Genomic DNA, 144,179 nt, shown 5'->3' on the forward strand with positions numbered 1-144,179 from the left:
TTGACAGTGTATGTGACAGCCTCTCTGAACCATAATTAAAAAAACAAATAATTCATTCAATTCTGCTATTCCAATGCAGAAAACAAATGGTTAAAAAGCTACCCTTTAGTCCCATAGCTTTTATTGTATTCTGTCTGTATCATGTCTGTATTTATAATCTATCTTTCTTTGTGTCAGGTGAGAAATCTTTTTTTCTCCAGCTGTCAACATCCACTTAAAATGAAGTTAATTTACAAACATGCATGAGCTTTAAAATCGACTTTTACAATTTTTTTATCAGGACTCATACACATTAGTCTGGGGTAAAAACCAAAGACAGTCTATGGTAAAAACATAAACACAGATGACTGTACCATGTCTGTTACGCAGGGGTAATAGTATTACGTTTGGGCAAACTGTCGTGATGTGGAAAAACACAGTGAATAATATAGCTCTTAGTGGACTTATTTGTTATATTGACTTTGTATTTACTCTTATAATAGTAGGCTAACACAACTGCTTTAGAGGTGTTTTCAGACAAACTTGGACTGAGTGTATGAAACTGAGCTTGGTCCCCGGATGGCTGAATAAAGTAGAACAATCCAGTAGGCAGACAGTGTGAGAGAGAGAGAGAGAGAGAGAGAGAGAGAGAGAGAGAGAGAGAGGACAACCCAAACACAGACGGTTAGCAGACAACTATCAAACTACGGCGGCCTGACAGCCATTTAAATTAACTAATTCTTCAGCGGTAAATCAAAACAATGTGACCAAATGAGAAGGACACCTTGGTGAGGACTGTCAGAAACACATGACAACCAACTTTGATTGCTGTGAGAGGCGCACCATGGCATCTCAGCCGAGGTAGGCAGACACAGCCGCAGCTAGCTGCTAGCAGCTGGGCGCTAGCTTCACAGCCTGATCGGGTAACTATCGTTAATTAGCTAGACACGGTTAGCCAGCTCACTAGCAGCGCACTTTACCCAAGTAAAGTTTTAGTTTGAAACTCTGTGAAAATATCAGAAGAAAAAGCTAACGCTAGTCTAGTAATTTTCTGTGGTTATTGTAAAACTGACATGAAGGGTTTTTAGCTTTGATAAGCAGTTCGAGGAATAAGTGGAATCAGCTGGAACGAGCAGGCTGGTTAAAGGGGCTGCTGTGTTTATAACTTACAAGCTAGTTTATGTAACATTAAATTAAAGCAAACGTTACGCATACTTTGAATTTCTGTAACGTTAACCTCATGCGTCGTGTTCTGACTAAGTTGGATTTTGGGGAACAAGTTGAATAACAAGACAGAACTGGTTTGACTCTGTATTAATCTCATTTTGCTGTAAAATCACCCTAAAAATACAGGGCAGAATGACTGAGACTGAAGCATAAGTAAACCACTCTGCTATAATGAGCAGGAGAGATACAATTTATGTTTCAGTCACCTAAGTTGTATGTGTGAATTTACACAATAAAGTTAATGAAAAAAACTTTAAGGCACAATAATGCTCAACATAGGGCTGGAAGATATGGTCATAATCTTTAGGGGTGTATAAAAAAAAAAAATCGATTCACATTCGAATCGCGATCTACCGATTAAAAATTGATTCATAGAATTCCAAAAATCGATTCATATTTTTTGTTAAAATATATATTTTTTTATTTTCATTTTTTTTTTTATTGTATGTCTACACATGGGAAATGTAACTACATTTACATACTGTGAATCATTTTTTTTGAATCAAGAATCGTTTTTGAATCGAAACTCGATTTTTGAATTGAATTTTGAGCCTGAAAATCGATATTGAATCGTGACATTTTCTAAATCGTGCAGCCCTAATAATCTTCTATCCTGATATAGGTCATTTCATATCTCGATAAGATATATATCTTGATATAGCATGTATGTTTGTATAATCCTGTGTAGGGCTGCAACTAATGATTGCTTTAACTGTCGATTATTTTCTCCATTTGTTGTTTGGTCTATAAAATGTCAGAAAAATGTGATCAAGGGCCAAGATGCCATCCTCAAATGTCTTGTTTTGTCCACAACTCACAGATATTCAGTTTACTGTCATGGAGGAGTGAATAAGATAGAAAATGTTCACATTTATTTTTTTACGTTTAAAAAAAAAAAAATAAATAAAAAAAAGTTTCAGACTGATTAATCAATTATCAAAATAGTTGCAGATTAATATTACATAAATATTGTCATAACGCAGTTTGGCCGATGTTTTTTTGACATTGTGATAGAAACGATATAGAAAAATACCCGTATAGGCTATACAATATACATTTTTATATCGTTTTGATGATATGTATCGTCATATCGCCCAGCCCTAGCGAACAGGTTGTCATGTCACTTTTTTATTCTACATTTATTCAGTTTCTGGCATTTGTCATCTAGGATTGGTAAATCCGTACACTCCAAGCTCTCCCATTCACCTTGGTGGAAGGCTCTAGTCTACACACGGGGTACAGCAAATTATAATTTGTTCTAAAGACAGGAAATTGCCCATCAAACTGCCTACAGGAGCAGCCAGACTGCTCAGAATATTTGACATTGGTCCAAACAGGTTCATGTTGAGCTTGCATGTTAATTGTGCGGAATGCAGATGTGAGTAATTATTAAATCACTGTGTGAGTGCTACAGTTTGTTTCAGCCTCATCAATAATTTAAACCCCGGTTCTCTAATTATATTCTGTAAGTTGCGTGCTTGTGTCACATCATTAATATGTACAATCATGAACAAAATGTAATTTTCATGTTTGATTTGGAAGACTAGTGTGTAATTTAATACAGGCACAGTATGTTGCTTTACCCCTGGGTAGTACTGTGACTGGGCAGGGCCAGGTTGTGCTGTTCTAGTAGTTTGGCCAGTCTCTCTGCTCCATTAATGAGTAAGTGCTCATCTATTTGGCTTAGTCCCAAATCTGTGCTGCTCCACTTGTTGCCATGGAAGCATCCCACTGGGGTGGCTGTCAGTGAGGATGATCAACACTGTATTTTGGGACGAAAAGTACAAACTTTCAAAATATGGATAGGTGTGCACTTTAGTATATTTAAAGTTTTAAACAGGACGCCTGATCCCACGGGGCCTGCTGTTGTTCCACAATGTAATTTACTATAGTGAACAAGCTCTTTTGCAATTTGCATCATATCTGGACGAGTAGTATTCATTTGATGTCTGCATGTTATCTTTAGGGATTAGAGAGAACAGATGTGAATGTTGTGGTGAATCCTCAAGGCGTCTGTGAGTCTAATTAACTTTTCAGTTGATATGATGGGCTGTCTTCTCCCATTAGACCCTGCTGCTCTGCCCCATGGGTAGATAAGTCTGTGATAAGATGCCATAAATTGACAGTCTCTAAATTTTCTGGTGTCTTTAACCAAAACTGATTTTATCATAAGGATCAGTCAGTTTCATTGTTCTGGGGTTTATAATCATAGAAAATCTAAAACAAATACAAAATACATGGAGCATGTCACCAATTTCAGTTTTGACATTCGAGGCACCTACTGCATCTTTTTACTGGGTAATTGTATTGTAACTAGAGTTACAGAAATAATGCACTTGTTTAAAGATGATTTTTTTTTGGGGGGGGCTTTTCCCTTCATTCGAAAGTGGACAGACACGAAAGGGGGAGAGAGATGGGGGACGACACGCAGCAAAGGGCAGCAGGTCGGACTCGAACCCCGCGCCGCTGCAGGACCAAGCCACCATGGGGCGAACGCCCCCACTGGGCGAGCCAGAGGCCGCCCCAATAATGCATTTGTTAATGCAATGCTGACTTAAGATCTGTGTTTCTTTGTAATGTTCTACAGTATACACAATGAGCAAAGGAACCGTCTTCGCCTCCGAGCATGGGAACAGAGGAATCAAGAAACGAGCCAAACCAAAGAACTCAGCCCTGAGAATGTGCCACTCTTTAGGGAACCATACAAGGTAAAGACACACAACAGTAGTTGAATGATCTAATGATAGCAGTTTTCACATATGAACTCCAGACAATGTCCGAAGTCCGATGAATCAGGTCTTGACGTAGTCTGGAGTATCCCTTTCACACATGTCGCACACAACAAAGATTGTCTGTGTCGGACTCCGGGTAATGTCAAGATAATTTCAGGTTTTCAGTGCATGTGTGAAAGGGGTTGATGACACAGGGCTTCTACTGTAGTTGTTATGGATAAAAATATGCTTTTTTTTTTTTTAAAGTTGTAAATGGTCAGTACCATAACATGGTTGTATTTCATGTACAATGTGTGAGGAATCTCAACAAAGACGTTCTTAAAATTTACTGGTAAACATTATTGGAAAACAGTAAAAAAGAAATGGAAAATTATATTTCAGAAACAAATCTGTTTGCAGACAAAGGTGTTTAGTTTCAGAGGTCAGTCATATGTTCTTCAACTATACCTTTTTAAAAATTCCAAAATCCTGTTTAGTTTGACTAAATATATACTACGATATTTGTATGCAAAAAAAACATGCAGAGGATATAGCAGGATTGTTTTCAGAGAATTATAAGAATGTGTTTTAGACTATAGAGTAAAGTGTCCTCTGTTAACATAACTAAGTGTTTGAGCTTTTTTTTTGCAGACAAACAAAGGGGATGAGCTTTCCAATCGAATCCAGAGGATGCTGGGCAGTTATGAAGATGTGAATAATCCGTATCCCTTTGCCATTGAGCCTTTACCCATTCCTACTTATGTAACCTTCTCACAGTCAGATCAGGGTCAGCCAAACACAGATAAAGCAACCAAACCTCCATTCCATAACCAGGTCCATTACATGTCCACCCAAAGTCAGAAATCCCCCTCTAGTAACGGTTACTCCTCTCAGCCCATGGGGACGTTCACTACCTCTTCTCCTAACCACCATGGTAATTCATCAATTTTCTCAAATGCGTCTTTGAACCACAGTCAGCTCAGCTTCTCAGCACATCAACAAAAGTGTGAAGCCCACTCAGATCTCAGGGAGCGTGTCAGCCTTCCCCAGGAAATGTCTTCTCAGTCTCCTGATACTAAGCTGCCACCCTTCCCACATTCCAGTGACCATGATACCAATGGCATGGACATTAAAGACACCTTTGATAGACATCAACTTCATGGTTCCACAGATCACCCCTCAGAGTCTGCCAGCACCATGGATGTTTCCACATTTAACCTAAAACAGTCCCCCAAAGATACATCTCTGCCTCAAGCCAACAAGGGTAACGCACTACCTTCCCAGACCTTCCCTTCACTCCTGTCGTCGAAGCAGCCCAGCGTAGTCATGACCCAGAAGCCAACAGCATATGTGCGGCCCATGGATGGTCAGGACCAAGTGGTCAGCGAGTCACCTGAGCTGAAGCCTTCACCAGAGCCATATGTATCTCTACCGGAGTTAATCAACAAATCTGACGTGGGCAAAACAAAGATATTGCCACAATTTTTGGAGGTGAGTATATTGTCTTGGATCTCATAACTGTAATACGATATCATATTATTTAAAATGTAATGTGGCTGCTTAGCATAAAGAATAGAATCGGGAGAAAACTGCCAGCCTAGCTAGAAATACTCCTGCTTCCTTGAACTTGCTACTTGTTGTTTTTGCGCTTTGGTTTTTGGACAGATCAAACATACGAGCTATGACATGTTAATTGGTGAACTTTATAGATGCTGGTAGGTGGATTTCATTACCTTAGACAGAGCCAGGCTAGCTGTTTCCCCCGGTTTTCAGTCTTTATGCAAAGCTAAACTAACTGACTGTGCGCTGTAGCATGGTATTTAGCATTGAGATTGGAATTGATTTTTATCTAACTCTCAGCAAGAATGCAAATAAGCGTGTTTCCCAAAAATTTGAACTATTACATTAATAGGAATAGCAGTAGTAACAGAGCTGTAATCCTGACCCCATTTCCAGGCCAGCAGCGGCCATTAACGGGCCTCAGTCTGTCAGGCTGATGACGTAAAACCCACAATGGTCATGGGCTTGTGGGAAATGGTGTTTTTTTTTATTTATTTTTTTAAAAAGCTGCTATTACAGAAATACATAATAAACAACAATATTATAAAGAACATATATCCGTAGATAGACAACCAGACATCATACTGGTGGTGAGCAAGGTTATATTGCAGGGCTAGATTTTTTTGTATTATTCATGACTACAAATGTGAGTTTGATTTTGAATTGGTGCAGGAAACTTGGAAGTTCCAGTTTTACTGTGGCTCTCTATGCAATACATTTGTCTAATACTATAACGGAATCAGAATACTTTTATATTTGAGTTATATATTGAATATTGAATTTGAAACCGAATTTGAAAAAAATATTCATTTTATAATTATGTCTTCCTTTTCAGTAACATAGATATAATTGTCTTGCGATATCATATACCACTAAATCTCTTATTTGGTGCTTCCAGTGACTGTTGGGGAGGTGATACTACTTATTATTTTCCAGCACTGTGAATATACCGTGGGATTAGAAGGTTGTGTGCCTGCTGATCGCAGGATGTTCCCTGAAACCTCTTCATAGTTTTGATATTCTTGCTTGACTGTTCAGGCGTTAAAAAGGTCTTAGACTTGCTTTGTTTGGGAGAATTTCGCTGAACTCCAGTTCAACTCTATTCATAAACACACGCATGCACGCACACACACACCCCTTGCACCTGCAGCACTCTACACCTCCCCCTCCCCGCCTGCAGCAGCACACCAGTGCTGAATATGCGGCTGTTTTCGCTTCTAAGGCTAATCCAGTGCAGAATATCTAGGCAGTTACTCATTCCCCTATTTCTCACCAACACTTCACTCCTGAGTTAAGTTCCACATCTGCAAAAAGCCATGTATAAGACATTTTTGGATATACAGTATAATCAGAAATGTCCTTTTTAGTTTCCAAACTATTGCACTCGCATTACTTCTTCACTATTTCTACTTCTCAATGATATGCTATTCCTACACACACCGCAGTGTCCTCAGCTGCCTCTGATAACTTCACCCCTGGCCTCAGCAGCAGAACAATAAATGACCTTTGTCACCAACTTACATAACTGCTCTGGCCCGTTCACTCTGACTTTATCTCAAACACTGTCCATTCAGAAAGGAAATCCTGAAAGACAGTCCTTAAAAACAAACAGAAATGCAGCCTGTCGACTCATTCATTCAAACACAGTATTTATCTGATGCTTGGGTCAGCCTATGTTGCTGCCTGATATGGGGTATTGCCTCACTCATCTAGTGATTGAGGCTGTAGTTAGTGGTGATCTAGTATAGAAGTGCATTATAGTCATAGATATTTTTTTTTGTTTTGTTCACCCACATTTTATATACATGGATCAGAGAGAATATATGTTCACTTATAGGATGTAGGATTTTTAAATTTTTCTCTTGTTTCAGTGCTTATTGGTCTAAAATGCAAAGATCAAAATGGGTTTTTTGTCTCTACATCTTTTTCTGTTATTCTGGTGTTGATTTTAAATGCCTCAATTAAAACCAAACAAAAGAATAAATCAAAGTGCAATACACATTGTTAATAAGTATTTCCTTTTTTATGTATGCATTTACTGTGCCATTATTTAAATGGTAAAACATGTTAAAAGGACAATTATTTAGCTTTTTGGCTTTTTTGGTTTTTCTATTGTGACATTCATTTTTAATGCCACATTAAAATCAAACCGCTGCCCCTAAGCTGTTCATTTCACTAATTTCATTTTGGCATGGACAATGTGTCTCCATCTCAAAAAAGAAAAACGTCGCCTGCACCTCTTCATGAAAAGTAATATCAGTACTTTGCATTTAGTATTGGCACGTCTGTGCTGCTCTCTACTGGACAACACTGAAATGCAATACACCTCTTGACTTTGTTTCCTGTGTTGAAAATACACATAACAATGTTTAATTGGATTTCACTTTTTTCTTTGTTTGATTTGTTTTATTCAGGCATTTTTAATATTTCGTACTGTTCTGCTATACTATATGTGTTTTCAATTCCCCACAAGTTACAGTATACCTACAGATGATTTGCCATATTGCAGGTTTTAAGATAAATGACAGCTCTTGTATTACAACTGGCAATGCCCCTAGTAGGGATAGATATGCCTCTATGCGGGTGAGATATAGTTGCACTCGCTGCATGCAGCACATCGACAACAAGGAGTGAACAATCTGAGATGAAAATGGGGGTAGGATAAAAGCAGATTTAATGGGGTTTTTGGAAGCCTGTTTTATTTTTGTGAAATACCAAAAATGGTTTGCTCTGAAAAACATTAGCCCCTAAACAAATCTTTCTATGTTTGTTTTTCAAGTTGAATTGAAATCGAATTGGAAAAAAAATGTTTTTCACTGTCATTTTGGAAACTCAAAATTATTGCTTTCCTTTTCTACAGACAAGGACAAATGAAGTTCTTTGTGTCGAGGACATCTTGAGGGTAAGTCCAGGTGTTTAAATTCTAATTTACAGTTGGCTATTGTCTTATGCCATCATAATAATGTTACATTTTAGTACATAACATGTACAACAAAACATGTAAACCCCCTGTTTATACAAATATATGATTACTGACTCACATATAAGTAACCCATCCGTCCAAAGTGTCTGTACCTCCTAATCTAACCACTTCACCCCAGCTTCTGTTCCTGTTCCTCTGTTTTTAATATTTACAACCTATACTTCTACAAGAAAGTGCTGAAAGAATTTCCATATTGTGTCTTTAGCAAACGATTAGTTATTGGTACTGTTGCTTTGCTCAATAAGGCTGTATTTCCAGTAGCTGCTTCACAATAAACCATTCCAGCATTTTGCTGTTGAAAGCACAACAAACGGGAGTGCACAAGTCATGTTGTGTGATTGTTGATGGGGATTGGTGGGCCTGTAATAAGGGAATGATTGGCAAATTTTCACAAAGTGTGTCTGTATTATCTCCTGTTACTGGGGTGTGAGAGCATTTGGAGATAAACATTTATTTAGCTTTCTTGCAACAACCATCTGCTCCGGATCTAAAGTACTTTCTTTATCATTATGTTTGTGTATTTTCAATTGTTCACTCACCTCACAGCTCCACTGAGTTTTCAAAGATTAGCATGTGAGCTACTGACCTGTGCTGGGGAAATACTTTAAAATAATCTAGCAACATATAGTGGCTTTGCAGCAACCTTATCATAGTTATTTGATTTATACAGAGTAGTTTATTATACTGTTTATTTACTATAGTAGCATGTTGTGCCAATTTGGACTTTAATACTGAACAGCTGCAGTCTTGCTGCCAACAGCCCTGTTTACCTTTTCCCAAATATGCAACACTGAGATCCCGATACTCACTAAAGCAATCCAAATTTTAATTTAAGACCATTCAAAATGTCAAACTGTAAGGATAAAGGAAAAACTTTGGCATCGATTCTCAGATACTTTGTCTGTTAAGACTTTTTGAATGGGTATCAGAGGTTCTAATGTGTGTAAGGAACCTATTCTGCACATCATCACACTGCCCCCAATGGTCTGAGAGAGTCACAAAATATAAATATCTCGGCATCTGGATGGATGAAAAGCTCTCCTTCAAATTTCCCATTGATAATCTTGTATGCCGACTCAGGCAAAAAAGTCATGTCGGTTTTGGACTACGGTGATGTGATTTATAGACATGCATCATCTTCAACTCTTAAATCTCTGGACTCAGTCTATCACTCTGCCTTGAGTATCATAACCGTTCATGTCTGGTACACACTTTGTATTTTTTATGAAAGTGTTGGGTGGTCTTCTCTCCATGAAGGCGTGATACTCATTGGTATCCTTTAATCTATAAGGCTCTTATTGGAAAACTACCACACTACCTTACAGAACGCCCCTGTTACTCAGAGGGACATTATCAGACTCACTCTGCTGACAGGCTTTTGCTTCATGTTCCACGAGCTCCGTCTGAAGTTTTAACTTTAGTGCACCTGACTCCTGGAACAAATTACAACACTTCCTTAAAATCAACTCACTTGTGCCTTTTTAGAAATTTTGAAATCTGGTTTAAAACCTGCAAACCTCTACTTGTACTTTACATAATTGTACTTTCTTTTGCATCCTTATTATCCTAATTTATTTATCAAATAATTTTTCCAATTCAGAAAGTTTTATTGTCTTTATTTTTCTTATGATGGTTTCGCTTCTTTTCTGTGTTTTGTTTTTTTTCTTTGTAATTTGAATCGATAACATTGTAAATGAGGGTCCCCCCTCAGCCATCTCGAGTATTTTAACCCTTTGTAATGCAAAAACCCCCAGATTCCTCCTGGAAAATCCTAGGAAGCATCAAAAATCATGTTCAAAGTTACTTAGGTCACACATCATACCAAATCTACTGTGATGAATAGTGACTGAACTTCTGACGCTGTTTACATGCTTTATATTGAGTTGAAGACACATGAGTTAGCGTTTAGAGAAGCTACTCGTGTCTGTGCCAGGTGCACCTCACTAAGTGGCCATAGAATATATGCATGTATAAATATTGCATACTATATGAATTATAATGCGTGATATGCATTGCATTTGCCCAGTGAGATGAGATTCCATTATGCATTTATTCACATCATTGCTAATGTTATGTAAAAGCTTTATAAATGTTTGTACATTGGCATGTCTGTAGGCTCCTAGCTCATCACACACTTCTTATTCCCCTCCACAGGAAATGACCCACTCGTGGCCCCCTCTCCTGACAGCTATACACACACCTAAAACGGGTGTACCCACCAAGTCCCCGCTCCAAGCCAAGGTAAGAGCCTAAAGGTTAAGAAAAAATTAAAATCTATCTTGGTTTTACGCTCACAGGCGTTGCTGATATGTACATAGAGGGAGGGGTCTTGTTTGCACTAATCCTGCATCCTCACTTGTGGTACCTTTTCAAATGAAACCATCTTCAATTAGATGCTCAATGAGCTTTCCCCTGGTGTCGCCCGAGGTCAAGTTGTCAGCGCCACAGGAAATTTACTTAATTTCGCCACAGGATATTTCATAATGTAAGATTACCATGCACTTTGAAGGGGACCCTTATGTTCAGACTGGATAAACCCTTTCGATTTTAATGACCTCATGGCCTTTTGTCTCACACCACTCAAGTCAAATGTTTCATGGCTTCACTACTGCTTAAGCTCCAAGATGAGGAAAAAATATCAGGTTATAAGGCCTTAAGTCTTGTTAATTAAAGATCGGTGTGCATAAACAGTACCGATTATTACACGAGTTATCAGATTAGTGTGAATGTACAGTGGCACTCATAAGTTTATGAACCCATGCTAAAGTTGACTAAAAAAAGGAATAAAAAAAATCATCTTTTGGAAATTGATCTTAATGCCTTAATAAAAAAATCCAACCTTTAAGGACACCAATTTTCTTTGTGAATGAATAATGTATCGTAAATAAATAAATGTTCTTCCTTAAAATACAGGGGGCATAAGTCAGTACACCCCTATGTTAAATTCCCATAGAGGCAGGCAGATTTTTATTTTTAAAGGCCAGTTATTTCATGGATCCAGGATACTATGCATCCCTTGGCCTTTGGAATTAAAATAGCCCCACATCATCACATAGCCTTCACCATACCTAGAGATTGGCATGGGGTACTTTCCATAAAATCATCTCTCAATGCAAATCAAACCAGCTATTAGGTTAACTGAAATAAAACCATGCCAATCTCTAGGTATGGTGAAGGGCATGTGATAATGTGGGGCTATTTTAATTCCAAAGGCCAAGGCCTGCATTATAAGGAAGAACATTTATTTATTTACGATACATTATTCATTCACAAAGAAAATTGGTGTCCTTAAAGGTTGGCTTTTTCCTCATTTTTTTAATTAAGGCATTAAGATCAATTTCCAAAAGATGATTTTTTTTTTTTATTCCTCTTTTTAGTCAACTTTAGCATGGGTTCATAAACTTATGAGTGCCACTGTAGATGCAAATCGAAATTAAACAAATGTGTAACCCAGGTTAAAGCTTGCTTCTGTTTTCTTCTGTGTCTTCATAGGAATCGGAGCATGTCTCCTCATGTCCAGAACAAAGTGAGTAATGAGGGAATGAGGCGGAGTACAATTCAGGCACAGAACAAGGATGCACATTATAATAAATAGAAATGATGTCACTGTATCATGAAAAATAGCAGGGTTAGAGCCTGTTATGTCTGGAATGGATCTGTCATCATGAAGCATCTGCTGTACAACCTGTAAATACATTTGGAGGTTTGATCACCACTGGTGACAGTTGGTGTGGTGTTAATATTCTCCTCTCTTCTCTCAACTTTTAACATCCATGGAGTTAAAGCAGCACCTCGCTAATAGACCTTGCCCTATGTTTTCTCCAAAGCGATGTTTCTATGGTAACTTGTACAACCACTCTGCCCTATTATGTGAACTGGCCACAAAATACCAGAGGAGAGAAACAACCCTACAATTTTATCTCAAGTTAACCTTAGCTAAGAATAAGAGGCAGTCTCACTTTTCTCAGGCCTTCTCCAAGTGCAAATTACAGAAACAGTTGTTTGACTGCACGAGACAGGATTTAGAAACTAGACTCGGGTCATTCAGTTGTTCAGTCAGTCAAATATTAAACTTTCATTCACAAAGCAAATTAACTTCGGTCTGCCTGACCAGATATTATCTCACCAATGTTTATAGAGTATATTTGTGGCTGCATTGGCTATCTCATGCATGACTAAAAATAGTGTGTCTGCTGTGTGTTCTATTTACTATTACATTGAGCAAGAAAAACTGTTTTTGTGCAATTTAAGACATAAGACGGAGTTTGGGAAATGCTAACAAAACATTTTAGGAACAGGTTACTGTGTGCTGATCAAAGACTGAACTGTAGAAATGACACACCAGTCTGATATTCTTGACATAAATGTTGTGAGTATCCTGATTTAATTCAGGACTTTAATAAAAAAGTAGCAGCAGTTGTATAATCTTTGCTCCTGGAGCTATAGCTGTACGTCATCTGTATTTTCATTTTTACAACAATCATTGTATCAATGGTGGTTAGTGTTAAACACGGCCCACCTGCAGTGCATGGAATCCAAATCCACATTTGTGTGACATGTAATGACTTGTTGGACTAATTAGTTTTATTTGTCATTTCTTTAAAGAAAACTATCCTAAAGAATCCTCTCCTGTAGATCCACCCCAGCTCATCCAGCAGAGCTCCTCATTGTAAGTGACGTGGCTTTTTCTGTGCCATAATTTCAAAATATGATGCGCAGCTGAACTGTAAATTGCCAACCTGAGGACCACTGGCTGCCTATAGGCTGTATTCAACCAGCCATACAGACAGCTTACAAATATTTTCATTAGGGCTGCAACTACAGATTATTTAACAATTAATTATTTTCTGCAGATCATTTTCTAGATTGTTTTGTGTATAGAAAATAATGAAAAATGGATTTCCCACAGACCAAGATGATATATTCAAATATCTGTTCTATTCGACCAACAGACTAAAACCCAAAGATATTCATATTACTATTATAAATGACAAAGAAAACATTTGAGAAGCTATCAAAGCTCTAATTTTCAGAAAAAAACAGAAAAGTTTCTCCTATCGGTTTCTTCTCCACACATAATATAACACAGTTTACCAGCACAGCCTGGCCAGGTGGGCACATAGTGATTGTTACTTCATTAATCCTATAACACTACTATGTGATATTATTGTGGTGTTTTGTGTGTGTTCGCTGTAGTTCATTTGAAGCAGCCCATTCCAGAGGGGTAGAGTCCACTAGCTCCAGCGACTCGGAGAGTAGCTCAAGATCAGAGTCGGACAGTGAAAGCACCATCGAGAATCCACCTCAACTCCCTGTGAGCAACTCCGTTAAAACCAAGGTAATTGCTGCTTGTCCTTTTTTGTTTAGGACACATAAACATGCATTATCTGAATTGTTTGCTCTTCCTCATTTTTTTTTTTTTAAATCATGTGTTTGTGTCTTTTTTTTTAGCCGGATGCTCCAGCAGTGGCCCATGGTGATTGGCAGTTGGGGAACTGGATCAGGTCCAGCCAGCAGAACTCTGGCACTGAAAGTCTAAGCAGTGTACATGTCTCTGAGAGCCCAGCGCACAAACAGCCACCGCCCACTCAAAGCTCCAAGCCCTCGCTCAGTGTAGAGGTGGTCGACTCCACCATGGAGTCTAAACCTCAGCCTTCTTCTCAGCAAAAAGAGTTTACTGATAAGCTTGCAAAACTCCAGCAGCACAGTGAAAGCTCCCAGGACAACTATAACCATGAAAGTAGCCCAAAAAAAACCTCTGCTGACTTGAAGAGCTGTAGCAGTTCCAAGAAACTTTCATGCAACACGCACTCCTCAAAACCAGCGAAGGCAAGTTGCTCAGATTGCACTGAAGCAGCTATCAGCGTGAAGTGTGAGGAAGTTGTCGCCACACGAGACAAAGACCCCCGTTTCACAGATAGACCCAAGGTTAAAACGAAAACAGGACATAGCAAGAAAAGCAAGGACAACAGTGACACTAAAAGAAACAGTAAGAGGACTTCTAAACACAAGTCACTTGATAAAGGGAAGGCTGGATCAGAGCCTGTTGTCACAGTGGTGCTGTGTGGTCATTGTCCATCGTGTGGTGTACAATATCCTAACCCCTGCTCCTGCCCCACCGAAAGTCCTGCTCAGCCTGACCAGCTGCCTCCTGCCCCACCACTCAGAATCAGTTGCATCAAACCAAAGTCAGACACCACCTGCCGGAAGGGCACCAAGATCTCTCACAAAACAACCCACAAGCACTCAAAGAAGACAGGGCAGACAGCCAAGAGTTCTCAGGTCCCCCACAGGCCTCCTAGATCCCTGCTGGTGAAGATTGATCTAAGTCTGCTCTCAAGAGTCCCCTGGACCTCCAGCGACCACCAGGAGATACCCAGCAATGCAAAGAGATCAGCACTGGTCATAGAGCAAGATGGAGGGGGCAGTGATGCTTCTACAGCACACAAACTCACCAAAACAAGCAAAAAGAGTGTATTGCAAAATGTGAGAAATATAGTCTAGGTCTGTTCTAGTTAGCATACATGTACATTATATTTTTATTTCAATGTGTGTTTTATTGTCTTCTAGGCTGAGGTAGACCATACGACTCTTCCCAGGAAGAAACAGAGGCTGGACAGCAAGAATGCCTCATCAACTCATGCTTCTGTCAAACTGGAGTAGGTCCCTTAAATCAGAGGCATCCCATACTTGTTTTTTGGACTAGGGATAACATTAACATTTTTAAAATGAAACGTTCTTTCTGTTGTGGGAGTGTGTCAAATCACACAAGCTCTCTGATTTTGTCAACTACAGATGTTCCAGCAATTCAAAAGAGGACAGAGAGCGAAAGAAGGCAAAGAAAATTCCTGTTCCTTTGCAGCAGCCTCTGACTCCCAAAAATGCTGCTAAAGGTCCAAAAGTGCACAGACGCAGTACTGGAGAGGCCCAGGAGTCTAGTAAGGAGGCTGTGAAGAGCATAGACACCCATAAGCACAAGAAGAGCAGTGGAAAGCACGCAGAACACCCACACTTTGAAAAGGTAACCGTATATAAGCACCAAGCTTACAAATATTAGTATATTGCTTCTTTTCCCGAGACGAGCCTCTGCAAATTCTCATGACTGTAACCAGTGAAAAAGGCTTACTAATGCTTTTTTACATGAAAAGGGGAACCATTCAAATTGTAACCAAATATCTGCCATGAAATCTTAGAAGAAGCCCCCAAAGAGCAGCCTCGCCATCCCATCATCATCAAAACCTACAAGGGAAGCTTTGAGCAACAGGCCCTTGGTCAGATTTGAGGACAGGTAAAAATCCTCTCTGCTGAGCTGTTAAGTTGTTCTAAAATACTGTTTTTCTAAAAAATTGTTGTGTCCCCTAAAAGTCGGTTCTGTGTCTGGACCTAGCTGGAATTTTCTCCCCAAAATGTGATATTTCCTCTATTTCCAGACTTAATCTAGTTGTGTCAGTTTTTCCATGGGTAAAGAAAATTCACAGAACAGAGACCATTTCGAAATATTGTCCAGAGACAGTTTGAACAGTGTACCAAAACCTTTAAATTAAGTTTGATGTTACTTGGTGCCACATGTAATGGGAACTTCCCTGCTGTCCTTTTTAAAAGCTACAGTAAGAGATAAAATGACTTTTTCAAAGTATAACCAAATCTGCATCATAACTGAGATCAATTTTCCATACTCTTTTTCTCCTGTGTGGCCTTTGTCTCCTCTGTCTTTTAAAGATTTTTTTCTTTTTACTTAAATGTAAAGTGCATGAATATATCAATCCAACCCTCAATGTCATAAATGTTCACTGCTGACTGCCTTTTTAAAATGACCCATTTTTGGTTGGCAATTGATGGGATTTTAGGGAGTGGGAGAATGGGCGAATTGGATGGCTGTAATAAAGTGTTGTATTCATACTGTTATCTTGACTTTTGAGATTGTTAGGCACAGCTTAAAAATTGTAGCTATTTCATATATTTTTTGACCTTTTTAGTAAATATAATTCATTGTTGTTTAGTTTATTTTTCAGAATATGACATTTCCGTATTGGTATTAAAGCTATTGCCTCTGATTTTAATGCAGTTGTTGCCACAGTTTTATTAGGAACAATGCATGCATTTTGTATGTGATGACAACTTTTATTGTTCTGAATTGTTAGTTGTATATTGTTGTAAGTCCTCTAATAAAGCTTATTTTACCTGTAGGCATTATCCTGTAAAGCATTACATAAAGGAGGCCAAAAAACTGAAGCACAAAGCAGATGCAGAAGTAGGTTCTCTCTTTTTATTTGATTTGAGTTAATCTAATAAAATTACTGCATTCTACCCAGTGATACAAGAAATGTATAACCAAATTGTATTTATTTTTGCTCTCTCTGTAGTCCGATAAGCACAGTAAAGCTTTCAACTACCTGGATGCAGCCATGTACTTTGTTGAAAGTGGCATTGCGATGGAAAAAGATCCACAAATTTCAATGTCTTCCTACACTATGTTTGCAGAGACAGTGGAACTGCTCAAGTACGAAACCACTTTTATCATTATCTACTCTATTAGTCGTAAGTAATTATTAGTTTGCATATTTGGAAAGCAATAGAGTGCACAGTAGGCTCTTAACCTTGTCATGGTCATAGATAGAGATGTGTTTTTTTTTTTTTTTAATCCAAGTTAAATTTCAAGCTGTAACGTGAAGGTTTTGTCTCAGTAACTGAAATTGAGTCATGCATTACAGTACTTTTACTGCCACATTCTCCACTCTCTCAGGTTTGTACTGAAACTTTCAAACTCAGTGGACCCCTGTGCTTCACCTTCAGAAAAGGACTTTTTAGCATTATGGTAAGGTGTAGATGATACTTCATGTGCTGTTTGTCCACACAGCAGTATTTCTCATGTCATCCCAAAATATGATGCGATGGTTGTGGTTTGTCTCCTGTTTTAGCTTTATTTTAAATGTTCATTTGTTGTCATTTATTAATCAGAGATATTTAACTCCATTATCATTCTGGAGGTTGTAGTATGTCATACAAAAGTCATAATAGCCATAGTATAGTATGTCATAAAAAAGTTGTATAAGAAAAGTCTAATATGTCATTAAAAATGACAGTCATAGAAAAAGTCTCATAGTATAACGCATAAAAATGTCACAAAAATGGCATAGTATGTCAAACAAAGTCATAGTATAGTAGGTCATAAAGTCATAGTATATCACAAAAATAGTCTGCTTTCTTTAATAAATCATTTGAATTATGAATAATTTAAAAACATTTCATTGTCTTGTAGTTTGAAGTGCCAGTCTCTCCTGCAGATGACCATGTTTCGCCACAAACACAAAACTGCACTCAAGTATTCAAAGACCCTCACTGATCACTTCAGTGTAAGTATTAATGTATTACCATAACTCCTTATTGCCAGTTTAATTGATTTGCAATTATAAGTAATATCTAATTAACGCAAAATTTAATTAAGTAGTTTTACTGAGTTGGAAAAGTAGCTCCTATGTATAGATACATACATTATAGTTAATGTTTTTTTTTGCCAATTAAATTTGGACCTCTTTCAGAACTCAACTCTTGATCCTCCTGTTTTAACACCAAAGTAAGTCATCTAGTTTGCATGTTACATTCACTGTTTGGGCATACTTGCACTTAGCTGTCATGGTTGTGGCACGTAAAAAGTCTTGTCCCTGTTTCCTTTAGAGTCACAGACACCCCGTCCTACAAGCCCAACATGCCGTCTCCAGCCAACACATCCACCAGTTCCGGTCCGGGCTCCCACCACAGTGGCAGCGGGTTGGTTGTGGATACTGTCGGCAGCACTGTGGCAGTTCCCCAGGCCATTGGACAGGTGGCATTCACCTACGTCAACATCACTATGTTATTCTTGAGCGCGCATGACATCTGGGAGCAGGCGGAGGAGCTGGCACAAAAAGGCAGCGGTAAGAATGGATGGAAAATAGACGGTGTTCCCAAACTTTTAAGCTAAATCGAAAACTCTTCTAAGGCAAGAAGCTACATGAATCTTAAAAGCTGCTTGATATTTGTTGTGACACAGCCTTAAAATAAAATGGATTAAATGAGGATACTTTTTTAACAATAATATTTTTTAAGTTTACAGTACAGTAAATACGTAATTTAAGTAAATAAAATCTCAAGTTTTAAGAAGAGATTTAAAAGAGTATACAGAGCATACTGATACTCAAGCAGCGATCAGGCTCACAGGGAGATAGCAGATCACAGATATATCAGGAAAATCTCAACAACAAAAAATCTATAACTCACAGGTGACCAGTTAAAGGCTGCAGGGATTGGTGTGTGACATGGCTTCTTACTCTTGCGCTTTTTGTGTAAGTTGCGGTCTCCGGATGTTTCACCTACTGAGACCAAAATAAAATGTCTTCCAATAGTCAAGATTGGAGGAGATAAAAGCATGATGAGGACCTTCTCTAGATCTGCAAAAAAGTAAAGGAATGACCTAGTCTTGGTTAAGTGTCTCAGGACTGCACCACTTTTGTCCCATGAGCATTCAAAGAGATCAGAGTCAAAAGTTATGCCTAGATTACAGCCTCTAATTTCAGCAACAACCTAATACAGGACACACTACACACATCGATGGTACCAGGCTATGAGATTCATTTGGTGCATTTCAATTCAAGCCAAAAAGCAATTTCTGTAATAGATGGACGAATCAGAGTGTCATGTTAGTGTTTTAGTTCTGCTAATGGTTGTTTTGGTGTTCAGTGCTTTTAATGTTTCTGTATATTTCAGGTATGCTGGCAGAGCTGGACACAGTTATGGGCCCATTGAGCCTAACGTCAAGTATGAGCTCTATGGTCCGTTACACGAGACAAGGCGTCCACTGGCTGAGGCTGGACAGCCAGAAGGTAAAGTGACCATCAACCTGCGAACCCTTCAAGCTGCCCCTCTCTCTTTACTTCACCTCAGTGTGTTCAACTCTGATCCCTTAGGCTCGTGCCAGTTTTCTTTACTTCACATGGATATTAACTCATCGAAAAACGGTAGACAAAGATGTCCTCATGTGATGTAATGATACCACACTGATCATTGCACTTGTTATTTATTGTTTTCTCTCATGTCCACTTTGGTGTCTCTCTCTTTCTCACACTTTCATGAACATGGGTTACATCTGCTATTCACATATTTCATGTCTTGCACCTACATTGTACCTTGCTGTTCCTCTTCTTCGTCATCAGTTAAGGTGTGGAATCGTGTGATTCACAGCTCTTTATTCAGGAGTGACCTTAACTTATTTGGATGTAAGCAGATCAAATGTAACCAAAAGTGCAATTTGGTGGCTCTATAATTCTCCCCAGCCTTATCATGTGGTTGTGGTGCAAGTCATGACTGAGATCTTATTTATTAACACAACTTTTGTTATTAATGTTACTTTAAGGCACAAAAATCATTGTTCAAAAGTATCATGTTTTGTACTTAATTTCTCTTAAAAAAGAGATTAAGTTTCCCTGTTTCAGTCTGAATGATTGGTTTGATTTGGATTCCAGGGTTTTGTATAGTAAATCCTACATTTTCTCCCACAAATCAGGGAGAATTACCCATGAGAATTCAGGTGTCATTTCTTATAACATTTGTATTGGTGACACGGTCTCATCTTGACTATGTAGGAAGTAGAGACAAATATGGGGAGATTGTTGCAGAAGCACTAATATAAAATCAGTTTATTCTTTTTTAGCTTACACCTTGTTGGCATCTGTATTTTCAGTTTTTCAAATGAGTGTTGCCAGGTTTACTCGGCTCTGGTTAGATTGAAACACACTTTTTGTGCCATCATAATTGCATTCATAAGGATAAAAAAGTGCCATACTATTAATTAGACGTTTGTCCTACCAGGGCAAAGTGCATGTTGGATGTATGTTGAATTATGTATAGATTATTGAGTGCTGCCCATAACAAGGATACATCTGGACATGAATAATGAGATAAGGAGGCAAGGTAGGAAAGGTTTTATGATTTCAGGGGAGGCGTACCCGCAACGTTCAGTCTTTGATGAATGAAGACGTCATTGTGTATCAGGTGTAACTGTAGCATCGATGGAATTTCAAGGCATAAACATTTCTTCGTTTGCATCTTGACTCTTGTCTGTGTCGTAACGAATAATGATGGGAATTTTTAAAGAGCTGACTAGATTTTATTCTTGTCATCCTGTTAAAAAGAATTGCACTTGTGCCCTCCTTCTAATGGAAGTTGTACGAGCATCAAAGTCATCTTAACTTCTTGCAAGAACATAAAAGGGGGGGAGGAAGGATAATTTTACATCCCAGACTTTCCTTAGGTATAGTGGTGGATGTAGTGTTTGACATTGGCCATGTTTGTCAGTTTGAGTTACCTTTCAAGTATAGTAAGACTACCGGTCGTTCAGCAGATATGAAACTACAGTAGTGTTCCCTTTATTTGTTTTTGCATCAGGAAACTGCTTTCCTCTGTTTCCCACAATTATGTTGAGAAGAAAAAGTTGAGTTGCAATATGTTTACTAAATCTGTGGGAGTAGAATAAAAAGCCAAACTGTAGCTTATTAAAATATGCACTTTGTTGAGTATTTGTTGTTAATTTCAGGGCGTTATTGGACAAAAGAACAACACGTTCCCAAGACCTGCAGGACTGTGCTAGTCTTTACTGGTTTATTGCAACTTTGATTTGAAGCAATAAAGCAAGAGTTTTGTTGGTTCAACGTTTTTAGTAAGGTGTTGACGTAGTTATCACAAATTACCAGGGACACAATAATAATCCATATGAAATGTGGGAAGAAAAAAACCTTGCTTTAGATTAGCACATTAAAATAGCTCATTTCTTGAAATGAATACTATTGGGTTTGGAAATGTTTCGCTTCTTTAATTCAGTTGGTGTGTCTGTGTGCAATTACACGATAAAAGGGCTAAACGAGGATCACTAAGTGTTCCTGACTTTATTTTCTCACACAAATGATATTTTTTTAATTAAGAAGCGAGTACACTGGTGCCACGGCATTTGGGATTATTTTTGTGTACCGATCATCAGCAGGCTGCTGATGGAAATGATCTTTAGAGTTTCTTACAGCAGATGTCTACGTTGCGTACAGGGTCATTTTGGCATTGGACATAATAGTGCAACTTCAACTGTTTTGTCTTTTCCAACATGTGGCTTTATTTCCATCATCCTCGATTGTTGGTGTTTCATTTATGAATTACTCTGCAACAAGTTTACACTTCTTGTCCAAATAATTATTTACTGGAAAAAAATGTTAGAAAGGTTTTTGAAGGATGCTTTTTTTCCTTTTGTGAAATATGTAAAGAATTTGTGTTGCAGTGTACAGAGATGAATAAACACTGGAAATTAATGTATTGTTGTTATCTCTTAATTTATTGTTGTTTACTCATTTTATTAAGGAAACAAGAATTACAACTGTTGCACCCCAAAAATGTAAGTGTGACACTTTAAAACAAAGTTTTAGTTTTTTATTAGTGTATTACAATATATACAATAGAGTTCAATCTTATAGCACTCTGGAGACTTAAAAATTACACTATCACTGATTTGAAAAAAATTCAATGTACTGCACAAAACTTAAATGATGGTCTATGTGTCTGATTCTCCTGAAAAGTTGGGGTTGGTGAAAGCAGGCTGCAACAGAAGAATGACACAATTTAGCATTTTTACTCCCATAAAAACGTAATCACATGTTCACACTCTACCATTACAGGCTAATCAATAACTTACCACATCAACGGGAGTGGTTGTTTTCATTGGCAGGCTCAAACCGCTCAGTTTATAGCCTCGGACGCTGAAAACATAGTACAGCAATCCAGCTATCAAGCTGCAAACCACAATGGCTGCAATGATGGCGCCGGCTATCACCCCTCCATCTGTACAAACATATAGCAGATGCGTCAGCAGGTTGAAAATATATTTTTAATTTTAACCGTTTTTAAAGAACATTCGAACATGTCATTAGTTAATTACAACTGAATAAACTGGGAAAGAAAAGTAGAAGGTAAAAAAAAAATGACTTAAGGAAATTGTCTTTGGCACTTTGTCCCACTTACTGTTGACGTTTGGATCATCGGTGGGGAAAATTGGATTACCGCCATCATCTGTTGTATAATCTGAAAATAGGGTTTCACACAAAGAATCTGTTAATCTGCTGTTTATTATGTCACAGTTAGAAACTTTACTTACTTTTTTTTCTGCTGAGAGCTTTGAGAACTAAAAATGAAGGCTGCAGAAAAGGGCCTCTGTATTTTATCCAAATGTCAAACAATTTTTTTTAAATATCCTTACACTGGCGGTGGCGGCAGGCAAAGCCTCTCTTCTGCAGGCAGTTGTTGTCATTCCAGCGTCCGTCCTGGTACATCTCCACGCAGTTCTCCTCGTCCACCTCCCCAGGGTGAAAGGCTGCATTGGGCTCACCCTGAGCCCAGTTGAGGAAGCCCAGAGACGTATGATCTGTCCAGCCCCAGCCAACTAGAAAATCGTACAAGGTGCAGCATCAAAAAAGGTTAGTGCACATATATCCATGTAATTTAAAGATCAGGTCCAAGTCATCAAAGTCCAAGTTCATTTCTACACTCACAGTTGCGGTCCCTGGTGAGGCCGATCCAGATGTTGTGATATTTGGTGTAGTTGAGGTTCCTGAGGAACTCCACCTCCGCTCTGCTGTGGATGGACACCAGATTTGCCTTGGCCGACTGGCAGTAGTGAAGGGAGTCTGGCCAAGAGAAACCCTGCTTACCGTTGTGCACATAGTAACAGTAGCGGCCGTAGGGTATCCAGAATGGCAGACACTTCCCGTCACCAGGGGCAGGAGTCGGCGGCGGTTTCTCTGAGGGATGATATAAGTTACATCATCAACGCTTCAAGAATGAATTAATCTTTTTATGTGTAAAAGACAGATTAGAGAACAGGAAGGAAAAAGAAAAAGTCAGTTCTGTTACATACCTGAGGAGATCTTGCAGATGTAGGGTTTAGCTTTGTCACACTTAGTGTCATTCCAGGTCCCGTGGAACGCGCGTGAAGCATGCATACTCACGCAGCCCTCATCCTTAATGTTAGTGGGTTCTCCTGGTCCCCACTGAGTGAAAAAAACTGGCCAGCCATCTGTCCACGTGTAGGAGCCATCATCCTACATTACAAGAAAATATAAGCTTGGGTTTATTGGTTAAAGTTTACAGATATTTTCCCAACTGCAGTTTCACCAAAGAAACAGTTCCTCTCTAAACTTTTCATATGGTTTTATTTCAATAACGTCAATGCCAAACTGTATTATTGGCTGATTATACTAATGTACTTTTATTAAGTAGGATTTTGAATGCAGGACTTTTACTTTTAGTGGATTATTTTTATATTGTTGTATTGATTCATTTCCTGGTAAGTTAGTGGGTTGTTTAGTCTGACCTGACACTAGCTGAGCTTTTGAGTGTTAAACTTAAATAATAAGAAAACTTAAGGATGCTTTTAACTCTGCTTTTTGCTTATTTATATATAAGTAGTTTGGATTGGAAACCAAGTTTTCAGGGCTTGAATGTCTTTTTAATTAATTTTAGGTTAACTTTTGTGTGTTCCCTCTATGACAGCACCTTGCGTCTGAGTCCGATCCAGGCGTCGGCTCTGCCCTGCAGGACCACTCCAGCGACGAAAGCCTGGTCGTAGCTCATGTCGATGCTGGCCAGGTCGCCTCCCTGCTGCTCGCAGGACGTCTGAGCCGTGTCCCAGGTCGCCGGCTCCTCCACCAGCTTGTAGCAGTTCTGGTACCAGGAGATGTAGCCAGCTGGGCAGGGGCTCTTGGTTGGGGGTGGAGGATTGATGCTGCTCGCTGATGTGGAAGCAGATATGAATGCAGAAATGTCTTTCAGTAAGATCTGAACAGGGATTTAACGGCTAAATGTTCGGGATGTTTTCTGTTTTTCTTACTAAAAGGAAATTGTTATTTGAGCAGAAAGTATAACAACTAGAGTGTTTACTGACATTTCTTCCTGTAGCAGACAAAGCTATGATCCTTATGACAGGAGTCATCGTTCCACTTGCCGCTCACCAGGTGACTGTGAGCCATCGCCACACAGTGTTCCTGTTGAGAAGGACAAGGAAGCTTCAAGATATCAAACTATATACATCAGCTTTCATGTGTATAGGTGTTAGTGCTGTCTGTCTTTTGTGAGTACAAGATTCACACTATTCCTTATGGGGTACCGAATGTAAAAGTTTGGTTAAAAATTTTTAGCGGATACATTTTCAACATTTAGCTCACTTTCTCACATTTAGCGCATTTTCCTCACATTTGAGACAGAAATGAGATATATATATATATATATATATATATATATATATATATATATATATATATATATATATATATATGAGTTGTTTTAAATCAATCATAATTCAATTATTATTTTGATTAGTTCAGCTGCTCCACAATCTTTCCAAGTACCCACTGGCTACAGCAGAGATACCCCTTGCTGGGGCATCACTGGGTGCAGCCACCGCAGGGGGCGTGGTTTCCTTGGGGATTTGAATATTTTCTAAATATTTAGCTTTACACTTGGCGACACATTTAGATATAACATTTAGATTTAACATTTAGATATATATTTAAGATTTAGATATAATATTTAGATATATATTTAAGATTTAGATTTAAATATAACATTTAGATTTAACATTTAGATTTAGATTTAACATTTAGATTTAACATTTAACATTTAGATATATATTTATATATATATATATATATTTTTATATATATATAATATATATATATATATATATAATATATAATATAATTTCTATCTCAAATGTGAGGAAAATGCACTAAATGTGAGGAAAGTGAGCTAAATGTTGAAAATTTATCAGCTAAAAAATTGTAACTGAACTTTTACATTTGGCACCCCATAATTCCCCACCTGCTTTGCTCCAATTACAGTATCATAAATAACTGTAGTGTAAGGAAAGTATTCTCACCGTTCCTCCTGCATTGTTAGGCTCCTTGTCGTTCCAGTTGGTGTACAGCACAGGGCTGACCCCGTCACTCCAGGCATACTGATTCTCTAACAAGAGATCTGACAGGCCGATCCATGTGGGACCCTTCAGGTCCCTCAGGTAACTAGAAATAAAGTCTGGAGGAGAGGAGAGGATGACAATTCAGCAGTCTCTTTGACCTGGAGCCACTGGACTGTTTACTTCTCATAGATCTAGCTTACCATTCTCGTACTGGTCATCAATAACTGCCAGCTCTGCTCCTTGGTCTTTGCACCAGTTCCGAGCATAAGACCAGTTGGCTTTAATGTCATTTTTCTTCCCTTTGAACATGAAGCATTTATCCTTGAAACGCATCCAACCTGGAGGAAAGGAAGGTAACTAGGTTACACTGTAGGAATCATATTTCATTGATGGTTATTGGTTGTATAATCGCAGCTTGATGGTAAACACATGTATTTGTATTTTTAATGCAATAATGATGTGTAGTAAGCAATGGATAAGGCGGAGCAGCCAGCTCCAAACAACAACAGCCCATTTTAATGTGTCTTGCTCACATCTTGATATTGGGAAATGACTTCAGAATACTCTCGGAGACAATATAGATAAAATGTTACATAATTTATCTAATTTCATATTGATAAATAGTAGGCTACATTTGGTTGAAATACAGTTTACAAATAAAATAACCACACAGGTCTTTTTTGGATAATCCATTGAGTAAATACCTGATAAATAAAGGTACTTAACAACATTGATGCAAAAAAATATATCATAATGTAGTATGTCATTAAAACGCCATAGAAAGTCATAGTGTAGTATGTCAAATTAAAAAAAAAGTATGATGACTAAGTGCTGCACTTTGAGAAACTGTGCTCTAACATATGACATACATCTACATATAACCTGCATTTTGTTTTAAATAACACAAAGAATTTAGTAGGTTTCGTGTTTATATTTAGTGTGTGTTACCTGCCGGGCAGTTGCCCTCCCAGGGCTGTGTGGGTGGAGGAGGGGTGTGAATATCTCCGGGGAACTTCTTGCAGACGTAACCTGCTGCAGCCCGACCACAGTTGGCATCGTTCCATCCACCTTAACAAGCCAGAGTTCATTGTAAATATCACCAACAGGAGTCTGTTCAGCAAACCGTTCAGCACAATAATTATAATTTTAATACCTTGATGTCTGTTCATCTGAACACACTGTTCCTCCCCGTTGGCGTTGTTGGGCTCACCTGGACCCCAGTGAGTGTACGTCACAGGGGAGAAATCCACCCACCTGTGCAGATAAAACAGAGAAACTTGGCATTGACCTTTTATGTGCACATTATAAAGAGAAATACCTCCCTGGAACAGTATTTACATAGTGCTGTTGCAGTGATTTGGACAGGAATATCAACATCTACTGTACAGACCTCACAGCACCAAGGCTCAAATTGATGAAGCCATCAGCCTGACACATTTTGGAGTTTTTCTATTGATATTGAATTAGGGACTTGTGTTGCTTTAAATCGAAACATGTCTTTATATTTCACTTAATTTAATGTGAGTGCTGTCATAATGTCTTGGCACTTATTTGTCTGTAATGCCATTCTCACCACATGTTGTCTGCTGCTCAGATTATAAAAAACTGAGAAAAAAAAACTGAGCAGTACAAGATTATGAAAATAACATGCAAATTCTAGAGAGGTTCTCCCTTTAAATTCACCTCAACGCCAACACATAGAAATGCACATACGTGTATTCTCCACCAGCAATGCCAAACATCCTCATTCCAATCCAAGCTGCAGCCACCTGGCCTGTCCCCACCTGGAAGGCAGTACAACATGACACAAACATATTTCACTGTAACATATTACAGTATTATCTTTTAAAGAAAAAGAGGCGTACCATGCTGTTAACATATGCCTGTTCGTCTTTGTTTAGGATGGACACGAGTAAGGCCTTCTCCTGGTGACAGCGTCTCATAGCCGTATGGAAGTCCACAATGTCGGTGTCGTTGTAGTAGTAGCAGATGTTGTTGTTCTTCCTCCAGCCAAGGTTAGTACCACAATCAGGAGCTGAGGGTTGAGGAAACAAACATGAATATGATCTGCTCATTATTTTACTCCATTACACTTACAAAAAGCCTACCACATAAATATATATGAGGTATGTCGGGTCCATCGGGCTACATTTATTAATCCCATATTTATATATATCAGAAACTCAGTATATACTATAGTGAGCAATACATTAACATTTCTGACACTTATAAATCATCATCATTTTGCATCATTACTGAGAGAGGTAGTGTCGCACGGCTGTAATTTTTGCATCTATAAAAGAAGAATTGCTTTGTGGGATTGTTCGCAGATACTTTTTTTTGTTCCATTGTGGGGAATTTTACTACATTGTGCATAAATGTGACACTCAGAAATGCGACACTCAAATATAGGAGGGTAAATAAAGTGCACTTTGTATCAAACGAGTAGGAGTAGCTAATTAATTTACAGTTGGCTGTAAATGGCCTTTGACATTGACTGTGTTATTTTTTTTTATTATTATTTTAGCTTGAAATCTTGATAATCAATGTTTTACCGAAGAAAGACATTGCAATAAAGTAACAGTGCCACTATTTATATGTAGCAAACATACCGTAATTCTACTCTTTTCACCTCTGCTGCTGTTTTACCTGTAGTGTATTTTTCTTAGAATGTATTTATTTTTGCCATACAATACTAATTAACCAGCCTTTATTTAATTGGAATGAAACACATTTTTGCCCAGATAAATATTGCCAAACATGCTGTATCGAAGGTAAAGTTTCACACTTGTCAAACATTAAAATCTAAGCTTTGTAAAAGTTGCTCTCTGCTACCTCAGCTCTAAATCCATCCATCCATCTATCCATCCATCTTCATCCGCTTATCCGGGGTCGGGTCGCGGGGGTAGCAGCTCCAGCAGGGGACCCCAAACTTCCCTTTCCAGGGCCACATTAACCAGCTCCGACTGGGGGATCCCGAGGCGTTCCCAGGCCAGGTTGGAGATATAATCCCTCCACCTAGTCCTGGGTCTCCCCCGAGGCCTCCTCCCAGCTGGACGTGCCTGGAACACCTCCCTAGGGAGGCGCCCAGGGGGCATCCTTACCAGATGCCCAAACCACCTCAACTGGCTCCTTTCGACGCAAAGGAGCAGCGGCTCTACTCCGAGCTCCTCACGGATGACTGAGCTTCTCACCTATCTCTAAGGGAGACGCCAGCCACCCTCCTGAGGAAACCCATTTCGGCCACTTGTACCCTGGATTCAGCTCTAAATGAACATTCATAATTGCTTTGACACCTGAACAAAAACTTGTTCATGCAGGTAGGACAAGGGCATTGTGGGAACGGTTTACCTGGGAGTGGAGGTGGGGGTACTGGGGGCAGGATGGGGTTCTTTCCTTTAGTAATCATGCATATCCAGTCCTGGTGAGCGTCACAGTTGAGATCGTTCCACCAGGAGTAGGTCCCGTTGCTGCTGCTCACCATCTCTACACACTCCTCACGGCCCTCGTGGTCGTTGGGCTCCCCGCTGCCCCAGTTGGTGTGAGAGAGAGGTGTGCCATCGCTCCAAGAATAACCTACATGATGGGAATAGTCATGAGGGTTTTTTTTTGTGTGTATTATTTATTTGTATCCCAATTACCATCCACCAGGGACATGTGTGTATGAAACACACATTATACTCACCTCCTTCTGTTGGGTTGAGCTTGAGGCCTATCCACTTGCTGCTGCCTTTGCTGTACAGAGACAGGAACTCTTCCTCCTCCTGACTGTGGATGCTGACCAGGTTAGCTCCTCTGGCGACACAGTCCTCATGTGCTGCCCCCCAGCTCTTCTTCTTGGACCAGTCCACATTGTGGAAGAGCTGCAATAGATTAGCCATTAATTTAGTCCCCCCACAGAGAATCGTGTTTAATTCACTTCCTTATATACCTTATAACAGTTTCTGAAGTGAGGCAGAGCCGTCCAGCTATCAGCACAGCCCTGTGCAGGAGGAGGAGTCGGGGGCTTAGTGGGTGGGGTGATGTCAGGCCTCGGTTTCTCACAGACAAAGGCGTGTTTCTCTGAGCACTGCTGGTCATCCCAGAAACCACCAATCTGACCCGTTGTCATAGCCACACAAGTCCCATCCCCGTTATCTAGAGACAGAAAGGACATTTTCCAATGTGTATGTACTGTATCATACATGTATCATCCTGTCCAGCTGATATTAGGGTTAGTGTTTAGTTAGTGCTGTACCTGGCTGATCTCTGTCCCAGTGAGTGAAGGTGAGAGGTAAGCCGTTGTCCCAGATGTAGTCGACCCCTCCACCTGCCTCTCCTTTAGCACGCAGACCGATCCACCACATACCCGTCTTTCCTGACAGTGCCACTGTAAAATGTGCCTGCTCATAACTGCAGGAAAAAGACAAATAGATTCAATTAAAATCTATGGCCAACCAGGTTTTTCCTTTATCATGACCGAATCTTTAAAACGCTAAATCTGCCACCATTATTAATTTATCCTGTCTTTTAACAAGTTACAGATCAGAAATGTGATAAAGAGAAATTCTAAAGGGAGACATCACAATAACATTTAATTCCCACACACTCCACATGGCACGCATCCTTAAATGATGACGGGAAGGGAACAATTAATACAACTGTGCCCCTGCAAATAATGTGTTACACTATTGCTGTCCAGAACAGTGGAACGTAAAGAAGTCTGAAAACCTTTAGGCAAGAATGTAACAACAAGTGAGGTAGTTCAAACATTCTGAATAAATAAAGAAACTGACTTCATTCATCAAAAAAGTGGACAATAGGAATGGGGATAGGTTGTCACTCACATGTCTCCAATGTGCAGTAAGAAGCCGTCCTGCTCTTTACAGAAATCCTTAGCCTCTGCCCAGCTCCTGGTGGTCTCCTCCATCCAGTAGCAGGAGTAGCCGTATGCATCCCAGCCCTGGCACATATCACAGACGTATCTCGTTAACATAAACTGTTTTTATAGTATCATTACTCAGGTCTAAGCTTGGATAGAGAACAGAAAAATTAGAAAAAATGTATGGGTAGAGTTTGTCCTACCTGAGGACACCCGTACACAGTGGGTTTTACAGAGGGCACTGGGTAATGTGCTTTGGGCATTTTACATATGTAGGTATTGAGTTCTGTACAGGACACGTCGTTCCATCGTCCAGTCTGGAAAAGAGTAAATTAACATAAAAATGACCACAATTCACTGCAAAAAAAGAAATAAAAAAGAATAAAGATACACTTGGTCTGATTTTGGCTTTGAATCTGTAGTATAAAATGTATATTACTAGTATATGAGACTGTTATTTCAATCCTTCTCACCTGGTGCAACATCTCAACACAGTCTTCACTGAACCCATCGTGGTTGTTGGGTTCCCCTGGAGCCCAGTAAGTGAAGGTCACCGTGTGATCATCAGACCAGGTGAACATACCAGTCACAACCAGGTCATTCAGACCAGTCCACACGTCACTGGTGGCTGTAAAAAAAAAACAACAACCTCGGAATAAATTCAATTAGATATTTGTAATGTGCTTTCTTTTTCTTTTCTCTATCTAAGCAGCCTACCAAAAGCCACAAACTGGCGGAGTCTAAATTTAATCACTACCCCTAAATGCTTTATGTGGGAGAGAATACAGGTGTTACCTTTTCCTTCAACTTCCTTTCTACTTTTTTTCTAATTAAACCAGCTTTAATCTCCTATTTTTCCAGCTCCATACCCATGTACAAGTAGCTTTCCAGCCAGCTTTGCTCCTTCATCGAGAGGATGGATACGAGTTGAGCACCGATAGCCCTGCAGGTGTGCTGGGCACCATGCCATGTTTTTTTGTCTTCAAAAGGTTTGTAGCAGAAGTCTCCAAACTCGTACCAGTCAGGCCCTGAACACCTCAGCTCTGTAGGATAGAATTCAGAATCAGTGCAATCATCGTGAACTAAAAAAATACACACACACACACACACACACACACACACACAAAGAATTGTCTGCTCAGAGGAAAGAGATTCATTTAGTAAATGCATCTCAACTCACCACCATCTGCAAAAGTGTACGACACAGCATAGTTTCCATCAAATCTGTAGAAAAATAAATGCGTTACTAAATTAGCCTCCCAGGACTGTTGCACGAAAAAGGGATTTAGTTTGAAACTCTGTTGCTTACTGTCTTGAGGTGATGTCATTCCTGGTGGAGCCGGCATAAAAGTTCTGTCCTGCAGCTTTCAACAAAGTACAGTCTCCTCCGATGTCATTTAATATTACTCCAGCATGTATAGCTGCAGCACAGATGTTTGAGTCCTGTTAGAGGAGACAGAGCAGAGAGAGAAATATATATTTATATATATATATAAAAAAAATCTTTCCTCAATACTGTACTGAAGTTGTGATACAGATTAGACAATACACTCACATACCCCACGATATACTGTAGTGCCATACACTCTGTAATAAGCGTTGGCACAGCTAGCTGGACAATGGACACTGAAAGACATGATAATCTGTTGCTTCAGTGTGTATGATGAACAGAAATCTCACAAAATATCACACAGAACAGAATACAAAGACTACATATAATATGAAGTACATCACTATATGTGTAAAAATGTTATTTCAGGTTTCACTTACGTCATTTTATCATTGGCAAAGTTGAAATTGGGCACATTGGCGCATGTGATTGCATCTGTTGAACCACAATTTTTCATTATTGACCATCGGTGTTTATTTGTGACGACGCTATCACAGCAGATTCTAACAACAATAATAAATATAGTATTTATTTTTTTAATTTATAGGTTTATGTAACACTATACATTTGTAAGACCACATGAATTTCCCATTGCAGGATAATAACGTTTACTTTGAAGTGTTTTTCTTACAGTCTGGTGTGCACCCTAAGACGTCGAAGCGAAGGCCTGCCTGACCGCTGAACTCCAGTGGGAGGATGCGGACATACTGGGCTGACACAGGTGTACCCAATAGCTGAGTTTCAGGACTGTTTCTGTCTGTTGAGCCTGGGAAAAACTGGAAATCAAGGAAATCCAGAATGACAAACTGTTCTCCATCTTCACGGTTTGGTTTTGAACCAGGAGGGTTTAAGTTCAGCAGGTGGCTGTCTCTGCTTACTCACCTGGCCGTCAGCAGTGTAGTCAGTCCAGCTTGTTCCGTCCGTACTGTGCTGGATCTTAAATTTGGTGAGCCAGTGGTCATTTTTAGGACAACCCTGGATTACTATTCCTGTTACTTTTCTGGTCTGGCCCAGGTTTACCTGGATCCAGCTTGAAGTTGCTGGAAGACATTATATATAGAATGAGACTAATGTGAGGATACCGATTCAACATCAAATAAAGATGAAACCCTGTCTTCCCCTTAGACAATCGATTAAGATGTTATTTGTATGTGTGACAGCTGGGTTGGTACATACGGCTTCCTGAAGGCATCCAGCAGGAATTTCCATTCAAACGAGCTTTATTGGGAGTGAAGAGATCAGTGGAGGACGAAGCAGAGAGCTGGGAGTCCGTGATGTTCCCGTCCTCGACACCCAGGCCTTGCAGACACACTGTGAGCAGCCAAATCACAAATCAAAACATTAGCTTTAAGCTGTGATTGTAAAATATTCTGGGGCATTTTGTGATACTTGGGGTTGGATTTTAAACCGCTAAAATGAATCAAAAAACGAAAAGAAGACCCCACCTTTTTGTTCACAGCTGTAGACGATCTCAAGGTATTTGGAAACTGTGGGACAGGGGTCCACCTCCACATGGGCGTATGCAAAGCAGTAAGGATGGTTGTCACATTGCTTTCTAATGTGAGGAAGGACACCTTCCACTGTGCAGCTTCCTACAGAACAGTGATTATATTTAGGTTAAACATAGATCAATATTTGCCCATTAATATGTGTTTTACAGCTTACGATTTCCTGTCAAAAGGCAATAATAGACATTGACATTGAGTACTGTGCAGCACCTCCCCCTGAACCATCCAGGTGTGGACAGATGTCATCACTCTTTCGTCCGTAGAAAGCCGACTGGATGTTAATTACACTTTCATGTGGACAGTGAAGGACAGCAGAGGAGTCCTGGCACGCCAGCGCCGTCATAAAACCTGCAGCAGGAAGGATTCACACTTCAAGTATTTACTTGATGACAAATTCATCACTGTTTCATGCCATTTGTAGTTATATAGTTAATGTGCAAATATAACTGATCATGACATTTTGTTTTGTTTTAAGAATTCACTGTGCAGAAGCCATGCCAGATATTGAGGAATTGTTACCATCATGAGGTGGAGGAGGATCAGGTGTCTTTCCTGAAACATGAGAATAGTGTTACAGTCATCACTCTAAATAAATAGGGTTAGGGTTAAATAATGTCTTCTGTTTGCAAGTGTCAACAACAAAAATTAAAGCAACATATCTTACCTTTCCGCTTGCAGATGTATCCTCTTTTGGACTCACAGTTGTCGTCGTTCCAGTAGCCGTTGTTAATATAAATAGACAGGCAGTCTTCACCGTAATAGTCGTCTGGGTTACCTGTGAAGAAACATGAAGAATGGGAATTCAGTTGTCATTTTTCTGCAAAACAATGACTCTTATATGCTCACAGAAATTGTGCAGAATATATTTGGCTTTAAATTAACCTGTACTCCAGCGGATGTATCGGAATGGAGAACCATCTGACCACTCCCAGCCGCCTTCGGTGACGGAGTCATGACCGCCCATCCACAGAGAGATCCCTGTGGGACTCAGCCGGATCACACCTGAGAGGAAGCATCAAAATACAAGTTAGGGCAAGTCAAGCTTAATAATATTCCCAGAAAACTTTCTTTCTACCAGAGAAAGTTTTGTCTGGGAAAAAGTTTTAGAAGTATGTTTGATGTCACTGTGTCCTGGAGTCCAGTTGTAGATCACTGCAGCAAAGTAAGAAGTTAAACCACTGGAGGTCAGTCCTCTGTAAAAGCACTATGTGCAGAAATTGACAAATGCCTGTTGTTGCTCCCTGGTGGTAGTATTTAAAGTAAACACTGTCGCATATACCAATACACACCACTACACTTTCTCCCACCCAGGAAAGCAACACAGACAGACTACAGACTAGAGCAATTTTCACCAGAATTGTCTCACTTTTTCTACAAACAAAAGCCATCAGAATAGTCTTAAAGATGCTATAGTCACACAGTGGCTTTAAAGCAACCACAAAATGAAAAGTAAATAAAGTTTAAATTTGTTTATTGGTAGTATATTACAATATATATATTACACTTTAGGTAGAGTATGACAGATGATTAGAGTCACTGTGGAATTAAATTGAAATATTTTGAGAAATAGAAATCGTAGTATTAGAAAATATCTGAATATTCCATCTTTATTCTTTTTTTTATATTGAACACGTTATTGAAAGTAAAAACAAGGTGACACTGCCTGACAAGAACCACTTCACGTACAACTTTATTCATGAACTATTAAACAACTTATTTCTTGATGATATTTCAATTCCAGACATAATTGGGACAAAGACATGATTTAATGTAGTCCTTCAAAAAGCTTATGTGGTATATTCAAGTAAACTGTTATGCATATACAGTACCTGTTGATATACTCATGTGAACTCTCACATGAGAGAAGCAGTAAAAGAGCAAAGAGTAAAGATGTACATGTAAAGGTCATACCTTGGATGAAGGCCTGTTCGAAGGGATTGGTGATACTGACGAGGTCTCCTCCCTGGTTGACACAGTCGGCCCGAGCTTCTGCCCACTTCCTCATGGACAGGTAGTTAAACTGGTAGCAGTGGTCATTAAAAGGGTCAGCCATCCAAGAACCACATTTCTCATTCCATCCTGTAACAAACACAACAGTCCATATATCCATATAAACACATATTATCGGACTCAGAGCATGCTTAAAGTGTAATGATCAGGGTAGTATCAAGTTAACCTGGTCCAGATGTTGGGGGCTGGGGAGGAGGTCCTTGTCCCTTGGCTATGGAGAGACAAGGCAAAGAATCACTACAAAATACAGTATGAATACAACACAAGAGGCATATGATAATTAAAGGTCCTATGACATGCTGCTCTTTGGATGCTTTTATGTAGGCCTTAGTGGTCCCCTAATACTGTATCTGAAGTCTTTGTCCCGAAATTCAGCCTTGATGCAGAATTACAGCCACTAGAGCCAGTCCCACAATGAGCTTTACTTAGGATGTGCCATTTCTCTGTCTGTAGCTTTAAATGCTATTGAGGAGGAGAGGGGGGGGGGGCAAGGTGGAGGGTGGGGGTGTGGCCTTGACCAACTGCCATGCTTCGCTTGTTTTCAAGCCATGATGTCTCTCTCTTTCTCATGGGAGGGCCAAATTCTCTGGGCGGGCAAAGCAAAGACGTCATAAGGGGAAGATTCCAGATCGGCCCATCTGAGCTTTCATTTTCTCAAAGGCAGAGCAGGATACCCAGAGCTTGGTTTACATCTATCGCCATTTCTAGCCACTGGGGGACCATAGGCAGGCTAGGGGAACTCACATTAATGTTAAAAAACCTCATAAAGTGAAATTTTCATGCCATGGGACCTTTAAGTAGTGTATAATCAAACCTTTTTTGCAGATAAATTCCTTAGTGGAGGTACAGAAATCATCATTGAGTTTTCCAGCTTCATGGTGATCCATCCCTCTGAGGTGCGCACAGTCCTCATTGTCCTGCCAGTTGTCTGGCTGGTTGTGCGCCCATGGGAGGAGGTCCTGATATCCAAAGAAACAAATGTTGCTTCATCATGAGCAGCTTCACAGTCAGACTGCAGCATTTTATTAGTGGAACATTGAGGAGAGAACAGGATCTTACATGATTTCCAAATGTTTGTGATTATGGGGGTTGTTCAAGATGATTATTTAATTTATTGGTGTCAAACTCATATCAGTTTAAAGGTATATGTATCAAACAATATGTTCATGGCGTCATCACGTACCGCAGGACTTCCATCGGTGTATACCCACTGGTTTTCAACATTGATATCATTCAAACCAACCCAGGCTTCCCCTGGCATGTGAGCTGCAGATAAAAGCCAAGAACAATATTTTCACATTCACAACATATATATATATATACATATAACATATCATTTCTTGATAAATCATTTCATGTGATTAGATGAACTAGAATTTGTTCTTAGCTGCTCACCAATTAGGAAACTCAGTTGTTCCTCTGAGTGGAAGCTGGCCAGGTGACCCTGCTCTCTGCTACAGTGAGTCTCAGCATCCTGCCAGTTTTTCACCGACTCACTCTCAAAGTGATAGCAGAAGTCCCCATACAACAAATATCCAGGGTCACAGTGAGAATCTGAAGCAAAAACATGTATTAACTTGTATTAAAAAGCCATTAACACAGCTTTAGCTAGTCAGTACGTGAGGAGGAAACATGAAATCTGACTGACCAGGAGCTGAAGTTGGTTTGATGTTCTGTCCACCTGTCATCTCACAAATGTAACCCATGCTCTTGAAGCAGCTAGTTGTTTCCCATTTGCCTTCATAATTTCCTGGAAGAGAACATGAACTGATGTTTGTCTTGCAATGCCTGCCAAAGTGTCAGTTTGGGTCTAAAATGGTAGATTCTACCTGTGAAGATTTGTCCACAGTCCCAGGTGCCTGCAGTGTTTCTAGGCCAACCAGGACCATAGTTAGAAAAAGTAATCGCTCCTTTATCCACCCATTTGAAATCCCCGTCCTGGTCCTTATCTGGTAACATCACAAACCGCAAAATGAATGGAAAGCACATTTTCACAAATCACATTAATTGTAAAGATAACAAGACATTTTTGTTTTTGTTTCACAGTGAGCATCAAAACATAGTGTGTAGAGTACCTGATAAACCGATCCAGACGTCAGGAATGTCAACTTGGTGAAAGTCTGGAAGGTTCCCATTTATGAAGAACTGTTCTTCTTGACTGTACATGAGGAACAGGACAAAAATGACAGACAGGGTAAGATTTCTACAGTTCTCCTGCAGTCCTGCTCAGCTACTCAGTCTTTTAGCCTCTTTTAGCTCATTGTTTTGGTTTTCTGGCCCACAGCAGTCAACTGTTTTAAGTTCAAAAGCTCAGATAGAGCTACTATACACTGCACTAAAAGGCAAACAGACAAAGCTACTAGCTAGTAGTAAAATAGTTGAGCATTTAGCAGCTATAGAGATAGATATTCCCCTCAGGAAGGGGTGGAGACCAAAAACAGAGCTAAGAGAGTGAATATTGGACATTCATCTCATTGTTCTGTCTGCTTGATGTGTAAATAGGCAACTGCTTGCTAAAACATGTGCTATAGCAACTTAATAATGCCAATATTATGTTGAACTTGTGTTTTCAGCTTGTTCTTTTGCCAAAAAAATCAATGAATACAGCTTTACCTTTTGGGATAAAACCATTGAAATGTTTATCTGTCACTGGCCAAAACATAATGTGGTCATAAAGTCAGCAAACCAACTCAGTATTGTCTTTTAAATTAGCGACCATTAGGTGCCATTAGCAACGTTAAGGATGGTTGTCATACAATGTCTGTATGCATGTTGCAGCAGGCTGCTTATGAATTCAACTTTGGATTTGTAAGAGGAAGATTGTGCTATTTCTTCTTTTAAAAGTTACAGTGTTCCTACCTGTTTATAATCAGCAGGTGGGCCCCCATATCGGAGCACTTGGTGCTGGCATCATGCCAGGTGGTCAACAGATTGATATTACTGACCATCCAGTAACAACTGCCAGCGAAGCTCAGCCAGCCAGAAGGGCAGATGGCTGCAGGGGAGTTTTAGGGGAACAGCAGGAAAATGTTAGAGGTAAAAAGAAAAGAATCTAAACAACATTGTTACACTTTTATAATGAAAATAAGAGATATCATCTTTGTGTATTTTCAAAACAATCCATCTTACTGTTCAGTGGTCGTTTACACATGTAAGGACGTTCATATCTGCACACATGGGATCTCCATTTCCCAAATGTATTTGATGAATCCTTGATGATCGCAGAACATGAGCCGGCCTGTGTATCACTGTTGGACAGCATGAGTTTAAAAATTGATTGCACAAGTTAATATTAATTTAAATGACTAGCAAACAGTTTTATATTTTACCCTGAAGGTTCACCGTCCGCCCAGTTTGTGTACTCCACTGGTAGAGCATCAGACCAGGTGTACTGACTGTTTCCTGCTTCAACTTGACATGAAATTTTGTTGCATTTCTGAAGAATCAAAGCTCATATTAACATTGATGTAATCAATATTCATATCCAATATTAAATAATAAAGAGGCAAGTGAGCTTCTTAATGCCACAGTATGCTCCTCTCACCAGTGTGGAAAGCCCAATCCAGAGGTCAATCCATGATGGGTCCAGTGATGCTGTGACATACTGCTCCTCTTCTGCTGTGGCAATGGACACCAGGTCTCCTCCGTCCTGCATGCAGTCATGTCTCGCTGCTGCCCAACTCTTTCTGGTGTCCGCCTTCAAATTATAGCAGTTGGAGCCGTGCTGTGTCCAGCCGTTGGCTAAGTCACACTGTGGGCTAGGATTCGCTAAAGAGCAGAAAAGAAAATATGTTTTAGATGTAGTAAGTCCCCCTCGTTCAGCCCATGATCTAGAGGAACTATACAGTATCTGATCTGAGCTCCTTTATGTTGAGATTTGATCAATTTTGCATGAAAAAAAATAAAAATATTATTGGTTTAGCATAAATTTAAATCTTCAGAGAAATCATAAATGAAAACAACTATTATTCCATTTAGAGTTAAATGTCATTTCTATTACCCATGTAACCGAGGAGAAAAACTTAGCCTTAAAGAGTTTTATTTTTACAGTTGGCGGACTTACGGTTGTTGTACTTGCAGATGTATTTCCTCTTAACACCGCAGTTCTCGTCATTCCACTGTCCAAAGCTAGATCCTACTACCTGACCACAGTCCTCCCCGGGTTCATCGCCCCAGTTATCAGGCTGGCCTTGCATCCAGTATCTGAAACAAGAGAGAAATTATTTTGGATAAACTTCAGTAAAAAATACTGTTATCACACTTTAATTCATGTACAACTTTAATAAATGTAACTCCTCTTGCTGATATTCAAGTGGTAACAGTATTACATACGATATGTATGGTATAAAAGGACTCCCATCACTCCACTCCCAGACACCTTCTGAGATTTCGTCATTTAGGCCCATCCAGTAGATCTCCGTGCCAATTTGTGTCCTTACCCACAACTAGAAATACAAATAAATTAACCCAAGTGTGTGAAATGATAAGAGCACATTTATCAAACTTAAATCTCTGTGTGCCTCCTCACCCTTTCATGAATGTCCTGAATGCTCATCAGGTTGGTGTTAAGCCCCAAACAATATGCGTTGGCCTCCATCCATGACTTTGTATCAGTTGAAAAGAAGTAACATTTATTATTATACTCCCTCCAGCCTTGCTGACACTGGCAATGGGCTGAAAACACAACAAAAAAAACATATTATTTGTGCATGTATATAACCAAAACATGATATATTGATGAAAAAATACATTGATTAGAAAACAACAGAAATGAGTCAGTACATCAAAAATACTACTAATACTCCACCCTACTCACCTACTACCACCATGCTTCTTAATGAAACACTAAGATTTTAGTTTATTGGTTAACTAAATACATATTAACCACAGCGCTATGTTAATCACATTTTTACATTGCTTCAAAGAAATACTTTTCTAAATATGGTCGTATGTAGAATTGATGCACTTGAAATGGAATTACGCAGATTACAAGCTAGAATAACATCTTTTAGTCAGCAAGAATAGTAGAATAAAAGTATTGTGATTACTTTTCGTGGTTGATAAGTAAAACAAGAAATTGTCCAGTTGATGGGAAATTTCACAAGATGGTAAATCATTTGAATGCCCATCAATCATAAAAGTCCCATGACAGATCCACAGTCCAGCCATGTCAGTCAACTCTCAAACAAATCTTTGGGTAATGTTTGACTTTAACAACTTCAACAAGACTAAAGAATCACATGTTTTGCACGCATCTGTAATGGATTGAAAGACCACAAGAAAACCACCACTGACGCAAAGTTGAACCGCCTCCCAACTGACTTTCCATCTCAAACAATTACATTACCACCAGAGAGAGGCTTCAAAAACGTCAGCCATCAGATACTTAAACCTGCCATCAGTGCCTAAAAGACTAAACCATTACACTCTGTAGCTTGGATGACCACTGATACAAAATATTTCAGAATACAAAATATACTACAATCCTCTGCCAGTTAAATTATTTCCTAAGAATAAACCATCATTTCTTTCTAAAGACAATTGGTAAACAAAAATTGGCAGGAAAGTAACCCAGTGTAAAGACATTTTCTTCACATTCTTAAGATAAGCAGTTGATTTTATTAGCTATTTGTGACAGAAAGTAGTAGCAGCAAACCAATATTGGTTAAAAATGAGTTGAACACCAAAGTACAAAAGGTTTAGAAGTCTCTTGAACGATACATTTTGTATTTCTTTGTTCTGATAAACAGACTATTAACCGTATGGTTTATGTAAAGCTTATTCTGTGATATCCACTCAAGTAAATATACTGCTCAAATATTATACATTTAAAGAGCCTTTTCAATTTCCACTGTAGGAATTGACATGAATCTTTTTTTCTACCCATCTTTTTGTTACTTTTATGACAAAACAAAATTTCCATGTGACAATATTATGGTTCACACAATCTTTCTTCCATTTTGGATCTGCACATTATGTGCTCCATGCACTTTTAATAATTTCTTCAAAATAACAGCAAAAAGCTGTAGTTAATCAGTGCACATATTAAAAACACAACTTTTGATTCATATTTCATTAAGTTCTTGTTCGTTGATACACTTGTGTCTTTATTTTGAGGACTCCAAGAACGGGGTTCAGTGCTCTCAACTTTATGCCTCGACCTCCCTAAAAATGTAATGAAAAAAACTTACCGCAAGCAAGAAGAGCAGCAAAACTGAGCAGCTGCAGAAGCATTCTTTGTCTTCTGTCCTTTTGTAAAAAAAAAAAAAAAAATGTCTGTGTTCACCTCTCAAGAAGAGTTTCTACGCATCTCAATAGCTTTTGTGTATTTCTCCAAACTCCCCTGAACCTGGCAGTGTGTGTGATGTGCTCTAGCTCCCAGTTATCAGACCTCTGAGCATCTTCTCTTTGGTTTACCTCTTTTCAGCACCCGTGCAGGGTCCAAAGACTGAAAGCAGTAAAACACAGATGACACTTAACCTCTTGACTTATTTTCTACATTACAACCTACGGTAGTTTGCCCCCAAATAAAACAACAAAATAACAAAGTTGGATATTTTGATTCCACAGTGCACAATATTAAGGGGAAAACATTATAATTTCATACAACGAAGAACAACAATTACCAATAATACACAAATCTGACAATGCAAAATAGGCATATTTTCTGAGGTAAAAAAACTATTTATTTTCTTATACATGTTACTACTTGCTGAATGCATTTTAATGTACAACACCTTGTGTCAATTTAATTAATATGCTTCATAAAAAAAAAGTACTTACCTAATTAGAAGAAAGGCTAGACATATATCATTTAAAGCTTTTTCTGTGTGCTAGTTATTCTTTGTACTAAATAATAATTGTTGAAAATGGAAGAAATTCTGTGAGCTGTGTGCTAATATGCCCTAATAAGTCATTTCACACAGTACATAATAATGATAGATCATAAGATTCTTTCCTTGATATAGAATGTATAGAATGTTGAAAAAAAAGTCAGTATAGTATGTCGAAAATTGTCATAGTATAGTGTGTTGAAAAAGGTCATGAAAAGGTAATTGTATAGTATGTCTAAAAAGAAGTCATAGTATAGTATAACGAAAAAAGTCATAAAAAAGTAACTCACCAGGTAGAGTGTGAAGAGGCTCTGTTTTGCTGCAGCGGCCGTCGGTTCAATTCCAACCTGTAGCCATTTGCCTCATGTAATTTCCCCTCTCTCTCCCATTTCATGTCTAAGCTGTCCTACCAAGTAAAAGACAAAAATGCCAAAAAAACTTAAAAACAAAAAAGTCATAGAAAAAGTGATTGAAAAGTCATAATATAGAATGTCAAAAAAACTGATAAAAAGTAATAATATATGTCGAAAAAAGTCATAGAAAAGTCATAGTATAGTATGTCTAAACAAAAGCCATTAAAAGTCATAGTAAGTTGGAAAAAGTCATAGTATACTATGTCGAAAAAGTGATGAAGTCATACTATAGTATGTTGAATATTGTCATAGCAGAGTATGTTCAAAAATAATCATAGTATAGTATGTCTAAAAAAATCATAAAAAGTCACAGTATAGCATGTCGAAAAAGAAATCATAAAAATTCATAATATAGTATGTCAAAAAAAGTGATAAAAAAAAGTCATAGTATAGCATGTCGAAAAACAGTCAAAGTATAGTATGTCGAAAAAAGTGATGAAAAATCATAGTATAGTATGTCGAAAAAATAATAAGAAGTCATGGTATAGTATATAGAAAAAAGTGATAAAAAGTCATAGTATAGTGTGTTGTAAAAAGCAATAAAAAGGTAATAGTGTAGTATATTGAAAAAAGTGATAAAAAGTCATGTGTCGAAAAAAGTCATGTCAAAGAAAGCCTGGAAGAATGTGAAACACCACACAAAAGACCCTGCCCAGACTGGGGTTCGAATTAGTGCTCAGTTGGTGCTTTGCCTACTTGCTGTTGCTTGTTAACACAGTCTTAACCACAAGGAAACCAAGCAACCAAATAAGTGAGGTTGAAAACAGTAATAGTATAGCACGTCGAAAAAAGTCATAAAAAAGTCATGGTATATTATGTCAAAAAAAGTGATAAAAGTTATAGTATTGTATGCCCACAAAAGTGAAGTATATGACAAAAAGAGCGTGCGTCCCATGTCAAAAGACTCAGTCCTAGCCTCAGCGTCCACCGTTTCAATTCTTACCTGTGGCATGTCATTGCCCCTCTCTCTCCCCTTTCATGTCTAAGCTGTCCTATCAAATAAAGGACTAAAATGCCCAAAACAATCTTTAAAAGTCTAGTACATATATAGTGTACATATACACTCACCTAAAGATTTATTAGGAAATAAAATGTCTCGTTAATGCAATTATCTAATCAACCAATCACATGGCAGCTGCTTCAATGCATTTATGGGGGTCGTCCTGGTCTAAGACAATCTCCTGAACTCCAAACTGAATGTCAGAATGGGAAAGAAAGGTGATCTAAGCAACTTTGAGCGTGGCATAGTTGTTGGTGCCAGACGGGCTGGTCTGAGTATTTCACAATCTGCTCAGTTACTGGGATTTTCACGCACAACCATTTCTAGGGTTTACAAAGAATGATCTGAAAAAAGAAAAACATCCAGTATGCGGAAGTCCTGTGGGCGAAAATGCCTTGTTGATGCTAGAGGTCTGAGGAGAATGGGCCGAGTGATTCAAGCTGATAGAAGATCAACTTTAACTCAAATAACCACTTGTTACAACTGAGGTATGCAGCAAAGCATTTGTGAAGCCACAACACGCACAACCTTGAAACGGATGGGGCTACACCAGCAGAAGACCCCACCGGGTACCACTCATCTCCACTAAAAATAAGAAAATGAGGCTACAATTGACAGTTGAAGACTGGAAAATGTTGCCTGGTCTGATGAGTCACGATTTCTGTTGAGACATTCAGATGGTAAAGTAAGAATTTGGCGTAAACCGAACGAGAACACGGATCAGTCATGCCTTATTACCACTGGGCAGGCTGCTGGTGGTGTAATGGTGTGGGGGATGCTATCCTATCAATATGGTCCAACATTTCAAAAAAATGCTTTTAGCACCTTGTTGAATCAATGCCACAAAGAATTAAGGCAGTTCTGAAGGAGAAAGGGGGTCCAACACGGTATTAGTATGGTGTTCCTAATAATCCTTTAGGTAAGTGTATATAATAGTATGTCGAAAACTGCATAGTATAGTATGTTGAAAAAAGTCATTAAAAATTCAAAGTATAGTATTTTGAAAATAGTCATTAGTATGACAAAAAAAGTCAGAATAGCATCTTGAAAAAAGTCCTAGTATACTATGTCGAAAAATGTCATTTTATAGTAGCTATGTCAAAATAAGTGATAAAAACTAATGTATAAAATACAAACCTTAAACAGTGATAACACACAAACTGTAAAAGATATAAAGAAGTGAACCCAATTTCTAATAATGGAAGTGTTTGTGAATAGTTTAAAGTTTGAATGACATCTGTAGGTTAAAGTATGTGGTAGGAGTAGCATCTCAATGAATGATGTTTCAGTGAAACCACAAAGTCCAACAGACAGTTTATAACAACCACGTTAACGTTCAATAAAGTTTATACTGCCAAACTTCTGCTTACAACTGTTACTTTTTAACTTGGTTTAATAGGACATTACAAAATATCAAAAATGTTATATTGCTCAGCATACATCAGAATCAGGAAAACTCCTCATGCCTACTTTTCAGAAAAGTATAATTTTATGACTCATTGAGAAAGAAAAATGCAATGCATAGGAAAATGAACCAAACTCTTTAGTTCTGCCATGTGTGATGTGCATGTTGACTTTTCATAACAGAATTTCATTTTATAAAAAGGGGCATTACAACAAACCTGATTGCTGAAGGGCTTTTTGGTACACAGGTCAAAGTCAGTCCTGACTGGAAGGCTACATTTCAAAAAGTTTTATAGAAAAACAGGAATTCCACCAATAAACTTTAGACATAACTTTATTGTACCGATGTATACCAATACCATGTAAATAAATAATAATTAAAAAAAAACACAAGATGGAAGCCGTCAGAAGGAGAAAGAACAACACAAAGCACAGTAAACATTTCAAAATACTTTCAAAAGAAGTTTCTAACAAGGTTGGCAGCAAGTTTTACTTCAGTTTTGGTGTAAAAATTATGTACCAGGTTGATAATATGCACTAATATTTATACCGGCAGGACACCAACTGTGCAATAATATGTATATTTATATTATAAATGGACTAAGCATTTCTGTTTTAACTCTGTCATGTGCCTATTCTGAAAAAAACTAAACGGTTGCTAGAAAGTATTACATTTTTTGTAGATATGGCAGAAATAGACACGAGTGTTAAATAAACATCTTCAAACTTGTAACATGAAATTCTCCCTTTAGGACAAAAATATATGCCGACTTCACATCTATTCTAGGAAAATAGTGCACAGCAATTAATTAGATAGTGTAGTAAAGGATAATAGCAAAGATACAGCTATTTTATTATACAGAATGTCCATATATTAAAATATAATGCAACCATCTGCAGAGACAAACCTCAGCTGCATCTCGTACACATATGAAAGCACTCTGATTAGGATTTCTGACAGTCCAGCTATCGTGAAACACAAATCTTGAATTTGAATTTCTGTCCCTGTCAGTTTGAATAGATCTCTATACAATAATGTAAAACTGCTTATAATTGGGGAGGTGCACCATGTTGCTCTGATCAGCCCTCGACTCTCAGGTATATAGTCATCAAACCTTTCTCTATTCTGAGGTTGAGGTAAAGGTGGCGACTCAGGATTCAGCAGGCGTTGAACCAGATTTGCATCCACAGCTTCCCAGAACGGCTGACGGACTTTTTGTGTTTGGCACTTGCAGCAGTTAGTCTTCGGCCCCATCACCTCCTACCCAGTGACTGATTTGTGCCAATCAGCCTTAAATGATTGTTCAAACACAATTAGAGGCAGATCCCTGCTACAACCACTGAAATATGATCCAGCTTACCGCAGTTGGAACTGCTGATGGAATAATTCTGAAATGCACCTTTACAAAAGACTGACGCTTTCACTTAATCTGGCATAAGATCACAGGAATCTTGAAAATGTATTTGACATCTTAACATCGTATTTCAGATTGACTGATGAAAATGTTAATGAAAATATTAATGGTGTAACTGCACACGCTGCACTGCAAAAAGGTGTTAAATCCAGTTTGATTTCTTTCAAATTACTGATTTGTCACAACTGCAGAGCCAACAAGTAAACTAGAGACAGACAATCTTAAAGAAGAGACCTTTAAATGCATTTATACTGGCCTACTATACAGTCCACATTCATAATGTGCTGTTAAGCTAGTAGTTCTGAATCCAAACTCACCACTCATTCTCAAGATGTTAGTATTAAATACCAATAGGCTCAGCTACTATGTTCCCTTAAAAAAAAAGTCAAAACAATGTCAAGGCAGTCAAACAAAAGAAAATACAGTACAAAATACTACATCACTGATTGCAAATAACACCAGCAGGAGTCAAGGAAAATGTCTTGAACGTGTCATTTTGACAGGTTAGTCAGCGAAACCTCCCTAATATTCCTCAATCACTGTGTGCAAACGGAACATCAGCCTAAAACTGACAGTGGCGACAGTAATGATGCTGGGCGAAAATCCCTCCGTCACTGTCTGTGTGCTTTGTGTTGTGCAGTGATCAGATCTGATGCTGACCTGGCAGTCAGTCAGGTAATAAGTGGAGCGGCGGTCACATGCAGTTGGCCACGTTGCTGGAGCCCTGGCCGACGTCCCTGATCTGGCTGACGTGAGACGAACAGACAGCCACTCCAGCTCCGGCACGGCAGTGAGACACTGAACCCACCAGCTCCCATCTGAAAAGCAAACGCACACAAATACATCACAACAAGATAATAAAAAAAAACATGCTAACAGTCTAACAGGACTTACAGTCCTAAACATGTTAGCAGTATTTTTGAGCTAGGTCTGTAACTGCAAAATTAAAATTGGTCTGGACTATCTGATTTGTGTCTTTAACTCTGTGCCAATGTGCAGTGTGCATATTGCAGTTATTTGTTTGTATTTTCTGTTTTTGTTTTCTAAATGTGCATTGTATTGCCAACAGGTGTTAATGTTAATTCAAGTTGCTTGCTCCTTCAGCTAGCTACTGTAATATCTAAGAACCGAATGCAAGGTGAAGTTAACCTTGGTTCTTAAATTATTGGACACACTGACCGCATTCATGGAAACACCTATAGTTTATCCATGTGGGTTATTAGGGATATTAGACCATCCTAAATCCCACCTTGATACCTTAGAAACACTACCCGTAGTCTTCATTCATCGCCTCCTCACCTGTTCATTCGCGGCTCAAAAGCCTCCACTGTGTTCAGGTAGATGTTCCCATTGTGACCGCCGACTGCGAACACTCTTCCCATTACAGTGGCTACACCGACTCCCCCACGTGGGGTGGTCAGCTCAGACACGTACTCCCAGCGGTGCATTCGTGGGTCAAAGCGCTCTACAGAGCTCAGGGGTGAATTGTCATCAAAACCACCTAAGGGAAAGACGAGAGTGACGATTCTTAAAAATCACAACAAATTTATCTCAAGTGCTTTTGTAAAAAAAAAAAATTTAAATGGGTCAAACAGGAAACTGGCATGTATGATATTACTTCACATGAAATTATAAGGACACATGCAATCTGGCAAACAACACGCTCAGATGTAAAGACCGCTAACACTCTGAGTAGGATTATGTTGTTGCTAATGGAGCAGGCACAAGATAGGATTTCACTGTTGTACTAAGCCACAGCTACTGACCAGGCCAAATGCACAACAGACATTTTAATGAGCCATGAATGAACCATGACTCTTCAAATTCAAATGGTATAATAAAAATCTTGCACTCACACTGTTAATCAGTTACCAGATAGCATGACAAAACATAAACTTTTGTCTTTCCTGATTCACGCATTTGTATATAAAATTGTAGGGTGTGTATCTAGGAGGCATGTGACCTAGGTGTATCGAAGTCTGTAATTCCAGTCACTGCAGCACATGCAAATGTGGATAATATACAGTACATCTTGGAACTACATTATATGGTACCAACCATTTCTGGCAACACAAGTGATCTTATCTGAAGAGATTAATATTACGGATGTTTGGTTTATTTATTCCTCTCACCCACTACATAGAGGCAGCCGTTGAGTTTGCTGACTCCATTTCCAGCCCGTCGTTGGCCCATCTCGCTGACCTCCGTCCACTTGTTGAGGTGTGGGTTAAACCGCTCCACACTGGACAGTGATGCCACGCCATCGTTGCCTCCCACTGCGTACACAAAACTCTGGCGAGGAGAGGGTATAAAACAGTGAAGTCCAGAGTAGGTATCGTATATCAGTCACAATTGATTGGCCTTCCTTTGCAGTCTTACCCCCAAAGCCACAGATCCCACTCCTCCTCTGGGTGTGTTCATTGGCGCCACAGCGCTCCAGCAGTCACTTTCGATGTCATAACGCTCCACATCGTTAAAGCAGGAGTTGTCATCCAGACCTCCAATAGCGTAGATGGGACCACCGAGAGCCGCCAGGGCTATACCCCTCCTGAGTAAAACACATATGCATGGTCAAAGCCGTATTTCTGCTGTCTTTTTAAATCACCATTTTTGGGTGTGAAAAGCACAGGCTTAGGAAGGCCAAAATGAAGAGAAAGGTTGCATTAAAAAAAAAAATTTCAGATAGCATTCTCTCCAAAGAAGAAAGTCCAATTCACATTCAGTATATTGTAGCATCTGTGTACCTCTTGGTGTTCATGGAGGCTTTCATCATCCACTTGTTGGTGAGGGGGTCAAACATCTCCATGTTGCCTAAGTGTTCGTTACCATCATGGCCCCCGACAGCATAAACCTTGCCTAAGGAAACCAACATTAAATTGATATGAAGACGAGTCTTTATGATTATGTCACCTGACCAGTGATGTTGTTCATTTGGTATGTTGCAAGGTATACTTTATGCACTTTGAAGTGAATCTGCAATCCAAATATTTCATTATCTTCTCAAAATATTAGGGTATTGTATTTGCAGAACATGTCTTTATAATATAAATTCAGTTGCCAGTTTATGTAAATAATAGAAACACCTCTCTGTATAATGCAATACAGCACCACAAACTGCAGCCTCCAAAATGATCATGAAGTTGGATCAACACCCCTCTTAAACGGTTTCAACATAATAACCTTAATGAAAGTTCTTACCTTCTACAGATATTACACCCACGTGACGCCGTCTGCTGTTCATTTCAGGACCAAAGAACCAGCTGTTCTTAGTGATGGAGTAGCACTCGATGCTGCGAAATGGGTCACCAGAACCCCCTCGGCCACCCACACAGAACAAAACCCCTGAGGAAATGGAAGGAAAGAACAAAACGTTGGCGCAGTGAGAGATACACATATCATGCTTTATGCTCACAGGACCTAAGAATAAACACATTTTAAAAAGTTGGAAAAAAATATATACGAAGTGAAAACTACACATCTTCTATAAACTAGAAAGTTATTACATTTTTGTAAATTTGCTTATGTTATGAAGTAACCCAGAAAGGCATCTGGTTTCATTATTTTAGCTGTGTATTCTTTAGGATGATAAGAAAAAAGTGCTGAATGTTACTACAAATGCCATAAAACCAGTAGTTACATGTTCAAAGCCAAACACCAACATACAAGTATTACCTGCAGTGTGTTTCCGGGGTATGGTACGGACTGAATATTCAAAGTCCAGCACCACCTTGTTGCTGAGGTGCAGGTGGTAGTTCCTGGCTTCGTCCATCAGGTCGCGACAACTCAGGTTACCTTTAATCATCTCGTCCTTAGACACTGTTCCACTCAGGAACTCTACAGGGAGCAGGGGGAGGCGCACCTGAAGGAAAGACCAGCATACACATTGTATTGTAGTTGTAAAAGTGATTAAATAAGGCTGTGAACGTAGATATGTAACACAAATTGAACACACACAGTAATATAGCTAAAGCTTCAGATAATCCGTAAACCAGGTCATTCAAGTCTACTAGAGCACACACAGAGGTACTTCCAAACAAACAAACAATAAACTTATGGAGATATTAAATTAAGGAAGATGCAACATTAATTTACGTAAGCTAAACCAAACCACACCCTGTGATACCCTTAAGCTATGCACTCTCTAACCTGAGACATGATCTGGTCCAGCCAGGCCTCGTGGTGCTGTGGGTTTGCTTTCAACCATTTCACTGCTGCATTGTACACCTCTGTCTCTGAATGGATATTGAGCTCGCTGGAGGACAATAATGTGCGCAAGTGCTGGGGAGACACGCATGTAAAGTCCTCACACTCCACTACCTCAGTGAAGTGTTCGCAGGCATAGCGGTCAGCCATGTCCATCAGGTCCACACGGTTGTGGCTCTCAGCGAATGTACGAACTGCCAGGCAGTTGGTGGGGTGAAAGTGGGCCTTCATGTACTCACAGCAGGCTCTCGCCACCAACTCCACCTAATAGATGTAAGCAGTAAAAAATACATTTTAAGGATGATCTCTTACATAATATGATTCTGTTCTGTGTACAAATTGTCATAACATTTTGAATGGCTAAATAAGTGTACACTACGAAAATGCAGAACCCCTTAGTTCATGTAGTTACATAAAACTCATTCACTAATCTTCAGCCGCTAATCCGGGTTCGGGTCACGCATGATCATGTAAAATAAGGAGAACAAAATGCCTGCACAGCTTGTTGATTGATTGTATTTGTGTTTCTTCACCTGAAGGATGCAGGCAGCATAAAGTAGTGGCTGGACATTGTCCACAGTTAATGTGAGCTTGGAGGAGTAGGCAAAATGCACCAGGTCCTGGATGGCATCACCATCAAAGTCCTTGATCTCTATCAGTTCCTGCTTAGCCTCAGACATCTCTGACAGAAACATGGCCCTGAGGGAAGAAATAGCCACTTAGACAAGAAATACCTTCCGCAAAGCTTTGTGATCTGCAAAAACATACAGACATGACAATATTCAGTCTTTGATTTTTTCGTGACATTGGAACCTTATGTCCAGGCTCAGGAAAGTTTAGAGATAGTTCGTTGTTGCTTAATTTCTGTATGTTTAGTCAGAGTAAAAAGTGTATCTGGCATGTAATATTTGACTTTAAGAAAACACATCTATAGGTCAACAGGTTCCATTGTGTGATTAAGGAGATTGGATGCCCGTCAGTTGGAAAAAAACCCTCTTATCTGTCTGTGCTGTACTGAAAATTGCTATTATAGGCCTAGTTAAAAATAATAAAAGCTAAAAATGGATCATACCTGAAGTAAGGGATCACACAAGCCAGCACTAGCTTGTGGCATGGTATCAACCTACTGCCAACCTACAAAAAAAAGACACAAACGCAACATGTTTAAAAAACAAGCAACAAGCCACACCCGTACACATTATTAGAAATTAAAATAATCATTTCCACAGTATGACTGCAACTTCAGACAGACTGTACTGTGATTTCTGTAGCTATTTAGGGATTGCAAATAAATCAAACCACCACATTCAACTCATAATTGTGATAAATTAGGCTCACATCTATAAAATGAAAAGATAAATTGAGCTATAAATTTAACAAACATCTCTCTCTCTCTCTACCTACCTTCAGCGTGACATCACAGAGCTCTCCTACTTCATAAAAATGCCTGAGGGAGTTATGGAAGTCCTTCCAGGCCTCATGAGCCTCAAAGATAAAGGACCCATCAGGCTCACAGTCTGCTTTCGATGCCCTGTTCCCAGGCCGCTTCTCCTTGGGCTTCAATTGCTTGGCATGGTCTGGCACCACATCCCCTGGTGCCATAGCTGGCTACAAGTAACACCTATAAGAGAGATCAGAGCTTCAAATTTGACAGAAAGAATTGTATATATTCGCTTAATCAGTTTTTCACTCATTTTCTGGTTCCAGCATCTCAGCTGGATAATATTTTGCTTGTCTTATGTCATTGTTGTGAGATTGCTGGGTTTTGGACTGTTGGTCACAAAAACAAGACATTTTAAGACCCCTTTCAATTTTGGGAATTTGCGATTGCCATTTTTATAGTTTAAACAAATAACTAAAAAAAAAATAATAACTTAAAAAAAAAATCAACATATTTACTACTATTAACAACCCAAAACAATTGTATGGATATGCTGTTAAGAAAATAGTAATAGAATAATTGCCCATCTCTAGCAATAAGCAGCCCAACTTGTCACGTTCATGTTGGATCTGATCATGTAAGAATAACTTGCTGTCTGAAATAGAAACCACAACTCGATACAGGCTTCAATGGAGGAAACAAAAGAAAAATGAGTGGTCGGGGAGACTGCCTTCCAGCTGAGCAAGTTTGGTCAGTCTTCCGCCCCTTTCAGTGTCACTCCCCTTTACTCATTCAGCAGAGACTAGAGACAAATAAAAAAAACAGGACAAACCAATTCCTCCAAGCACACACAAACATGACACATCAGAAACAGAGAATACTGTGCAATCAAACCCATAAAAAAATCCTACCTATTGCTGAATTTGATGAAAATCTCCACAGCTGAAGAGATAAACTGAGAGCAGACAGCCAGAGGCCAAAGCTCCACCCACACCTTACAGACGATGCAGTGTCTCTCTTTTAAGCTATTTCTCTGACTGAATGGACTCAGTGTGTTGCCCCCTCATCACTAGTCCTCTCAGCTATAAAGAGCAGAAACATCAAGTCCCATCATATGCACTAGTGATTAAACTCTCTCGCCACTTCTGTTTTACTTTGTAGGCTCCTGGTTAGGTTTCATCTTTAACACCACATGTAGGGACTTTGTAATATCCACTTAATTCAACGACAGATTCAGACACTTTGATCACAGGCCTTTGATCAGAGTATTGTGACAGTAATTACCCAACTAATGAGCTTGTTTCTGGCACACTGATTTACTATACTTCCCTCACATTTAAAGAGATAGAGAGTAAAGCAGCTTGTGAACAAGACTAGGTGGGAACCTAGTATATGGCAGGACCGTGCATGGTCAATGTGGTGACAATTAGGTGCTTTCCGACCAGATAGTACTTGTACTTTTTAGAGGAAAAGTACACTTCTAAGCAGTTCTAAGAACTACTCTCCCCCAAAATCTTTTTTTCCGTTTGCATTCCCACTGGCCAAGTGGCCATAGGGACTGGTAGGAGGGGTAAGGGAGTGACGCAAGCACGGCAACGGTCTTCATAGCATCGTCACTAGACCTTAGCGCCACATACAACAACAACAACAAATTATGCTAATACTTGTGCACTTTTCCTATATTAAATGCACGTCCATTCTCGTAGTAATTCACTTAATGTTTTGCTCAACACAGACGGGGCTTTATTATACTCGGAACAGACCCCGCCTGCTGCGCTGTGGACGTGTGTGTGTGTGTGTGTGTGTGTGTGTGTGTGTGTGTGTGCGTGTGCGTGTGTGATGGCCGGCGAGCCGAGCCGCAGGACACGCTTGTGGAGTTTAACTCCGAAAAGACAGTTAACCACAGGTTCCTGTTAATCTTATGATGGACATGTGTTGTGATATTTAAACAAAAGACCGTCTACCGCGAGGTGTCTGAGCATGACTGGCCGAGCGACGAGCTAGAGGCCGGGGCAGGCGCTTGCTGGCTGTTGCCTCACTTCATGGAGCTTCTGAACTCCGAAAACTTTGAAGCAAATTGTCAAGTCGGCATCAGTTTTCGCAAGACTGCCTATATTCGAAATCTAAACAGTTAATTTCTCGCCTAAAACGTTGTCAGAAGTGAATTTAATGATGAATAAGATGGTGAAAATTGTAAAAAATGTCCCGTTGTTGGTTGCTGCTCTGACTGCAAGTTCTGAGTTGGCAGTGGGCGTGACTTATAAGTTCAACCAATCAAGTACACCTAGGAAAAGGGAAAAGGGAAAAGACCCTGCTCTGAAGTAGGAGCTAAAAAAGTACACTACTGAGGCCAGAGGAACTTAAAAATCCCCAAATTTTTCCTGTCGGAACGCGACGAAAAAAAGTGTTCTAGGAACGTTTAGTTCTAAGAAGTGCAAAAACCCCTCCGGTCGGAAAGCCCCTGTTGTGGCCAAATCGTTACAGTCAGCGGTGGTGTCTATAATGTGAATATGGAATTGTGTTCATCTGTAGTGGTTCCACTAATATTTGTTTGTTGTGTACTGAAGTAGCATATCACATGATATTGTAAATATACGTTTGAGATAATTAACTGAGGACTCCTTTAATTTAATGAATTCAACAATGTAATCATGCCTTTTTCAACTATTTGTTTTTCTGTGTTGCCTGAAATAATAATGTTGTCTTGAGGAGCTGCAGCATTTTTTTAAGGACAAAATGGTTAAAACGGTGGTGACAGCAACAACAACAACCACCACCATGTATTGAGGAAGTTAATCGGCTGATTGAAGGGTGATAGCGAAGGTAAAAGCCTGTGGTGCGCCAATACATTTTGAACGGGCAATGGCAATTGGGGAAACACAAAAACTCACGTCATCACACTTAATCTGACCAGTGGTGTAATTCTATCACTCAGTGACAGTTTTGCATTCATTCAATGCTGGGCCTAGCCTCTGTGGGTCACGTCCAGCCAAATCTGAGTCTTGCGATAGAGACTCAGATTTTTGTGTTAGTCGAAAGAAAATATCAGTAGAAAACTGCACTTCATAATGTAACTGTTGTTCTTTTTTTAGTGGTGCCTTTTATATTCAATTCAATTTGTTCAATAAAAGAATGTTGGAAATGATTCCTTCCATTTGTGTAAATTCAACAAGCAATTTGTTGTATTTTAGCAGAATACTGGAAGCATCAGAAAGGCAGAACGAATTAGGCCTATACACTTTAATATTTGTTTATTTATCGCAAGTACTATCGTTATTGCGATATTCAACAACGTTACCGCATGTAATTTACTCTAGTCTAACAGTGTGTAGGCTGGTTTTTAGAGTAAGGTGATCCATATGCAGCCAGTGGTGGAAAAAGTATTCAGATCCTTTACTTAAGTAAAAGTACTACTACCACGCAGTATATATAGTAAAAGTCCTACACTGCAAATATTACTTAAGTGAAAGTATGTAAGTATCATCAGGAAAGTGTACTTAAAATATAAAAAGTAAAAGTACTCAATGCAGAAACTGGAGTTACTTCAGTAAATTAACTTAGCTAGTTACATTCCACCACTGTATGTAGCCTATGTAACAGCGGCTTTAACAGCTAGCTAGCTACTCCTGGACAATAGAATATCGAGAGTAGAGGTAACGTTAAGGGATGTAGCTATATATTTAGGATAAGACACCAGCTATAAAGTTACTGCAAATATCACAGTTGTTCAACGTAAACGATAGCTAGCATAGTGAATACTGCTGCATCCCGTGTTGTTACGTCGTACTTCTAACGTTGAACCAAATAACGTTATTGGGTTTTCTCTCTAAAACCAGACAAAATATAACGATACGACTCGAAAGAACGTGATAAATCTATTAAAGCTACTTTCAGCGAAGAGATTAACGTTTACGGTTAGCTTGTTGCTAAAATCAACTAGCAGACAGACTAGCATCAGTCCACTAGCTAATGTTAGCTGGCAGGGAATGGAGGATTTAAGCGAGAGTTTAGCGAAAATACTAAATGTAGAATGCTACAAATGACTATAAAACATCGGATAATCGTTGCATTAAGTCAAACATATTTAATTTGGGTACCTCATGTCGCAGCAAGAATTAAAAGATGCCGGCTTCATTGAGCAGAATGTTTGGCATTGGCACGTTTGTTGTGATTCCAAGTGCTTCATGGGTATTGTAGTTTTAATGCATTACCTGAACAACAGCCGAAGAAACAATATAAAATGCCCACTAGAAGCTCCGATCATGCTGGTTAAAAGCGACAGCTTTAAATATAAAAGAGTAACACACTTTCCGATGTATTTAATCAGAGGGCATACAGTAATCTTAAGAACCTATACTATGTTATCGTTTCCCCAATAGAAAGCAAAAATAAATGATCAGAACAGACACCTCTCTTCTCTGACATCTCTAAGAATGTCAACGTCAAAGTTGATTTACCTATTATACAGTTTATTTGCTCTAAACACCCGAAGAAAGAGTCGGTGCAGCTACAAATTCTTTAAAAAGATTGTTATTACGGCAGACACATACATAGTATCACATTCTTAAGTTGTCAAATAGGACTGTACTATTAGATTGAGTCAATTTATTTTGTCTTTTGCCTCACTAAACACAAGTTCCAGTAAATAACACTGACATGTTCAAAATAAGGGAATAAACTACAGAGTAATGTGCAACGTAAGAAATGTTGGACTGTAATTACAGTTGTTATATAACTATATTGGCCAATTAAATACTTGCTAAAATTATACATTAACACCTTCACATCCTGACTGAGTTCTATATACTGTATATCAGTGCAGCGTCTGCTTATTTATGCTGTAAATACCAAGCAGAAATACTGAAAACAGATCATAAATGTGGAAAGATTTTATACACCTATACATTCCTATATATTAAAAAAACAAAACAATATAGCTATAGTTAGTGTAAATATGTTAACAGTTTTTGAAGATCGGAACAAAGATTTGGCACAAAAGAATTCTTGAGTTTAAAAGTGACAGTTTACATGTGCCTGACCATTACACTTCAAATTACCGAGATACATCATTTTCTTGACATTCAAACTTTGACTAATGGGAGGCCATTTATCATGGAGGGAGTAAGAGCTGTAGAATTAACAGACCAGAACATAACAAGATATATACCCTAGAGTGTAATTTCCACTGGGGACACCACCCCCCTACTTTCAAATTTTGAACAATTCTAACTCTATAAAATGAATATCTCAAGTCTTGGCGATCGCCCCTATGTTAAACAATAAAGGAAGTAAGACATCTTTTTCTTATATATAGTTTAGTACTATTCTTTCTGGCAGAATTTATGATCAACTTAATTATTTCCTGGATTTTGTATCATCACAGTTCCTAAATGTACTGTATGTAGAAATGCAGGAAAAACATTTTTCTGGCAGAGGACCCCCAGACCCCCTTTTTTGTGCCCCACCCACTTCTTAAACCAAAGTTACACCCTTGACTATACCCATACAGAATCCTTCACACAATAATTATCAAAGATTGTTTATTTTAGAACAGAGTAAATGTATGCAGTTCATTCAATAATACAATAAACTGACAATTTTTTACAGGCTACTTAAGGATGTACATTATTTGACGTTCTCTGTGATGCTCATCAGATGGCCAGCACGAGGCAAATATAACATTATGTCCATGTGTCCTACTTGTACTGCTTCTTCCTTTTCAGCAGTGCATCCCGCAGAGCAATCTGGATAAGAAAATGAAAATATTTTCAGTTGAAATGCAACTTCACATTTAATTAAATCATTGTATCCACAATCAAATGCAGTAGCTATTACTGACAGTTGTGACTTACCTGTTTCTCTCTGAAGGAGCGTTTGCCTTTAGTTCTGACATTCTGACTGTGTCTCATCATCATGAAGTTCTTAGTCTTCCTCTTATCCTTGTTGGTGGTGCCGGCGTGTGGGTTCAGCTTGGTCCGCTTCCTGACAAAATCCTTCCGGTCGGTCCGCCCCGCCTGGAGAATGACGACAGAAATCATTAGAGCTTAAAGGGTTAGTCAATTCATAAATTGGTTGATCGACAGAAAATGAATCAAAAACTGTTTCAATAATCAAAAATGCAAATAAATGATCTTGTCCCAGCTTCTCAAATGTGAATATTTGCTGGTTTTTCTAAGTGTTTAATGATAGTAAAATGTATATTTTTTTTCTTTTTAACCTTTTTCTGACATTTTATAGACCAAAACAATATAATAATGAAAATAATCAGCAGGCTAATATATAATGGAAGTAATAGTTATTTGCAGCCCTACACATCATTAAGTACTGTCACAATATACAAACTGCTCATAATTGACTTTCTCGGGTCAACAGTGTTGCAGCCATGATTCTACTCTCGCTAGTAATTCTTAGAATAGTTCAGACCACATAACATTAGAGAAAGGTTTTACCATTGCTGTTGCCAGGCGCGTTTCCTTGTCTGCTTTTGGTTTCTTATGCAGTTTCTCAATATTCCTCAAGGTCAGCACCTCCCCTCTGTAAGATATGGATGGAAAAAAAAAAAAAAATGGAAAAAAAAAAAACCTTAGAATGATCATCTCTCTTTGTCAAAAAAAGAAATCACAAAAAATATTCTGAAGACAAGTTCCTACATCCTATTTTCTGCACAGTCTATGTATCCTGAACTTGTGCACATCGCTCAGCATTTGCACATCCTGCACTAATCCATACAGCCTCTTTTCTTAATGTTAAATAGTTGTTATAGTGGACAATATAGTGTTATTTGTTTCTGTAATTATTGTTTGTTTATTTCATTTTAATGTTTAATATGTTTATGTATGCACCAACAGCCAAGGCAAATTCCTTGTACGTGCCACTTACTTCATTTTCTGATTCATATTGTTTTTTTGTTTTTTTTTAAAGATTATTTTTCCAGACATTTTTAGGCCTTTATTGACAGGACAGCTGAAGAAATGAAAGGGGGGAGAGAGGGGGAATGACATGCAGCAAAGGACCGCAGGTCGGCGTCGAACCCAGGCCCACTTCGTCGAGGAGTAAACCTCTATATATGGGCGCCTGCTCTACCAACTGAGCTATCCGGGCGCCCGTAAATGAGTTTAAGTTTTAAGTTCTACGTTTTAATAGCTTTCAAACCTGTTCTCGTCCTCATCGTCGAGCTCCACATTTTTCCTTTTCTGGCCCTTGCCTGGCGCAGCGTTGACCTCCTTGGCCAGCTGGACCAGACGGATCTTCTTAAAGTCATCTTGAGTGAGGAGTCTGCTGCCACTGACCGCCGCCGCTTTGGCTTTCCTTTCCTCGACTGGCATATTCTGAAGCTTCTCCGCCTTACACAAACACACATAACTCTTATATTAAAACAATACATACGTAACTAACCATCAGCATTTGAATAAGCTATACACTTTTATCTTCACCACTTCTCCTGTGTCTTCGTCAGATGAGTGGTGAACGTCCACCCACTCCCCATCTTCATTATCATCATCACTAATACTGGCGCTCTCCCAGCCATCTGTTGTAAAATATGAAAAATATTCACATTAGCCTAATATTGATCATCTCTATACATACACACACACACACACAACACAAAAAACACACACACAATGAAACTGGATTCAATAACACAATAGCTGCTCACCTTCATCCTTCTCTCCCTCTTTGTTCCCCTCCTCCACCTCCAGGACTTCAGCTCCAGGAATATAATCTTTAGCCTCGAGCTCGCCGTAGTCTTTAATCTTGGCCTCTGTTGAGGCCTCTGTGGGTCTCCCCTGAACAACAAGAGGCACAATTTACAATTATTAACTTTTTTATTGACATAGTAATGCATTACCATACAATCTATACTCACTGTTGTTGAATGTAAATACATCATTTCAGTTTTCATTTTCATTTTTTTGGGTTAGGGTTACAGTAGTTTTTACAGTGTTTTAAAGTGTTTACAATAAAAGTCACAGTTGGCTCACCCTGTCCCTCTTGTTCAGCATCTGTGGATTGAGACTCCTGAACAGCTGGATCAGTCCTCTGGCAGACATCATCACATCTGAATGCAAATACAGACAAAATCATGTTGTTTTGTGAGGGAACACACATGCACACAGCTCCTTCACATTGTGCATTCTTGTAAAGAGTTGTAAAAAAAATTAAAAATAAAAAAAATATATATATATAAAAATACACAGGCAAGAAAAACAGACTGGCAGTCACTCACTCTTGTCCTTGTGGGTCTTGTACTGGGCCAGGTCCTGCAGCAAGTCTTCATTGATGGCGAGCGGACAGCGGGCTGTCAATTCCTTGATGGCATTGATACTGGAGTACAAAACGGGGCACAGATTTAATGTAACAGTAATACTTGGTAGTTACAAAATAGCTGTATGGATTTGTATATACAGTTTTTCCTTTACATGTTTATCCATACAAACTTTGGATGAAAGGCTGCTTCTTACCCCACAGTCATAACCTCCCCAGAGTTTCTATCCGTCACAAAGTTGTTGGCGATGGTCATGATTACGGGTTCGATGATCTGCACGAGTAAGAGCGCACGAGAAGTGTTATACTGGAATCCCTATGTTTAATCCACGTGTTAACGAACATGCTTCAGCTGTAGATCTTAATGTACCTCTGGTGGGACAAGTTGATGTGAAGCCTGGGCAGCACACAGCAGAACCTTTGTCACCTCTAGAGAGACACAAGTTTGCTTAAATACGTCTCATCAACACATGTCAAGAGTCTTCATTTACTTATTTTGGAGTCCTTTTACCTCTTTGATGTGGCTGTAGAAACCTCTGGACGAAGGGATAAAAATTGAAGAGGAAGAGCTGGAAAAGAACAGAGTATAAAATATTATTCATATGGCACCAATGTGGAACTGTATGTTCGTATATGTATGCATATATGTATGCATGCTCATTTCTGTATGGTTCCAAGGCAGTCTAAGGCATGTTTAGATGCTGTTACTGACTAATACTACCCTTGAGGAATGTTGGCAATGCTTATTCTGCACATCATTATCAATGCTCACAATGCTACAATATCCAGTAGAAATGTAATGACAGCAAGAGAACAGCAGGAACAAGCTGTGAAAACAAACACAAACTAGAGTGCAAACTTGCTGGTGAGAGCCATGTCACTTACCTCATGGATTCCAACCAGTCTGGATATGAACTCCATCATCATAATCTTCACCTCAAAGCGCTCTTTAGAGTCTTCCAACTGCTTCAAGAGTTTCTCGGCGAAATCTTAATAAACAGCGATAGTGATATTTGATGGTTTACTGTTCCGTAAATTGAAGCACAAATGACCCAAAACAAATTCTTTGTACTGCAGTTGTTGTGGAGAAGACAGGTAAGCCTACCTTGGGGATCATGAATTAGGTGAATAGCAGAGAAATTGAACACTTCAACTTTCTTCTTTTTCTTGTGTTTCTAGCCAAAGAGTTAAAAGAATAAAGTCAATTCATTTGAACATACCTGTAACAACATGAGTCTTGCCTCTGTACTAGTTTTACGAGTGGTACCTTGAGGACATTCATCGCCTTTTCCAGCTTCTTCTTGTTTTTGGAGGTTTTCTTGCCAGTGGAGTATCTCACCTTCAGGTCTCGGACTGATGGTCCCTCCGCCTGAAAGATAAGACTGATTCTTAACAAACCCATTTGTATAGCTTACATGTGCATTACACAAACTAAATAATTGCTCCCTTCTAGACTGAGAAAAGTATCCTTTCTCACTACTTAGTTTTTTTTAGTACTTGCCTCTGAGTCTGAATCACTTCCATTTTTCTCATCCTCATCTTTGCCAAGAAAGAATTTGAGACCGGCAACAAGGATCTAAACAGGAAGAGAGGCAGGTGAAGACGTGCTGGGTCGCCACATATGCAATATAATTTTAAAAAAGCACTGCTTTCAACATACCTTTGTCACCTTGGAGAAGCACGCTGTTGTAATGACATTAACTGTTTTGGCATCATTCCTGTGACACAAACAAAAAGACATGCAGGTTAAAGCAATGGAAAATAATATTAATGTATTGTAAATGATGTCCAGTGCACAAATAAAACCCACCATATGTTCCTTGTGTATAGCTCCACCATTACATCTAAAGAGATCTTTGCTGCTAAGGGATTACTGTCTCTCAGCATGGTGTACATGAAGTTCTGTAACGTCTGAAACACACAACATTGTAACACAGATTATAACATGTTTTTTAAGCTGCTGTAATCACACATTACACTCAGTCCAACATGGCATACGTAACACATGTATGTGTACTTACTGTGTTAACCTTGTTGTTCTTGTGCTTGGCATTGATGTTTTTGATATCTGTTACAATGTGTGTGTACAGAGTCTGTGGAGAGAGAAAAGCAAATGTTTACTTCTGAAAGGGGAAGAGTAACAAATGAGCACAAGATTAGAAAGTTGACAACTAAACATGATACAGAAACACGTACAACACAAGAAAAGCATTGGTCCGTTAGTCAGAGTTATAGATTCAATGCCATACAATAAATATAGCAATGAATCTGTAAGCAACGGGACAAGATTTGGGTATTGGGTTTCCTTTTGTTTGGAGGAGGAAGTCTTGGCCCAGATATCTGCTGACTACACCGGAACCCCCCCCCCAGAGGCAATATCATCATCAGACCGCTAGCCGATGGGTCCTGAGATTGGGCAAAGCTGCTGTAGATATTTGAGGGCTGTGCTGTGCTATAACCTTTCTAAGAAGTTTGTCGTGACATCGCAGCAGCTCAAAGAAGAGCTCCAGGAGGCAGGTTGGGTCGATCAGATTTTTATTCCTCAAAAGAATCAGCGCCTTGCAGAAAGTCTGACAAAGACAGGAACACACACAAAAACATTTCAACGCTAAGAAACATGTCATTTGTATAAATGTCAACAAACTCATATGTTGCAAGTATGATCAATTACTTAATGTGGATAGTCACATATCATCTTACCATTCTTAGGTCTGGCTCTAGCATTGTGTGGTGACTCATCAATAACCCAGACAGCTCTTGTGGAAAGGTGGTCATGTGCTGCATGTAGCAGTGACAAACCTGAAGGACAAGAGGAACTGTAACTACACAACATATAGATAGGTACTACAGTACACATTACTGCTGGAATATCACTAAGTACATTTACTTAAGTACAAATTGGAGGTACTTGTACCTTACTTAAGTATTTCCATTTTATGATACTATATACTTCTACTCCACTACATCTCAGAGGGAAATATTGTACTTTTTACTCCACTACATTTGTCTGACGGCTTTAGTTACTTTTCAGATGACAATTTCTCATCTCCTTCCTGTCCAGTGAAAACCACGTATCTCCAAATTTAATTATTTTGAATGTCCGTGATAAACTGAAGGTTGACGTGTTCCCTATTGAGGAAATTTCTCGTACTTCTTCAGGTAAATTAATCATCTGGGAAATGCATCATCACAAAGCTGAAAACGGGGCTCATAAATAGTGGACTTTGAGAGATAGGTGGTTCTCACAGGACAGTGATATATGGTGATCTTATAGAACATGAGGCATTGCTGTTGATTAATCTACCTACCCAAAAGTATAATAATGATTACAATTAGCACAACCTTAAACATCTACAGTAAAAAAGTAAAATGCAACATACAAGTTATTGCATTTGCAGGAGTAATATTAGTCCAAAAGCATCATGTATAATAGTAACTGACAGGGAACACAATGCGTACTTTTACTTAAGTAAGGTTCTGAATGCAGGACTTTTAGGAGGACTTATAGTGGAGTATTTTCCCAGTATGTTATTAATACTTTAATAAAAGATCTAAATAACTTATTCCACCACTGCTGATCAGAAATACATAGGTTCACTAGTGGATACAAGCGTAAACACACTCAGTACGTTACCTGAGCGAGAAACATGACAAGATCTGCCAGCTCCTTGTTCGGCTTGTCAGGCTGCAGTTTGAAGATCTGAACATTGGACTGGTAGTGTCGGTACTGCTGCAGAAACTGTGCAAAAACCACAAGTGATTCATTACTGTAGTATATTGACTGCCCTGCTGCACATCCACAAACAGCTTTACTAGCTAGCTAATAACTTTAGCACTCCTGGCTAACTTCACTTACCTCATCTACGTATGACTGTGGATCTCTTTTAATGAGATTCTGCAGTTGTGGCAAATTGTTTGGCAGTTTGTTGTTTTGTCGCCCGGACATGGTTTAAGATGATATTTGCGAGTATTTTGAGAGAAAAGGGTGTAAAACAGCAGTTTACAAGGCAAGCGTGGCAGATGTGTAGGCTGCCATTTAACTTGCAGTGAGAAGTCCGAACGTCACGTCCGGTCCTGGTCTAGTCACTTCCGATTTGATCGAAGGAGGTTTGTTTATTTCTTTGCGGCAGTTCTTGTGTTAAACTTCCTTTATGTTACACTTGTCTAACTTTTTCTATTTTTCTACTTTCATATTAACCTCCATGGTCCACGTTAGGGCTTATGTTGTGAATCGCTAAGCAGGCTAGCCTCTTACAAATTGTGATTTTATTGGCGAAATGGTTATACTTATATTGATGCCTAAAAGTGATGTCAACAGTAAGTGAGAGAATGATAACAATACTATAAACGGCATCATTGCAGGTGCAGAATGCAGTGGTAACCACTCTTTGTCATCAAGAACACCTTACTTACTTGGAAAGTGCTATAATGCCTCACGATCAGAACAACATACAGTGTAGCGGGAGAAACCGCAACTAATTATATGGAGAGAAATAAATTATATTTTCCTCAGTCTACAGCATTGGTCTTGTGTAGTGTTTGGTGAACTCATTGTATATTTGCACTCTCTCTGTGTACTTCATTTACAGAATTATTAGAATTGATAAGTGTTTTAGGTTAGCAACAGCAGCGTGTAACTGGTTCAACCAGAACTAAGTCATAAATGTGTGTTTCATGTGGTAACAAAATATGTTTTTTTATAAATTAGTGTATAGGTTTTGCAAGTTTCGTTTTGCAAAGGGTCTGAGGTGTTCTGCTAATTGTGTGTGTGGTTGTGCCGATTGTGTGTAGTGTTTTGAAAAACCGGTCCCCGTTTTCAAAATAGTGCTTAAGCGATCGAAAAAAACTGTAATGACTTGTCTGTAAAAAATAAAGGAGAAATAAAAAATAATTATGAGGCGTTTGAGGATCAGTTGTTTAATTTCTGTGCTAAGAATAAAAACATATGCAACATGCTTGCTACATGTTACTACAAATGAAAAGTAAAAAAAATTCACATCATGTTATGTTAGTTATACTTTAAAAAGCTGATGACATTACATTTTGCAATTTAGCATTTACATATTCTCTATTAAGGCAATGTCCCAAACAAAACAAGTTAAACAAATGTAATATAATGTAATAACGTAATGTAAATATGAAAGGTGGCTTTTTTTTAATGCAGTGATGGCCCAAAGTGCATTCAAATTCTGTACAACAGAACAAACATGCAAAGACTTTTCACATAGCCCTTTAATTCTTCAATTGTGCATATAATAAAAAAGAAGAAAAAAAAAAGAAATACACAATAACATAAGAAAATGCACTGGTAACATTGAAGTTAAGGACAACTGTATATGCTTGCCACCAATTTACAAATGGACACATTTTTAAAAATATCCAAATGAAAAAAGAATTTCCAAATATATACCAGAGATAAAAACAAGAAATAAAAAAAAATATAAATTTACATATATTTGCACTGCTTTCATCATACATCATTTACATAAAATCCACAACTCCCTGAAAGTTTCGCCCCCATCATTTTTTTCAACCATTATAGATTTTAATGTCATCACTGCACCATTTCTTTTGGTGGTCCTGCATAATGTTCTTGGCCATGTAAATACAGTCCACTCATGAATTACATGCTAAATTAGTGTGGCTCACGGATGACATCCTCCCTCAAATTGACAAGAGCAGAACATATTCTTAGAATCTTGTTTATTTTAAGAGCCATGGTATCCGAAACAACTCGTGATAATATTTTGTAAAGTTTTAAACGTCCGAGAGCTCTTTCAACATTAAATCTTAGATCTGCAGTAGTGTGTGTAGGGCACTCCGGTGCTGTGAAACTGGGCATTATTAATTTAATCTCTTTCTCTAACAGTAAATCTTTAATGCCAGAGCCTTCATCTACCATGACCTCATCTCCAGGGATTAAGTAGTCTAATATTCCTGAGTCCAAGGTTATACATCTGTCACTGCATCGGCATCCATATGCTGCAGATATGAACATGATTAGTCCACAAGGGGCAACAGCAACCAGGTATTTCACTCTGTCATAATAAAGGCTGTATGATTCCCCCCTTGAATCAAGGGTTTTGGTTTTTTGTAAAAGGCACTCACTGCAGCGTATGATACATGTTGTATTAGGAAACGTCTTCTGAAATGCTTCAGGCATGGTTGCTTGAATAGTCTCTCTTGGAAGCCACGGAATTAGAGGGCGCAAAACTTCCTCCAGTTTGTCAATCCAATGGGAGATTATACTGCTAGCCACGCTCTGCGATATACAAAACTGTTTGCTCAGATCACCTATCACACGGTTGGTCTTTAATTTCATAAGAGTCATGAGAACTTGATCTCGCACAGACATTGGGAAAGCCGTGCTAGCATGCCCTTTTAGTGTTGACACAAGGATGTTAAATACTTTCAGGCTTATACCAGTGTTGACCAAAGTATCCGGGTCTTTTTGAAGAATGGCGTACCCAATCTCATCACACTGAATTGTCTCGTCGTCCACATCTTTTGTGCCGGCCGTCTTGCAATAATCATGTTCATGTAGTACAGGGTCCTCCAACTCTGTATGCACTGAGGAGCCCTTGGGGTCAGGGGGATGTGCAGAACTCGAGGTGCCAGCATGGTCTGCGACAGTCAAACTGAAGTCCACAGAACTGTCTGACAAACACAAAAAGTATGGCCAGAGTTAGAGGCCATACATACTAGGAGAGTAAACACTAGACAAGTAGGTACAACAGATGCCACCATCCTTTCCATGTATATAAATAGAGGTTGACGAAACTACTGAAGGGTGGCTGGATTAGATTATTTAGGTATAGAAAACAAACGGATATCTTGTGTATGCCTTAGGGTTACAAAATTCTGGGAATAGTCATGGTGGAAAATTCCATGGGAATTACCGGAATTTATGGGAATTAACAGGTAATAAGAAAAAATGGAAATATAGAGGTCATTTGATCAGGCTGTAGTTACCATTCCTATTATCTGACCATGTTCTTTTGATTTCTGGATTATATATTGTGTATTCTTTATCTATATTAATGTGTAAAGCATTTTTTAAAAGGGTTTTCATCCTCTCTTAAACACTAGACTGTGCGCTTTAAACTACTCAGACCAGACAGCCACGGTATAGACATCCGCTTCAGTGTGGCATGAATGCTGTCTACACGCGAGTTCTATGACGTCTGCGGTCTAGACTAGGGGTCAGACTGCAACAGTTTTTAAAATTACAGGACACAATATTGTATGTAGGGATTGGTATTGTTAGGATTTTTTGCAAGCGTTTTATGAGGCTGTTTGTTTTACACCCTCCAACTACCATTTTACATAATTTATATTGCATTTAGATGCATTCTCACAAAAGTTAGTAAAGGGAGCCTTTGAAGGGGCTACAGCAACCAGGGGGTTGGTAAAGGGAACATCTGAAGGTTTCCCCCCCTTCAGCCATGATTCGAGAGCAAACCAAACCATGGAGCAACCTTGCAGTTCCGCAACGTCAAGCGTAATCGCCTGACAGCAGCAACTTCGTCATCATAAGGGGACGGTTAGGATTTGTTTTTCCAACAGTCAAATTCAAAACAACAATAACATATAATAAGCAAGTTTAAGTGATGAAATTAGAGCTGGGCAATATATCAATATTATATCGATATCGTGATATGAGACTAGATATCGTCTTAGATTTTGGATATCATAATATGGCATAAGTGGTGTCCTTTACTGGTTTTAAAGGCTACATTACAGTAAAGTGATGTCATTTTCTGAACTTACCAGACTGTTGTAACTGTTCTAGGATTTGCCTTTACCCACTTATAGTCATTGTATCCACATTACTGATAATTATTTATAAAAAATCTCAATGTGTAAATATTTTGTGAAAAGCACCAATAGTCAACACTACAATATCGTTGCGGTATCGATATTGAGATACTTGGTCAAAAAGATTTTCTCCATATCGCCCAGCCCTGGACAAAATGCAGTTTTGACATCAAAAAGAAATGATTGGGTGAAGGGATTGTACAAGAAGCGTTTTACCTTAAATAAAAACAAAATAATACATACGACCAAAAAGAAGGGGCACAAATACATTTTTTTTATGCGTTTGAAATTTTTTGGGGTGTTTGTTGAGTTCCACAAATACTAATTTTTTTCTTTAGCCAGACAGAGGATTTTTCTCTTGTAAGGCAAGAGGATCACTTAATCAAAATGTTCATCTTCCATTTTCAATATAAATAAAAAAGAAATTCTACAATGTAACTATAATGTAATTGCACATTTTTCAAATCTAAATCTAATCTGGGTTGACTATAGTTACTTATTGTTGTAATCTGATTACGTAATCCCCATTACATGTAATCCCTTACTACCCCTTTGTGTACATGCATGTGCAAGTGAAGTATTCAATTTTGGTCTAGTTGGCTTCTCATAGAATCTAGGGCTGCAACTAACAATTATTTTCATTGTCAACTAATTTGTTGATTATTTTCTCAATTAATCAATTAGTTGTTTTGCCTAAATTTTGAAAAATGTCAGTTAAAATCAGTGTTATCCAAAGCCCAAAATTATGTCCACAAATGTCTTGTTTTGCCCACAACTCAAAGACATTTAGGTCTATTGGCATAAAGGGGTGAAGAACATAGAAAATATTCAGATTTAAGAAGCTGGAATCAGAGAACATTTTATTTTTTATAAAAAAAAATTACTCAAACCGATTAATTGATAAATTGAATAGAGCGTGTCATCAGGACGGCACTACCCCCTGTCATAGACATATACACTGGCCGACTCCAAAAGAAAGCCAGCTGTATTATAAAAGGACCCCACTCGCCCTGGACTTCACCCGTTCTCCCCCCTGCCCTCTAGAAAAAGATACAGGACAATCAGATCCAGAACCAACAGACTAAAAGTATTAATTAATAATCAATTAATTGGGAGACAGTTTCGGACAATATTTTCCATTGCTCCAAGAACCCAAATCACCAGCAGATTCACTTCAACATATGCCATAGGACATACTGGACTCCTCAGAAGAGATACGTCTCTAAAGTAATTCCCACTCCCTATTGCACGTTCTGTCAACCTGAACAAACTGGAACTTTCCTACACATGGTCTGGGAGTGTGAACAGGTGCATGAGTTCTGGAATAAAACCACATCAATAATATCTGATGTGATAGGATGTCGAATTCCTACTGACCTGATTATTTTGTTACTTAATGACGACTCTAAATTACATCTGCTTGGGAGACAGAAGTTTGGCTAGCTGGCTCGACCAAGAAAATGATAGCTCACTGCTGGTTTCTCTTTAATGAATATATTGACATCAAAACATATGTAACATCTCTCAGTTATCTCACAACTTTTAGCTGTTAGTACTGAGCAAATTCTGCATCATCTTCAGTGACCTGTGTAAAAAATGCACATTTAGAAGTTATCACTTCAATAGGTTTTTCATTCATGAATTTACTGAGAACAAATCACCTCTTATATTTCTCAGACAAACTCTCACATATTTAACTTTGTGAAAAAAAACTTGTAAAAATAAATTTTGTAACAAATGCAGATTTAGAGGTTATTTCCATAGGTTTGTCATTTCTGAAGATATGGACATCAAAGCACCTCTAATATGTCTCAGACATAATCCCAAAAATTACAAAGCTCTTACTGTGTGAAACAGCCCATTCAGCCATACAAGTATGCAATGCGTCATTAACAATTAATAATAGGTAGGAACTGGAACCGTCCAACCGAACCTCAACTTAACAGCCTTTGCCCCAGCCAACCTTTAAATATGCATTTTATATACAATAGGTCACTGATGAGGATGCTAAGGGAGTTGCCAAAGACATTTTCACAAAATAACAGCTGTGAAAGTTGGGAAAAGATGTCTGAGACATATTACAGGTGGTTTGATGTCAACATATTCATAAATGAGAAACCTATTAAGATGTTAACCTTTATATATGCATGTAATAGCCAAAAGATCAGGGATATTGGTATTTGTTTTCACAAACTAACAGCTGTGAAAGTTGGGAAAAGATGTCTGAGACATATTACAGGTGGTTTAATGCCAAAATATTCATAAATGTGAAACCTATTAAACTGATAAGCTTTAAATATGCATTTTATATACACAATAGGTCACTGATGAGGATGCTAAGAGATTTGCTAAAGACCTTTTCACAAACTAACAGCTGTGAAAGTTGGGAAAAGATGTCTGAGACATATTACAGGTGGTTTGATGCCAAAATATTCATAAATGACAAACCTATTAAAATAATAATCTTTATATATGCATTTTATAGACAATATGTCAGTTATGCAGATGCCAAGGGTTTTGCTAAAGACTTTTTCACAAAATTGCAGCTGTGAAATTTGTAAAAGGATGTCTGAGACATTACAGGTGGTTTGATGTGATTATATTCACAAATGAGCAAGCCATTGAATTGAAAAGCTTTAAATATGCATTTTATAGATAATAGGTCACTGATGAGGATACTACAGGAATGAGATATTACAAGTGGTTTGATGTCAATATATTCATTAATTAGAAAATGGTTAAAACTACCATATTTATTGGTAACTATAGCCTACATCTTTATTTATATTTATTTATTTTTACTAATTCACAAGTGCGAAATGTTTAATGGTTCTCCCTCTCTATAATGGAAGTGGTTTGAGATTTATATGTTGAACAGCAAAAAAGGTATTGAAATAGTTGGTATTGCAATTTTACGACGGTCCCTAAATACGTCTATTGTGACTTGCGCGTTGGACAGACATTCAGTTCTTTGCGCTCTTAACTGCATCGTTATTTTTGGCAATTTTGAGTTAAAAACTGTGACACGTCTGTCTATATTACCTCTACAACATACCCTGGAACTGGAACTTTGACAATGACCTATTGAAGGTAACATCCGTGAAAACCGACGAATGTCAAACATTAAACTAACTTCACCCCGGTCCTCTACACAGTCTGGAAATCCTGAACAGTTTTCCTCTTTGTTTTGTTGTTGTATGCGTCTTTTTTTGTATGGAAAACTGTATTGTCATGCCATGACAGTGTATGATGTTTTGTTTATTTGTGTCTTTAAGCATCAATAAAAAACCTTACCTTTCTGAGTGTGGAGGTTAAGTGTAGGAACCCAGTCTACAGCCTCAACGTCGTTTAAAGCACTAGGGCAGCCTAGAAAGAGAACAATACCAAAATGAAACGCTTAATTGTAGCAAGGTTGCATCCTGCAAAACTTTGTATATGTTGGCGTTAGCTATACACGAGTTTCCTGTTTACAAGCATTACAGGGTGCGTGGCATACCAGGGGCAGAAAGCCAGATTGGTGAGCTGGTCCGCTACTGCAACAACCTTAAGTATTGAAGCTTTCCTTATTGTTTGTATATAACTGCTTACTCAATAAAACGTGATTTTAGTTGGATCTGTTTGTCTGTCTTTAATTTTGCAGTGCTACTGTGATATATATGTATGGCTATAATTATCGTTTTAGGCTAATGTAACAGCAGGGTTACCCCTGAGTGTACCCCTATGGTTGGTTTATGCCTTAAAATAATGGCCAGGATTTCCGGGGAAAGTTACGATATGTGTGTCTCCATTTTAAAACATCACTGCAGGTTGACTGTTTTTAGCAGCAGAGGTTGATTGTGGGCGAGAGGGCGACAACACTGTCGTAGTTAGCTTGCCGTAACTCTACTGCAGCTGTCTCGGCAACGTTAGCTAATGTCCGCTAGCATACGTACAGGCTAACTATAGCCAGTTAGCTTTGTGTGTAACGTAATAAAAAACCCACCCATCTCGTAGGAGCGAAGCTTACGATTTCATTCAATACAATTATGGTACAAAAGGAGCACTAATGCCACAGGTCTTATGTTGACAACGTGGAGGCAGATATAAGAGACTCTGAAGGCAGTCGTAATATTTACATAGCAGGGTAGGCTAACGCTGTTGCGCTAACGTTAGCAAAACATCGGCGTAGCTTTAGCTAGCAGTCTAAACTTATCTCGAGTCCGGACCTTTAACTGTCTATGGTCCAGACTCTAGTACTACAGCCCTCACAGGTAGATATCGCTTAGCTGAGCAACTGAACAAGCTGCAACTTTTCCGATTGATACAATGGGAGCCTGACTCTTGCATATGACCCCATTCTGCCCTTCTTATGGCTTGAAGCCATAACCTCCGCCGTTTTTTGGGCAAAAGCATGCTTCCCCCTAGGTATGTTAAACATCAGGCACCCATCACTGGCTCTGTTTGTACAATTAACCACGCAACAACTCCTTGGCATTTTGACTTATGCTATGCTGCTGCTGCTACTACTACTACTACTACTACTACTACTACTACTTCTTACACGAAACACGTCTTCTTTCTGCCCCCCGGTTGCGTGCGCAAGCAGTGATGACGTTTCAGAGAAATCCATGTATATAACGTTGTTCAGTTACAAGGTTTAAAAAAAAAACTAAAACAAAGCAAAGAAAAAACATTACATTTAACGTAACAAAGTACGGAAACTGCTAGCTACATATACAAAGCCACAAGTTACGTTACCTCCGACGAAGTGGTCACTGCACACACGAGAATGAAGCGTTCCTGCCGACGGAGGAAGGTTCTCTAGCCATTTTTTCCGACGCATTTCGGTCAATTTCTTGCATTCTTCCCCCTTATTGACAACAACTTTAGGTACTCGATGATATCCCATCTGGGTTTGTTGGTCTGATCGATTTGTGCAACCGTTAACGACGCAAAACATAGGCATGTTTGCGATAGTGCTTACCATTGACAGTATATAAACGTGCTTACAATTCGTAAAAATTCACTTCCTGCCCTCCATTTAATCTGGTGTGACGTCATATGCAAACTTCCGGTTAAAGTATGGCGCCTACCTTTTATAATGTATAGGTTCCTTGATACACACACACACACACACACACGTACACACGTACACACGTACACACACGTACACACACGTGTACACACGTGTACACACGTGTATGGGTTGGGTAACGGATTACATGTAATTGGGATTACAAAATATGATTACAAAAACTATGTAAGTATAACCAGCTCTGATAACATTTGAAAAATGTGTAATTTGATTATGGTTACATTGCCAAGGATTACATAAATATATTTTTGATTACATCTTTTAAATATGGCATGATGAATGATGTGAATAGTAATGATTTATGGATAATAGAGTTTTTATTGTTTTTATTTACATTGAACATAGAAAATGAACATTTTGAGTATGTGATCATCTTGTATTACAAGAGCAAAGTCCTCCATGTGGCTTAAAAAAAAAAAAAAAAGATTATTTGTAGAACTCAAATTTTTGTGGCTATGTCCATTTTTTTTAGCATAAAGTTTGTGACTACTACCACTCTTCAAAACATGTTTTGCTGCTTTATCCGTCTTTTCATTCCCTTAAATCCAACATGGGCAGTCACACAAACCTAACAATATAAATATTAAAAGCTAAATTAGTATAAGTGTCACTGAATTGTGCCTGCTGCATAGTGCTCATTTTCAGACCGGTCACTGCCTTTTGAAAAGTTGTCTTCAGTTAGAAAGAATTAAGTCTGTCGTTTAAACAATGAGTATGTTACAGCAACGTTAATACAAAGAAGTGTAAAACATATTTTATCAACAAGGGGGGTGCTGTCCACAAAAAATGAAGAAGTTTAGCAAATTTTTAAGGCACACTATGTGTTTTTTTTATGTCAACTTGGAACTTCAATTTATAGAATAATTTCAGTCACACTAATTTGTTAAACCAGGACAGAGTGGTCCGAAAAAGTTAAGTAGGTTTCTTTGCAACTTCAAATCTCCCGTTAATTCTCAAACAAGTGTGTGTGTGTGCGTGTGCGTGTGTGTGCGTGTGTGTGTCCGTTGTCTTTTAAATATCTTGACATTCATCTGATCTACTTCACACTTGGCTTCCTGGGTACCCTATGAATTTAGGGTTTGGAATTTGGAGCAGTTTGAACAGCATTGGATATTAATTAATAAGAATGAAATGAAGCAACAAATAAAGGTTGAGGGGAAACAAACAAATGCTCACTTCTTCTGTGTCTACCCGTCACAATAAAAAGCCCAGCTTAAATGTATTCAGAGCATTTCGCTCCAAACAGCCCAAGTTATGTTTAAATGGGCAACTGAACAGCCATTAAGTTATTAACTATCATGAAATGCTTCGACACATGGCAATATTTCCAGGATTATTTTAGTGGTATGATTTAGTGATAATGAATTTTGGCATCACATGGTGGTAAAAATGCAAGATCTGTGCAGCAACTTCTGCAGCAGTATGAGTAGATTCTAACATTGTTCCATCAGATAGCTCAGGGTGTGTATTCATTCAGGACAGTTATGTTTAACCACTACTTACAGGTAAAACGAGCACCTGTAAAATATACATCCACATGCAATAGCCTGGCAAAAAAAAAAAAGTTTAAATGTTCTCAATCTTTATATAGACTCAGATTACCATCACAAACTGTAGCTCCAAATATAATAAGTTAACACTTCCATGACAGCCTGCATAGATTCAACATTATGAGCTTCATTATTGCATTTATGTGCAGTAACGTATGTTATGTATATGTAGTTGTGAAATTTGCAAGTCATCAACCTTTATACAGGTGCACAAGATGTAGCTTCTCTTCCTTGTACCTTTCAGTGGTTTTAATAGTCAGCAAGCTTGGGACAGCTTTATTAGGTTAATGTCTCTATAAATTAGAATGAGATGCCAACCTTTTACATATGGTAAATGATAACAATAAGGTGTTTTCAAAAGTATGCTTCATGACGATATGCACTAAAATTATAAAAGAAAATTTAATATATATATATATTTTTTTTTTTCAAGAAACTTTGCTCCACATAACATTTAAAATGTATCAGTTTAATTTTCAGGAGATGAATATGTACACTTTAAATCTCATCATTTACCTCAGGCAGTGAGCAATTACTGTATAATAGCTTTACAAAGCAAATACTGACATAGTATTCTGTCAAGGCATGTTCCAGCATCAAAATAGGACTTAAAATACACAAAGTGAAATTTTGTTCCACATAAAATATGAAATCATTGATCACTTTTATAATTATTTTAGAATATCCAAGAATCTGAAGAAAAAAACCCATTAGTGTTCTCTTGTATGTGACAATAAGAAATACAATCAGCAGTTCTCATAAATGCATTGAAAAAGGAGTAGCAGCCAGAGAGAGAGAGAGAGAGAGAGAGAGAGAGAGAGAACTCAAAAAGCAAACATAAAAATATAGACTTCTGTAAAGGATTTACTCTCAAGTAACTGAATAGTTTAAGGCATTTTAAAAACATGTAGTGTAATTTGGCAATTTCTGCCTGTGTCAACTCTCCATTTTTGTTTTGCTTTCGTGAAACAGTCACCCAGCCTCTACACGATGATGGTATCTGGTTTCTACTATCCTGAGATGTTTTCCTCAGCTTGAAGGCATCTGAGGACATAGAGGATCACTTGATAGCAGAAAATATATTGGTCCTGTAAAAAGAAAAGAGAAAATGTATGAGAAAACATGGACCAAGGAGGTGTCCAATCAAAACAGTTGAGAGTTAAGCTACTTGATACTGAAAGCAAAACATTAAAACTCACCTCTGTCTGGACCATTCCCTGTCTCTGAAGTCTCATGGTCCTTACCACATCTGAAATATCAAACTACAGAAAGTGTTTTAGATTGTGATCTGACTGAACAGAAAGAATACAAATAAGAACAGAAGCCTCCTCTTAAACAATATAAACGAGATGAAAGATTGTCTACTTACATCAGCATCTTTACTGATGAGACCCAGAACCACGTCTATACAGATGAGGGTTCCTGATCGACCGATGCCTGCACTGCAGTGTGTGATTATGGGCCCCGATCGATGAACGTGCCTCATGTAGGAAATAAATGTGAGCAACTGCTCGGGTTGTGAGGGCGTCCCGTGGTCCGGCCATCCCGTGTAGTTCAGATGAGTTACACGCTGTATTTCATTGGTCTGAGGAGGGAGAAACTCTTAAGTTAATGTGTCTATTATAAGTGCATACATTTAAAGCGTGATTTATGGTTCTGCGGAGGCTAAACGCAGAGCTGTCGCCATAGCCTACGTAAGTGGCCTGAAGTTTATACTTGTGCGTTGGCGTGTGCGTCGAAGAGAATAGCAGGGCTGGCATGTGTGTGCGCGTAGGGGGTGTGTGGCAGAGCGAGTGAGAGAGTGACGGTGATTAGCTTCGGAGCGAGTAGCGACTCTAGAGACATAGTGAGAGAAACAAAGTGTCTCCCCTGTGTTTTCTGACCATGGTCGGAAAAGTTAACCCTCTCCTTATTTTCATGTTGTTTTAACGGAGAAGGAGAACCAGGAAATGAGTAGGGGGAAAGCCACGGCTGAGCGATGCACGTCGCCGATGCGTGTAGTTACATTTTTCGAGAGGTGCATGTCAGGCTACGGCGTAGGTCTGTGTCTCCACATACCTATGTACGTAGCCACAGTGTAGATTTAACGCAGAATCATAAATCACGCTTTAGTCTGAATATAAACTAACCTGGACATCTTTAACCTCAATGAGTCGGATGGCAAAGTTGTCGAGATATTGGTCTTTGATCAGTGTGATCTGTAACCTGTCGTCCACCATCTCAGCAGTCCTCGGCGTGTCGGGCCAGTACCGCTGACATTTCACTTTCCCTCCCTCTACCTCCTGGGTCATCATGGCGATCACATTGGACTTCTGCTCCCAGACCATTTGCCAAAAGTCACCCAGAGTGGTGGGTAAGGGACCCTGACATGCAATGTACATATAGTTCTCATCCTTCACTGACATCTTGATGAAGTTGGCATTGATGTAGCCGCCGTCTTTGCCCAGCAAAACTCGCGTTGTGTCAACTAGAAGAGATACATACACAGAAATCATATTTCAAATCATGTGCAACATTTTAAGTCAGTGGTTCTCAAAGTAGGGGTCCGGGGACCCCCAGGGCTCCTTGAAGGGGTTCCCCAACAAAAAGGGGAATCATTTATTTTCACTTTAATTTCATCCATAAGTTACACAATGACAGATTGTATGACTCTTTTGCTCATGGGTTTCACTCATTTTTTGTTACAAAACATCTAAAAGCTAAATCAGGTAGGGGACCCTGGGACAAAGTCTTATCAGATTGTGGTTCGTGGTCTAATTTGTGTCAGTTTAGGGGTCCTTGATGTGGAAATGTTTGAGAACCACTGTTTTAAGTATCCAAATGCCTTCAAGTATTCTGTTACCATACACTGTACAAATAACACATTTTAGTCTTTTCTTACAGGGAACAATATTCTTGTAGCGATTCTTCTTCTTGTTTTCCTTCGTCTGACCGATCAAACAGTCGTCCAGTGGCTGCAGATTCTGAAGATTCTGCCAGCAAGAAAAACAGGTGTTCATAAAATTCTAAAGAATTGCAATTCATTCATTTGACATTGAGATTCAAAGTGGATTCTTACTTCAAACTCCTGCAGAGGGACTTTCTGCTCCAGAAGCCCCCTCATCATGCGGACCACAGTGTTGAGCTTTGGTCCAGTGTACTGGCCATCAGGGACCACTTTGACGAGGGGCAAAGAGGTCAGCTCATCCTCTGTGATGATTGCCCCATCTGAATGAAGGAACAAAACCGTTAAAGCAGAATTACAAACATAGTTCATAATTACATAAGTAATGGCCTGACAACTTTTTGTCAGTTAAGAGAAATCAGAACTTTAACACAGACACACACACACACACACACACACACACACACACACACACACACACACACACACACACACACCTATCAACACTAACACTAGGAAAAGACAGACTAGCCTGTATGGAATAACATTTCCGTGACCTATTACTTCCTCTTTAGTCTCACTTTGCCAGACCTTCCTACACAACACTGCGGAGGAGGGTCTGGCTAGTCCACACAGCATTCCGGGAAGGGAGAAAAACATGCTTTGGTTTATTGGCATGGCTTTAAACCAATCACAATCGTAATGGCCTCACGGAGCTCCGGTGACGCTGAAAAATAGCCATTTGTTTTGGTGGAACGTGTACATTCAAAAGTTGTTTTAGTCGAACAACAGAAAATTCAGATTGGACAGATAGTCTAGCTAACTGTCTGGATTTACCCTGCAGAGAACTGAAGAGCAGTTAACCATAGTCCTCATTAATCCACCGGAGTTTAAAATTACAACACTAAGAAAGCGGAAGGTAACGGACATCCGGCCGAAAAGAGGGACATACGGCGGAATTTCCGGCGGCAACAGGAAAATCCTGGAAGTGGAAGGTTGTGCATATAGACTACTTCCTCTTTATCTAGACTCCATACTCACTGCTCTCAGAGTTCATGTTTTCAATAGGCAGTTCATCACTTCCCCATGTGATTTCATCTTCCTCTGGCTGTCCAGCACTCATTTGCAGATAGCTGTTGATTGAAAAAAATAAATGTTTATGAATATATTTATAGTCTTAATTGTAACAGTTGTATACAAAATGCAAAATCTTACTTTTCATTCCTTGGATCGTCAGCGTTCTCCTCTTGCCATTCCACTTTCCGGGAACTCTATTGTGAAAGAATAACATATTTTTTTTATATAAATTAGACTTAACCTGCGTACAGTTTTAGGGGCCTATCTTGCACCAGCCGCAGCGCAAAGCCCGACGCAAGTGTCTTTGCTAGTTTAAGACCGTCCAGTTGTCAATTTCCCGTCCAGCGGCCACGTCGTTTAAATGGCAAATGCAACTGCGCCCATCTTTGCGCCCATGGGCGTGCTAGTCTTACAGGGAGGTGTGTTCAGGTGAATCTTTGGCGTATTGCTATCTTGAGGCAGCGGGAAGTGATCGCACCTTTGACCAACAAAAACCTGGTCTAAAGTCAGTAGCGCAGCATTTCATTGTCATTTTAACAGCGCATTAGTAAAATTCGCCTAGGTTCGTGCACAGCGTGCGCACACTATGCTTGTTACACACACACACACACACACACACACACACACACACACGGAAGTGCAGCAGCACACAAACATGCAAAAGATTACAAATAAAAATAGGACGGTGCAAATCCACCATTATAATAGCAATGTGCCAAGGTACAAACGCGCCTGGCTTTTAAAAGGAATGGGAGATGACACTGATTGGTTTATTGCCTGTTACGCCCAAAACACACTTATGAATTAATGAAGACACTAAGTACAACCCTTTTGAACGCCCGGCGCATGGGACCCTTTTTTCTGCCGTCAAACTAGTTAAAGTGGATTTGGACACACCCTAAACGCACCTGCGCCATGCGCTTCATGCCGTGCGCTTAGATTGTTAAAATAGGGCCCTTAATGTTTCTGATAGATAGATGATAGATTTGATTTGTACCTCAGGGGAGTCTTCAGGTAAAGAAGAACCATCGCAGTCTGTGTCCTCTGAAAGCTCTGCACTGTTCTCCGTCTCTCTTTTCTGTCCTAGTGCATCATCTTCATAGTCTGTGAAACATGGGAACGTAGTTGAGTTTGTGAAGTTTACAATTTTGTTTTTGATTTCTATTTACTAATTACTTACTAAAATGTAGGTAGTAAAATTACACGACATTCAACATTGTTCTGCTGAGATTGTCAGTACATTTTCGAGCCTGTATGTTATTACCTATTGGTGGTATGGAAGGGAAGCCGCCAGATTTCAGCTCATCATGGAGAGTAAACAGCTTAGTCTTCGCTCCACTGTCCTCACTCAGATCTAGACAGCAACATGAAGGAGTGTCAGATTATCACAAATATTAACAATAGTATTAATACAAATCAGATCTTCGTTAATGATTAAAAGAAACTAAAAAAATCCACGTTTTGTGTCTCTGAATGTACCTGTGTTTCCATTGCACTTATCAGAGTTGATGGGCAGATAGGCCAGGTACGTGTTTGGGTTCTGGTCTGGCGGTCTGGAAACTATAAGATGTACCAGGCCTTTAGCTTTACGGATGGTTGTGACAGCTTTGGTGTGGGACACACCTGTCATTAGTTCTTCATTCACCTGCAAGAAGACAGATACAATATTCACAGTATTTAATACATGTGGGGCTCAAAAACAAAGCATGCACCATTGCGGAAAAAATGTTTTAGGCCTGTATTTGATAGGACAGCTGAAGACATGAAAAGGAAGAGAGAGGAGGAATGACATGCAGCAAAGGGCCACAGGTCGGAGTCGAACCTGCGGCGCTTCGTCGAGGAGTAAACCTCTATATATGGGTGTGCGCTCTACCAGGTGAGCTACCCAGGCGCCCATATTTGTTATTTTATTGGTGTTAAGTTCATAGTGTAGGCAGAGGTCAGCCGTTAAATTGGCAAATATTTTAACAGTAAATTAACAATATGCATTAAACAGTGTTTAAAAAAAAAACTACATGTATTAGTATGACCTTAAATACTGAGCATCAAACGTCAAACATGACTCACTTTCAGCAGCCTGTCTCCCACTTGCAGTTTGGCCGAGGACTCTGCTATTCCTCCTGGTGTGATGGATTTGACAAAGATCCCCCTTTCCCCTCCAATCACAGAGAAACCCAGACCTCCTGACTGCAGCTTCTCCAGATCCAGCTTGATGATCTCCTCCTGCATAGTCAATGCGGCAATGTAATCATCAATAGTGCAATTACCTTTAATCCGAGATTCAAAGCTTTAGTAGACAGCTGTTTGGTAGCGAAGAAGGCAAATTCAATAAAGTGATGATTGCTATCAGACATTAGCTTGATGGCAACAGTCAAGCTTTGATGACAGCGATCACAATATTATTGTGATGATTTAAGAATATTTGTCTTGACCAGCATTAATTCACCTTTGCATTAACAAAACAGAAAATCGCTGAAAATCACTGTATCCATATGGCATTGACACACCAATTACATCTTTCTTTCTTTGCGTGGCAATTCTATACAGAAAGCACAATAAATGCAAAAGTAGGACACGTTTAAATTCAAGCACATCAATGGACTATACAGCAACTGTATTTCTTAACTTACCTCTAAAGGACAAAGTGCTGCAAGACACTCTGTATCTCTTGGATCTTCTCCTTTAAGAAAACCTTAAACATAAAACGATGTTGCAATTATATGCAGAATAACATACAGTGAACTTTTTTTTAAATTGTTTTACAGGTAACACCTTTAAGATCTGAAACATACCATTCATGCTGGATGAAACATTGGGGCTTATGTTGTTGTTAAGGAAGGAGACACTTTTCTGCCCGGGAGAAACAGGCTTTCCATCCCTTTGAGAAAAAAAAAAAAAAAAGTTATTGAAATTACGCCACATGCAGTTTCTTGCATGAGCTAACAAATAACCTTTTCTAATGCCATCCAGATCACACTGAAATTCCATATAGGCTGCACATGTCATTCTTTGTTAGACTACCTTGTGGCCTTGAGTGTGAGGTTGTTGAGGTAGAGCTCCAACAGTCTGGTGCTCTCACTGAGAGTCAGGTCCTGCGTGGGAGCGCCGTTGATGTAGTGGATTAGATCAAGTGGTCTCAGGCTGCCCTCCTCAAAGGCCATTGAACCGGGCAGGATGTCTTTCACAAACAAGACATTGTACACACTGTCGCTGCCACCATCCAGTACCAAACCTGTGATAGAACAAGGAGTAAAACAATTTAGACCAATTTAGTACTTATTTTTGATGCAACATCTGGGAAAGCTTGCAAGACCTATGAACAGTGGACATACAGTGCATGACTTTCAGATGTGCCAGGGTTGTTTTATGTTGTAAACGAGGGCTGTTTCTTACCCAGTGGTTCTTGACTGCCCTTAAAGCCAATGTCAGGCAGCAGGTGGGCTTCAATGGGGGGCTTAGGAGCCTCCAAGACCCTCCCTACCACTAAGTCAACCACACAGGGGGCTGCACGCACAAGATTGACCACCTCGGTGTGGCCCATATTGCTCACATCTGTGTTGTTTACCTGGAGATAGAAAATAAAAGAAAACAATATGGATGTGAAGGAATAGCTTGACAATTTTGCTTATTTGCAGAAAGTTAGATGAGAAGAATGTAACTACTCTCATATATACTGTGCTACTAGCACAGTATATATTGCTTAACATAATGAATGGAAGCAGGTGGAAACAGCTAGCTAGCTTGTTATCTAACTCCTGGCAAAAAACTGAATCTGCGCATTTCCCAAAATGTTGAACTATTCCTTTAAATGAGAACTATCTTTGTTTGAAACAATCTTTCTTTGGGTTGTATTAATGCTCCAGAGTAAGGCATTAGGGATGAATTCATACCATAATCATCCGGTCCCCGGGCCTGAGCCTTCCATCTCCTCTGGCTGGATCCTGGACGATGTCATGGATGTAACATCCTTGATCATTACCTTTGGTGAGGGTAAACCCCAGGCTGCCTTTCTCGGACTTCACCAAGGAGACCTTGAGCTCTACTTCCTACCAACAGAGATAAATCTCAGTTACAGGAATACCCTTGGTATGAATACATTTTAAAACATTTAGATCCACATTTTTCTTTCCTCAATACTTACAGGGACAAATTCCTCCATGTCCTGCCCATTGCCTGACACTGTGAGGTTTAAGGGCAGAGGCAGTGGGGGAGGCAGGGGATCAGGGCTTGGGGCAGTGAGGGAGGACTCCAGATCATCTTTCAGGGGGGATGAAAGAGACCTGCCCAAACAACCACAAAGACAAAATTATAAAAGAGAGATATCAGAGAATAGAATTAATGCAGATAATATGACCGTTATTTTAACATTGATCGAGTACCTCTTGCTGAGGTCCGACTGTGTCATTGACAGGTTCGGGGAGTAGAAGGCTGAGTTGATGGTGTCGTCCAGCTGACAAGTGCTCTCGTAGCGTCCCAATCCTAGGTTGTTGCTGGGGGTGTGGTAGACACTCCGCTCCCAAGTTTGCCTGCTGTGCTCCACAGGGCTCGGGCTGAAGGCTTCTTCCACCTCCTCATCCCCATCCCCATCGGTGCTGTCGCTGTAGCTGTTGTGTCGGCCGGGGGTTTTAAGCAGCAGCCTCTCCAGGGCGTCCTCCACGGGGCCGTGACTCCTCTTGCCTTGTGTACCCGGAGGAGAGGTTGCCCTGTCGAAGCTCAGGCTGGACTCTGCCTGGGCCACTTGCTCCTTTCGGGGTGATGGCATGGGCGTCTGGGAAGAAATAAGTTAAAAGTAAGTTTCCAGCAATTACTGGTGCTTGAATTGTCCACACAGTAGCTAGAGACAAAAAGAAAGAAAAAAAAAGAGTATTATTTACTGACTCACCAAAGCTGAAGTGTCCATTTCAGGTAGAAGCCCATATTCAGGTCTACACAGGAGCAAAGTCACCTCCTGTCCTGTTCCTCGCAATGCTGATATCACCTCCTATGTGAATGAAAGGGAGGACACAGACACACAAATAAATTAAAGTATCAAAAAACCTTATATTCCAACTTGATCACAGCAGGGAGAGAGATCCTACTTACATGTTGCGAGAGTCCTTTAAGGGGGGTCTGATTGACCCGCAGGATGACATCGCCCACGTTGATGCGAGCGCTCTCTGCAGCTGGTTGGCCAGGAAACAGCTTTTTAACCCGCACCATGCTGGAGCTGGGGGGTTCGTCAGGGATGTTCTCCTCTCGACTGAAACTGAAGCCCAGGCCTGATGTGTTCTTCAGCAGACACACTTCAAACATATTGTCTGTGGGGACAAAGACATGCCAATACAGTGAACTGTCTCTCTGCCAACATAGCCCCCCCCGACCCTGGACAGGATAAGAGTGTGTAGATGGTGGATGAACGGAGGAATGGTGGGAGGGACAAAGTAATTTAAGATAAATGGTGGATTTGCTATTACAAATAGTAGAATCGGGGCTTAATTTGAGCCGGAATACGCCGGAACATGTTCCAGCACCTCCGACGTTGGATCCGGAACCTTTTTTATTTATTTATTTTTTTTAATTTAAATTGGATCTGGCACCTCCTGTGTCACCATGAAAAATTAATCGCCTAAATGAAAAAAGTTAATTACTGTTTGTGTAGTGTTCAATGTTGTTATCTGTCTTGTTAGTCTGTATTCCCCATTGAAGTTCCACAAAAATGTCGTGTTTGCATTTTCGATGCGTTTTGAGGTGAATTTTCAGGGTAAGACGGAGGGGGGAGAGGGACTTTTTTTTTTCTTCTCTTTTTTACATTTCGCACCGATGCAGTGCATGTTCTGAAATAAAAATAAACATTTCCCTGATGTACACACAGCGTTGTTTAGGTTTTTTTAGTCAGAGAAGCTACGTAGGCAGTGTCATTTTTTTTTTTTTGTTCCGTTACTTCCAGCCCCCGTTTTGAGTCGCCGGATCCACCCCCCCTCTGCGCTCTGGGATCCTACAAATTAAGCACTGAGTAGAATTATATGTAACTATTCAGAAAGGCTGCTCCATAGCACTAGTTTGAGCTCAAGTTACATTTTTACACCAGAATAGGGGAAACAATTAGTATGTCATCTTCTGAAGATAGAGTGTGCTGCTGAAACTCAAAAACACCACTAAAACATATTGACAGAAGTCCCACTATTTTCTGCCATATCAAAGGATAGGTTCAGATTTTTTAATCTTAATACAATACTCACATGCCCATACATACTTTGAAAACGTTATTGGTGGCTCTAATAGTTCCTGCTGTCCAAACTGGACGAAAAGTATACCTTCTTAAAACTATTCCAATGCAAGTGATGGGAACAAAATCCAGTCTTTACTGTGAGCTAAAATGCATTCTGAAGTTCAGCTGAAGTTAATATGAGCCTTTGGCAGGCTTGTTACACAAGGCAAGTGGATATCTTCCAAAATTAAAGTCCTAATAGTATGTGATTCCCGCTTTGTGTTCCTAATCAGCAAGGAAAACACCGTCTGTGGCTGACACTATAATACAAATTCAGAAACAGATCGACATAACTGAGCACATCTACACCAGGCACAAAATAAAAAAAAGTCCATTCTAGGAATGCAATACAATGGTCTTCTACATCCAAACCAGCTACTGAGCTCTAAATACATGTAGGCGGCAGTGTTTAGCTAATGGGTTATACACACACATGCTTGTTTTCTTTCAAATGAGATTGCAGCAAGTTACTTTGTTTAGAGAGACCAAAGTGTATTTGTGTAACACTGTTAGAGAATGACGTTTTCCTGCTTACTTTCATAACCATCCTTGTGGACTCTAAGATTTCATACAGGCCTGGATGGGCTTAGGGTCTAGGAGATTCATCGACACATTAGGGTACTTAAATGGGTTACCTTCAAGTTTTGGTTACTTAACAAACCCAAACATTCCTAATCACGCTGCTTGCGTGCCGTGTTATTGCCTCACCTTGCGTAACAAAGCTGTACTCTGGTTTTTCTTTGACCTCAAGTGGCTGCTTTTTATACTTGGTCTGGTCTTGGTCACTGCCAGCAGTCAGTTGAGTGCACTGAGGCGTGAGGGGAGCATGGACATTGTCTGCAAGGGGATGGCCCTTTTCCAGCAACAAGTGCACTGTCTGTGGGAGGAAATTATTTGCTTAGTATCATTGGCCAGCTGGGTAGCAACTTAACAGCTTGTCGGCAGGGTGCTTGTGTTAAATTTCATCTCTCACCTGCCCAGTGTCTCGGAGAGCTTCTACTGCTTGCTGATGAGTTGCTCCTTCCAGAGTTTTTCCATTGACAGCTACCACACGATCACCTGAGCATAGGACAGACAGAGCGGGTTTAGACAAACAAGAGTCAAGCAAGATGACGACAAACACTTGTTTGCTCCAATAATTCTTTGGCTAATTAAGTCGTTCGGTTTTACGTCATTATTTGTAACATTGCTGTTAAGGCTGTCACCTTTCTGTATCTTTCCATCAAGCTCAGCAGCTCCTTTTGGTATGATGGCTTTGACGTAGATGCCTCCATGTCGAACAGTCGTGTTGACTCCTCCCTAAGAAAATGAACACACCCCTTAGTCTAATCAGCCAAAGGGAAAATAGTTACGTATTTTCTATGGGGGTTGATGGCAGGTGTGGAGGTTTTTTTTTCATTTCAAGTGTAATTGCTTAATGATAAATGCTTTGTCTTTACTGCGGGTTCAGAGATTTAATGGTACATCATAAAGACTATCATTAGAAGAATAATAAATATCAACCAAACTTCACAAGAAACGTATTTGAAAGCCATTTGGCAAAAACATTCAAGTCCAAAGTTTACCTGAAGTTTATACTGTAGTTTGTTAACAGGTTTTTTCGTTTGTGGACCTTACCATAGATCAGGGTTTTGTTGATGCCCATGTGAACAGCACACGATAACTGGCTCAGATTTAGGTAGAGCGGGTCTTGCCATTGGTTTTCTATCATTCACATGTTAAACAGAAGTGACTTAAAGGCTAAAAAAATGTCTTCATTCTTTGTTTATCCTCAGAATACCTTTTTAATGATGCTATTTAAAAAATAAAGATAAAAAAAAAGTCCCGAAGTACAGCCTCAAATGCCATGAACATTAATGGTCTCGTTTCGCCTTATTGACCAACCAAAATGGCTGTGTCCCAATAATGTCCATCAGATTTAAATTATGCTTTGTTTTTGTTGTTTTAAAATATTTTTTTATGCAAGTAAGACAAAGCTTTTATCACATCACAATTATAAAAATCCTCCACTGTGATGTTATTGACAAAATGACTGAGGTCAAATCCTAATAATCAGAGACAATGTAGAGTTCTATTCACTGTCCATTTGGTTAAGATAGTCTTGATAATAGGTTTATTTTTAAGGTGCATTTCATGGTTATTTCAATACACAAATTATAATTCTAAGACAATAATATTTTACAGCAGCCCTGCACATGATTTGTTATTGAGTGTTATTATCAATCAATAAGGTGTTTAAAACCCCTCAGAGAGAAATGATATTAGTGGCACTCCAGTAAGTCATTCTAGAGTAAGCAGCAGCAATAAGAAAAGCCATAAGAAAGCTCACTAACAAGTCCTGTTTAAACTGTTTATGGTCTTTACTGAATGTACTAAACATACTGTGTGATTTTATTTTAAAAACAATCGTTTAGGTTAAAAAAAAAAAGGCATGCAAAAAGAATTAGGTGGACAATATTCCCACAAGAGCTTCTAGATCTGACAACATACAGCATTAGAAAAGCAAACCAAAGCAAGCGACATATAACCACAAACAGACAACAAGATGAGGGGGAAGGGGGCAAAACAAAGAGAGGATGAAAACCTTGCCGAACAGTACCGTGACACTTATGCCCAGGCTGCTGTTTTTTTTAGACAGCTCAACATCAAATAGTTCTCCTGGACTGAGACTATTGACCCCTGTGGCATTACCATTAACATTTTCCATGATGTATTCCTGCAAACAGAGAACAGGGTATTAAGTTGAATTATCACAAGCTGGAACATGCAGAGAAAAAAGGGGATCAAGGGAGAGTGAGAAGGCTGAACAAGGTAACGCTGAGAAGAAAATGAGCGGATATTTCATTCAAGGAATGACGTGCAGTGTACAGGTAACAAGCTGCCTTGCATTGACATTGTAAATGTAATGATAGGCAAAAGTTATATACAACAGACAGTTAGTTGTTCCAAGCATCTGAAAGGTAATGTGTAATGCTTGTTTGTGGAAGAATCATTATTATCCTGTTCCATTAATACAAGTTGGTTATATGGTTTTGTGAGTTTGGTTCATTGATCTGCTGAGTAGACCGTAGATGATGTATAAAAGGAAATAATCCATTCACACCAATGAATTCATAAACACAAATGCTGCACCTTTTTGACTTTGAGTTTCTCTTGACTACTGGAATACGTCTCCTCATCCATGTCTGAATCCCCCCAGTCAGAGTGCTCGGACACTTTGGGAGCTTCTGACACTTTAGCTTTTCTAGTTTTGGGTGGCAGAGCCGGTGGCGTAGGATCCAAACCCACGTTAGGTTCTGCTCTGTGATGTTGGGCACTGGTTGCAGATGTGGCAGCCGCTGTGGCAGCAGCTTTAGCTCTTTCTAGGCAATACTGAACTCCATTAGCAGGGGGTGGGCTGATCTTAGCACCATTGCTTGTCCTGGAGTCCTGAGAACTGAGACTGGTATGCTGGTGGACTGGGGAGGAGGTGGATGACGGTGTGCCAGTGCTGTGGAGGGGAGGGCTGGGGCTTCCTGTTCCCGCCTGCTCCTCTGATGAGGTATCAAAGTCTAGTTCTCGTCTCTGGCCAGAGTTAAGTGCCTTCAATGCAGACTTGGCTTGGTAGGGAACATAGCCTGAAGAAGATTCTGTTAAAACAAGAAAGATGATAACAGTGATATTAGTCTGCAAGTCAATCAGACTGCTTAATCAGACAAGGTGAACTGCAAATAAGAGACTGTTCCTCTAGAATAATTTAAAATTACAAATTTTATTCTATTTTTCTACTAAACATTACACTCATATCCCTACTTCTACCTTTGTAGAGCCTCTCTTTGGGCTGTAACACCACCAGAGTAACATCATCAGGAGCATTTTGGAGGATGTCAATCGTGGTGGCATGAGAGAGCCCTTCTAGGCTCACATCATTCACTGAGATCAGCCGGTCACCTGCAGAAATATTACAACTGTTACACATATGCTAGCACTGCTAACTATTATCCCAGTAGACAACAGAAAAAAAACCCATCATAATCTATCCATATAGGAGGAAGACTGGAGCAAAACATTGGCCTACCAGGTTTGAGGCAGCCGTTGACATCAGCTGGACCCCCAGGAGTGATGGAGCTAATGATGGTGCCAAGGTCCATACGACCAGAGTTCTCCCCTCCAACAACCTGAAACCCTAGAGAACACACACACACACACACACACACACAGTTTTCAAGCTTGATATTAACATCAAACTGTGTACAGCCTGAATGCAGCTACTGTAGACATATCCAACCACAGTGGATGTTTCTCGCTAAGCCTTCGGCGTTTATGGAAACTCAAGAAGATTGAAGTAAACAGTAAAAAGCATTTCAGGAAAATGAATATCCACCCTTACCCAGGCCATATTTCACATCTTTCTTCAGGTTTACCGTTGTGATTTCTCTCTCTGGAGATGGTAAGGCAATTAGCTTTTTCTTGAGTGAATCTGTGCAGCACAAAGACACATAGCATTTGTTATATTTACTGGAATATACTGTAAATACATTGGCTCTGTCATTTCTGACTGATGCATATCATAGTGTCAATTTGGTAAATTAATTTCACAGGGATAAACAGGAGGCCACTATGAGGGGATTAGTATATACACACTAACTATTAATCAGCTCAGGCAGGCATACAGTGTTGCTGAAGGTCCCCTACTTTAGCACTGTTGGCTAATGGGCCTAAAAAGACAGGTTAAGCTAGGATGAAAGGGAAGGTCATGAGTTCAGAGCCAAGCATGAAGCTATTAAGTGGTGGGACCGTGGCCAATTCCACAGGCAGGCAGCACTGAGAGGACAGAGACTCAATTCTGCATTATATAATTGTGATTAAGTACACAGACATTTTTTTGGTTTGTATATCCGTACTTGGCTGTGCCACGATCAGCATATGGTTCAACAGCTTGAAAAGGGGGATTAAGAATGTTTCAAAATAAGTGGTGGTGTAGAGCAGTCGGATATTTCATGCCTTCTGACATTATACTGTAAACGAAGCATGGGAACTCCAGAGTCTATGTATCTGGGGGAACGAAAGGTATACATTTCAATACATACCATTGACAGAGGCTGGGGTTGAAGGTGTTCCAGAGGAACTGTGCATACTGACACCTGGGAACAGAAACACAAGAGATGAGCAAGCCTGTGCTTTGGTTTTGTAAATTATACAGAGCAATGACAACTTCTTGTTTACCTCTCTGCCCATTTATATGCAATATAGGAAATATTCATATAAACATGTTATGTCATCAATTAATAATTAACACCCGCAGAAGCCTCCTGCATGATTAGGGCATTTTATGTGACTATTAGCATATTATGTGAAGTAAACAAAAACAAAAAATAAACTTAGACACAGCCGCGAGGAAGATTTAAATGACTAAATAGAGTATCTGTTGCAGTTATTCTGTTGTTACTCAATACAGGCCGAAAAAAGAAACTAGGTTTATGTCAAACTGCTGGTGTAATCGAATGAGGACTAGAAAGAAGATGATTCAAATATGTTGCCTTTGTGCTGGAACAAGCAAACTGAAGCAGATTTAATAGGTACATTTTCTGGTTTATAATATAGATGAGCATTTTAACACCATTATTTAAAGGTTCCCTACGAGGGAACTCAGCTGCTGCACAGCAGGCATCACGATACCAAAATGCAAAGAATTAAATGCAAAATGTGCTACCTGTTGTTCCGACTTACTGTTGCGTTGACACGGTGTAGCCAGACTTCAAATTATCCTCTGCAATTATCTTGTTTAGATCTTTCTGTTCGCTTTCAGAATATACCATGTTCATAATGATTACTTGCTTTCCCGATGTCATAAGAACACCGTTTATCTTATAAAGGCCTGTATAAAAGCCATTTAACTTCTTCTGAATTCTTATATTATCTCATAGAAAAGAGCTGGAACTGCACAGAACTACTATCTTAACTGCTGGTGAACTATATTAACTATTCTGATTAACTATCCTAGAGTCTCGGCCACAACTACAATTAAATTGATTGGTATGAGCACAGATGTACATTTCAGGTGAGAACTATCCTTCACCAGAGAGCCGCATATATTATTATCAGGACAGCCTCCTTACCTACTACATATGCTTGGCCAGTATCCTCTGTGGAAGAAGAGTCAGATTCTTTTTTGGACTTGCTGAGATTCCAGGCCGAGTTGCTGTAAGACACTGTGCCAAAAGATCTGAGAAGAAAAGCAAGTGGTAGAAGAATTAGCCTGAGAAGGCAACGTATCGTGCGTTTTTTTACGCATACAGAATCCTACTAAACTTCAATCAAAATCACACGTTGTCTGTAAAGCTGACGAGAGGGGGCAACTGGCACAAAAATAGTTTGTTACTAATTTAAAATAGGAACACACACTGGTAGGCACAATCCAACAAAAACACAGACACAAGAGTGCATGTGAACCCACGTGCACACACACACACACACACACAGACCCCCAGAGGTTTAATTAGAGGCATGAAGTTGAGTTCTCTGTGTCTCTGTGGTGTTAAGCAGAGCTATAGTCCCAGTAACAAGTCCTCACTTAGCAACCTTAGCCTGTCCTGAGGTGAGCTTGGAGACTCTGGCTCGAAGATTTTACACAGGCCAACTAAGAAACACAAGATCCCATTCTCTTTACTGTGCATGAAATAAGATTTTTAAGACAAAATAAAATGCGTAAAAATGCATAAAATATTCAGTTTCCTTGATAGATGGTAAAGAAATGAAAAAAAATGATGTCAGCATTTAAAACATCCACTATGATTTTGTTACTACTCTCTCTCACATACTAGCGTATTCAGGCTTTTGGTTAACTGACAACTTCTGTCAACTCACTTGTCCTGTTGGTGCGAGAGGGAATCTGTGTCTGAGCTGGCTCGCTGGTGTTGCTGTAAGTGTTGGGCCACTTGGTTGGGTTGTACCTGACTCAGTCCGCTGTGCGACTGGCCACGATACAACTCCGCCACCCGGTGCTCTGGAGACTCTGGCATCTGTGCGAGGTTGTGGTGGGAGCGGCTCATTACCCGTGGATTGGTAAGGGCCGTGGAGGCCACTGGATTGAAACCTGGAAAGTGAAGCTCATCTTGGACCAATATTGGGCCAGATGGTGCTTTGTGGAGGGCCAGCTCCGAGTAGGAGATCCTCTTCAGGGCGTCTGGGTTGGAGCGCGTCGATAAGCTGGGGGCCAGGCTGCCTGAGCTCACGGTCCTCCCAGCTGCGCCTCCACTCCGAGCGTCAAGGGAATATTGCAAACAGCTCAAGGGGCAGTTCTCTGATTACCAGAAATGACACGTAAAACAGAAGTTACTGGTTAGTTAATAATAATATCTAATATAATTTCTGTTTACTATTATATACAAATAATTATACAAAATTGGAGAAAAAATAAAACAGCAGGGAAATCCCAAAAAGTGTTGATCTGTGTCATTAACTCAGCAGTCTGAAGTAATTATTGTCTAGACAGAGAAAGCAGGTACAGTCCTCTGCACCGTTACGTTTCTTTCTGGAGATATCATCATAGCTAATGGTCTGGCCAGTCTTCTTGGCAGTCAACTTATAAACCTAGTTGTGACTTTATGTCAACAATCTGGTGGGAGTATGGGGCGTGATAAAAGACAAAGCTGTTCTGTTGTTCAGCTGAATGAAACTAATCAAACCAAGCAAGGAACCATGAAAAAGATGACTCAGCAGTCAAAGATGGCCCACACACGGACAATTTAGACAATGGACATGATGATTGACGTAGAATGGCGAAGATTATATGCATTTTGCTGAAAGCAATGGAGCTTATAATAACTACTTGTATGTGAATTCACAGAAACAAACTGACATTCTAAGAGATGGAAATGAGTGGGCCTCAGCTATTATCTGGAGAGGAAACGTGGGATGGCTGACGCATGCAGCTGCGGCTGGAAACAGTGTAGTTTAGTGTTGACATTATCTAGAGGTTTGCCTTTTTCTGGACACTGGAATATCTCACTTTTCTGCCTACAGTGTGAAACAAAATTCTGTGACATGTTAACCTTCCTCTCAGTGATAATATATGTAACACTTCTCTCCTACCTAGTTCTTGAAGCTCCTGGTTGTTTTGGCGGGCCTTCGTCTGCAGGTGGAACTTGTGCTGATCAGAGCAGAGCTGTAGCAAATACTGACAGGTCTTGTTGCTGTCTGTCTGAAACAGGTGCTTAATCCCATCTGATGTGTTCTGGAGGCAAATCTTCTTTTTCTTCAGGGTGACAAGTTAAACATTTAAGTTGAAGTGATGACAATTGGGCTAGGTTAGAGTCAATACGTTTCATTCACTACAGCGTGGCACAGATTTATTTCTGATAATAAAAGATAAGTACATACTATGAAGGAAATCTTTTTCGTCTCCCTCCAGGGGAACCTTAGCACCGGGGTACGATTTCCATTAAGCACCTCAAAGATGAGCACCCCCTTGGAGAAGACACCTAGCATGATGCCTGTCTGGGACCGCTTCTCAGGAAGCACCCGATGGAAATGGACACCATACTCCGTCAGCCTCTGGCTCACCTTTAAGACAATCAATATAGAGTGAGAGAGTCTTAAATTGTCAGAAAAACACAGAACTGCGATAGAGGGAAAGGATGTGAATATGTGTTTCATGCAGAGAAGAGGTCATTCATCGGGTCAGTGATCCAAAGAGTACACTCATTTTTATCTGATTACATACAATATGATATTATTATTTTATTTGGTTCGGTGGCATGGAGAAAATAGAGTTGCTTTAGTAGACTGTGGACAAAATAAAATGCAACAACTTTTGTTTGTAGTTGACACTGTCATCTTTGGTTTGCTATTAAACATAAACTCAAATGTATTACTTCTTCTGCCAAAGTCAAATATTCGGCACTTTGTCCTAGATCACCTGCCATTTTGTGCAAACTAAATTTTCATTGGGTCTTTCCCAAAATAAACACTTGTGTAGCAGTAACTGAAAACATTTTGGTCCATCTGTCAGAAACGACTCTGGTCTTGCAGACCTTGAGAAACTCAAACTCCGCCTCAGAGTCCGATGCTCCATAGTAGTTGCTGTGAAGTTTCGGCAGCTCCTCCTTGATGGTCGCTTGGTCCACCTTATCCAGGACAGACACCGGGAGGTAGTGCTCCAGTCTGAAGTAGGTCTTCCCGTGGAGCTGAGGCGTAGAAATTAACAACATTTATTTTTAATGTAATTTCATCAAGTTTAATTTAATAAGAGCAATGTTCAAATTCATTCATTTTTGTTTCTATTCTTTACATGAGAAGTATTTACCTCACATTCTACTTCAAATGTATTTTTATCGATACATTCTAATATAAATAACAAAACTAACGTGACTACATCATTTAGTATAAACCACTATTTTAAGTGTTGCTAGCTGACTGATAACACTTAGATGTAGTAGAGATTTGGCACCTCAGGTTGGTAGTCACTGAATTCAGCCTGCAGTGCCAGTGAAGCCAACAGCATGGCATTTTCTGTGTCACAGCGCATCCTCTCCTCCAAGATATCCTTCCTCAGCTGTAAGTAGTACTGATGTTTGGTCATTGCATGCCTGTTATATACAGAAAAATATAGACATTGTTGATTATCTTAAACGTAATATGCCAACAGTCATTTTAAGTTCTCGCCTACCAAATATAAACTTACTGTATGAGGTTGACGTCATCAAGAAAAAATTTGATGCGTAAGAAAAGATTAAAAGGCACATCAGATTTCTTCTTCTTGGGATCCTCCTTCCATCCCTCTGGGGCCACTTTGGACAGTTTGGCATCAGGATCAACGAAGAAAAACTCATTATCTGTGTGTGTGATAATTTAGGAGGAGAGGGTAGGTGAGAGGTGTCAAGAGTGAGGAGAAGGTAATCAGTTATGTCTGTACATTTTCATTCTCTTAATTTACATGGAAATGCCATTAACCCCTACGTTAAAAACACATGTGCTTAACATATGATCTCAGTTTAAAACTTTGCATTTTAGGAGGGAAAACCTTTCTCCAGAATAAATTATTTTCCAATTTAATGGTCAAACACTGGATTTCTGGAATGTTTTCTTATGGGAGAAAGAATACTTTTAAGGTCAACATGGATCAGCGATGAAGCTAACATATAACTAGGGTAAGGTAAATATACAACCACAAGTGCACACAATATAGAAGACTGATCCCGTACATATACCCTTCACGCAAATGCATATATGTAACTCAAACCACACACATACACAGGAGCAACATTCAGTACCTCTGAGGTATGCTAGGCTGAAGAGATGGTGCTCCACAAGCCCGATGTGGGCAACCACCATGTCAAGAACGTCTTTACAAACTGCCTTGATGTCACAGCTCAGCTCCAGCTTTTGGCCACTCAGCAGCACCACACCAACCTTCCTTTGCACTTCCTCCAACTTACCACGTTTCTTGTGGGCAAAGAAGAAAAAAGGAAGAAGTAATGGATTACAAATGAGAACCTAAAGCAGTTGTTCAGTCCTGTGGCACCATCATGGATACATTGGCTCAAAAGTGGCATTACATTTACATCCTCACCATTATTGAAGAGGGAACAGATAAGGCAACACAGGGCTCACTCGCCATCTTCACAAACTCAGGCCCGTGGAAGTTCTGCCATTAAGTAAAGAAAGAAAGCAACTGTCATAAAAAGAATATTTTTTTACCAAAACATTATGGGATCATTTTCAACCTGGGCCTTCTTTTAATCAATTTTTTTTTGTTCTCACTTGTTGTGAGTGAGGAAGAAATGATACAAACACACTGATACGCATGCATGACAGACTTCCTTTCTACACTGAAACACACACACACACACACACACACACACACACACCTGTTTTAGTAGCTGCTGTAATTATGAATTTCACAACTCATGCGATGCTTTTTATTGTTGCACACAAACTTCCTTGTTGCCAAACCTCCTTGGCTGAATTCATTTCTCACCAGAAGTGAAAGGGCAAGATTCCTTTGCTTGGAAACTGGACACCCCCTCCCACCCAGTCAAAATCACTTTAATTTAAAATCGACCATAAACACTATACAGCAAATATATATCGTCTTCACTAGTATAATTAAACTATTAGGGATATTTATACTGTTTACTGCGAACATCAGCAGATTTGTTGCCATGTTTACCACTTGTGTTAACACATTTTCTAATAGGAGGTGGTATAAATCTGACGTACCCAAAGAAATCCCACATGTACCACAATCACATACATTTGTAATTACCTCAGAGAGGCTGACATGAATTATGTTTTCCAGTCAGCAATTTGTATTTGCATAACATCCAGTGAGCACAGCATCAACAGCCTAGTTGCCAATCAGCTCATGTGAGTTAAAATTGTACATCAATCATCAAAAATTGCAATATAAACGAGTTTCAAGCGATAGATAATCAGACCTTGGATGGAGGGAGTTCCCAATGCAGTGTGTGTGTTGTTCTTTTAACTACTTTCAGGAGTTGGCTGGGTTGTGTGTGTGTGTGTGTGTGTGTGTGTGTGTGTGTTTATATGTGGTCTATAGCTCAATAGTGACAAAGGAAGCTTTGTATACAAATAAAATAAATGTTTGTATAAAAAAAGAAGGAAAAAAAGATTATCATTTAAAAGCGCATCCAGTAGTCTGTTAAGCCATGAAGAACAAAAACCTTGGGTTTGCGAAATGGTACAGAAGAGGTGTGAAGGGGGTCTCGAAGGTCGAGCATGGAAGTTCGAGATAGGGCCAGGGGGTCGTCTGCGGGGTAGAGGTTGGCCCTGGACAGCCTGCTGGCCAGGTGGGCCTGGAGCCGCTGCACCTCTTCCTCCTGCCTCTGCAGGAGTAGCTCTGCTCCGAGCAGACCTCCATCAGCTGCCCCCTCATACAGCCTACAAGAAGAAGAAAAGAGGAGTGTTGCTGTCAGAACAGTCTCATATTGTCAAAAAGCTAAATGGAAACGACTGTTGCTTAACGGCGATGCCTTCGACATTTATATAAATAAATACATAAACGTAGCAACATGTGGGGGGTATGTCACATAATGTGTTTAAACATAAAACACGCCAAATACTAGCTGGTCTTCTTTTAGCCTCAGGGAAAAATAAGTGCTCTGTGCAGTGGGGGATAGAATGAAAACATTAGTTAGCAGGCAGGCATAGCAACAACACTAGGCAGCAGTTCTCTGTAATGCCAGAGATTAGAGAGATAAAGATTGCTGAATGTGGATGTCACATTAGATGACCTCACTAGCGAAGCATGGGGCTGACCCTGCTGTGCCACACCAGCTGTGTGACACAGAGGACCGAACAGGACAGCTTCATCGGTGGCTTCCCTGTTCTGTTTAGGGAACGAAGAAGCAAACGCATACAAACCCATTTGATTCACAGAAGTGTGAGTTATTACTTATTTGTAGTGCAGCAAGCAGCTTTAGGACCACACTAATAAAAGTGGTGTTTTGCTTTTCTAGATTAGTGTCCACTTGAGTTGGAAGCTAACTTAACTCTTAGAAGTAATAAACTGCTCCTTTGCTTCAATGTAACTCAAGTAAAGGTGTGTGTGTGTTTTTGTTTGTTACCTGTGCGTGTTGTGACCCGTCAGCGAGGGGGCATCATGTTCAGAGGAAAGTGCCAGCTGGGAGCTATACCTCCTCACATCGCCTGGTTTCTTAGCTGGAAGAGACAATGCAGTATTAGCTGTGTACACACACACAAAAGGAGTACATTTTGTTTTCACACGTACACAACGAAACACACCCCTCCAAATGTAGACATCCACACTGCGGTGCAAATGTACATTTACACGAACTTGTGTTCAAGGAGGTGGAGCAGTTATAGAAAGCAGATCAAATCAGCACGACCGTTGAAATTGCATACAAAATACCACCATTGCATTACAGCAACAGTATCTGTCAGATGGTACTAAATAAACACTTTTGTTTATACATTTGTTTCTTCTGTTAAAGCACTTTGTAAGGTGTTGTTTTTAAAAGGTGCTATACAAATAAAGTTATTATTATTATTATTATTATTATGTAATGCCTTATCTAGTACATTAAGAGCCTCTCTATGTCTTAGAAGTTGTGGTTTATTGTTTGTTTCAGTTGAAAGTATTTCAAACAGCCTTTCTATTTTAGAACATGATTAATATATTGCTGCATTTTTCAAATAAAACTGGCACCGTTTTTACCAGTATGTCTAAGCTCTTCACAGCTGTCTGAGCTCAATGTCAAACTTTGGTGAAAAGTTGAAACCCGTGGATACAGTGACAAATGCACTATAGGTGGTAGGTTATCTTGAATAAATTTGCTTTTGACCGTTGTTAACTACATCTCCAACTGCATTGACAATTTAAAATAAATTTATCTCAATTAGCCACTCCTCTCAAATTATTATAAAAACAAAAGCCACATCACATGTAAAACTGCCCCCTGACACTGTGTGTGAGTAGTTATGTTTATATTTTCTCAAATCCTGTGCAACATCTCTAAACCAATGACAAGTTGTATCGTACGGTCATGGTGACCTGTGAATTCACATTCACTGTGAATTTAGGCATTACAACTCACACAAAAAAGAGGTTGTGGATATCTCTGTAGCTCAGTTTGAAAAGATAAAAACAGTGTTACAGAGTTTTGCTCAATAGCCAGCCTCATGTTTCCCACACTATTACCACATTGAAGTCTTGTCTTTGTTGATCTCATTTTGCAGTAAAGGTTGTTATTTTGTGCAATCCTACATAGTTAAGGACATAATCTAACCACATTAGCAGCACCAGATAAAGACTGACAGCAGCACCCAAGAGAGGGTAGAGAGTGATGCATCCATTTTTAGCCTACAAAGTGTGCCCTGTGAGGTTTGGAAAGAAGACAGCAGGGAGTCTAGCTTTGAGCAGGACAGACCAGTCAGTGGTCAGTGGAAACAGAGAATTATTAATATCTTTCGCCAGTGGCCTTTAATCCCAGGCTTTATGGCCCAGACTACTGTAAATAATTCACTCACCATTCCAGGTGTAAATACGTAATAGCTTTGATGGATAAAGTGAAAACCAGCAGGGCTCTAGATCATCACAAACAGGACAGGAGAACCATGTAGCAATGTAGTAATGGGTTATTACTGGACTTAAAGAGTTGTGATTTTGAAAATGTAGCCTACTTTGATTTTTCATCTTTAACTTCTGCTGTATGCATGCAACCAAGATGAGTTACAGTATGTGTGTCCATGAAGAGAATACCATGAAGAAAATACCAATGGTGATAAAGAAATCTAAAACCTTGTCTGTAGTCTGGATCAGAGGAGGCCACAGAGGGGCTTTCGCTGGATGAACTGTAATCACTGTGGTACCTCTGGTGGGTGTGGATTGGGTCTGAGGGAAGAGAAAAGACCATCAGCCCATCTTTAAAAAAATAAAATAATGTGAACCATGCACTAACATAAGAGGATGTCTGCAGAATGATGAAATGAATCAAACACAAACGTCATGCACATGAGACAACATTTTTCTTTTTTTATATGGACTTGCCTTCGGTTTGTGAAGGAGGTGAAGCAGTTTATTTTTCAAAGTCACACAACACAGAAGTTGAATCACTTTTTTTTTTTTTCAAGACTTGGACAGCAGGTTATCTGACAAGTACCAGTTTTTCTTTTACAGTGCTCTTTCCAGTTCCTACTGAGACTGATGGCAACCCTAAACCAGTAGACAGAGGCACCCAAAGCAGGTATTAGTCATGCTGTTGGCAAACACTCCTAATGACAGACATATGTAACTATACTGAAAAGCAGCTTCTGCACAAGTGTATGCAGGCATGCATTCTGTCAGGTTGGGGAGCTTTCTGTTGAGGGCGCAATCTTTTGTCTTGCTTGACTGAGTGAACCCCAGTATGTACAGACCAGCTCACTACAATGATTTACTTTTCTCTGAGCAATGCTTCCTTAATTCAACAATTAATTGAAAATCTGTGGTAAAACACCATAAACAATGTTCTCACAGTCTGAACCCTGACCTAATGTGTCATCATGCGTTTCCTCTACCTCGCACACAGAACTTGAAAGTCCTGCTCTTCAGTATCAGCTACATAGCTTGAATGAATTGCATTCCCTAGTCATTGCTCAGGCATTTTAGTTCAGTAGAGTTTCACAGTACAACATCGCTTTGTAATGATGCATATCTTGCGTAAACTTCCTAAGTAAAAAGCATTGTGGCCCAGCAGAAACTATGATCTTACTAAGAAAGAAGAGGAGTGGTCAAATTGTCCCCCCAAATAGATTTCCATTGTCGGCTGGTTGGTGCGTCATGAGAGAACATTTGAATTATAATAAAAAAAATAAAAAAAAAGGTAAACAGAGGGACAGTCTCTCCTTTGTCATGTACAGCAATTCACCTTCTTAGCTTTACCAATGCAAGTATGAAGACTTACAAATTTGCTAAACACCCACGTTGACACACACGTGCACAGTCATCTGTCCTACACTGTCCGCTATGGGTTAGGGTTAGGGTTATTATTTTTATGAATGTGGCTTGTGAATTAACCTCAATCTGTATACAAAATTCACGTTTCTGGTCAAGCCAATAGTGTCTAATGTGGTTGTTGGTCAGTCACAATTAACCTGAGGGTGAATCAGCGTATTTAGAGAAATCCTAGTCTCGCTTTGCCAGACCTTCCTCCACCGCAGCGCTGCGGAGGAGGAAGGTCTGGCTAGTCCACACAGCATTCCGGGATGGGAGGAAAACCTGCATGGGTTTATTGGCATTTCTTTAAATCAATCACAATTGTCTTGGACGGTGCTAGGCACCGGGAAAAGCCGCGGTGGCCGCTGCAAAATAGCCTCGGGAAGGAACTTGTTTAGGTGGAACATGTGTACGTTTAAAAGTTGTTTTAGTCGTGCAACATAAAACTCAGATTGGACAGAGTCTAGCTAGCAGTCTGGATTTACCCTGCAGCGATCTGGGGAGCAGTTAACCATAGTCCTCATAAATCAACCGGAGTTTAAAATGCCAACACAAAAGGAAGCCCAAGGCAACGGATATCCAGCCTAAATGAGTGAAATCCGGTGGATTTTCCGGCGGCAATGGAGCTGTCCCGGAAGTGGAATGTCAAGGATACAGTATAGACTAGAGAAATCCCAAATAAACCTGGGATCAACATTTCATTGTGACTGCAACTGCACCTCAAAGCAATGAGGGGAAAGAGAGATGAAAAGGGTCACAGCTAATTAGAGAGATGAACAGATATATCTCGACAATAATGGGAATGTTTCACTAAGTGAGCAAGAAAGCAGAAGGGTTATATACTGTTGATGGGGACTCCCCAAACAAGTACTGCATTGCTCCTTCTCGGTGATCCTCCTCAATGATTGCTATCGTTTCCTCGCCAGGAAATATAAACATATATTCCTCTTCCACCTTAAAAGGATTACAATTGGTAAGTAGCAAGCATGCACACACATAAATTCACAAAAGGACAATGAAAGAAAGTAGAGGAGGATTTTAGTCATTGTCAGCATGTATTAGTATTAATTAAGATACTTTATGTGAGGCTTACTGAGTGAAGAGGCCAGGGGTTCATTCATAGTTTAATGCTCCAACTATTATGCTCTCTCAGTGCTATCATGTCTTTTTCTCCGTGTAGGGAGTCACACACGCTTATCTCCTTGCTTCTCCACCCTCCCTTATCTTCTCATTTTATCTCCCCCTTCCCTGTTCCTCTTTCCCCTCTCCTTAAATCCTTGCATGACAGAAACTTCTGCATGAGCTTTCTGTGAGTACACAAACACTTTCTATAGGCTATGGCCTTTTGGGGTGTTCAAGCTGAGGTGAGACAAACTCTGTGAGGTTATTTAAAGTTTGGTGATCCCAGGGAGAAAAAAAAGGTAATTCCTTTAAAGCATAGACTAAAATGCATAATAGCTTACAGGAATCCTCAAGTCCCTCCCAAGTTGACATGACTCAGAAAAAACAACAACATAAAATGTAGATTTTGTGGAACTGAAATGTTCAGTGAGCATAGTGTAGAAAAAAACACCAATGGAAACATGTCTATTCATAAAATTTCTACACTGCCTGTAAACTTTTATATTGCTTGTTTTACACATTATGCATAATGTGAAGAGGAAATAAGTAAGGTAGTTGATTGAAATGGATAGTAAATATGACCATATCAAATATGGTAAAAAGCTTCTTTATAAAAGGCCTTACAAACCGTATGATCTTTCCTGCTGCAACCTTTGGAGTCAACAGACCAAACTGAAATATAATTACAAAAATTTGGGCATTTGGGTCGCTTTCGTGAACATCTCCTATTCCCTTGAGGCAGCAGTGTTCTGCATTGTTGTCCAAGCTGGATCCACCCCGGCCCAAAGCCACATGACCTGCTGCCAAGTGCCGGAAAAGTCCAATAACGTTTGGAATTCCCTCATCCGCTACGCATGACTCCAATTACAGCCTCTAGGTCTGCAAGGAAAAGATTCAACTGATTGAAGCACCTTGGCACCAAAATGGAGGGGGGGGGGGTTGCGGACGCACTGGGGGACCGGGTATAAACATGCCCATGCACACACTGGCATGCACACACACAATGTTTAGTTATGTTTATGTAATTCATATTCAATTCAATATGATTTGCAAATGCATACACACAGAAGGCAGAGAACCAGTGTGTAACTGGGCGAAACCTGAAAGAACTGACCACTGCTGCGCCATCACTTTCCTGCAGAAAAGAACAGAAAAAAGTAAGAGAAAAGGAAAGAGAAAAGGAGGTCTGTGCCAAGTAACACATCCACGAGGCCCCTGCAAAGGGTCTGTGCTCAATTAGGCCCCATTCATACTATAGCAAAATAGCTCTCGGATGGAATACAAACATTTTGGCTCAGTCTTTATGTCAACCTCAGTCAGTTTTGATGGGAGTGAACATTTCTTTGCGTCAGCAAGTCTAACATCAACGGTAATTTAGTATCAATTAGAAGCTATTGACACAAAAAATACACAAAGATTATTATCTCATTTTCAACCGAGCAAGCACAAGCATACACAGTGTGAAAGGTGGGACAATAGAGAGGGGTTACTCATAATTCTAATTTTCTTGTTCTGACACTCCGCTAGGCAGAGAAGCTCAACTCCTCTCACCATCATATGAAATAAAAAAATAAAAAAAAAAAATATATAGAGTGCCTCCGATTACAATCAGTAAAAAGCAAAAGGGAGGGAAGAAAAGGAAGGCTGGACTTGCTGGGGATAAAAAGCCACAGTCAAGGAGAAGAATGCCGTCGGTTGGTGGCTTGGTCAGCATTAAAAATAGCTGCCAAAAAAGCAGGGAGGCTGTAGGTTGGAGCGAGCTGGAGAGTTGGGAGAATGGGAAACCAGCGGGAGGAGGAAAGGGAAGAAGAGGTAGATGACAGGGGTTTATTATATGAAACCATTCATCCCTCATGAACCTCCACTGTCCCCAGATGACCAGAAGACCTATATAGCCACTTGTGACTCTGCATAAAACTAGCCTGCCTATGGAGACTTTACTAAGAATTCAATAAGCTCCTGAGGGAACCGTAAAGCTCTTGGGGCTGACTGCTGAGGTGTTAAACAATTGTGTTGTGTGTGCTCGGTCTAAGCATGTGATTACAAAAAGATTGTTTTTTTTGTAGTCTGTGAATACCTTGCACGTATGTGCTCTTATATTCATGTGTTTACAGTCATATTAGAAAAAAGAGAAAGGGACTTCGCTGAATAGCATGTGTGACAGTTAGCAGCAGGCTAAAATTAAGCTAACCTGTAATTAGAATCAGCCATTTGGAAAACCTCTGTACCAGTGACTCATACATTCTGTCCAAACACTGCTGCGCAGCCACCACCAACGATACTTTCAACATACGAGCCAGCACACAGCTTCCATCCCACATGGTAGTTATAGATGGACACACTACTCCAGATGTCTGTCAGCTCACGTCATCCCGTCGCTGTCACATTTTCACTTCAGAGATCAGCCCAGCTGATGGCTCCCTGCAGTCTTTTCCCCCAAAGCTGCTGTAACCCCTTTCATTGCCTGATAAATTCGTTTTACCACCCAGTTTGACATTTCTTATATATCTTAAGGACACAGCTGGGACCTTAAAAGACTATGTTTCTCTGAAGATTGTATTCATTGTCTCAGTAGCAGAGTAAAGCTGGGAACTTTGGAGGGGTTTTCCCCTTTGAAATTGTGGGCCACCTCACACATAACATAAATGTAGAAGCCCATCTACTACATGCTCTAACAAACTACCCAGCACTACACATTACCCAATAATGAAAATGACTAAGCTCCGACCTGTCACCAAAATCCCATTATCCTGCAATACTAATGACCAGGTGATTGTTGAGTGTAATCTGTTGCAATGAGAAAAACAAGACGTGAAAAGAGAAATCTTGTCACGTTTAATCTCGTGAGATCTCGTGGGGACGAGATTTCGTCACACCTCTAGTCATAGCTGTTCTGAACGGCCACACTTGAAAATTTCGTTCCATTTTGGGGATAACAGCCTACATTTTCAGACAGTTTCTCCTGGAAGTCATTCATAGTTGTACCCATTAAAAATGACAGAAATAGTTCTGAAAAAAAAGAAAAAAAAAGAGAGAGCTTAATAGAGATGTTCAAACCATGACAATTTGAATAGAGTGATAGGTGGGTGTGAATGTCAGATTGTTGATTCAGAAAGTTAGAGAAATCCTCAGACACAGCACCCCAAATTCAGACGTCGGTTTCGGAAGCTTTGCGACCATCCAACAAGCACTTCTGATGAAGCATACTGCTGCCTAAAGAAGTCCTTCACAAGCAAAACCATATACCAGTTCTATACTTGTGACATGGGTTAAGGAATTTCTCCAACTTAAAAACATAACACTTTAGAGTCAACCCAGAGGACTCAAATAAAAACTTAAGAGCACATTTATCTCAGTCTTTGACAAGAAAACAACTGCTCCTCTTTACTGAACATTTATGTTAAGAAAGTAAACTTACCATCCACTGCTTGCCTTAGCACCTGAAGTTTCCTCTGCCTCTCCTTTATCCTGTCATAGGCGCTGGTGAGGCCCGAACCTACCGACAGGGCTGAGTGGTGATGAGGCTTCCTACTCTTCAGCCCACCAAACTCAGAAAAGCGAGACTCCCTCTCCCTGGATGCCAGCAGGGGCGATTTGCGCCTGCCTATGGAGTGGGTACTTATGGCGCTGCTGCCCCTCCGCGCATCCTCCAAAGCCCCAAAACGAAGAGCCTCTGGGTCAATGTAAGCCAAGTCCACAGAGGAAGCCCAGTTCTTCCTTGCATGACTAGGACCCACTTCCCCACTGTGGAAGGCTAAAGACCTCCGGTCCAGTTCCACAGGCCGGCCCTTTTGCTGGGGGTGAAGGGGATGCAGATAGGGATAGGAGTGCTGGTGCTTGAGTGATGGGGGAATTGGGTATAATTCTGTAGGGGATTCAGAGTTATGGCGATAGTCAGATGGGGAATACTGTAGGGCTGCCCCATCATCCCCCTTCAACAGGTCCTGGATTGGCAGAGATCCCATGGAACGACTAAGGCCCCTGTTAAGAGACGTCTGCTCCTGACTCCTGGCTTTGTAGCGCTCCAGAACCCTGGGGGCGGCACTCCTCCCTAAGAATAGGAGAGAACCAAAATTTTATTGAACCACAAGCAGAAGCACTGCCAGAACTCAAAGCCTCAAACACAGAATAACACATCTTTAATACCAGCAAAGTAAAAGCAATTTAGCAGGTATTCAAAATGAAAATAAACCTGACTGCAAACAAATATAATTTCTTAGAATTCATTTTTTTATATTATAAAACAGACAGGATGAGAGATAATCTGAAATAGACATAATTCCCAGTGGATCACATCATTATTATCAATACAAAAAGTGGTATTTATGAGAGGAGAACATAGAGAGGGATTAACAAGGATTTTAATTTGAATAAGTACAGTACACTTCATTATGCCTAAGTGCCTGTCCAACCTGGCATCCATTTCTAACAGCATCAGCATGACGTGACAACTAAACATGGCCCTATCGACTATAGACTCTTCTTCCTTTGCTCTGATACTCTGGTTTGGCCACAACAGACCAAGCACCTGCTGCAGGCTTCTCATGGCCCCTCTACTAAAATATTAGACAACCAGCTAAAGTAAATGAATAATTGGGTAGGCATACAGTATGTCCTCAGATTCCTCAGTCAGTCATAACTAGAGATGTAGTATACAATATATTATAATCAACAACCCTGACACTGCTTACATTATGCATTCCCAGGGGTGGAAATGTAGTAGCCATTAATGACAAATACAACTAATTAATTTGTAAAATAAACCAACAGCACAAGAAATAGCAAATGAAGACATTTATAGTCCATTTTGTGCAGTAGCTAAGTTTCCCCTTTATTTAAAAAATAAACAATAGAACATACAACGCCGCAATAACGAATAATTTCTGGCACAGGCGTCCAGCCCAGCTATCACAGTGTCTTTCTTAAAACTGAATAATGGATGTTGCTATCTTTGATTGTCCATAAATTTTAAGTTTGCCTTTCCAGACGAGCTGTATATAAACCGCTGCCAGTTAACAGCTCTTGTTTTAGAGAGAAAGTGATAAACAGAAGGCAAGACTCATGTGCATGTGCATGAGCAGGAGCAGGAGCAAAAACAAGAGGAAGAGATGCAGAATTGAGAGAGCAGAGGGAGACGTTAGGACCTGTAAAAACACTGCATGTGGAGGTTTAATCTACAAAGCATATGCTTGGTCTTAGCAGGGAAACAGATCAAAGACAGACAGGCTGTCTTCCAGGAACTCACGGAAGCACACAAGGACTAGACTGAGCAAAAAAAAAAAAAACAGGATGTCTTTTATTTCTCAAAGAAGTCAAGTGTTTCAGCTACTAGTATGGACTACAGCAATGAAGAAATGGCAACACAAAATAGGGAGCTAGTGTGCTCTTTAGGTTTCTTTATATTAACATAAAATAAAATATCCAACATAAAAAAAAGACAATGACTGAGTTCCCCTAGCAACAATTGAGGGAGAGAGCTGCTGCTTGAGAAGAAAGACACTTAAGAACTGAGTAATACTCTTTGCATGTACTTTCCCTAGGGCTGGCTGGTGCTCAACCAGGGAAACAAAGCGATGATACAAACAGCAGACCAGCAGCTTCACTGGTGACTCCAAAATATGCATCTGTAATCAATGCCATGCCGTGCTTACATAATCGGGACGACAGCCATGTTTGCGCTGCGCTCTCCTTTCCATGGCCTAGAAAAATGCCGGAGTTCTCTCAGAAACCACTGGGAAGATTTGGTCATATTTTCCTGAATTAAATCCGATTCGAGGTTGCAGCGTGTTGTTCTTCATCTACTTTTGATTCTTCACCACAAACTCAGAAAGTGAGGATGTAAGTGATACATAGCTTGACAACCAGCGAATGCATTTACATCCACTTCTCTTTCAATTAAAGTAAGATAAATGTAAACAACTTCCAACATATAAACAGTATGTCTAACTGCACTCTGTCATAACCTCCGTTTATCATTAGATATAAAGAACATAATATACTCACAACTAATTATCCAAACTCTTTTCATCATTAACATCTCTTCAATCTAATCTAGGGATTTGTTCTTGTTCCAGCCTTTGTGCCACTCAAATGAAGAATACACAGAACTTAGGTTAAGTGTTTTTGAAGACTAATGCAAACCAGACCACTTTATCATAAAGCGTTGGCAGCCAGAAATCTGGATCACTGCATAAATAAAGAACTCCTTCTACGCCACAGAAAAGTTACTTTGACAACACAGCAAGCAAATTTAGCTCTGTTCAATGTGTGTGTTTCAGTGCAGCTCATCTTACCTGAAGGCAAGCCCTTGCCCCGCAGCCTCTCCCGAATCTCCTTACTCCGCTCCGGAAGAGACTCTCTATCAGTCAGCAGACCGTCCAGCTGAGAGAAAGACAGCGACAAGTGGAAGAAAGAGAGAAAGGAAAACAAGCAAGAAGCCAAACAAAGAGCAAGCATGAAAAAAAGCAGGACAGAGCAAGGAGGAAAAAAAAACAGAAGTTAGAGGGTCATTCCCTCTGAGTCATTCATCCTGAAATCATGTTCTATCCACATGAGCCCTATTATCTGTTGCGTAATTCAACAAACCTACCGTGCTTTGACAGAGCAGATAATTGTATTTTAACTTACACTAAGCTAGGATAAAGCTTAAAGTTTGGGCTTACTGGCAAGTAGCCAAAATAAAAAAATATAGAAATTGGATTGTTGTATTTGACCCACATTAAATAAAAAAAATGCTTACCTGGGAAAGGCTGCCCAGTACCAACCGGACCAGTTTTCTGATATAGGAGAAGGGAGGGTCACAACTGGAGTTTCTAATGTGTTTGCTGCAGATGTCCAGCACCGTGCGCAACGACATTCGACTCAATGTAACATCATCACACATGTTGAGAAGCAGGCTGTTTAGGTGTTCCCCCAACTTCATAGGCTGCACAGCAAACAATGTAAAGACAGTTAACATACAAACAGTGAGTAGTAGTAAGCTCTATTGGTATCTCTGAATCTGACATCTGTATTATCATGTTGACTTCCATTATGTTCAGATAAGGAGCTAGAGCTAAGCCTTGCCAGCATGGCACACACCCATCACCTACTTTAAATGCCCATCCATTACATATTTCAGATTAAAAGCCTAAGCTAAGCCTCTATTTTTCATTCAAAGTGGTGTTAAATACTTTGCCATTTCCATTAAAAAAACATGTAAAAACATTGTTGTTATTTAAGTGTTTTGCAGAGTTTGTGCCAATTTCAAATCAGTATTAGCAAGATATAATATTCCTTTTCGTAACTGTCAGATTTCACTTGAAACACGTGAAATACTAAATACAACCATGCTGCATTTAGAGTGCATTGAATAAGTACATGTAAATTCAAACAGAGTAGATTATCTGTATTCTCTTCACATTGACAGCATTTTTTAGCACATTATGTAACGAAAAGAAGTAGGTACAGAGATGGCACTGTAAGCAAAAATAAACAGTGGGTGTAGGGTTACAAAAGTATCTATACAGCCAGTGTGTCCACCTCAGGTCTATTATGACACTTTATTTCCATGCATCAGAAACAATGACATGTATTTTGGCCCAATGTGTTACAAACTTTACAGCTGCCATGAGCACTACTTTAGCACCTCTTTCATGGAAGCAAAGTGGATGGTAAGCTTGGGTGTGAGTCATGTTGTCTCTAACCTGTGGGCGGTACTTTCTAACAAATGTGAACAGTCTGTGTTTTACACCTGGCTGAGATATGAATGTATTGTGAGCAGAGGTCTTGGTAGAGCCAAACACATTCCAGAGTGCATTTACAGATGGCATCTTTTCTTATCCAGATGAGATATTCAGATATAGATCTCATTCTAAAAAGATGATTCCAATAAAATAACATAATGTCTGCTTTCAGTGAGGTTATGAGGCATTATCCTTTAAATTACCAGTACCAATAAGTATTAAAAAGTACTAGTGTTAGACACACTAGTTCCTGCAACATCACTGTCCACCATCTCATTGTACCAGTGTCAATGTTTGAGAAACACGGAAGATAATGTTAAACCATGACAGAAATTTACTTTGGGTGTGCCTGTTCCAGTAAACAACTGTCTCAACTCCTAATATTTTTGCCAAGTGTGCTAGTTGTTATCACTTAATGCTAATATGCTACTATCTTGTTTGCCCGTCCAGTTGGTTCAGCACTGTTGTAAGCAAAAATAATTTAAGTTTACTAATAATAATAATAAACACATTTTAGTCATCAACACAAGCCTTTATTACCAAGTTTAAATATGGTCCTTTACTATCACCCCTATCCATTTGGAAGAAGTACTGTATCCTTGGTAATGATTTACCTGACTTTGGGGGATCTCATAGTCCGCTCCCCAGAACAGGGTCATCCCCAGAGAGTACATGTGCATCTGTGAAAAGAACATATTACATAAGTTTCATAAGCAGCATTTATACTCCCTTCAATTCATTTTATAAAAACAAACAACTAGACACAAGTAAAGCAAGAGCACATAGAAAGATGAGGAATAGAACGGTTTTGTTTCATTCAGATAAACTAGCCACTGAATCTTATTAAAATAAGTCTGCCCTGTGTGAAAGAAAGAGAGCTAGACTTGGAGTATAATAAAAGTTGAATTCATTCTTATTTGGAAAGGAAAAAAAGACAGGGGGTTTAAGCCTAAATCCAAAAACATTTTTCCATTTTCCTCTCCTTATTACTCTGCACTTATTGCTTGGGAGAGAAATCACTTCCCCTGAATGTTGGGCTTGGTAGAGGAAAGAATAATTCAGGGATTGCCAAAGAATGCAACATAGCCTTCAAGGTCTTTCAGGAACTCGAGTGCACACTTAAAGACACACTCACGCTCAAAAAAAAAAAAAGGTGGAAATTTAAAAAGCCCCCCAAGCAATAATACCACCCTAAATGTTATAAATGTAAAAGGAAAATCGTGGCCACTTGCAGCTGACGTATATTTACCCACAGTCTCTGAGAAATAACTCAGCTGGGGAGACGGGACCAGGGCTGGAAAACTGACTCAGCACAAAACTGTGTTGAGGTCTGTGGGACCGTGCCAAAGACGGGAATCCAGTAATGCAAGATTTTAGCTCTTCTACCAGAGGGGCAGAGTAGAATGGAGAGGGCGTGGTTCTGTGTGTATGTAAAAGAAGTCATGCATTGCAGGAGATAATATGGTTGCTCACGACATCAGTTCTGAATGTTGCAACTGCAAAATGTAATCAGATCTGCAAACAGTTAATATACATCTCCAGAGTTTTGTAGCGTCGCTTACATTGCTGGGATAAAGCCTGACATCTGACACACTATCTCCGCTATCAGGGCTTAGCGCCGCCCAGGACGGTTGCGATTGGTTTAAAGAAATACAAACAAGCCAGTGCGTTTTTTGTCCCCTATCCCAGACCATACTCCATGGCTGACACAGCGCTGTGGAGATAGATCTGACAATGCGAGACTAATCAAGCAAGGATGCACTCTTATTAAACACCTGATTGCTCCGTCACACAACTGCAGTTGTTTCTGCACTCACCATTTGACAAATAATCATCAGAAGAACATGGCAAGCTAGCAAACATGGATGTAAACAATGCAGGCTTCAAAGTAATACAAAAATCTATCTGTTTGCAAATGTTTTATGAGGAAGGAAAATGCATTTAACCTACACACACAATGTGTTTTGGTGAGAAACACTGAAAGTAAGCATGACTTTGTTTAGAAGACAGAGGATTTTGCAGGTCACCACATGGGTTATGTAAAGGTTTATACCTTCTCTATATCAGAGATGGAAGTCAAGGAGACCCCTTCCAGGACCTCTGGAGCTGTGAAGGCTCTTAAGTCCTGCTGGGTGACATACTCGTCTGTGAATGAGATGTTGCCGGAGGGCATGAGTAGGAGGGACCAAGGAGAAATGATGAAGCCCATGGCTGTAGGGTCTGGAGAGGGAAACCGACAATTCAACCACTGGAGATATAATCAGAAAACAAACAAACAGGAAAGACAAACCCAACAATATAGTTGTACTTCCATTATTTAATTCCAAGCCATTGTCAGGCGCACACACACACACACACACACACACACACACACTTTTCAAGCTTGATACTAGCATCAAACTTTGTACAGCCTGAATGCAGCAGCTGTAGACATATCCAACCACAGTGGATGTTTCTCGCTAAGGCTTCAGCGTTTATGGAAACTTAAGAAGATTGAAGTAAACAAAAACACATGTTGCTTTCTTAGCCTGCAAGAAAATAACTGTTGAGGCATAGAAGCATAAAGGAATGGCTACACAGCGTAATTCTCTTTTCCTACAAAGCCACAGCCAGCGCTATGGTTAGAGAACGTTTTAAAAATATACAAAGGAATGTTTGAGCAGCACTGCAAAATTCTTTTCTTTGACGGATACTTGACTCTGAGAGGAGCAGTGAGATGGACAGAGGAACTGGCTTTCGAGGCACCAAAAAAAATCTGCTTTCAAAAGCTGGAATTCACTGAGTAAATACAAGTTTCCTGTTTAAAACTCATGTGACAGTTTGAAGATCTTAATAAGCAATAACAGATCTGAGCAGAAGTGCATGACTCAGCCTGAGCAAATTTGTTTCATGATGGATAACAAACTAAATCAACAGATTCAATAAACTGCAGATAGCAGAAACCATATCCGATGAAAACTAACTGTTCTGACAAAAAAGTATGACTTGGGCATGCACCATATGAATCCCTACTAACTTCAAATGACAACATATTGTTGTACTGTAAGTTCTTTATCCTTAACAAAGTAGTATGTCCGTCTGATAAGCTGCTATCTAAGCTATTAGGGGCATGGAATCATTCTGAACTATTATACTACCAAGAAGCTGCCCTCTAAAAGTAGATGCTCCCAAACTGTGAAGTATAACATGCATTCAATGCCACAGCGGACATGCCAATAGAGTGACAGGCAGAAGGGCAGAAGACGATGGCCTCGGCAGAGTACCAAACACAGGACTAAGTAGAGAGACAGCAAAAACAGCATTTCATTTTGAAAATGTGGATTCCTGTGTGACCCGAAATATTCTACAGACAAAAGCATGATGAGAAATTCCTCTAACAAATCAGAAATATTCACACATGGCTTATTCATACAAATCATTCTTATACAAACAAAGTAACTAACCGCTACTGTTACATACGGGGGGGGGGGGAAGCGTGCTGGTGGTTTAGTGTTTGACAATGTGAGACAATTCACAATATCTGAAAAGTCATGCAAAGGTTTGCTAAGTCAATTACACGTTGGCCTCCTCCATACATTAGGAAATAGAAACTTTCACTGAACCATGGAAAGATAGAAAAAAAAATACATCTAAAGTAGGACATTTACTGTTTCTTTTCTTGTTTTTATGCTTTATTATTACTTTTTATAACCAACACATCTAACAAATTATCTGACAAATTTAGGTTTGAATGGCCGTTATTAATCCTCTCGTGGTAAACATAATTCTTTACATAGCTCAGCGACTATATAATAGCTGGTTCCAACATCTGCTCTTCAAATTTTGGCTTCATTCAGCAGTCTAAAACTGTACACATGCGAGGCCACAATTTACTCAGTATAGCTACACAACTGCACGCTGAAGAAAAAAAGATTTAGCAACCACAATTGCTGCAGCACAATACCATGTAAAAGATTAAAATAAGATAATCTAAAATTCTCAAAGTACCCAGCCATGCATTTTGTCCTTTATATGTTCAGAATGTTATCATCTCAGAAGCCTCGATTACTGAGGAGTATTTGCACACAATCTCTTTTTGTAAATGTGACCTCCGCATAAAATGCATATTTACAGGACACACTGGTGTCAAGCTGGTTTATGCATACAACTAAATCCTGGTTCCTGCTTCAAGGAAATTCACAGGCCAATGGTAAACATTTGACACTGATGACACAATTATAGCCCACATAATCAGGTGCACTGGAGTTTCGTATGACGCTAGGCATCACCCAAAATTTGTAACAACAAAGAGGGCAGTGCAGTGCCGGCTGCTGACTCACATCCTTTCCAATGTCTCCAGAGTTAACCCCCCTTTTAGTCACCAGCGGCGGAAGTTTACCTTCGTTACAAAGACACACTGGAATTGGGCAACCTTATCTCTTTGGCCTCAAGGACAATCACAGACACTTACAGGCACAAATGACTCACAAAAATGATTACAACAAAACACAACCGTCAATCGTACTAATGATGCAGCATACTGACAACGAAATCAGTGCACCGATAGAATTTTCTGATTTAGCAACCGAATGTTTTACAAATGTTAGATTTAGTCCCACTCAGACTCTATCATTTAAAAAAAGGACCAACATTTGCTAGTATAAAAGCATTCATCTTGTTTGCTTTGTTTTGAGCTGCTCCTTTTGATTTTTTGCACTGATGTAATGGATTGGTTTGGGCAATTAATACATTGCCACAAGCCACAACATTAACAAATAATTTCAGCTAGAGAGAGACAGTGAGCGATCCCATCAATTTGTCAACACAAAATAGCCCCTGCAATTCATAGGATCTGGACACCAGACCATTTTTATGAAAAAAAAAAGTAAGGTGGACAGATTTTTTTTTTTTTTTTAAACTGTGTGTATGTACAATCATTTCTAGATCACATTTTTGCACACTTGATTCCACATGTTCATACCTTTGTGAAAGAGTTCTTGGAGGCTCTCAGCACTCTGACTGAGCACCGCCCAGACCTCCTCTTCCTGGAGCGGACCGCCTCGAACCTCCAAGGCTTCTGCCAGAGACACATGCATCTTCCCTGTGCAAGCAGAGAAAGAGGACAACTGATTTCTATCAGAAAATGAGCACACACATAAATACAGAAATAAACTGTAACCATAAGGGCACATGCTTTCTTTATATCATGGGAGCCCTTGGCAGAATGTTGAATCAGACAACACACACAGAGCATCTACACATCACATCTCATCAGAACAATATGTACCTCAGACCTTTTAATTCAACAAAAAAAAACCTGGATTCTGATTACTGGGACGGTATCAAAATAAATAAATACATTTCCTGTTAGAATGAACAACATTTTTATTCGGTTGAGAATTATAATCCTAACAAAAGTCTAATCCTGAAAGAATCCACACCCTACTTGTCCTGACTGGCCTGGCAGTCTAAAATGAAAGCAAATAAACCCACATTGCCATATCACTACAACTCTAAGCATTGATGCACTTAACATCAACATTCTTAGCTCTCTCATGTCCTTAGGCAAACTCCCACATCTTCTAAACGCAAGTCATCGTATCATCCTCTGCAATTGAGGACGTAACACAAGCACATGACACACAGACACACACAAACACACAAATGCAAGTTGGCATACTCTTAAGGCTGTGCCAAAAAGGCTCTACTATGCCAGAATGAGAGAAAATAAGAATTAGAAAAGGAAATTCAAAGATAAAAGAACTCTAAATATATGTTGTATAATGTGCATATGTCACAGATGTAAACTACAGTAAACATAAAGTAAACTATACAGTAAAATGCTGCACATGCATGACTGCAAATATGCAAATGTATAGGGCAATGCAAAGGTTTCACAGAAGACAATGTGCAAGACAAGGCTGAGGATGTACAAAAGGGTATTGCGGTTATAAGTAGGGGTGCACCGATCCGATATTAAGATCGGATATTGGTCCAGATATTGACAAAATAGCTGGATCGGGGACCGGAAAAATTAACAGATCCACGGACCAATCCAGTTTTGTTAGTTTTTTTTCCCTCTGTCGCACGTGTGTCACCTGCTAGAAGAGTTGAGTGTACAAATAAAGAAGAATTCAATACATTATATCTATGTTATTTTGTCTTAGTTAGGAAATTAATGTTTTGTTAGTAAAGTATGGTGCCTTTAGTCTCTTCCACATGGTGGAAGGAAGGTATAAGGTGGAAGGTATACAGTGTATTATTAATTCAACAACGGCATCGGATCGGTATCGGGTAGCGACAGATACACAAAACCCAGGCATCGGTATCGGGACTGAAAAAGTTGTATCGGTGCATCCCTAGTTATAAGTAACCGTGCCAAAATAATGGTTGTGGGAGTTGTGGACTAAAGACATAGGACGTCATCTTGGGCTTTGGGAAACATGTTTCGGCATTTTTTGACGTTTTATAGACCAAACAACTAATCGATTAATTGAGAAAACAATAAACAGATTAATCGACTATGAAAACAATCGTTAGTTGTAGCCCTTGTGTCTACTATCTTCTACAATCTGCCTAGAGCAAAAACAATTGTTAATCGCATTCCCCTTGGGTTGTGCTGAGCCCAACCAGTCTTGATTTTTCCAACAAATCTAAAGTCCATGAAACCTTCTATGAAATTGCCCCAGTCACTTTGAAATGATCTTTTTTTCTTCCTCTAGAATTAGCCTATACAGTATATGATGATACTGTTGTATATCATCATGCTGGCAACCTACCGTTAGCGATAGCCTTTTTATTTTTCCTCCTGCCCAATGATCTAGGCCTCACAGACTCAACATTTAGTGTGCAGCTTCCTAATTTCCCAATACTTACCCAAAAAAATGACACTGACAGACATGGTCAAGTTACAATATAACAAGAAACTCTGTTTTTAGCCAAAAGCTCGATGATACCAACAAATCCATATTCTAATGTGGACAGACTTTCTGATGTTTTGAACTTTTGCTGTCTGTTTTTCAAATTTTCCCACAAATTTGTGCAAACCACAGTAAACACAGCACAGGCTATATTTGGACTTACTAGATGACAGTTTGGGGGGGGGGTTTATAAATCAAAACACAAAAACATAGCAGATGAAAACACAGGAAATGAGGCATAATTCCTATGCAAGATCGGCCAAACACAACTTATGTCTGAGGTGGGTACCAAAGTACATGAGACCACATTTCATAATTTTCCATTGTATCACTCTCCTTAAAACACAACAACACATTTTTTCAAGCCAAAACACAAAGCGTGACAAAACTGTGGACATCATGTCTGTTCCATAGGGATTTGGCAGGTGCACAAATTTGGCTAAGAGACACAAAAGAGCTTAACAGCAAAGATGCCCAAACCTAACACATTTGGCTGTGTTCTGTGTGCTATATTGTGCTTTTGCTAACTGCAATGTGGGCTTGCCTTGGACCACACCTGTGGCCTCAACTGACAATGTTTTTGAATCATTTTTACTTTTTTTTTTTATTTACAGAAGTTTAAATTTCACAATTAACAAACTATTATCAGCAGTAGTTACAGGAACCAAAAACAAACAAACAGTAGTGCTTGTTGGATGGTAGGAAAGTATTTGACACCCCCTTCTCCACACCTTTCCAACACTGGAATTTGGGATGGAGGGGGGGGGGGCAGAGATATTTCAGTCCGCTCGCTAGCCAAAGTTGAACTTTAAAAAAGCACTGCACAAGTTTTGTTGTTTTTGGCATTTTTAGCTAAATTTAAGTAGTCCTATATCACTCATCCATAAACTCTTAACATAAACTGGGTCAGCAGCCTCATTAGCGTTGGGCTTCATTTCTGGAAGCAATACATGAAACAAACAACGTCCTTTCTATGAATCTGAGTTTGGAGAAGAGAGTTAATGAGAGGAAGCATGTCACAGGCCTAAATGTTTATGCAGGAATGTGGGTTAACCATTCTAGTCAATGGGAGGCGTGAAGTCTGAGGCGAAGTGGGTTACTACCCATCTTGCTCATTACCCATTAGAATGGGGAGAGCGGGTGCTGTGAAGACTGATTGTTTTGCGGCCCTTGTTATTTCAACAGAGACCTGCAGTGGAATGTTTTTTATCCGCACCGAGGCTGCTGTGCAGGCCAGCTCCTCTCACATTGGACTATGGTCCTGCTCATTATTGAGGGGGCTTAGGAGGCAGCGGCCCAAAACAGCGAGAGCAGACAGCCTTCACCACTTCAGCGCCTCATTCTCTTTTTCAAACAGTGGGGATGTTTGTTCCCAGGTATTCCCACACTATAGCTAGAAAGAAAAACCCAAACAAGGCTTAGTCTGCTGCTGCTAAGTGTTTGAAAGTCTTGGCCACAGTCACAAGGATTTTAAAGAAAATAATCCTGGAAACGTGATAGTGCTCTTTACACTGCACTTAGGTGAAGCTTTTCCTTTCCTCCCACCTTCCTGTCTGTGACACAGCTACAACCCATGAAATGGATTTGAAAACAATCCCCTGAAAAATTGCACTTCAGCTGGGTAACCCATACCATAAAGGTACAAATAATTTAAGTTTCTGCTGCTTTCTTTCAGTGCTCATCCTTCAATATAAGCCAGCAGCAAAAAGATCAGAAAAACATGTAAGTCCTTCTCTTTTAAACTTTTCTTTGATCCTAAATCTTTTTAAAACTGGAGCAGCTTCACTTTTGTGGCAATCGTCCATAAAAACACCAGATTCCACTTCTATTTCCAAAAGCATAACTCGTAACATAAGATATGAGAAGGAATTTGTTCATATCCTCCAAACATCAGAACTGTGGTCTCAGCTGGCAAACACTTTTGGAACAGAAGCCAATGAGAAGAGGTACTCTTCGCCAACATTGAGGTGAAAATCTTCCTGAACTTTTTCATTCCAGGAAAATTCAACAACAAACTCTGAGTGAACCTCTATTCCCAGAATCATATTGTATTATGCAGCCTGTAAGGACACGATTCAAATTCAAGACACAAGCGGTGTCTAGGAAGGCCTTGATTAGAATATCTGTTAAAACAACATGACTGATGATGTAAGGACTGATGTTTTTAAAATGCATATAGCAAACCAAAAACAGACTGTATGCTATTAAACTGATAACCTAAAGACATACGGTACTTGATGTATTCTTCCTTGCAAAGCTGTAACATCAGTAGAGAGATTGTGGTTGAATTCACAGCTGTGCCTCACTAAAGTGTCTTTTTAAGAAAAAAACAGTAGCAGGAATTAAACAGAAGCAATGACTCACCTAAAGGGTGGTGGGAAACCTGATGGTTTGTTTTCATTAATCATAAACCTCTTACAATTTAGTCAATTAGCAGACATGCTTTCCCAGATTCTCTTAAAATGAGTTGAAAACAGAGATTGATGTTGATGGAGATGCAGTTATGGACTGGTTTCCCTAACCAGTAAGCCACCCTGGATGTTGGTGTTTTGTTTTTCAGCTCAGCCAGGGTCAGGACTAGCCAGAAGAAAGCCATGACTATTCCATGATTATCAGCCCAGCTCTGGCCCAACGGCCTTTACTTCTCATTTTGGTCTCGACCTCATCCGCTCCATTTCTGTTAATCACAGGGTTGCTATGAGTACCGTGACATGCAGAGCATGGTTTTGCAAAACCTCACTCTCCCACCCACCCCTCTTCCCAACACACACAAACCCAACCCACTGACTATTTTCTTGGGTTGGGCATCATTTGGATTTTAACGATTCTGATTCCAATTCTCCCTTTTGATTCCGGATCTTATCGATTCTCGATTCCGATTCTTTGAGGGGTGGAGTCGAAACGGGTCACATGCTTATTTCACAAATAAGAGGAAAGTTTTATTTTGATCCAATGGTGGGTTGCAGTTTTTTTTACGTGAAATAAAGCCACACTAAAGTTCCGCTTACTGTGCTCCACGGCTGCAACATAACAAGCGCCTGGCCGCTAAGGAAACCAAAACTTGCTCATGTTAAATTTGGAACCCACGATCAAATTTGAAACCAAATCCTCCAAACGATTCCAAAAAAGAAACGATTCCATTGGAATCGTAATTTTTGAAACGATTCCAAGTAGGAATCGGTTCTCGATGCCCAACCCTACTATTTTCCCCATTTTCTTTCCTATGATGACGCTCACACCATCTCCATCATAACCACTTTAGATGGGAATGTTCATCTTGCTCAATCACACAGACTTCCTACCTTTCTCTTTAGGCTTGAATGGCATATTCAAAACCCTCATGACCTTTGACTTTAGGTTAACTTAACTACTTTTCTATGGTAATGAAGGGGGAGGGGGTACAAAAACGTTCTACCTACAACCCCATAAAACCTTTAGCCTGACATAATATGCCTCTAAAACGCTTTGTTAAGCTCAGCTAGACATGTAAACAAAAAATGTTGACAATTTTCTTAAAATTACACAAATAGTGCTGGTGGCGGTTAGCTAGCCAGACACCCTGTTATTTTTGTAACGTTAGTGGTGTCTCCTCCCTCCCAAACTAAAAATACAGTTATTGGTGTGGTCAAAGATGCCCCATGTCAGACATTAGCTAGCTAGTAGGAGCAGTAGTTGAGACGTTAACATAACAGCAATAGTTTCAGGTCGAGATTAAATATCAACAGACTGTTTATTAGCATTAAAGTAGCTAAAAGGTTTTCGATAAACAAATAAAAATAAAAAAGCATCGGCGTTTGAGCCTCGCCACAACAGACTCAATTCCTCAGTTTTCCCGGGGGCAGTAGATGGCAACTGTTAACGTTACGCTAAAGTGAGCTAACTTTTTGTACATCACGTTTTAAATGCTTAAACTTACCAGTCGAGAAGAGCTACACAATCACTTGAAAGGGAAATGTTCGTACTCCGACGAGGCTATGAGTGCACACACAAACGGGACCAGAGGCCATCCCATCCACAAAGCAACATCTTGGATAGTAACGTTAACGTAGCTAGTTGACTATGCGGCGGCGGCGGCGAGGCAGACGAGCAACAGGTCTCCACAGCGCATTCAGCTATAAAAATCCACTACACTGGCAGGGATTGTTACCCGAGCCGCCGCAGTTACAAACAAAAAACAAATATCTTCTTCGGAAATTGCTCAGAAGTCGTGTTTGATGGCCACAACACAACATTGAGCTCCCATCAAGCTCAGCCAAGTCACCATTACTGCTGAGAGGAGCGAAATTATTACCCCTCCTTTAGCCCAGCTAGCGTGGGCTGACTGGGAGTAACAAGACACCTTACTATGGCTGTCCATTGGCTCTCTGCTAGGGACTGTCATTTAACCGTTTCTATAGTAACACACACAACTGGGAGTAAAATGTACAGTGAGCATGGATCCTGGAGGCAGAGTCAGGCTTGTTAAATGTGTTATATATATAGCTATCCAACGTTTGTATAGGCACCAAGTTACATAATTGTTCATATAGACTAAAATCTGTTTCAATGCATTTTCGCAAATGAAAAAGTCAAAGAGGGAACATGTGATGTGGGTCTTAATTAGACCAAATTTGTTACTCAGATAGGCCTACTATTTTACTCTGAAATGATGCACAAATTAGACTGCGTGTAATTTAATATTAGTACAAAAAGTCGAAAATCACAACATCCATTCAGAGCAGGAAGGCTCTGTAAATGCAGGCCTATCAGTTTGTATATGGGATGTTTCCTTCATCCCTGTATCGTGCGATGGTGCAACAATTTCCAAACTCAATAAAACATAAAGCTTATCCTATATTTCAGCATTTCCCACAACATCAAAGTTGTTTACTTGTCATCTAAGCAGTCAGGAAACTATTCACTGCTGAGTACTTCCTTCCTATGGTGCACTTCAAAGCTGCCTCATTTATGGTCTGGGTTGTGCCATCTAGTGGCTGTTAGTCATCATTACATGACATGCTGCCTTATATAAATGGTGACTGGGATTAAAGGGTTATCTCTGCCTGCCCGTGCCTGTCAGTGCTAAAAGGCATGATTATTATCACCAACCATGGGCTGGAACGATAAGACTGGATTACTTCATTTACACCAGTTTTCTCTCTTGATGCAGACAGTTGATATTCATTTTCTTGAACTTTTCCAAAGCTGATGATGTCATTGTACATAATGTTTGACATGTATAGCCTACATTATCTACTCTGAAGTCTTTTAGCTCTAATATTATCTTTTGTTTCCATGCATGTGTGTGTACATGCTTTTGCACAACCATACAACATTTAAGATGCAATGTTGTAATTTTTGGGTTATAATTCTGAAGGCAATCTAACAGCCATTTCTTGTAACAATTTCCAGGCCAATCTAAGATCCTACATGTAGCAATAAGAGACATGTGACCACTTGTATACATATGCCAGTGTGTTTATCCTAAATCTTTTATTTTTTATGCATTGAGGACATCTCATTACTTTTATTGTGTCAATTCAAGAAGACACAATAGAACAATTCACAAACATAGAGATGTACTGTACAATGTTATAATTTTGTAAATTGTACATTTGCATACACACAAACATAAAATAGGAAAGTCTTAATTATGTCACTGCACTTTTCCTTTTGTTAATATTAGGAGTTTAGACTTCATTAAAGCTAATTGCTCCGTTAGATCGTTGCTTTACTATTAGCAAGTGAAATCGAGCAACAAAAGCCTAATGTCTGATGGGCTGGAATAATCAAACAAAAATGTTTCTTAACATTATGTCAATCAATACTGGCGACTAGTCTCAGCAAAACTCTTATAAAGCATTTAGTTATACTGTCTGCTGTCGAATGAATATTCCTACTACACAGCGAATAACTCCAGATGGCTTTAAGCAAGACTTATTTGAGATTGTGCAGTGCAGGTAGAGATAGTGTGTGACTGGCATTCCACTGCACTATTAATACAGGGTGAATGGCTAAAATGTAGAGAATGTTCTTGCCTCAATAAGGGGACTGGAATGGAATGACAACACTTTTGTTTTTTAAATCTTCCTCCTCATCTCCAGGACATGGCATTTCCAAGGAAAGGAGGAGAATAATAAGTTGAGTCATTGAGTAGTTGTAGGTCCTGCCACTGGTATGTGAGCTGTCCTGACTTTCACCAGGGAACACTTTAGACAACCTGTCCCATTGGTCATATTGCATGTGGTAGCTAGTGATTTACAATTATGAAGGTATCTTTGTTTAAGGCACTGGCTTCATTTTATTTGCCAATTCTGTCAAGCTTGGAAACTTATAAGCGTCTGACAAACTGCTGCCAGACAGTCTGTTAGTCTCATTTTACTCAATAGCTTTTAATCTCTGTTCATTACTTCCTGATGGGGCAAAGAGGCCCCATCAGGAGACTGATAGGGGTAACAGGGTCTGAGTATGTTATGTCTCATAAAGTGCAACCACAGGGTTCTGAATTTGGAATTTCTTCCTTCTATGTCTGTCAATACTGTCCTTAATACCTCATCATCAGTGCTGGTCTGAATCCCAAGGGTGATTTGCACTGAAGCCTTGAAAGAGTAGCTATGCCTGTTCTAACAGTGGAAATGTGGGGCACCTGGTAGATTACACGCATGTGATTTGCTGACTGGTGAGTTTAGCCTTTGGGTCCAGCTGGAGAGCATTAAAAAAACTTTCCAGGAGCTCTTTTTCACCGCCTTTGAATTTAGTTCCTCAGTCTGCCTAGAGTAAAAAAAAAAAAAACTTGCCACGTCTGGCAATAAAGTGTCAGAGAGCCATCAGATATGAATGTACGCTTATGAGGAGGCTAATGTTTGTAGCTCTGCTGCTCATACATGTAAAGGTTTTCTCAGGCTTGTGCCCTTACTTAAGCATCCAAATCAGCCTAACCTTGGCATATAAAACTCTGATTTGGATAGTGTCTTGTTCAAGCAGGCTTCTGCATTGAGACATCCTCCCACTCTGATGATGAGTGTGGCTGAACAGTCAGAGGCACGTTAGGTGAGCTGACTCAACTGGTCACTGTTCTACCAGTTTTCCAAGTAGCTTATATTACTGGAGAAGAATGCATCTACACTGGACCGGGACAAGGCCACAACCTCTGTCTCTGATTCACATTCTACAATGTTGAGCTGCTGAGTATTAACATTTATCAACTAAGTCTGGGTGTGATTGTTCTGTTGTTCTGGCAAAACATAGTTCTGTGGTTCTGACAATGACTGGTGACTTCAGGTCATTCTCCTCTTAATCTTGGGCTAGGTGTGGTTGAGTTGACAATTGTTCTGGTGTTAGCTAGAGAAACATGGATCCTTGCTTTTAACCCCTATTTTTCAAGCCATCAGTTATAGCCATATGCATCACCTGAGTTGTCAATTATTGGGAAAGGTGAGTCTGATGTGTGTAATTCTTGAAGCACAATCCCAACAAAATCCTATTGCAATGGCATGTCTAAGAAACCATTTGCTGGGTACATTATTGCAGATTTCAGCCAACCCTGGGATTTGTCACATCCCTAATGACCTTGACCTCTGGTTTGTAGCTCTGAGAGAAAAAAGAAGAAGAAGAAGAAGCTAGACAGAGTGAGATATGCAGAAAATAAAAAAATGACAGAGATTCATATGAAAAATATGTATATGGGAACAGCAGCTTGAAGAAGAGACAGGTGCACACAATCTCATGTTGGATTTTAGATGCATCATGATGATCCACATTGACCTGGGGTGGCTCCGTCTCACACTCAGTCATGTTGTGTTTGGACATAAATCTGGCAAAACTTTTAGACTTTTCAAGGAAGATTATGCATTGTCCTCCCCCTCGCTGATGTGCTACCATATATGGCACACAGTCACCTACATGGTAACAGCAATGTTGGAAAACAAGGAATTTAAGCAAATGTTACAACACTGATGACTCAAACACAGACTGAGAACAGCTGCCTGAGGAGGAGCAGAAAGCTAGAATTCCATAGGAAAAAAATATTTTCAATAACCTCTCACCTCCACCTAATTGAGTGTGGCGAAACACTTAAAAACGCCTTTGCTGGTGGCTCAGCTCTTTATACTCTGAAAACTGAGAAATGCTGCCTACCTTTATCCCTACAATAAATATGGTAATGTTACCAGTGTCAAATGGGTCAGTGGTCAACCAAATATAGACTAAAAAAAGCCTACTGCTCAACACCAAACAGCAGCCAAACAAAGTTGGCAAGATTTAGTGAGATAAACACCCAGATACTTTCCCCAGGAAGTCGGTGGAGACCAAAACATAGCATAAACATTTGTTAGGTTCCCAAAATATCAGTTACTGCAGCTTTAACATTGAGATTTTAAATATTTAAATATTTCAAAATCAATTTCAAAATTATATTTTGCATTAAGTATAGGGGACCAGGTGGACACCAAGGCCTTGTTGACCTATACAGATGTGACCCGGGGCTTAAAGGGCCATTGGCATGTATGTCAATCCGAGCACATTTACAGATAAGATGAATGATTTAATTACTTATCTTCTGAACACACAAATATACAATGATGAAAACGAATCATATGTCAGGTAATGGAAAATATAATATATAAAAATACCTAAATAAATATAATAAAACAGAATGTTCAGAAGGACTAACAGCCTACATGATTATATATACTTTTGTTTTAATATATAGGTATGTATATTTATGTATATAGGCTATATATATTATCATTGTATTTTCTTGTTTTCAGTGTTTATTTTTTGGTCATTTTATTTGCTGAGAAGCATCGACACTGTTAGCTATTAGTTGGCCGATGAGAGATATGTGAGATCTGGGCAGCAGCTCAGTGAGACAAACCTAACCAATAACACCAACTCCATTTATTCTCATTGAGCCTCATAATCGCACTGGCAGGACGGCAAGGATGGGACAGAGAGATGCTCCTACACTCCCCTCCCGTCCAGCCTCCCTGGGATGTCTTCCTCTCTCTTCCTCTCTCTCTTTCTCTCTGCTCGGGCTTTGACGTCAGACGTGCTCCTGCTCGGTTGCTATGGCAACATATTTCCCTATACCCCCTTCCTCTTCCCTCCCTCTCTCTCTCTGCTCTCGTAGGTCCACAATGGTACAGCCAGCATCAGCAAACCTCGGTTCCGTCCATCACTGCTTTTTTTCTTTCCTCATCGTCTTATTTTGAGTCTTTTTTTTCTCCTCACCTCTTCGCCACATTTATGCACGTTTAAAGTCATCCTTTAGCTATGGTCACCGCAATGTTTCTAATCGGGATGTTTTGAAAAAGGACTGTCACCGGACTGGGATCGTCATCAGCTGGCACGGAATGGTAAGGCCGGGTGGGTTTGTTTTATGTGGATGCGATGCTTGCACACTAGCTGCCTCGAGGGTGGAGTGATGAATATTGATCGGAAGGGAAGGTTAATGAAGTCCACTAGCGATGCCTCGGTGGGAAAGAGACAGCGACACACACACAAAAAAATGAACCCCATCTTGATACATTCACCACGATGTTGTTTTATAACAACTAGCAGCACTGTGCGGGGATTTCATTATGGCGTTAGACCTGACCTGACGAAATGTTGTCCATCCACACAGGCATCCTGCTATAGACTTACATATCACAAAGCTTAATCATTAGTTTGTCCCTTAATGGACATTAAGAATAACATCACATAATAGGCTCATATCCAGGCTGCTTCTCTTTGTTATTTAATATTCTGACTTTGAAATCTGCACCATTTATTTCTGTGAACCATATCCACATACTCTGACTGGTCTTAGGGTGAATAAACACTGTTATGAAGCACGTTATGCATTTTTGATTAGAATTGCAGCGGTGGTGCAAATGGATGATGTTCTTCAAAACACAAGAATTACATGGGCTACACACTGTAGGGCTTACATGCAGAGTTTGTCCCTCCTCCCCCTCAGAAGTCAGCTGCGCACCTTGTGCATTATGCAGACCATCACTACTTCACCAGGGATATGGGACCAGCCTCAGATCCATCATAAGTGCTAGAAAAGCAGATGTTCTCAGGCAAACAGTTGGAATTAATGGTGATTTATTGATTAATATAGGTATTTTTTCTCAATGGTGGTTTTAATACTGGTGCCTTAAGTGTGTGTGTGTGTGTGTGGTACTAATTAAGGGAAGGTTTAGGTAATTTCTGGAGGCTTTGTCATTAAAACTGAACTCATAACGCAGAGGGGATGGCATGTTGTTCACCCTAATGTGGGTTACATTCTGTACAGGACACAGTGGATTAAAAGAGATGCAGCCATAGAGGAAGGTAATTTCTTTTCAGTTGTTTTGGGCATTCTTCTGCAAAGCCATTTAATTTCACTGTAAACCCACCTGGCCTATTATGCTGATTGCACAGGTACAAGTATGGAGAGAGTGTTGCATCAACTAAGCTTTTTTGCTTCTGTATTTGTGAGCACAAACAACGGATTTTGTTATTTGGCTTATATTTTTAAGTTTCTCTTTCTTTCTGTATACTTGTTTGGTGCATGCCCATGGCCATGGACTAAATACAGGTGCTTTTCTGTGCCGTCAGTGAAGGTTTAAAGGAGTCACAACAAACTCTCAACGTACAGGACAGAAAAGAGAGAGGTTTTAGCGCTGTGACCTTGGGTGCTGAATTATTCAGGAGCAGGCTTCCATGCTTGTGAAAGTGCTGCAGGGAACACGCTTAACAATTAAACAAAGCTTTCACGGGTGTTTCTGCAGTGGCTGAAGAGAGTGATTTAATAGATAAATAGGTGCACCTTAGCTCTCTTCTTCATCTTTATCATCATCTTCATCATCTTCATCATCATCATCATCATCATCATCATTGTCATCGTCATCGTCATCATCATCATCATCATCATCATCATCATCATCATCATCATCATCTTGTGGCAAATCATGAATAGTTTTTCAATATTTCTGCTGAAATGCTAAAGTCGCTTCAGTTAATCAAACTGTGTTTTATTTGGTAGCCACTGCAGGTCTCCACAAAATGATATCGGTTATATTGATTTTTAGGTAGGCAGCTTGTTTATCCAAGGGAGAATCACCAATGGAAATAGCCAACAGCAGACCAACGTTATCTTGCACTAGATTATACTTGCATTTTAATTCCATTTTGTTTTTGCAGAATTCAGACCATAGGTATACTAACCCTTTGTTGTGTAACAAAATAAGGCAATGTATTAAGACAAGATAACGGTAGGGTTGCAAACTAATGATTATACTAACTATTAATTAAACAGCTGATTATTTTCCTGGTTAATTGATTATCTGTTTGGTCTGTTTATGCTATGCAATAATTAAAATGTCCAACAGATGTAATGTTTTTGTCAAACTAACAGTCCAAAACCCAAATGTATTCAGTTTACAATTAAGAAGCTGGATTATAGGGAATGTTGGGCATTTCTACTTTAAAAAAATTACTTTAACAATTAATCGTTTATTAGAAATAGTTTCCGATTAATATTTTGATTATTGGCTAATCATTGATCGAGGTAAACGGCTCAACTAGAGTGAAGTGGATAAACACAATAGAAAGGAATAGTCTACAGGATTTGAATGAATTCTGGTGTCCCGTCAGTCCCTGGATGATGGTAACAAAACAGGTCAGCATCTTAATTTTAACTAAAGGAATTAGAAATATCCATAACAGCATGAGCTATCATGAAATATAATGTTTTCAGAGGAAAGGAGCATAACCAACAACAACAAAAAGACAAATAATGAAATACCAGTCCAGTTCACGATAGCTGCGAAGGTTTAAAGAGGCTGAATGTGAGAAGTTCCAACACAATTCTTGCTGACCATCAATTACTTAAATGTCCTCATCAGTCTTACCGTTCTGCCATGGTTCTCATGATTATATGGAAGGTCACAATCGCCATTAGAAGAAGATGGATGACTGACGAACGCTGACATAGTCTATCAACACCCAATTGCCCTGGCCGAGTGTTGTTCCTTGTTATTACTGTGGTTTTTATAACCCATCCCTCCATGAAGTAATGGTAATTTCAACAGTTGTGTCATGGTACAAAACCAAACAAGGATGGGAAAAAAGAAGATAAACAAAGAATTTGGTTGAGAAAAAGGTAGTATGAGAGAAATAAATGTATGTGAGGGGGTGAGGAGTGTCAGCATCACCTTTTTGAAGGAATAATAACATCTTAAGTATGACTGTGTTTGCATGAGCAGGAGTTTGTTTCTCTTCATCCCTGATGTAATGTTTGGCTCATATTATTAAGCCAACATAGATATTACCAGAAAAAACAGTGACACAGTATTATAAATTCTTATGCAATTGAGTTTTATTTACCCCACCTGACATTGATCAAAATTAGCTTCCTAATGCTTTTATGGTCGTGACTGCTGGCATTAAATTGCAAATAATTATTATTACTGTAATGGACAAATAATGTTTTGTCTGACTGTATTTAGATCTGAAGTGATAGCTGTGTGTGGGGAACTACAGTATTATTCTAATAAATAAAATGAAATGATTGCTGCATGAAAGTTGATTCCCTGAGGCTGTAGCATTGCTTCCCACTACAGACCAGACAAACAGAGAAGTGTGCCTGCAGAGTGATGCACAGTTACATAATTGGATTTGATCTGACAAATATGCAGCTTTTATTTGCTTTTATTTGCTCAGCAGATATTTGAGTGCAATACGTTAAGCTGTGTTAGATTTAGTCCCAATCTGCTTGCAGCACATCTGTGAAGGGACTTAAGAGTCACTAAGGGTCGGGCACTGAAGCAACTCAAAGGCCATCAAAGGATTTTAGAGGGGGCAGTAAATCCAGGCTAAATACAATGCTGAAAACCTGCCTTATATCACCAAACTTTCCTCATTTAAGATTGGTGTCATTAAACACTGCTTACGCTAAAGGCACAGAAGAAATTCATAATCCAGTTTGTTATGAGGATGCACATATAAGTAATTTGGGCATATGACGAATATTAATGCATCAAGTACAAGGTGTGGTAAAGTATATGAGATGGACATACTTTTGCAGCAGTGATCTATTTTAGAAAACAGTCTCTACTGCAACCATGGCATCAGGATAGCTCTGTGATCATGTCAAATGAAATATGTATTATGTGTTATGAATTTGTTTAGTTGGTTGTTTTACAGAAGGCACAGTGGTTTCAATAAAATGCTCCGGCCTTTTTCCTTTACCTAATGAATTTCAGATTCTGTAAGAAAAGCTGTAAATCCGTTGAATGTGCTCATGCACCTGCCAAAGCTGTATGTGTTGCTACCATGCGGCTTATCAGAAAAGTGCAGAGTAAGCGGTTTTTCAGCTAACATGTCAGTTGTTTACTTTCGAGTGAATCAAGGGATGTGAGTGAGACAACAAACACGAGCACAGACACAAGACAGATAGTATACATGTTTTTTAGCTGTATAGAAAGAAATCAATGCAATTTCAGTGAACATTCAGATTTGCAGTCTGTAGATGAGCGTGGGAGTCGCTGCTGTCTTGTTTTCCTGGCTGTATCTGCAGTTTGAAGTGCTTCCCTTCCCCTCCCCTGAGCCCAAATGGGAGGCTGTACTGCGTTTGGCTCGGGCTGCACAGTAAAGGCAAGGCAAGGCTGCATACTGCAGGAGAGGCTGAGGCTGCTGAACCAAGCACTCACAATGGAGCTCCGAGGGAGGGGGAGGGGAGACGGTAGCAGCGAGGCTGGGAGCCTGGGAGCAGGAATGGTGGGAGCGAGGGAGGGACAAAAGGAAGGCAGGAAAAGGGAGAAGGCAGGCTCTCATCAGTGTTGAGGATGGAGGGAAGAATGATGACTATAGATGGAAGATGTGGTGGTGCGACATTCACAAAATGTGTATAAGCCTGAATGCATGACAGAGGGAAGAATGAGTGGTGGGAGGAGAGAAAACAAAGATGGATACGACAGGAAACAATAACACTGGTGTGCAGGCCAGGGAGGCACATTGTGTTTTATTAGTAGCCCTCTGGTTCTATAGCAGTCAGTCAACCTATTTAATGCAGATATAAAACACTGTCTATAACTCAACTTAAATCCTAGCTGACACACACAACTATGACATGTCTTTCTGTATATACCATACTGTGGGCTACGCTGAGTCAGAAACAGTCTGTAAAATGCGATGTTCCTCGTTTTTTCAGCAATCTATGTCAAATGTTTTCATGAGATATTTCACTACTAATGTTTCTTAACTTCTAGTCAAACATAAGATTTATTTTTGTAGATATTGGCTTGGCATGTCCCCTGGCTGCACTTCTTCAACAAGTCATGAAATGGACTCTCATGACACACAGGAATTATCTCATATTCTGTCATTAAATAATGGTGTGCAGGTTTTTAACCTTAAGAAAAGCTCTAAATTTAGATGAATGGGCCGATACACCTGCTTTACCAAAGCTGAAAAACATCGCACCGTTGCTGTAAGCATTTCATTTCAGATATTATCAATAGATTGAATATTCATAATTTGCAGCAATCCATATAACATGTTAGTCTTATTTTTTTGTCTGATGTCATAGTGTTGACCACACTCACAGAACCACAGCTTTGTTGGCTAGCATACCTTGCATAGTAAAATCTTTATATGGGTGGTTTGCATTTTATTGTAGGGTCTGTCGCTTCTGATGTTGTCATGTTGTGGTTGATCTAACTTGTTCAGTCAGGCATAGGGCTTCATTATGTAAAATATTTCTGAATACAGAAATGGTAGACAAGTACTGGAGTGTAACGTAAGATTTGGGAGGAAATGTGTGATCATTCAAGGAAGTGAGTAGTCCTCGTGTACTTGTAACTTCTTATCCCATCACACAGTGGCGTTTTCTGTTTCATCACCAACAATTTTTTTTTACTGCAAACATTTTAATCATCACAGAAATGTCATATGTGTAACTAATAACACGAATGTTAGCTCCATTCTATGCATGCACAATAGACCCACAATAGACTCTGTGGTATGTCTTACTGGAGCACTTAAATGTCAGTCATTATATCTGTGCTTAACCTACTATAAGTCAAAATATCTGCTGTGAAAAGAGGATACAGCAGGCACCTGTATCTGGCACACCTAAATGGAATGCAGCCATTGTTAATAATGTTATTAGTTACATCTGTGTTTGATAGGTCTTTTGATAATGCTGCGTTCACGTCAATCTTCAGACCATAAATACGAGCTGAGTGGGTGAAACCGTTCATGTCGGCCTTTAAGACGGAGATATTGGGAATTTCTGACAGCAACGATATCTCCCACTTGTCATAAGGAACAGAAGTGTCAACAAACTGCTGGCAACGTGGCTGCAAGGCCACCAACCCTGGCGGTTACTGAATAAATAAATAATATCCAATATTAACAATAATAGAATAAAGTCAGCTAATTTAAATACACTATTTAATAACACAGCAAAAGTAACTAATGTAAGCAATTTGTCTGGTGTGAGTATGTGAAAGCAGCATAAACTGTAACTAGTGCATTGGCTCATAACAGTTTAATTACATTGGATCACAACATCCTCACATTGTTTAATAGTAGTGTATCTCAATCATGGTCCTCCAGCCATCCAATCAGAGGCTGATATGCACCTTGGTCACCAGGCGTGCCTGTAAACTAGCAGGTGAAACAAAAAAAAAACTAAAAGCATCCCACAGTAGATTGTGCTGGGATTAAGAGCAAAGTTGTACAGTGTGATCATTGGTTTGCCTGAGGCATGGTCTTGCCCATGAGAGCGTATATAACAGAATGCCCAGGATCCAAATACCAAAGACCAGCCACAACTGCAGAGCACAAACACACACACACGCACGCACGCACGCACGCAACGCACGCACGCACGCACGCACACACACACACACACACACACACACACACACACACAGGTTTGTGGCACTATCTTTGTGGGGACCTGTCATTGACATAATGCATTCCCTAGCCCCTTACTCTAACCTTAACCATCACAACTAAATGCCTAGCCTTAACCCTTACCCTCACCCTAACCATAACCTAATTCTAACCCTAATCCTACAACCAAGTCTTAACCCTCAAACAGCCCTTTATACTTGTGGGGTCCAGCAATTGGCACCACAAAACTATCCACCCACCCATCCACACACACACACACACACACACACACACACACACACACACACACACACACACACACACACACACACACACACACACACACACACACACACACCAGCACAATTCAGCATCAGCATGGCCATACAGCACTGGAGATAAATGGTCTACTGTATCAGTATTATGCATTAGCCCCTTCAAGATAATTAAAACCACTGCTCTCGCTTTTTTCTGTTTCATTCTTGAGTTTCTTTAGTTTTTTCTCACAGTAATAACGGTTGTCTCATCGGTGTAACAGACCCGGCCTTTTGTAATTGTGCAACACATTTGTGTCTGAAAGGGTTTGTGTGAGAGAGAGACTAATGAGTGTGTTGCTTTGGCACAGGCTCTAAGTTATCTCTTAAACAGGTTTGAATTTGCGATCACAGGCTGGTAAATTCAGAATACACTGAGACATGAAGAAGAAGGATATGCAGCACTACAACATCCTGACTGACTGCTACAAATTGGCAATTTTATACAATCTATAGAACTCCTGTGCAGAAACTCTGATGCAACACCAAGCAACACTCTTGAGTAAGCCTCAGGAGCTGTATACAGGAGGGGGAAACTTTTAAGAAATTGTAGTTGATGTTCATCTCATGCAAAAGTTATTTGATGCCAGTATATTCCCCTGATTTCTTTCTCTGAAGATCAAGCCACGATGTCATCTTTCTTTTCTTTTGAGTAGGGCTGGAAACGGAAATTCAATACTAATTGAGTACCAACCAAATTGTGTCAGTGGAACCAAGTATCAAACAAGTACGGAATGTTGAAAATGTGGCTACTTTTGTTAAATAAAAAGCAAAAAAAAGGGTTTATTCATTATCGCCTAAATGTAAGGTATCAAAAAAAAGTATTGTAGTATCAGTTCCAAGTTGGCACTTAAAACAATACACAGCTATAGTTTCTAATAGAGTTTCCAAACAAACAATGCAGTAGCACTGACAAGACCCATGAAGTTAGGAAAACTCTTTCGGCACTTTGTGCCCAACATGGAGCAGTTTAGCGGCCATAGTTTTGTCACAGCTTTTATTATTAGTTTTACACTGATGCTGTCTTACCACACCCTCTGCTACTTCCTCATCCTCACCACTAAACACTCAACTCCCAGTCTTTGACAGTCCATCACAGTGTTAATGGCAGGACTACAGAAGTCTACTGTACATGCACAGCTGAAATGTATTTATAAACATAACAAACTATGCTCATAGTTTGCATGTTTAGGTAGCTTTTGTGAAGTTTATTGAAAATGAATGTGAATTGTAATTCATTTTAATCTTTATTAATCTCTCGTACCACCTGCTTCGGATAAACTGGACTATACAAGACAAATTCAACCTCTCAATCAACCGGCATTAGCTTGTACTGATGAGACATATTGTAGTTAGAATGATTTATGGGCATTTTGGAATGGTGCTGAGTGTAGTATTAGCTGCAAGCAGAGCAGCATTTCAAGACCACTATCAGCAGATTCTGGTCAGAGGGTTGAACAAACAAACACAGAATCTGCTGTCAGCTTCACAAAGGCAACAAATAACTGTAGCGTGATTTGATTTGTCATTTTTGTCACATTTTCGTGATTAAACGTTACCGATAATTACACCAATCAATTCGTTTTTTTAATGACATGACAGTCCCCGCTTCCTGACTTATTGTTAGTCTGTGTAAATTTCGAAAACGACAGCTGCAAGGTAAATTGTTTATAGTCTTTATCCAGTTAAGATGCCACATAGTTTTATGGTTCAGCTCCATATTTACAGGTCAAACATCTATTGTTTGACATCTCATCGGAAATAATCCACCAGGTATTAGTGAATATGAAAGACCCAGTCCACTTGAAATGGGCAACATATAAAAAGACTCTGAGATTCATATACATGCACAATATTTGTCATGATTTAATTTTAACACAAAAATGAAAAGCTTAACATCATGATTCTGTTTTTCTTTCCTCTTCATCCGTGTTTTTTTCTCCTATCTTACTAAAGGGGTGTCAAATCAAGCTATTTCTTTTTTTTACTATTCAGCATTATATACTAGCATTCAAAAGTTTGGAATCACTTGATGGTTTTCTTCTTTCCTTTATTAACATAAAAACTGTATAATTCAGACACCAAATGTATTAGTTGCAATTTAGCTACATTATTACAGTTATAGTTGTTACAGTGATATAATCAGATTAAGTGAAATAAAGAGAAAACCCCAATCTAAACCAAATATGTTTGTCCGGTGTAGGTGTATGAAATATAACGCTAACTATTGCTCACACAGCCTAACATCATCTTCAGAGATGATCCTGGTTATGTTTGAATTATTAAAGTGTGCTGCTGGATCACAAACATTTTGGCCAAGTGAGAGGTTTAATATGTTATGTACACAGATGGCTAAAGATTAAAGCGGCACAGATGTAGCTAGCTAGGTGGCGGGGCTTATTTCAGTGTTGACCTGTTAGATTAATAGCAAATATTGTGCTGGTTAATGTGGTAGCAGTGATGTTTGTCATGTTAAACATACAGCTGTGATGGGAAATTACAACAGTGGTTTGAGGGATTGCAAATGATGTATATGGACGCACTAAAAAATGGTGTCAAGTAACGAAGTACAAATACTTTGTTACCTTACTTAGTAGAAAATAGAAATTGTGGGTATCTATACTTTACTGAAATAATTATTTTACAGCAGACTTTTTACTTCTACTCCTTACATTTTCATGCAATTATCTGTACTTTCTACTCCTTGCATTTTAAAAATAGCCTCGTTACTCCTATTTCAGTTTGGCTTGTTTTCATTCCGGCTTGTCATCATTTAAAAAAAAAAAACTATCTATCCTATCTATCCAGATAAATCGCGCCATTCCAATAAAGGCTATTGATAACATGCCTCTGAAGTTTGACTTTTTGCACTATTACAATACTTATAGGCAACTAGTCATCATATCTCCCGCTCCATGAAACACGTTAATGCTCAGTAGTACACATATATGGTTCTTTAATGTATTTGCATTGTACTAAAATGCGTTCATTTTCAATGGGCATGAATGCGGCTGAAACAGGTACATCCCAAATTTTTTAACATTAAGATTTTAATATAACATTATAGTCATTATGGCCTTTAGAAAAATGTTTTTTTTTTGTGGAGGTGGGGTAGTGCACTATAGGCTCCAGTGGTGCGGCCTAAGCTTTTGTCCTTAATGTCATTTTTTTCCCCTTACATTACTTTTACTTTTATACTTTAAGTAGTTTTGAAACCAGTACTTTTACACTTTTACTTGAGTAAAAAGCTTGAGTTGATACTTCAACTTCTACTGAAGTCTTTTTAAACCCTAGTATCTATACTTCTACCTGAGTAATGAATGTGAACACTTTTGACACCTCTGAAAGAATCACATCTTAAACCTTTTCTTATAACCATTCCCATCCTCCCAACTCTCATTTCAGTCTGTATATGATTATTTTAGTTCTAGTCATACAGCCACTTCAGTGAATCAGAATCTTCAAATTGCTTGGCATATGGTAAAACGTAACGGTGGTAGAGAAAAAAGGTTGGCCCAAATAGGCCAAATCAGACATCCCACACACATTTTGTGTCCCACATCTCTTTTTAACGCTGCCCTGCTCCCTTTGGATTTAGCAGAGACACTAAAGCCTTGACTGTGACATTATTAGAGGACTGGTGGAGCTAAGTGATACATTTGTGTCCTAAAAGTCCTAGATTTACCTCCTGAGAGCAAATTGCAAACCCATATCCTTTCAACTGCTTTTCTAGGTTTTGTGAAAGATGCCAAACCATTTATGACCACACGACCACTCTTGCTAGGCCAGTAAAAATGGCTTTTTTTAAAAATTATTTTCAGGGCCTACATAAACATCACATATCAATTTATTCAGAAGAGATGATTAGCACACTGGGAGCTTCATTACCTGGAAAACCCTTGAAGCCAGAGTCATTGTGAGCGATAGCCGCAGCCCATCTAGCTCCTGCTTAATGTGGGAGCCATTGTTGTTCAGAGATTTCTTTCTTCTTTATTCCTCTAATGCAATCTTTTGAACTGAACTGCCAACAAAAAAGCTCCAGAAAATTTGCAAATCTACATTTAAACCAAATTGACCCACTAGATGCTCTTTCACAGCTTTGCCAACACTTACTATACTACTTTTATGCAAATGCAATGCCTGGTGGTACAAGCTCTTTGAAATCTTGCTTTGTATGTGATAGCAGTATTACATTAAATATAACTCAATGAAACTGCATGCATTATCTCCTCCGTGTCTAAATAAACTCACAGGTCCCCTGAAAGTTAAAGGTGTTAATGAGTTTAGCGTCAAAGTGAAAAAGTTTGAGTCTGGATAAGTGCGTACAATGTCAAAGAGGATGACAGGAGAAATGTTTATTATTTTGGTTGTTGACTGAACTATATGTATTTGTATTTGCGGTGCTAAGATTAAAATCATTCACAAATGTAGGGAGTTGCACAACTCATATGTCACAGATCTCATTACTTGAATTTACACTTTCAAAGGGATACATGTTAAAGCTTTCAGTTTTTTTTAAAGGAGTAGTTCTACATTTTTTTAAATAAGCTTATTGCCTTTTGATGCTGAGAATTAGATGAGAAGACCGATACCACTTTCATATCTATATGCTAAATATGAAGCTACAGCCAGCAGCAGTTAGCTTAGCTTAGCATAAGACATGTACAAGAAAAGGAAGAAAAAGGAAAGTAAGGAAAGGAAAGTAGTGACATGTTGACATCATGTTATGATATCGTCTTATCTGCAGGTAAAGGGGAGTACGAGGAGGAGAAATATTAGGCTTCAGCTTGCCAGGAAGTCATCAACAAACATGACCATATTTTCTTTCAATCCTTGATGGCGGCAGATATATTCAGGTCTTTTTTTTTTTTTTTTTACTCAAGTCACACCAGCATCTTGAAACACAAAGACATTGGTCATTGTAGCTATGCTATATTGTACTCTGATGAAGAATTGATCATATTGGTCAATTCTAGTGTGACGACTTGTTTTTCTCACTCTTATTGACAATGATGGGGACAGAGTAGAGAGAACAGCAGTGAATTCAATCCCACACCAGGAGAGGTGTAAGTACAACAGCCCAAACAACTATTCCATCACTGTGCACTAGAATTCTTTACTCAGAAAGACTGTAAATCAAACTGCTGTAATGTAAATGATCTGTAATGTGTTGCAGATGATTCAGGATGAATCCAGATGTAGATGAATGTACCACTACTCTTTGTAGTGTATATGTTTGGGATCAGTTCATTTCCAATCATATATAGAAATTGCAGGTCATAGACTAAAAGTTCCTATTACCGATGTCCACGTACAAGTCTTAACCCTCAAACAGCCCTTTACACTTGTGTGGTCCAGCATTTTGGCCCCACAAAGCTGTTGAGACCCCAAAAGTATACTGGACTCCCGGTTTTTGGACCCCACGAATATAGTTAAACAAGCACACACACACACACACACACACACACACACACACACACACACACACACACACACACACACACACACACACACACACACACACACACACACACTCACTCCTTGACTCTGTCTCTCCTCTGTTTGTGTCTTCCAGGTATTTATGAGCAGACATTTCTTATATAACTGCAGCCAACCAATCCTGGATGTGAAGATAGCCTTTTGTCAGGTGTGTGTTCCTTACAGGTAAAAAAGGTAGGGCACTCATTCACTTCCATTTCCCCTTCATTGCTCTATATGTTGTGGTATTGTTGTGTTTCTGTATGTAAAAAAAATAGATAACTTAAGAACAGTTTTACTTAAAAGACATTTCATTTGAAGAATAAATATATAAAGGAGCATAATCATGTTAATGTGAATCTCAAAATGGGTTCCACTTGTGATTAGTAGCTCTAGTGTAAATATCCTGTGACAATATCTTTTTTTTCAGAAGGTTTTTCAGAAGAGTTTGTAGCTTTGTGTTTATAATTAATGTAATGCAAAGCTAACAATTATTCAGGTAGACCTGATTTTCCACTAAGTTCAATACCTCAAGTGATCTGACACTGAGATCTTAAGACAAAACAGAGAAGTGACTTCCTAACTGAAGCTTAATTGCCCGTCTCCTCTTGAGTTCTGACAGTGTAAACGCAGACTTCCTGTGGGTATGTCATTTCATAAACTGTGCCGTCTATATCACAAGTCTACGTGTGTAAGGACTGCGTGGTGTGCTACAGGCTATTCCGCTGTAGCTCAAATTATTAACATGTTTTGCATGGGATGTCTGCGTTACACATGCATGTGTAATGCTTGATGACATACAGCAAAGGCTGCAGTCCACTGTATTGGAATAATCAGATCATAGGTTTAGTTGGCTTGCCGGGCCATGGTGAATTTTAATGCATTACATCATATATATTAATTTTTCATGGCGTCTGTGGGAAGTGTTTCAAACTTGGGCCTCTCAGTAAAGCACAGCGACACAACTTTGTTTGGTTTGTGAGCTGTGTTGTAATTACCCAGTCTGTAATTACCTGATATTTTTGTCGTGGCACTGTTTGTTCAACTGTTCTGCCCAAGTAATTATAGCCTGATTATTATTATGCGCACATTCATAAAAAAATAATGTCTTTAGTCTTGTGAATACAGTAAAGACATTAGTGGCACTAATATCATTACATGTCTATTATATGGTTTACATTTCTGCATGGAGACAGTGTAAGTGTAAACTCAACTGTATGTCCTGTCCTATTTATTCTACTTTCCCAGTTTGACCTTTTTCTCCCTAACACACACTTTTTTTGTTGTTTGGAAAAGTACCAATATAGACTCTTTAAATACAGACAAGGTATCGATAATAGGCAATAGCAGCAGCTAAATAGATTTTGACTGTTTTAACTGATTTATGATGGTTGATGATTTACCAATAATAACTTCACAAAATGAAATGTACGATATGAATTTTACTGTTATTGTGCAAATTGATGATTCCCGTCCAGAGGTTTAATTTCCAGGTAAGAAAACACATACATCTTCTGCATCATTACAAACTTTCTGAGTCTTTCTGCTGTGTTTGCCCCATGCAGGGTTTTGGAAAACAAGTGGATGTGTCATATATCGCCAAACATTACAACATGAGCAAAAGCAAAGTGGACAACCAGTTCTACAGTGTGGAAGTGGGAGACTCCACCTTCACAGTTTTAAAACGTTACCAGAATTTAAAGGCCATTGGCTCTGGAGCTCAGGGAATTGTCTGGTAAGTGCTCAACTGTGCGTTTCTTTTATGCCTTGTTTTACATCATGTCACGCTATTTTGATGTGTTTTTTAATGTAGCATTTAATGTGTGATTACCTCATTTGGCTGTTAGTTGTTCTTCTAATTGTCTTGTAGTTTATTGCTGTGGGAGATTATTAAGGGAGGAGAATCTCTGCTTATTGTTTTGACTGTTGTGTGAGTGAAGGGCTGCAAAATGTAATTTTAGAACATTGTATGAAGTTTTCATGATTGATTTAGCAATGGGAAAGTCATGTTTACAGTTCTCCTGAAACCCTGATGTGTTTCCATTTTGCCTGACCAATCATAACATCTGAGAGACCAGCATGCAACATGACTCATCTTTGCAGAAATGTTGTGATGAACAACATGAATGAATGAGAATGAATCAGCTCAATGTAAAGCTTGTGAATGTAGAAATCTATTTACTTATTTCTTTAAGGGATACTTTTTTTTACATCCTTTGGGTTTTAATCCTGCAATGGCAAATGGATAGAGGTTCCTTTGAAAGGGCAAATAAATCTGGATAGTGAATAGTTTCTGAAGCTGGTGAACAGGAATATTTTAGATCACAATTAGTTAAGAGAAACACAAATTATTTTTAACTATGTCATCTTCCATTATTACTGTGAATATTAAAACTAACTGTACTGACTAGGCTTTAGCTAGACCACAAAGTCATTAAGTAGTAATGTGTTTGTTTCCCCAAAACAAATTCAGGAAGTTTCAGTGGTACATTTTTTTTTGAAAGAATCTCTCTGATGGTTTTGGTAAATTTTAATTGCAACTAACTGACTGGCCGACCTTTTGAAGCAGAGCACCTAACTAAGAAGCACACCTGTTTCGTCTTATGAACCAATTAAATAGTGATATATTTATTTTATGTTAGAATTTAGAGGGTTAGAAGGGTAAATAATAAATAAGCCAACAAGAAAATGAAAGTGAAAATGAAAGATTATTGCTGCTACTACTTTAAGAAAGTGTCAAAATATGAGGACAGGAAGGAAGCTGGAGAGATACCTCCTGGGCACTGCAGTGGTACCCTTGAGCAAAGTCACTGAACCCACAACTGCTTAGGGCACCATCCTGTGAGGCAGCCCCCTCACTCTGACATCTCTCCATACATAATGCATGTGTGTGTGTGTGTGTGTGTGTGTGTGTGTGTGTTTGTGGGAATATTAAGGATTATTAAAGTATACATTACACATTAAATGTGGAGTACATGGCCACTTATAGGCTCATCTCCTCTCCTGCTATGAGCTGATGACATATCTGTTGTTAAGAATATGGATGTGTAGACTGTAAGGGCCGAACACGATGGGCACTTACGTGAGTCCTTAATCTGGATTGCAGAGAGAGCTCGTATTCATTGTAATTCATCTCACGCCTGCCCTGTCAGAATGCAGTGGTGCCGCTGCCAAGGCTCCACTTAAAGGAATGCATCTTACAGTCGTTGTCAAAAGACCAAACAAATATATGTTATATTTATGGTAATGCAGTGTCACTGTGGTGATATACCTGCCTCAGAGACGCTCCCTGGGATGAGCCAAGTTGACATGTTTTATATCTGCGTTTCTTATGTGGTGTTTAAAGAATCACTGGCTCTCAACACTCTAAACCCCTTTCCCCTCCACTCGCCCTTTTTTCATTGTCCTTTCTTTGTTTCCCATGCCCTCAGAACCTTCTCTCCTTATACTCCAGAGCAATTTTGTGCATTTGTAAAGGAGCTTGGGCAGGCTATAACTGCTAATGCTGGGACTGTGCCCATTTGAAGGATATTGTAGAGCTAGATGGCAGGGAGAGAGTGCAAATCTAATTTAACTTGCTCTGCTGTGCGCTGCTTAGCTCTGTCCACTGCTGTCATCTCTGTCATATGGTGACGACATTAGCCGGATCGAACCACATAAAACCCCAAAGACTAGAGATCAAACAAGACACACTATGGAAATAGTCTCATTTAGATGTTAATAAGCACATCAACAGCACACTACAAACCAACCATGACACGTGCATTTATGTTGGAAGAATGATTTTGTCTTAATGTGGTGATAAAATGATTAGAGTGTCTTGCTTACTGTGCATGCACTGATCAGGTATTACTAGGTAAACATTGGTCTGATTTTGCACAGAGTTTAATTCCTTTCCACCAACAGTTATAACATACATGCGCTCACGACAGCTTGTATGTAAATTACAATATACATTTAAGAAAGGGAGTAATCCAAAAGATTATCAACAGTGAGTACAGTAAGTATTCATTCTGCTTTTCTTATGCAATGAGGAGTGTCTTGCCCCTGTAAAGCCTGAGAACATGTTAATGAGGGAACACTTGTATTACTGGCACGGCTCAGACTCACTCCGCCAATGTTGTCGGCCACCAACATCCCAATCTGTGCACATTTCTGCCCTTATGACTTGTGTGCTTGGTCACGATGAGCTTTCAGAAGCATCTAAGAAGGGATAAAGGCTTTAAGTAGTGTAGCTGGTCATGACATCATCTTTCACTCAGCCAGAAAAGTGATCACAGGCATAAATCCGTATTGGAGCAATGCTTTTATGAAAGGCTCCACTGTTTCCATGGTCACACACCATCCCTGGCGTACAGTCTCCAGAGAAATGACAAACCAGTTGTATCCCACCCAGCTATCCACAAACCCACACACAGTGTCATTTTGATTAGGGCTGCAGTAAGCCTGCATACAGCATTAAAACTCAATTTATAGTATCTTTTAGGGAGAGTTCGTCAGAAAAGGCTTTTCATTGAAAACAAACATAAATCTATACAAACAAATTTTCTCAGGGTTGGGATTGTATTGTGTAAACAAAGAACTCATTCTGCCGTAATGACCTCCAAAATAGTTTGAGCCACTATGTGGAAAAAGAAGCCATCTACTTACATTTCCCCCTCTATTTCATTGCATTATGTTATTTGTTGTTGTAACACCAAGAATGTTCATCATATTATCAAGTACTGTATAATTCTATTAATGGATATTTCTAAAAAATTAGAAATGGGACAAGTCAGTGTTTATGGTAGGCTGTAGTATCTGAAAAGGTTAGATGAGGCGACACATTTCTGGCCGGTCTGTATGTTACGGAGGTGAACTAAACCACACTCACATCTGGCTGTCTTTATAACAACAATTCTGACGGATCCTCTTTTAACTCTTTTATGTAACCTTCAATAACATAATATCATAAAATAAGCATTATACTGCACATTCTTGTTCTCAAGTCAGTCTGCCTGAATCTTAAGCTTTATTGGCCGGTCACGGTGACTTCTTGGAGTATTGTGCTGCATTCATGCAATGTCAGCAGAATGGGAAGAACAGGAAAACCGACTTGGGAGTAGTCACGCACTATTTCAAGTTGGTTGCCCCCACTGCTAGCTTGTAGTCACATCATTTATGCTAAATCAGCTTTTATTTGCTAACATTTTTAACTGTTTCTTTAATCGCTGAAAAAATGCTTATGCTATTTTCCTGTTACTTTAACAGCCACAATGAATATGATTTCATTGTTTTCTTGTTACTGAGAAGATCATACCCTTGGAGAAAAATGTTTTCAGATAAAATTTTAAGTTTAAAACAAAGTCATCTGTCATCTTTTCCCATGAGTCTTTGTTTTGTTGGAGATGTTTTTGTGACCAATGGCATTCAGGGTGGATTGTCACAGCGTCATGCAAAGTGATTCATCCAGCCATGAATACTAACAAAAATTGTTCCATTGTTCTCTACGGTTTTTCGTCTGCAGTGCGGGCTATGATGCTGTCCTGGACAGAAATGTAGCCATCAAGAAGCTCAGCAGACCCTTCCAGAACCAGACCCATGCCAAGAGGGCATACCGGGAGTTGGTGCTCATGAAATGTGTCAATCACAAAAATGTAAGTGATTCAGCTGAGGGGTAACAGGAAGGAATGCAGGAAGAATAAAAATGTATCCATTGTCAAAATGAAGCACAGTTTTAAACTATTCCCCATTCAGTGTCTATTTTTAGTTCTTGATAAATCCCTTCACTACAAAAAGGAGACGAGCCACTGCAACATTGTGACTGTGCTAAATTCGATGCCTCGAGAAATGTACCGAACTGGCAGGAGAGTGAAACAGAGAGCACTTCAAGGCATGAATGCAATCTCCAGTGCCGCAGTTTGAGCTCTTTTCGTATTCTCCGTCTATTTTTTCCTCTCCTCCACGTTTATCCCCACTTTTTTGTTCCAACCCCCTTGCTCGGTTTACTCAGCAGTGTCCTTCACCAGGGTCATTACCAACTCCCTGTCCCTTGCTGTAACTCAGTGTATATTTACTTAACTGCTAGATGTTGATCCTCTCCATGCTCTTCTCTCTTTCAGATCATCAGTTTATTAAATGTCTTCACACCACAGAAATCATTAGAGGAATTCCAGGATGTGTGAGTATACTAAACCCTTTCTTGCATAATTACATTTCCATGAAAAATAATGATTTAGCCCATAAAAAAAGTTACTTCAAATGACAGGCGGGAAAGAAGGGGACTGATTCTGTTATGCATTATATGCTTATAGCTCCTTTGCACCTGCAGTTGTAAGAACACGCTAGTACTGTAGGTGTAACCCAAGGCTGCTGGAGGTATCCTGTTCTCAGACTGAATGATAAATGAGAGCGCATTCACATTAAGAACTAGGTACAGACTACTGCAGAGGGATTTGTGTGTCTTGGTGGTACCTCTTTCAAATGGTAGAGGAATGCTCAGTTTATGATTTCCACTGAGAGCTGTAGTTTACAAATGACTTTAGTACAGCTTTAGTCTAACAGCTAACTCATCAAATAATAGTTTGTCAACCAC

At 39.4% G+C, this 144,179-nt stretch overlaps 7 protein-coding genes across 17 annotated transcripts in view; 2 read left to right on the forward strand and 5 right to left on the reverse strand.

The window, feature by feature from the left end:
- The first annotated feature begins 618 nt into the window (after positions 1-618).
- Positions 619-21,788, forward strand: aff1 (AF4/FMR2 family, member 1). Of its 3 annotated transcripts, none has more exons than XM_078271224.1 (19): positions 619-840; positions 3,794-3,914; positions 4,569-5,408; positions 8,338-8,379; positions 10,615-10,701; positions 11,953-11,986; positions 13,066-13,129; positions 13,657-13,798; positions 13,912-14,946; positions 15,031-15,119; positions 15,256-15,481; positions 15,654-15,748; positions 16,648-16,711; positions 16,824-16,960; positions 17,204-17,275; positions 17,720-17,813; positions 18,000-18,034; positions 18,136-18,374; positions 19,204-21,788. In XM_078271224.1, exons 1-19 carry the CDS (start codon positions 788-790, stop codon positions 19,326-19,328), a joined length of 3,594 nt encoding a protein of 1,197 aa, XP_078127350.1. In that variant the 5' UTR covers positions 619-787; the 3' UTR covers positions 19,329-21,788. The 3 variants fall into 3 exon arrangements, with proteins under 3 accessions (XP_078127350.1, XP_078127351.1, XP_078127352.1); XM_078271225.1 differs by having other exon boundaries at positions 15,657-15,748; XM_078271226.1 differs by having other exon boundaries at positions 812-902.
- Positions 21,789-21,871: 83 nt separating this feature from the next.
- Positions 21,872-41,539, reverse strand: LOC144531294 (uncharacterized). Its single transcript, XM_078271351.1, has 50 exons — positions 41,405-41,539; positions 39,742-39,887; positions 39,546-39,658; positions 39,277-39,416; positions 38,758-38,981; positions 38,543-38,649; positions 38,343-38,461; positions 38,073-38,208; positions 37,289-37,371; positions 37,043-37,162; positions 36,862-36,963; positions 36,609-36,767; positions 36,397-36,479; positions 36,028-36,172; positions 35,380-35,424; positions 35,115-35,282; positions 34,086-34,205; positions 33,868-33,978; positions 33,723-33,755; positions 33,414-33,551; positions 33,141-33,287; positions 32,872-33,006; positions 32,578-32,735; positions 32,327-32,471; positions 32,076-32,130; positions 31,865-31,931; positions 31,615-31,748; positions 31,486-31,529; positions 31,175-31,348; positions 30,779-30,933; positions 30,509-30,622; positions 30,271-30,386; positions 29,682-29,836; positions 29,376-29,581; positions 29,130-29,307; positions 28,796-29,020; positions 27,310-27,479; positions 27,158-27,228; positions 26,598-26,698; positions 26,393-26,512; positions 25,645-25,782; positions 25,406-25,560; positions 24,413-24,512; positions 24,025-24,260; positions 23,387-23,570; positions 23,022-23,270; positions 22,730-22,912; positions 22,495-22,554; positions 22,169-22,314; positions 21,872-22,072 (listed from the first exon to the last, which is right to left on the reverse strand). The coding sequence occupies exons 1-50, from the start codon at positions 41,445-41,447 to the stop codon at positions 22,028-22,030; spliced, it is 6,501 nt and encodes a 2,166-aa protein (XP_078127477.1). The 5' UTR covers positions 41,448-41,539; the 3' UTR covers positions 21,872-22,027.
- A 3,640-nt stretch (positions 41,540-45,179) lies between these two features.
- klhl8 (kelch-like family member 8) lies at positions 45,180-56,047 on the reverse strand. 2 transcript variants are annotated; one of them, XM_078271567.1, is made up of 12 exons: positions 55,960-56,047; positions 51,886-52,102; positions 51,554-51,615; positions 51,015-51,180; positions 50,596-50,745; positions 49,951-50,137; positions 49,477-49,620; positions 49,023-49,134; positions 48,658-48,826; positions 48,411-48,570; positions 47,578-47,779; positions 45,180-47,096 (listed from the first exon to the last, which is right to left on the reverse strand). In XM_078271567.1, exons 2-12 carry the CDS (start codon positions 52,081-52,083, stop codon positions 46,973-46,975), a joined length of 1,674 nt encoding a protein of 557 aa, XP_078127693.1. In that variant the 5' UTR covers positions 52,084-52,102; positions 55,960-56,047; the 3' UTR covers positions 45,180-46,972. The 2 variants fall into 2 exon arrangements, with proteins under 2 accessions (XP_078127693.1, XP_078127692.1); XM_078271566.1 differs by having other exon boundaries at positions 50,425-50,745.
- A 1,341-nt stretch (positions 56,048-57,388) lies between these two features.
- sdad1 (SDA1 domain containing 1) lies at positions 57,389-64,190 on the reverse strand. Its single transcript, XM_078270893.1, has 22 exons — positions 63,984-64,190; positions 63,762-63,866; positions 62,828-62,926; positions 62,587-62,697; positions 62,149-62,220; positions 61,938-62,038; positions 61,788-61,845; positions 61,629-61,703; positions 61,395-61,496; positions 61,233-61,302; positions 61,013-61,116; positions 60,639-60,696; positions 60,498-60,556; positions 60,325-60,401; positions 60,090-60,187; positions 59,845-59,921; positions 59,520-59,649; positions 59,296-59,390; positions 59,015-59,205; positions 58,312-58,396; positions 57,715-57,876; positions 57,389-57,606 (listed from the first exon to the last, which is right to left on the reverse strand). Exons 1-22 carry the CDS (start codon positions 64,071-64,073, stop codon positions 57,559-57,561), a joined length of 2,067 nt encoding a protein of 688 aa, XP_078127019.1. The 5' UTR covers positions 64,074-64,190; the 3' UTR covers positions 57,389-57,558.
- A 1,151-nt stretch (positions 64,191-65,341) lies between these two features.
- Positions 65,342-72,980, reverse strand: LOC144531022 (uncharacterized). Of its 4 annotated transcripts, none has more exons than XR_013503182.1 (3): positions 72,486-72,648; positions 71,240-71,311; positions 65,342-66,784 (listed from the first exon to the last, which is right to left on the reverse strand). XR_013503182.1 is itself a non-coding variant. In XM_078270898.1 (3 exons), the coding sequence occupies exons 1-3, from the start codon at positions 72,909-72,911 to the stop codon at positions 65,763-65,765; spliced, it is 1,323 nt and encodes a 440-aa protein (XP_078127024.1). In that variant the 5' UTR covers positions 72,912-72,980; the 3' UTR covers positions 65,342-65,762. The 4 variants fall into 4 exon arrangements, 2 of the variants coding, with proteins under 2 accessions (XP_078127024.1, XP_078127025.1); XR_013503183.1 differs by lacking the exon at positions 72,486-72,648 and adding an exon at positions 71,442-71,919; XM_078270898.1 differs by lacking the exon at positions 72,486-72,648 and adding an exon at positions 72,683-72,980.
- Positions 72,981-75,017: 2,037 nt separating this feature from the next.
- Positions 75,018-120,265, reverse strand: ptpn13 (protein tyrosine phosphatase non-receptor type 13). Of its 4 annotated transcripts, none has more exons than XM_078270895.1 (50): positions 119,878-120,265; positions 118,326-118,638; positions 114,023-114,142; positions 111,116-111,282; positions 109,677-109,742; positions 108,078-108,263; positions 107,632-107,719; positions 104,757-105,389; positions 99,041-99,133; positions 97,347-97,440; positions 96,444-96,660; positions 95,330-95,404; positions 95,031-95,202; positions 94,442-94,592; positions 94,208-94,346; positions 93,792-93,944; positions 93,139-93,321; positions 92,851-93,013; positions 91,624-92,059; positions 90,876-90,982; positions 89,847-89,900; positions 89,147-89,236; positions 88,835-88,942; positions 88,576-88,707; positions 87,910-88,406; positions 87,377-87,493; positions 85,983-86,076; positions 85,751-85,836; positions 85,486-85,654; positions 83,613-83,827; positions 83,413-83,511; positions 82,910-83,298; positions 82,672-82,810; positions 82,421-82,576; positions 81,924-82,095; positions 81,552-81,762; positions 81,323-81,408; positions 81,161-81,222; positions 80,598-80,753; positions 80,010-80,175; positions 79,795-79,884; positions 79,528-79,634; positions 78,669-78,724; positions 78,495-78,586; positions 77,628-77,776; positions 77,451-77,541; positions 76,699-77,036; positions 75,939-76,154; positions 75,769-75,831; positions 75,018-75,657 (listed from the first exon to the last, which is right to left on the reverse strand). In XM_078270895.1, exons 2-50 carry the CDS (start codon positions 118,360-118,362, stop codon positions 75,580-75,582), a joined length of 7,758 nt encoding a protein of 2,585 aa, XP_078127021.1. In that variant the 5' UTR covers positions 118,363-118,638; positions 119,878-120,265; the 3' UTR covers positions 75,018-75,579. The 4 variants fall into 4 exon arrangements, with proteins under 4 accessions (XP_078127021.1, XP_078127020.1, XP_078127022.1 ...); XM_078270894.1 differs by having other exon boundaries at positions 87,362-87,493; XM_078270896.1 differs by lacking the exon at positions 118,326-118,638 and having other exon boundaries at positions 87,362-87,493.
- Positions 120,266-137,708: 17,443 nt separating this feature from the next.
- mapk10 (mitogen-activated protein kinase 10) overlaps positions 137,709-144,179 on the forward strand; it is a 25,905-nt gene continuing 19,434 nt past the window's right edge. Inside the window, exons 1-4 of one of the 2 annotated variants that reach the window (XM_078270872.1) lie at positions 137,709-137,774; positions 139,171-139,340; positions 143,112-143,241; positions 143,707-143,765. In XM_078270872.1, coding sequence (XP_078126998.1) covers positions 137,709-137,774; positions 139,171-139,340; positions 143,112-143,241; positions 143,707-143,765 — 425 coding nt within the window. Of the gene's footprint in view, positions 137,775-139,170; positions 139,341-143,111; positions 143,242-143,706; positions 143,766-144,179 lie in introns of those variants that run through there. The other variant, XM_078270871.1, reaches the window with a different exon arrangement.

Source organism: Sander vitreus, chromosome 16 (assembly GCF_031162955.1).
Source record: "Sander vitreus isolate 19-12246 chromosome 16, sanVit1, whole genome shotgun sequence".
Lineage (NCBI taxonomy): Eukaryota > Metazoa > Chordata > Actinopteri > Perciformes > Percidae > Sander > Sander vitreus.

Excerpts from the sequence above, each read along its gene's own strand:
- klhl8 (XM_078271566.1), bottom strand. The coding sequence starts at position 52,083 with ATGGCACCAGGGGATGTGGTGCCAGACCATGCCAAGCAATTGAAGCCC. Across the intron at positions 50,746-51,014 it reads ATGCTGCCTGCATCCTTCAG|GTGGAGTTGGTGGCGAGAGC; the intron begins GTGAAGAAACAC and ends TACATCTATTAG. Across the intron at positions 47,097-47,577 it reads TTTGAGCCGCGAATGAACAG|ATGGGAGCTGGTGGGTTCAG; the intron begins GTGAGGAGGCGA and ends TTTGCTTTTCAG.
- sdad1 (XM_078270893.1), bottom strand. The coding sequence starts at position 64,073 with ATGTCCGGGCGACAAAACAACAAACTGCCAAACAATTTGCCACAACTG. Across the intron at positions 60,188-60,324 it reads GGGGAGGTTATGACTGTGGG|TATCAATGCCATCAAGGAAT; the intron begins GTAAGAAGCAGC and ends TTTGTACTCCAG. Across the intron at positions 59,391-59,519 it reads AGAGGGAGAGAAGGATGAAG|ATGGCTGGGAGAGCGCCAGT; the intron begins GTGAGCAGCTAT and ends ATTTTACAACAG.
- aff1 (XM_078271224.1), top strand. The coding sequence starts at position 788 with ATGACAACCAACTTTGATTGCTGTGAGAGGCGCACCATGGCATCTCAG. Across the intron at positions 5,409-8,337 it reads TATTGCCACAATTTTTGGAG|ACAAGGACAAATGAAGTTCT; the intron begins GTGAGTATATTG and ends CCTTTTCTACAG. Across the intron at positions 18,375-19,203 it reads GCTGGCACAAAAAGGCAGCG|GTATGCTGGCAGAGCTGGAC; the intron begins GTAAGAATGGAT and ends TGTATATTTCAG.
- LOC144531294 (XM_078271351.1), bottom strand. The coding sequence starts at position 41,447 with ATGCTTCTGCAGCTGCTCAGTTTTGCTGCTCTTCTTGCTTGCG. Across the intron at positions 29,837-30,270 it reads TTACTGCACATTGGAGACAT|TTATGAGCAGGCACATTTTA; the intron begins GTGAGTGACAAC and ends TTTTTCCTGCAG. Across the intron at positions 22,315-22,494 it reads CGATGATCCAAACGTCAACA|ATGGAGGGGTGATAGCCGGC; the intron begins GTAAGTGGGACA and ends ATGTTTGTACAG.
- LOC144531022 (XM_078270898.1), bottom strand. The coding sequence starts at position 72,911 with ATGGTAAGCACTATCGCAAACATGCCTATGTTTTGCGTCGTTAACGGT. Across the intron at positions 71,312-72,682 it reads CAGTGACCACTTCGTCGGAG|GCTGCCCTAGTGCTTTAAAC; the intron begins GTAACGTAACTT and ends TTCTCTTTCTAG. Across the intron at positions 66,785-71,239 it reads TAACCTCCACACTCAGAAAG|ACAGTTCTGTGGACTTCAGT; the intron begins GTAAGGTTTTTT and ends TGTGTTTGTCAG.
- ptpn13 (XM_078270894.1), bottom strand. The coding sequence starts at position 118,362 with ATGAAAACAAACCATCAGGTTTCCCACCACCCTTTAG. Across the intron at positions 89,901-90,875 it reads TGGCCAAGCATATGTAGTAG|GTGTCAGTATGCACAGTTCC; the intron begins GTAAGGAGGCTG and ends TTCTGTTCCCAG. Across the intron at positions 86,077-87,361 it reads TCACGGTACTGTTCGGCAAG|GGAGGAGTCAACACGACTGT; the intron begins GTTTTCATCCTC and ends TCATTTTCTTAG.